Raw genomic sequence first — 122,480 nt, 5'->3', positions numbered from 1 at the left:
AGTTTTCCTCCCAAGCCAGACAGTCTTTGAGCAGAGCGGTGTTGTTATGAGCCTGGAACCAGTGGTCCATGAGAAGGGCTTGTTTGAACATGGGGGTGGCATTGTTATTCAGGAGGTCTTTTTTATTTATACCGGGGCATTATGGATAGAGCATCTGCTAGAAAGTTCTTTCCCCCAGGAAGGTATTTGAGGGTGAAGTCAAAACACTTGAAATATTAGCCAAGTGTACTTGCTTTGGAGGTAGTTTCCATGGGATTTTAAGGGCCACCAGATTTTTGTGGCCAATCCGGACTTGGAAGGGGATTTTATTGCCTCCAAGAAATGCCTCCATGTGAGGAGAGCCCATTGCATGGCATATGCCTCCTTCTCCCAGATAGCCCATTTCTGTTCTGTAGCCATTAATTTTTTGGAAGTGTATACACAGGGTTGTTCTATTCCCGGACTTTTGGAGTGAAACCACCAACTAAAAGCTCACTAGTTCAGTTTAAAATCACACTCTTTATTATGAAATTCAGCATAAAGCAGAAAACAGTCTGAATAAAATGTCAGGGAGTATTTTTTTTTTCATTGAGGCGAAAAGCAGATAAGATTCCAGGAAAGGCATCAATGTCAGCCTAATGGCATTCCGTTGTGATTAGAAAGGGAAATTCATCATAGAAGAGAGAAATCAGCTCACTAGGTTACTATCAGTCAAGCAGCATCTGGCAAAGAGTTTTTAGCAAGGCAAAAATCAAGTTTGGGGGGGCATTCTCAAACACCCCAATTGTAACAGAGCTTCCATGAAGTGACATTGAAACCCCACCCCGAATTTCCCAAAACCCTTTGCTTTTATACTGGCTGGGAGTGGCATCAAACCCTAAGAGGTAAAGCTACAAGCTTACTTCCTTTTACTATACAAGCCCTATTATCTTCTCAGAAAGCTCCGACATCAAGCATCTAAATGTGGATTATCCCCTCTAATGTCTTCTTCACCCTCCGACTGAGACCACTCACCCATTGTTATATCAGCCCCCTTTGGTGGCTCTTCAGATTCATCCAGGTCACTTACTCCCTCACTCTCACTCTCTGTAACAGGTGGCAACCCCGCTGTCCCAGGGAGTTGTGGTTGGCTCTGGTCCAGCTCCTGCAGCTGGGGATTTTGATGTAGATTTATGGGAATCCTCAGTTTATCGCAGACCTGTTTGGTTGCCAGCTGAATCGGACAGTGAGGCTGGCTCACAAGCAGACACAGACAGTGGGGGGAAGGAGACAAACAGGGGGATGAGTGCAGCCAGCCCACCAGTCAGGGGTTTAGGACATTTTGCCTCCACCAGTTGGATGAAGCTCTTTCTTCTGCAGCAGCTAATCAGCCGCTGCCTTCTCTCCCTCGCCCAAAGGCCCCTAGCTCTTGGCCCCAGCCCTTTCGCCACAAAAATCCAAATTCAGCCATAGCCTTTTGGCCACATGGCACACCGCCACCTTCCAATCAGAACAGTTGTTACAAAATGCTACTTTTGGAAGGAAAGAATGGGACAGTTTGCTCTTTCATACACAAACACACACGTTGAATGATAGAGAGGGAAGTGATCTTAGTGGCCATCTAGTCTGACCCCCCTTCTCATTCAGAAGATTTACAGAATGATAGAGAGGGAAGGGAACTCAGTGGCCATCTAGTCTGACCCCCCTTCTCATTCAGGAGACTTACAGAATTATAGAGAGGGAAGGGAACTCGGTGGCCATCTAGTCTGACCCCCCCCTTCTCATTCAGGAGACTTACAGAATGATAGAGAGGGAAGGGACCTCAGTGGCCATCTGGTCTGACCCCCCAGCTCAAGGAGAAGAATGGAGGGGACCGCAGAGGCCATCTAGTCTGACCCCCAGCTCAAGCAGAAGAATGAAACAGAATGATAGAGAGGGAAGGGACCTCGGTGGCCATCTAGTCTGACTCACCTTCTCATTCAGGAGACTTACAGAATGATAGAGAGGGAAGGGACCTCAGTGGCCATCTAGTCTGACCCCCCAGCTCAAGGAGAAGAATGGAGGGGACCGCAGAGGTCTTGGGCTGCTAAATTGGCTGGTGGAACTCCTTGCCTCACAACAAGCTAATCCTTTAAAAGCTAATTTGGGAACCCAATCAGAGCAGTCCTCCCAAAAGAGGGTTGGGAGAGACTGCTAGGTAGCAAAGGACAGAAGTGAAGGCTGGTTGCTGTCTGGGGCCCCTTTATGACCTGCTCCTCATGATAATCTTTGGAATTTTTACGATGTGTGGAGCATTTATGACAAAAGAAAGTGTCAAGAGAGGCAAAAATTTGCAGGCCCCAGAGGTGGGGGTAGGGGGCCACCTCTGCCCCCCACCCATACACATTTAACAAGAGTTGGAAGGGACCTTGGTGGTCATCCAGTCCCACCCTGTCCTTCCACCCATACACATTTGACAAATTCTGACCTGCTAAATTGGCCGGGGGAAGCCAGGGGAACATACTGCAACATGGTCCTCTCTCAAATTCCCTTTGCATTTCTCTCTCTCTCTTTCTCTTTCTCCAGGGTTCCTTCCAACACTTGTTAATTTGTTTGGGAATCTGTAGTTGTCACTGACTTGAGAAGGGCTAGATGGCCTCTGTTGCCCCTTCCATCTCTCTGATTCTGTAGAAATCTGCTTGAAAAGGGGGTTGGACTAAATGATCTCTATGATTCTAGATGACCTCCTTAAGGTCCCACCCAATTCTGTAAGGGTTACCTGCTTGAGAATGGGGTTGGACTAGATGCCCTCTAGTTTGTTTTGTCATAACTGCTTGTTCTGTTTGCATCTGCCTCGAGGCATCGCAAAAATTCCACAGATAATCATGACGAGCAGGTCGTAAAAGGTCCCCAGACAGCAACCAGCCTTCACTTCTGTCCTTTGCTATGAGAATGCTACCTAGCCAATTTACCAATCCACCAGCCAATTTAGCAGCCCAGAAATTTGACCGGGAGACCAATTCTCCTGCTTGTGAAGAGAGTTGGACTAGATGGTCTCTGAGGTCTCCTCCTTCTCTATCATTCTGTTTCATTCTCCTGCTTGAGCTGGGGGTCAGACTAGATGGTCTCTGAGATCCCTTCCATCTCTGTCATTCTACTTCATTCTCCTGCTTGAGCTGAGAGTCAGACTAGATGGCCTCTGCAGTCACCTCAATTCTCCTGCTTGAGCTGGGGGTCAGACTAGATGGCCACCGAGGTCCCTTCCCTCTCTATCAATCTGTACGTTTCCTGAATGAGAAGGGTGGTCAGACTAGATGGCCACCGAGGTCCCTTTCATCTCTATCATTCTGTAAGTCTCCTGAATGAGAAGGTGGGTCAGACTAGATGGCCACTGAGTTCCCTTCCCTCTCTATCATTCTGTAAGTCTCCTGAATGAGAAGGGGGGTCAGACTAGATGGTCACCGAGGTCCCTTCCCTCTCTATCATTCTGTAAGTCTCTTGAATGAGAAGGGGGGTCAGACTAGATGGTCACTGGTGTGTGTGTGTATGAAAGAGCAAACTGTCCCATTCTTTCCTTCCAAAAGTAGCATTTTGTAACAACTGTTCTGATTGGATGGTGGCGAAGTGTCCCATGTGGCCAAAAGGCTGTGGTTGAATTTGGATTTTTGTGGCGAAAGGGCTAGGGCCAAGAGCTAGGGGCCTTTGGGCGAGGGAGAGAAGGCAGCGGCCGATTAGCTGCTGCGGAAGAAAGAGCTTCGTCCAACTGGCAGAGGCAATAGTTCCATCCCCCCAGTCAGTTCTACAGTGGGGGAGTATCAGATTCTGAAGGAGATGATATTTTGGAGGATCCAATTTTGGATCCCCGTGTGCGCAGGATTATGGCATGTAGGGACCAGTTGCACAGGTGTAAAAGAAGATAAGAGCGGACAGCTGTTCAAGGGGTAATTAAGCTAATGAGTTCATGATAAATAAGGAAGGTTGGAACTGTGGAGGCATGGGCATTTATCCGTTTGGTGAGAGAGATTGGAAGAAGATTGAAGCAGTGTGGAGAGCTTTCTGTTTTTCAAGGACTCTCATGAACTTTGACATATGTCAGAAGAAAAGAAATTGTAGTTTTCTGGCTTTGTCATTGACTCCTTTGTTTAGGCACGCTCTCCAGCATCAAAGGACTTTTGGGTGAGAGTAAATTGACACCTCTGGGGACTTGTGTTACAAGACTATATAAACTTGATTTATTTATTACTGGTTGTGTTTGAAACTTATTCTGAACTCATATGGGGCTAATTGCCAAGAGCCCGGCATAACACAGGGTATCCAGAGGGGCCTGGCTCATCTTCCTCAGAATCTGACATTACCAGAGGTGGACATGGAGCTCTCACAACAAGGGTTATAGTTGGCTCTGCTCATTCCTTTGGAGGAGGATAGTTCTGATGGCATCATCACTGGCATCTGCCTGTATGACAAAAAGATTTTTTTGGATCTGTAGCTGATGAGTTCTGTTGAAAACAACCATTTCAGTTTTTCAAATGCCTCCTGGCATTCTATGGCCCAATTTAGTGGCTGCTTCAGTTTTGGCTTCTCTTTGGCTTTAGTTTTCATCAGATTAGTGATGGAGAGTGCAATTTGCACAAATGCCAGGATAAATTGCTGATTGGAAAACCCCAGGAAGTTATGCAATTGCTGGCTCAGCAACAACAATCACCACCTCAACCATATGCCCATCAACTGCCACCTCCACCATATGTTCAGTCACAACATCCACTACCTCAACTATCCTCAAACCATCCTAATGACATTTCCCTACTCATCAGAGACACCCTGGAACGTGAACAAAAACGGAATAATGCCATTGTATTTGGGCTCGAAGCCAATAACAAACCTGATATAGACCAAATTCGAAAAATCATTGCATCCAATTTTCCAGCTGATTAAATCATTGAAGTGACCAGAGATGGCCTGGAATACAAATATAGAGATGGTTCAGTAGCCCCCAAATTCTGCAGAGTGGTTCTCACAAATGAACTCAGCAAGCGCAAATTCAATAAACTTATTAACCAGAGATGACTCAAACCCTAAAAAACTTCGCTCTAGACCGGACTTATCAATTTTAAAACGTATCCAATTCCGTAAATTATGAGCAGATCTAAAAAAAACATCAAGCCAATCTGATCTTTATATCGACTACTGTGCCGGCTGCATCAAAACCAAGTAACGCAATCGACCAACCAACCCCCAAACCATCATCAACCGAAACTACCCCAACCTCCAATCTACCCTCAACCAAGATCAACCCCTCATTAACCACTACCTTCAAACCACCATCGCCCACAACCATCCTAACTTCCAATCCATCACTACTCAAAACCAACTCTCAATAAACCAAGACTAGGCATGCACGCCCCTTACTTCTTCAACAATATGTATGTTTGTGTGTATAATTGGTTTTATAATAAGGGTTTTTAGTTGTTTTATTATTGGATTGTTACATGCTGTTTTTATCATTGTTGTTAGCCGCCCTGAGTCTACGGCAGCATACAAATCCAATAAATAAATAAATAAATAAAAACATCTACTGCTAATCTCAAATGTAAACTGATGAACTCAAGAAGCATCATTAATAAAATACCTGAACTCCTTCTCTTACTACAAACTGCTAAATTCAACATCATATTCATCTGTGAAACATGGTTAAATGAATCCCTCCCAGACTCCACTATCAAGTAAGTGACTATCAAGTTTACCGTTCTGACCGCGAATCTCACAGAGGAGGTGGTGTTGCAATCTTCTACAAGAAATCACTCAACCTTAAAAAAGTGCAAGTTAAAAAAGAACTTTATGTTCCTGAAACCATCATCTGTGAACTGACTTTAGATACCACACTTTGCTTCTTTCTATGTTATAGAGCTCCAGATTATGATATCACACAAGCGAACAAACTAATCTCACTACTAACGTGGGCAAGCTCCTGTTGTGGTTGGCTCTGGCCCAGCTCCTGCCCCAAGGAATGTGGAGGTGGGTGCAGGGGAAACATTGACATGTCATAGGCCTGTTTTATTGCCGACAGAGGCAGGTAGTGCAGTTTCCTCGGACGAAGAAGAAGGTGGGAGTGACTTGGAAGAGGGGGGCTTGGCACACAGCCTAGGAAGCCAATCTTCATTATCTTTGGTCATTTCGGATGAGGAAGTCTTGGACCCACGCAGGCGCAGAGTTATGCCTAGAAAAGACCAATTGAGGACATATTACAGGAGATAAGAGAGGCCACCTGTGTTTGGGTGGGGCTCCAGTAATTAGGGCTGCTGATACAATGTGGGCATGTGGGCTTGGCTGTTGTGGAAGATTATCTAATTGCAGTTCTTCAGAATCGTGCCTCGCTGTTTCTGAACTTTGTTTGTGGATTTTTCACGCCTTTGACACCAAAGCAGAGTAAAGTGTGTGTGTGTTTCACTTGGTTGGAAGAAGGAGGGCTGTGATGTTTCTTCACAGCTACTAGCTAAGTACTTAAGGACTGATTAAGGGACTTGTACAGCCTACAATGTTGTTTTGGGGAAGAATGCTCTTTGCAATACAAAAAGGGTGCTTTGTTTCTTTTGAATTTTGTGATAAAGAACATTGTTTTGAACTTTCAAATGTGTGTGTGTCTGAAATTTGTACCCTTGAATTTTCGGGAGGCTTCTACCAGAGAGCCCGGCAGAACAGCTCCCACCCTCATCCTCTTATATTTCTTGGAGTCTTAAACCTTCCACATATAAACTGGATCCTAAATGAATGTTCCACTGAACCCATACATTCAACCCTTTACAATGCCATTACTAGCCTAGGACTAGATCAACTAGTTACTAACAACACTAGACTTAACAATTGTCTTGACCTTATCTTCTGCAACAGTCTACACTCAATTTATGCACTACAAATAAAAGAACCCCTTTCTAACAGTGACCATAGCATGATTGACTTTTACCTAAACATACACCCTCACAAAAACCATCTTAACGAAAGGACAACCAACTATAACTTCAAAAAGGCCAATTACAACCTCATCGAAACCTACCTCTCACCTCTCGACTGGCACACAATTTTCTCTGATTGCATCACTACTGAAGACCACTGCAATATGTTTTTACTTGAAATCCAAAGAGTCATCAAATTATATGTACCACTAATATTCACCAAAACTAAGAAAAACAAATTACCCATAAAAATAAGAAAGCTCCAAACCAAAAAAATAATTCTTCGGCGCAAAAATAAAGCAGGCTATGTTTCAAACTTTAAAAGCCACTATAAAAATTTGTGTCACCAAATAAAGACTGAATGTACCAATTATCACATCATCCAAGAAGAAAACCTTCTAGGACAAAGTCTACTCGTGCCTTCTACAACTTTGTTAACAATAAACTCAAAGACTCTAGACCCATGACACCCTTTAAAGGACCAATCAACATAGACTATAATGATGAATCAGTCAAAGCCAATCTCTTTAACACCTTTTTCAGCTCAAGTCTTTGTTAACAACAATGGCTCATGCCCAACATTTCGTAATTGTATCACAAATAACCTCAATGATCTTACACAAATTGATTTTACAGAAGATAACGTTAGGAAGGCATTACACAACCTAAAACCATCTTTATCTATTGGACCAGAGTGACTATGTGCATACTTCTTAAAAAAGCTCTCCTCCATCTTGGCTGAACCTCTGAGCATAATTTTTAATTTTTAATACCCACACTATGGTCACTTGTCACAGTCATCCCTATCTCCAAAAGGACCAAAACCTCCAGACAGTGTGGATTTGGAGCTCATCAAATTCTTGATTTAGGGATTTCATAATTTCTTCCTCTGTTGACTTTATTGTGCATATAGAATGCACTACAAAACACTTGTCTTTTTTAGTGATCAAACCAGCATCTACAAAGGCAACTGTGATAATGACAGCTGTGGCACATAAACCAACACAATATCTTATGCTCTGCATAGCAACATTTGTTATTTCTAATCTGTTGTACTCTGGTTTTTTAAAATTAGGGGGTATGTGTGTTTGGTCTGAGGCCTCTTCATAACTTCCATCACATTCTTCTTCATCTTCATCATCATTTGTACTTCATTTTCATCATAAGAGAATTACTTCATTTGTCGTTATCGAAATGTCTGGAATACTTCTTCCCACAAAGTTATAAATTGTAAAAGGAAATGACTATATAATTAATGAATTGGAATTATTAATGATTTAATTTTATTGGAGTTTATTACTGAATAAATAAATAAATAAGACAGAGATAAAAAATGTTAAAATGGAAGGATTGAATAAGGAGAGAAAATTGAAATGGTTATGAATGAGAAAATTGAAAACAGTTATGATTATTATGATTACAGTAATACCCCGGTTATTGCGTCCCCGACCATTGCGAACAGGGTAATTTGCGATTTTTCAACCCGGAAGTCAAAACACCATCTGCGCATGTGTGCCCTTTTTTTCTATGGGCACGCATGCGTAGATGGCGCCCGGCAGATCAGCTGCTGGGCGGCTTCCCTGGGTCTTCCCCTCTTGCTGGCGGGAGGGCGAGCAGCGGGCATCAGCAAGGAGTTTCCCCACTGCCCACGCAAACTCCTCGCTGCGGCCCGCCCTTCGCCCGCCCACGCCGTTCATTCTCGCCGCTTTCGAGCTGAGTCCTGAAGCGAATTCGCTCCAGGACTCAGCTCGAAAGCGGCGAGAGCCAGCGCGGAGAAGCCGTTCGCTGGCGCTGGCTGTCGGCGCTTTTGAGCTGAGTCCTGAAGCGAATTCGCTCCAGGACTCAGCTCGAAAGCGGCGACAGCCAGCGCGGAGAAGCCGTTCGCTGGCGCTGGCTGTCGGCGCTTTTGAGGTGAGTCCTGAAGCGAATTCGCTCCAGGACTCAGCTCGAAAGCGGCGACAGCCAGCGCAGAGAAGCCGTTCGCTGGCTGTCGGCGCTTTTGAGCTGAGTCCTGAAGCGAATTCGCTCCAGGACTCAGCTCGAAAGCGGCGACAGCCAGCGCAGAGAAGCCGTTCGCTGGCTGTCGGCGCTTTTGAGCTGAGTCCTGAAGCGAATTCGCTCCAGGACTCAGCTCGAAAGCGGCGAGAGCCAGCGCCAGCGAACGGCTTGTCCGCCGCCTGCCTGCCCGCTAGCGAGGAGCCGAAGATTGGGGGCGGCGCGGCTGTTTTAAAATGTCGCCGCCGGCATGGGGGGCTTGCCAGCACCCCCCGGACCCCCAACCCGGGTTTGGGGGGCTGCTAGGAAGCCCCCCATGCCGGCGGCGACGTTTTAAAACAGCCCCGCCGCCCCCAATCTTCGGCTCCTCGCTAGCGCTGCGGGAGTAAAAACACCATCTGCACATGCGCAGATGGTGTTTTTACTTCCGCAGCGCTACTTCACGAAAACCCACTCGTTGCGGGGGGTCCTGGAACAGAACCCTCGCAACGAGCGGGGGATCACTGTATTATGGATGAGAAAATTGAAAATGGTTATGATTATTTTGGATGATTATTACCCTTGATAGGGGGGTTTGCGCATGCGTCAGTAAATTAAAGACACTCTGCTGAACGCTCTTCAAATGAGAAAATAAACATTGGATTTTAAACCCTGTCGAACCACTCTAAGTCTCAAATAAATTGAACTAAGCAATAAAGCCATAAATTTGGAACCTGGAGATACCTTGGGCTTATTGAAGGAGAGAGAAACAACTTGGAAACAGTCTGCTTTCCACTCGAAACTGTGAGTAAGCAATAAAGTAATAAAGTTAAGAGGAGAGATGGCAGAGAAAGTGGGGGAGGAGCTCACAGAGAGAATAGATGCTTTGCTAAAAACCTTTGTTGTGGTCGGTCAGCAGTTAAAAGAAATGCAAGATTTTATTTCCAACTTTAAAAGAGTGTTTGGGGGGGCACTAGCTTCGGTGGAACCATGCCCCTTAAGGTGGCTAGCCAAAGCAGCGGATGTTTTTTCTGCTCTTCTCTCCTTGTGAGAGAAACTTGGGGGGAGGCACCTGGGTGGGGGGAATCTTTAATAAAAATGAAAAAATTAACAGAACTCTGGGTTGCAAGAGGGAAAAAGGTTAAATGGAAATATTATGGGTGATTGAACAATTATGGCATTGAATATAAATGGTTTAGCATCGCCTGTGAAAAGATATAGACTATTGAAATTAGTGAAAGAAAACTATGTGGATTTCTTATTTCTTACTGAAACTCATAAGGGAAGGAAAAAAACGGATAAACTGATTGAGAGTAAAGAATGGAAACATATTTTTGAGTGTAGAGGAGAAACAAACTGTAAAGGAGTCACCATATTAATAAATCAAAGAAATGTTTTTCAGGTGATACAAACAAAAGGGGATAAAGAAGGAAGATTATTATTTGTAAAAGGAAAAATGAATCAAAAGATGATAACGTTAGCGGTAATATACGCTCCAAATGTAAATGCTAAACAATTTATTATGAATGCAAAACGTAAACTGGATTTATTTTCAGAGGGGATGGTGATATTTGCTGGGGATTTCAATGTAGAAATAACAGCTAATAACAAAGAAAAGAAGCAATTAAATTTGAATAAGTTAAATATGATAGATTTACACGCTGATAACTCAAATAGAGGGACATATTATTCAGCAAGACAGAATAAGTTTAGTTGTATTGATTATATATTCATGAACAAAACAGGAAATATCCAAGTTAAAAGGGCAGAAATCAAAAGTAATTGGATATCTGATCATGCAGCTATAACGGCAGTTATAAAGATAGACCCTACTGGTAGAGAAAGAATTTGGAGATATAACACAATTGTCTCAGTAAGTGAAGAAAATAAGGAAAAAATTCAGAAAGATATTCAGGAATTTTATGAAATAAATCAAAATGATGGAATGAGACAATCAGTTATCTGGGACATGAAGAAGGCAGTTATTAGGGGTAATCTAATTAGTATGGAGTCTTATATCAGAAAAAGTTGGGGGATGGAAAGGGAAAAAAGAATAAGGGAATTAGAATCAATAAGAGAAAATTTGAGAATAACCAGAAATAAAGAATGGAATGACTTGTTAAAACTTAAACAAAGACAATTAAAGGACATAGAGGAAGAAAATTGGAATAATATGAGAATAGCAGTGAAACAGAGAATTGAAATATGGGGGAAGAAATCAGCATTACAAATGGCAAAATACCTTAAAAAAAGAAAAGAAAAATTAATAATAAATGGTTTGAAGGATAAGGATGGGGTAATGAAATATAATTAACAGAGAAGTAGAAAATGTAATAAGAGAATTTTATGCAAAATTATATGAAAATAACATGTTACGTTACAAGAAATAGAGGTTAAAGAAAGGCTGAATGAGGAAGAAAGACAAATGTTAAATGCAAATATAACAAGGGATGAAATAATTAAAGTGGTAAAAGGGCTAAAACCCGGTAAAGCACTAGGCCCCGATGGATTTACAAGTGAATATTATAAAACGTATATAGAAATTCTATTACCGCATTTGGAGAAACTGTATAACAATATCCTCATAACATTAGATGTTCCACAAACATGGAAGGTGTCTGAAATTGTAACAATTCCTAAACCAGGTCGAGACTTAAAAGAACCAGGTTCCTACTGCCCAATTAGTCTGTTAAATCAAGATTATACATTTTTAATGAAAATTTTAGCAAATAGGTTGGAAAATACATTGCCAAGGATAATTGGGAAAGACCAGTATGGTTTTATAAAAGGGAGAAGAATATATGAGTCAATTAGAAATATAGTGAATGTGCTGCACCATGCCACCAAAATTAAAAGGAAAATGGGATTACTAAAGTTAGATGTTTACAAAGCTTTTGATAAAATAAATCATGAGTATTTGTTCCAATTATGCAATAGTTTGAATATGGGGAAAGGGTTTTGTCAAATAATAAAAGAAATATACAAGGACAACATAGCCTATGTTAGAGTGAATGAAAATAGAACAGAGAAAATAGAAATAAATAATGGGACTAAGCAGGGATGCCCCCTATCCCCGATGCTTTTTGCAATGGCAATTGAAACATTGGCAAATAAAATTAGAAAAGATATACAATGGAAGGGGTATCAAATAGGAAGTATGGAATTAAAATTAAATTTATTTGCAGATGATGCTATAATAGTCACAGAAACACCAATAGATATGATTAAAGAATGATTACAATACTTCAGGAGTTTGAAAACCAATCAGGGTTAAGAGTGAATATGGAAAAATCAGAAATCATTTGTTTAAATACAGGGCCTAAAGAACAAATTGAAATACGGAAGGTATCGGGTTTAAAACTGGGTAGAAAGAAAATGAAATATTTGGGAGTATGGTTATTAAAGAACCCAGGAAAAATGGTGGAATTTAATTATAATTTAATATGGAAAAAATTCAGAAACAAATTAAGAACTGGAAAAATAAAAAATTGAGAAGATTGGCTAACGTAAGAGCTTTAAAGATGATGATTATCCCAAAAATTCTATATATTTTACAAGTAATGCATGGAACCTTCCCAATAAGAAAGATAAGAGAATGGGATACTAAATTGAATAGAAGTATTACCTTCTATCCACACGTTTAATTTAGATCAAGAATTTAAAAAAAAAAGGCTGATAGCAACGGAGGACGAGGGAGGTTGGGGAAATCCAAACTTGGAGTATTATAGGGACGCATATCATATTGATAGGCTAATGGAATTACAATTATTAGAGGAAAAACCATGGGTAGAATTAGAGAAAGAAATTAATGATATTAAGAATCAGGAATTATTATTTAGGAAATGGAATAAGGTAGAAATAAATAGACTATTAGATCCTACTAAAACGATAATAGAGAGTTGAATGAAATGGCAAGATAAATTGAAAATGGCAAACTCTAAATTAGCAACGCTGCATGTGATAAATACAAAGAAAGAAAGTAACCTCACAAAGATAATATGGGAACTAAGGAGGAAAGGGATACAGAGAATAGAACAGTTATATGAAAGGGATGGAAGAATTAATAGAAATGAAATAGAGAGGTACCTGGGACAACAAAACTGGTTACAAACCAATGCGATAAGTACATATTTAAGTAAAAGGCAAAACAAAGAAATATTTCTGAGACAAGAAACAAATTTAGAAAAGATACTAAGGGATAAGTGCAAGAATATAAAAGCACAAACAGGTAATATATATAGAGAATTATTACAAGTGGAAGAACAAGTAGTAAAAGGATTGACGAATTAGAAATTGATGAATGGGATATGGAGGGTATAATTGAAAATATTAAAAAAATTAAAAACACAAGAATAAGAGAGATGAGAAGAAAAATACTACATAAATGGTATTATACACCAGTACAATTAGCACGTTTTCAAACAACGAAGAAAGGAAATTGTTGGCATGGGTGCAAGGAAAAAGGAGTATTTATGCATATGTTTTGGGAATGTAATAAAGTTCAAAAATTTTGGAAACAAATACAAATGGAAGTGAACAAAATTACGAATGGTAATTGGAAAATAACTAAGGAAGCAGCATTATTGATAAAAAATAGTGAGGTAAAAGAATATGAAGAAATCAAAATCGCAGCAATAGAAAGTGCCCAGGCAACTATAGTGCTTGGGTGGAAAGATGACAATAAATGGATGATAAAAAATTGGTGCAAATATATGGCGGATCACATTCACTATGAAATTATGGAAATTAGACTACATAATTATAATGAAGGGAAATTAGCAGCAACAATGAGGCGGTGGGAGATGGTTAAAAATTATAGATTAACAACATCAGTAAGCGATGCAAATGTAAGAAATAAAATTCAATCACTCTATAAAGAATGAACAATGTAACCCAGAGACAAAGCAAATGAAGGACACAAAATTGATTTTTCCTTGGTGAAGGGGTTTTTTTCTGTATGGTGATGGTACACTTATGTTTTCTGTTTTGTTTTTTGTAAAATTCTTTAAAAGTCAATTAAAAATTATATTTTTAAAAAAAGATTATTACCCTTGATATTTTTATTGATTGTTTGAATTATAAATTGACCATGTGATTTATAGTGATAAATAAAATAGGAGGAAAGGGAAAAAGGATATAATGGGATAATAACTAGTATTGATTATGCTAGGTATGACAATGAAAGACAGATGGAATAAATAGATTAGGGAAGATTATCACACTGGGTTTGATAGTGGAAGATATATAGAATAGGGAAAATATATAGATTAGGGAAACATATAGATTAGGGAAGATTATCAAGATGCAATTGGCAGTGAAAACAATTAAAGTAGGGAATATTATTACACTGGGTATGACAGTGACACATAGATTAGGGAAAATAATTACACTGGGATTGGCAGTGGAATTTATAGATTAGGGAAGATTATTACACTAAGAATGGCAGTGGAAAATATATAGATTAGGGAAGAATATTACTATACTGGGATTTCTAATAGAAGATACTTTTCTTGAAAAATAATAGAATAATATGATATATAATGATTTTGACTTGTTAAAGTAGAAATGATATATCGGTATAATGAAAGTGTCAGGCTGAACTCTCTAACTTCACATGAAGATTTCGGCCTGACAGGAAAGGAATGAAGCGAGTAGGAAATACATTTTAAATCTTTAATAACAACCCTTCCTCCCATGTATATTGATATTGTTATAATTAGTTTAAGACATGATGTGAATGGTACTTTTTTCTTTATTTCCTGGGATCTAAAGAGAAGTAAATTTGGAAATCACTTCTGTTAAGGGCAGCTATGATAAAATTAGGGTTTAAAAAGCAGGAATGAGTTGTCAGAATAGAAGAAATGGACTGAAGCACGACGACATAGTTTTGAAAAACAGCAAATAGCCAAGAGAAATTAAGATAGCTAATTGCATTTTGAATTCAAATGAAGGTGAAAAATAATATCTGATATCTGGATGATAGTACAGTGGTACCGCTACTTAAAAACTTAATTCGTTCTGTGACCAGGTTTTTAAGTAGAAAAGTTCTTAAGTAGAAGCAATTTTTCCCATAGGAATCAATGTAAAAGCAAATAATGTGTGCAAACCCATTAGGAAAGAAATAAAAGCTTGGAATTTGAGTGGGAGGAGGAGGAAGAAGAAGAGGAGGACAGTTGGTGCCGAAGGAAGAAGGTGAGGTGAGGTGAATTAAAAAAAATCCAAAACTCTAAGGCTTTTTTAAAAAGAGGGACTCTGAGGCAGTGAGGAGGAGCATACACCTCCCTCCATTTGTTCTGGGCTGCCAAAGCCTCCTTAAGCACCACCAAAAAGCTCCTCTGGCAGCCCAGAAAAGCTTGAGATGACTGGGATTAAAGAGGGAATGGCAGAAAACTGGCCTGGCCTTTGTGCTGCTCTCAAATTTCCTGGGGAATTTTTCCAGGCTTAGGTTTTAAAGTAGAAAATGGTTCTTAAGAAGAGGCAAAAAAATCTTGAACACCCAGTTCTTATCTAAAAAAGTTCTTAAATAGAGGTGTTCTTAGGTAGAAGTACCACTGTATTTGAAAAGGAGGTAGCAGAGGATGAATGATATGTACCAGAATAAATTGGATAAATAATTAGGAAAATTGGATTAAGAATTTGGCATTTGATATTATATTGTATTGTATTTTAATTTGAGGTGTAGGAATTTGAATCTCTGTAAAGTGTGGAAAAACAATTTTTAAAAGTGCGGGGAAGGTTCTGGAGGGACCATGGTAAGTTTCATTTCTTCTGGCAAAGGCCAGAATGAGTTTCGTTTCTCCTTGACAAGAAGTGAGAAGACAGTCCTTTAGAAGCTGCATTCCATAAGCATGATGCAACAGTGAAGTTGCGTCCACCTGACAGAGATGGACAATGGGGATTGGTTATTTTTCAAAGGGGGGCAAATGGGATACTTTGATATGGGAAACTATCGTGCCTTTTTCCTCAGACTTTGCTTTGCTTCTAATGCATTCATTTCTAATGTTAGTAAAGTTCATTTTTAAAGTTCAAAATGGACTCTGAGTTTTACTTTTCTTAAATACTCAGTGGAGCTATCCTGACATACAGTATATGTGGTATATTGCTCCACAGTAGTAACTGTGAGAGGGATCTTGGAGTCCTAGTGGACAACAATTTAAATATGAGCCAGCAGTGTGCAGCAGCTGCCAAAAAAGCCAACACGGTTCTAGGCTGCATTAACAGAGGGATAGAATCAAGATCATGTGAAATGTTAATACCACTTTATAAGGCCTTGGTAAGGCCACACTTGGAATACTGCATTCAGTTTTGGTTACTACAATGCAAAAAGGATGTTGAGACTTTAGAAAAAGTGCAGAGAAGAGCAACAATGATGATTAGGCGACTAGAGGCCAAAACATATGAAGAATGTATGAAGAGGCCTTGAAAACATGGCAACCTCCTAACCAGGTGAAATTTGTCCAGCAACTCCTGGGGTTTGTGAATTATTACCGGACATTCATCCTGGATTTCACCACTCTGACTGCACCCCTCATTCATCTCCTGCAAAAGAAAGTCGTGTTCCAGTGGGGCAATCCTGAACAGCAGGCATTCCTGGCCTTAATTAAGGAGCCGATCCTCACACACCCAGACCGTCATTGTCTGTTCATGGTGGAGACAGACGCATCAGATATTGCCATTGGAACCCTGCTTCTCCAGACTCATGAGGATGGTGATCCTCTTTTAATGTACCAATTATTTTAGGAAGCTAAATCCATCCAAGTGCAACTACACTATTTGGGAGAAGGAGTTGCTGGCTATTAAGACCCCCTTCAAGACCTGAAAGCATCACCTTGAGGGAGCTTGACACCAGGTGGAAGTTTGGACAGATCACAAAAACCTGAAATTCCTGCAAACCATGAGGAAACTTAATCAACGCCAGATCCGGTGGTCGTCCTTTTTTGCCAGATTCCACTTTAAGGAAATGGCCAAGTGTAGGAGCAGACTCAGAGATGGGGAAGCTGCGCACAGATGAAAAGTAAACAACGCGCTACTGTACTGAGCCAATCAGGCTCTGGGATACAAAGCAGCACTCTCTGGTTGGTCACTTCCCCATCAATCAACCAATCATGTGTTGTTTACAATCTCATGTAGGCAAGTAGCGTCTCAGGCGGGCGATGCTGTTTCTCGTTTCCGATGTGTACTGTATTCATCCACTAAGTAAATATGCACTATTTACTGTAATGCATAATATTTTATGATTTATAACATTCCTTTATTGTTAGAATTAATATTTTTAATATATTTTTATACATTTTGGGATTTTTTCCCACAGTTCGAGTTCCGCAGAAAACCTGCGAAGTAGCAAAAATCCATGATATATTTTTTCCATTAATATTTTATAAAAACCTGTGATGCATGGAGTCTGCAAAAGGTGAACCGCTAGATAATGAAAATTAGCAAAGCAATTAAATAAAGATAGGTGGTGATGCTGAACATTATATTTGATAAGCTTTTCAACACCTATATGCAACTGAGCCTCTTTTCTTCATTCTCAGGCATGTTTCTGTTGTGAATGGTCCATGTCGAGCTCAGCTGGTCATGGATTTCAAGGACCAGGAGATGGAGGAGTACTGGCATTGCAGGCCAGTATTCTTGCCACCTGAGTCTGAGAGTCAGAGTGAGGGAGAGTTAGGGGCCAAGAAACCACCAGAGACTGTAGAACCCCCAGTTAGGGTGTTGTCTGAGTCAGAGGACGATGGAGACTTTGATGATCAGGACCCTCGATTAGATGCAAGAATAAGGAGGATGAGATCCAGACATGAATATCTCTCCAGAAGGGGTTCTTGGCATTGATTAGATCTATGGGGCATTTGGCCACATCTTGGCAGTATATAAAGAAAGGCTGATGGGAACAAGGGTGTGGCAAACAATGTTCAGCATGGAGGACATTCGCCCTGGAGCTGAGAGCCTTTTCTGTTCTCATCGATTTTGATGTCTGCTTTTGCTTTGAGCTGTATTTTCCCCTGGACTGTGTGAGTAATTAGTTTAAAAAGAGACATCAGTAGCAAAGATTTAAGACTCTACTCTGGCTGCCATCCCGGACTTGAGTTATATCCTGTTAATGATAGAAACGTGGCCAACATCGCATTACATTGAGTTAACCCTTGTATTGGAGAATTTGGTGTTATAAAAAGACTTTCCCTATGAGTACTTCTGAACCAAAATGTGAGTGGATCTTTATTCCTGATAATTGATCCAGCCAGCCAGAATAGTTTATTTTATGCAAACGAGTTCTGGTACTGAAGAATCAGGAGGCTTGCCTAGTGACAACAGCTCTTTATTGAGATTAGGGAAAACTCCAGCAAAAGCCCAGCTGGTGGCTCCTGTTTAAATAGGGAGCTCTGGCTGGGAAGAACCAATCAGCACTCAGCAATCTCCCATTCAATAGAGTAGACATGTTTGGAAACTTACTAGCTAGCGTGCAAATCTCAGGATACAACACAAACTGTAATCTAATACATTTAGGTCACCCAAGAAATGGTAGCAATGAAACATAAAAAAAAACAGCCTAATCAAAATAGTAAAGGCAGGTCTGCTAATACATCCAGTAGGAGTAGAAAAAAAATTAACCAAAGGACAAGCCAAGATTCAGCAGTCCAAATGACCAAACTGGATCAATGAACAAATAAGAGAGAGTCTGTACATGTTATATTTTTCTGTAATCAGAGAAAACAATTATGATGAGCCATGTGGGAGCGGGGGGGCGGGGGGGCGGGGAGAGAATGAAAAAACATCATCATACAAATATCACAACTAACACACTTGCATCAGATATCAGGAAAGAAGTATGTAATCATGGCAATTGTATGGTGACATCATCATGTGCACATCATTTTGTCAGTATCATAGCTTGCTAATGATGTTGTTGCCATGATAAATTCAGTTTTGATTTGAGAGGCTAGAGAATTATTTCAGGATCAGGAATTGATGATTCAGCTTCTGCAGACATAGAAAAAAATTAGGTTTTTGCCGCTTCCAGAACTTGATCTGGGTGAGGAAAAAACATTTCAAAATGTGTTATTATAGATTAATGTTGAATTGTTCCATAAAGACATTAAAATCATAAAGCAAATTATAATACATGACACTATAATGCTTCAATCATTTGATGCATTAAATAAACCTTGTTAGCTTTTCCTGAAGAATATTTTGGGGAGGAAATGAAGAAGGTAGATTTATATGACGTTGCAATTTTTGGTTAAAACTCTGAGTGTCACTGTTTTATCACAGTACTGTGAACTATATAGTCTATTACTTCTCTGCTCAGACAGCAAATAATACACAAAGCTGTTCACCATCTCTGATTATACAGCTATACTAATTTAAGTGGTTTGTGGCACTCATCTCCCAATAACGCAATAGATTTTGTAGTGCAAGAATCTGGTAGAGTCTATGGAAAAGGGCTGGAATGAGAAGACAGTAAAAGAAAATTATGTTTTGTTTTGTGCTGACTGGTACCTGGAAGACAGTTTCTGTAAGAATTCAGTATTTAATTTCTGAAGAACTGGAGAAAGGCTCTTTTGAAAGATTTTGCAAAGGATTTTGTACAGGAAATAAACCAATTGGTGGCGAAATCAGGGTAATTTCCAGAGGTATGAAGCTATACTTTTAATTTGATTTGATTTGGCTATTTGTAAATAAAAAAGTGATAGAGAATATATATGCTATTAAATTATTAAATGTATATTATATCAATACATTTGAGATTTTTATCATGAATAAGATGATTTTGAATAATTAAGATAGAGATATTAAAGAAAACTGTTTTAGTTTCTTTATTGAAAAACTGGAATTGGAGTTTTTCTTAGAGGAAATTCAGGATTCAGATCTGGGACTAATTCTTTCCTGAGTAACTTGTTGACCAAAAGTGAACAATTTTCTTTGATTGGTCATACTGAAGTCCAATATGCAAAAAAAAAAATGCCCTTGAAAAGTTACTGGAGTGAAAAGAACAAAAAATACATTTTATGATTCTGATTATTGCTTGTAAAGGAAAATCAATCTGGTTTGGTATTCTGCACACCCATATAGTTTCAGCTGTAAATGACAATGTTTCTAATTTTAGCAAGTTTTAATATTACGGTGATATTTTAAAAATTTCTTAAAATAATTTGAACTGCTAATACTGAAATCAGTTGTAGAATAAAATTCAGAGGCAATCTATTCATTAAGAGTCATTTCAGACAAGACTTCCTTAAAATTCTACTTAAAATTTATCTTCTGCAGGGCAAATAACACTGACAACACAGACTTTGAAGAATCTAAATAATAGAAAATAAAACTGAAAGCACAAGATGGGGCTAGATTGCCTGGTAATGCCAAAGGTATAATAAGAATCATGCATGCAAATGACAATGCACTGGAGATCAAAATAACATTTTTCAATAAGATGGCAGAAGACTTTCCACTGGGAAGCACAGCAGATATTATCAACATTCATAACAATGACAGTGGGAATGGAGACATCACATCCTTTCTATCAACAAGCCTTCCATTTTTATTGAAGAAATCATTTGACAGCTTGGAAACTGTAAGATTACTTGATAGGAAATAGTTATCAGCATACAGCACCATAAAACCCTAGTAAGACCTGGAATACTGCAAACAATACTCCAAACTACAAAAAAGATGTTGAGATATTGGGAAAAGTTCAGAAAAGAGCAACTAAGATGATCAATAGCCTGGAGACTAAAACATATTAAGAACGGCTGCAAGTTTTGGATCTGGCTAGTCTAAAGAAAAGAAGAATTAGGGGTGACATGAAAGCAGCATTTCAGTATTTGAGGGGCTACCACAAAAAAGAGTAGGTCAAATTATTATCCAAAGCACTAGAGGGCAGAACAAGAAACAATTATTGGAAACTGATTAAAGAAAGAAGCAACATGGAATTAAGGAGAAACTTCCTAGCAGTAAGGACAATTAACCATGGATCAGCTTGCCTTCAGAAACTGTGAGTGCTCCATCACTGGACATTTTGAAGAAGAGACTGGACAATCACTTGTCTGAGATCCTATTCTATTCAGTAATGAAATCCAATTTTTTTACTACCAGTTCTGAGGGCATGGCTTGGTGGGCATGGTGTAGTGTGGCTTGGTGGGCATGGCAGGGGAAGGATACTGCAAAATCTCCATTCCCATCTCACTCTGGGGCCAGCCAGATGTAGTATTCACCGGTTCTCTGAACTACTCAAAATTTCTGCTACCATTTCTCTGAACTACTCAAAATCCTACTGGATTTCACCCCTGATTCTATTCCATTATTAATTCTAGTGAGTGAAGAAGGGATTTCTCCTCTTCAGCAATTGTATACTTCACATTAGAAATATAAGATGAAAATAACAATCCACCTACTTTTAAAAATAAAGTTTTCAAGTTTGCATTGAAAAAATAATAATAATAATGTTGGTTATTTCATTATGAATTGAAGGCCTCTGTTCCTAAATGGAGGGAAAGTGACCCAATAACCAATTTTATAGTGAAAGGAAGGCCAAGGGATCCAATTCTATGAAAGCTTGTTCAAAAATAAATTGAATCCTATTGAAATTAAATGGAACTAATTCCAAGATAACTATGCCAAAGACTGACATCAGAAAATTGTTTTCCTCCTACCTCTCATTAATTCAAGACTTAACATGGTTAATTCTTATTAACAGAGATAAAATAATGGGGGATGTTGAAGTTACAGGAACTTTGAAGGAGAGTGACCATGTCATACTGAAATTCAACATAATGCAAGCACAAGCAATAGAACAAGATTTAACTAGTGTTTTAAATTTTTAGAGAATGGCAACATTCTCTAAGTTCAACAAACTCAGAAAGAGCTTTGGAAGGATTTCATGGTTGGAAATCCTAAAGGGGAAAACAACTCAAGATGCTTGGGAAAGTCTGAAACATGAGACTGTACAAGCACAATCTAACACAATACAAGATAGAAAAACAAGAGAGCCCAGATAAAACCAGCATGGTTGCATAAAGAACACATTGATAAACTGAGGAGAGGAGGAAGAGGAATAAATATAAAAAATGGAAAAGCCTTCCTGATTTCCCATATTTCAGAGAAATATCCAAGTAAACAATAATGAAGAAATTCTTCCCATGGGCATTTTTCATAGTGGAACTGTACCAGTTCCAAAGCTAAACTAAATTCAAAACCACCAGTTGTTCTAGTCTGCTGTGCTGCTTCAAAAATACTCTCTTTACAGGCTTGGCTTTTCAAAATAACACTTCTTTATTTATTTTCTTCCCCACTGGAATTTGTCAATGAATATCTACGACATGCAAGTACATTCCAATCTCACAGGCTAAACTACAAGGTCATAAATTCTTTCTAATGAGCAGATTGTCAGCTTCTAACATCTCTTTATCTCTGGGTCAGGTTCAAGCTAATTTCAAACAATTTTATCATGTAATATTAAAACTCGCTTTGCCGGAGAAACGGCAAAACATCCATCTTGTCTTTTTCACTTTGCAGAAAAGCATCCCTCATTTCCGGCCATCTCCGGATGTGAGGTATTAATTAATTTACAAACTCTGAATAGCAGATTCAAAACCCCTTTCCCAAAAGTTTGTCTTTTCTTTTCTCTAACCTCCTAAGTTTAGCACTTAACCAAGGGCTATTTTCTACACCCCATTGTCTGAAGAAGTACTACTATCCATGCTAACGTCCAATGGATTTTCTACTAAGCTCTCATCACGATTACCCTCCTCCACTTCTCTTAAATCAGGGTAAATTGCAGCTTCTGTGTCTTCTTCCTCCTCTGAATCTGACATTTCCAAAGGCTGACAGGGAACACTCACAACACCAGTAAGAGAAATACTACAAAATTCTCAAGCATCCAAAGAGTAAAGTAGAAAAGGAGAAGCCTCTTTTGCAAGGAAGGAAAATCTTTTAAAACTGAAAGACATGGAAGCAATATTATGGCAGACATCAGTTACAGTTTTCTACAGAGCCTCTGGGTGTCACTGGTAGTAAAAATCATTTTGAAGTTCCAACCAGCTCATTTGCAATAATCTGAAACATCCAGACAAAATATTTAAGATATAACATTGCACTGAATGTTCTCAAAGAAACATTTACATGGAATTGGTCAGATTGCAAAGACAATGGGAGAAACACAGAGACTGCAGAGCTATAAAACAAGATCTTCCAATGCCTTATCACAATATTCATTTGGAAAGAAATTTCTGGGAGAATCCATTATGTTATTAGAGAAGAAACATCAAAAGATTTTTTGTGAGCAACATTGCAATGGATCTAGGAATAGATGGCAATAATGTTTCAGAATATGGACTATGGATTGCAACAAAGACAGGTGTGGTTCAATATTTTGCTTTGGATTACAATAATGAATTTGAATTACATTATTTACATCCCTCTAAAAGGATAGACAGAGAAAAAAATCCCTGGATGGACAGAGAACTGTGTTTTAAGTTTTGATATTATTATTGAGAGCAAAATAGAGATTTACAGCAAAAACTTCAGAAAATAACTGATCACACCCTTGGCAGAAAGAGAAAATGAGCCTTGAGGATATAAAAGGAAAGGAATAGAAACATAGAACCATAGAAGATTGATGACAGAAAAAAACCTCATGGTCCATCTAGTCTGCTCTTATACTATTTCTTGTAGGCATGTATAAATTCAGTTACAACCATCTCTGCTGGAAGTTTGTTCCAAGCATCTACTACTCTTTCAGTAAAATAATATTTTCTCATGTTGCTTCTGATCTTTCCCCCAACTAACCTCAGATTGTGTCCCCTTTGTTCTTGTGCTCACTTTCCTATTCAAAACACTTTCCTCCTGGACCTTATTTAACCCTTTAATATATTTAAATGTTTCAATCATGTCCCCCCTTTTCCTTCTGTCCTCCAGACTATACAGATTGAGTTCATTAAGTCTTTCCTGATACGTGTTATGCTTAAGACCTTCCACCATTTTGTAGCCCATCTTTGGACCTGTTCAGTTTTATCAATATCTTTTTGTAGATGAGGTCTCCAGAAACATAGAAACATAGAAGTCTGACGGCAGAAAAAGACACCATGGTCCATCTTGTCTGCCATTATACTATTTTCTGTATTTTATCTTAGGATGGATATATGTTTATCCAAGGCATGTTTAAATTCAGTTACTGTGGATTTATCTACCACGTCTGCTGGAAGTTGTTCCAAGGATCTACTAGTCTTTCAGTAAAATAATATTTTCTCATGTTGCTTTTGATCTTACCCCCAACTAACTTCAGATTGTGTCCCCTTGTTCTTGTGTTCACTTTCCTATTCAAAACACTTCCCTCCTGGACCTTATTTAACCCTTTAATATATTTAAATGTTTCGATCATGTCCCCCCTTTTCCTTCTGTCCTCCAGACTATACAGATTGAGTTCATTAAGTCTTTCCTGATACGTTTTATACTTAAGACCTTCCACCATTCTTGTAGCCCGTCTTTGGACCCGTTCAATTTTGTCAATATCTTTTTGTAGGTGAGGTCTCCAGAACTGAACACGGTATTCCAAATGTGGTCTCACCAGCGCTGTATACAGCAGGATCACAATCTCCCTCTTCCTGCTTGTTATACCTCTAGCTATGCAGCCAAGCATTCTACTTGCTTTTCCTACTGCCTGACTGAACTGTTCACCCATTTTGAGACTGTCAGAAATCACTACCTCTAAATCCTTCTCTTCTGAAGTTTTTGCTAGCACAGAACTGCCAATACAATACTCAAATTGAGGATCCTTTCTCCCCAAGTGCATTATTTTACATTTGGAAACATTAAACTGCAGTTTCCAGTGCTTTGACCATTTATCTAGTAAAGCTAAATCATTTGCCATATTCCAGATGCCTCCAGGACTATCAACCCTATTGCACACTTTAGAATTATCGGCAAATAGGCAAATCTTACCTACCAAACCTTCACCTATGTCACTCACAAACATATTAAAAGGAATAGGACCCAGAACAGACCCTTGTGGCATACCACTTGTAACCAGACTCTGCTCAGAATACTCGCCATTAATAACAACCCTCTGATGTCTATACTTCAGTCAGCTGCAAACCCACTGAACCATCCAGGGATTAAGTCCAATCTTCACTAATTTATCTATGAACTCTTTATGTGGAACTGTATCAAAGGCTTTGCTGAAATCCAGATAGGCAATATCCACGGCACCACCTTCATCCAACACCTTTGTGACATAGTCAAAGAAATCAATGAGATTAGTCTGACATTATTTATTTATTTATTTATTTATTCATTCATTCATTCATTCATTCATTTATTTATCAGATTTGTATGCCGCCCCTCTCCGCAGACTCGGGGCGGCTCACAGCAGTAAAACAGACAATATAACAAATCAAATATTAAAAGCAATTTTAAAAACCCCAATTTAAGAAACCAATCAAACATACAGACATACCATTTTATAAGCCTAGGGGGAAGGGAATATCTCAATTCCCCCATACCTGACGACAGAGGTGGGTTTTAAGGAGCTTACGAAAGGCAAGGAGGGTGGGGGTAACTCTGATATTTGGGGGAAGTTGGTTCCAGAGGGCCGGGGCCATCACAGAGAAGGCTCTTCCCCTGGATCCCACCAAATGACATTGTTTAGTCGACGGGACCCGGAGAAGGCCAACTCTGTGGGACCTAACCGGTCGCTGGGATTCGTACAGCAGAAGACGGTCCCGGAGATATTCTGGTCCGATGCCATGAAGGGCTTTATAGGTCATAACCAACACTTTGAATTGTGACCAGAAACCGATCGGCAACCAATGCAGACTGCGGAGTGTTGGTGTGACATGGGCATATTTAGAAAAGCCCATGATAGCTCTCGCAGCTGCATTCTGCATGATCTGAAGTTTCCAAACACTTTTCAAAGGTAGCCCCGTGTAGAGAGCATTACAGTGGTCGAGTCTTGAGGTGATGAGGGCATGAGTGACTGTGAGCAATGAGTCCCGGTCCAGATAGTGCCGCAACTGGTGCACCAGGCAGACCTGGGCAAACGCCCCCCTCGCCACAGCTGAAAGATGTTTCTCTAATGTGAGCTGTGGATCGAGGAGGACGCCCAAGTTGCGGACCCTCTCTGAGGGGGTCAGTGATTCCCCCCCAGGGTAATGGACGGACAGATGGAATTGTCCTTGGGAGGAAAAACCCACAGCCACTCCATCTTATCAGGGTTGAGTTTGAGTCTGTTGACACCCATCCAGACCCAAACAGCCTCCAGACACCGGCACATCACTTCCACTGCTTCACTGACAGGACAAGGGGTGGAGATGTAAAGCTGGGTATCATCTGCATACTGATGATATCTCACCCCATGCCCTTGGATGATCTCACCCAGCGGTTTCATGTAGATATTAAATATTAGGGGGGAGAGGACCGACCCCTGTGGTACCCCAAAAGGGAGTGACCAAGAGGTCGACCTCTGACCCCCCACTAACACCAACTGCGACCGACCGGAAAGGTAGGAGAACCACTGGAGAACAGTGCCTCCCACTCCCAACCCCTCCAGTTGGCGCAGAAGGATACCATGGTCGATGGTATCGAAAGCCGCTGAGAGGTCAAGAAGCACCAGGACAGAGGATAAACCCCTGTCCCGGGTCCGCCAGAGATCATCCATCAATGCGACCAAAGCAGTTTCCGTGCTGTAGCCGTGCCTGAATCCTGACTGTTGGGGGCCTAGATAATCGGCTTCTTCCAAGGACCACTGGAGATGGAGCACCACCACCTTCTCAACAACCTTCCCCATAAAGGGAAGGTTGGAGACTGGACGATAGTTATTGAGAATGGCTGGGTCCAGGGAAGGCTCCTTGAGGAGGGGGTGCACAAGTGCCTCCTTGTAGGGATCCGGGAAGGACCCCCTCCCCAGAGAAGCGTTGACAATCTCCTGGACCCATCTCCGTGTCACCTCCCTGCTGGCCGAAACCAGCCAGGAGGGACATGGATCCAGTAAACAGGTGACAGAACTCACAGCTCCGATGGCCTTGTCCACTTCATCAGGTGTCACCAGATCAAACTCTTCCCAGACAGATGGACAGGTACAGGCCCCAGTCGCCTCGACTGACTCATTGTCAGTCGACTTTGTGTTCCAATTGGAGTCGAGGTCCAGTCGGATCCGAGCTATTTTATCAGCGTAAAACGTGTTAAAATCCTCGGCACTACTCTGCAAGAGCTCCCCAACTCCCCCCTGGTTAAGAGGGGAGCGGGTCACCCTAAACAGAGCAGCTGGGCGGGATTCCACTGATGCAATCAAGGCAGCATGATACGCGCAACATGCCACCTTGAGCGCCACTTTGTAAGTCTTAATAAAAGCTCTTACAAGTGTTTGGTCGGATTCGAACTTACTCTTCCTCCATCGCTTCTCTAGACGTCTCTTCTGGCATTTCAACTCCCCAAGCTCCTCGTTGAACCATGGAGCTCTACAGGGTCTAGTGCCGCGGAGAAGTCACAATGGCGCAATTCGGTCAAGAGACTCTGCTGCAGCCGTGTTCCAGGCCTCAGCCAGAGACTCTGACAAACTGTGGACGGGTGTATCTGGAATAACACCAAGCGCCTTCTGAAAACCTTCTGGATCCATCAGGTGTCTGGGGTGGAACAACCTAATTGGTTCCCCCTCCCTGCGGGGAAGGATTGGAGCCAGGAAGTCAAGCCGCAGTAGATAATGGTCTGACCATGACAAAGGCAACACTTTTAAGCCCCTTAGTCTCAGACCATTACTCAATTGCTCAGAGAGGAATACCATGTCGGGTGCATGCCCCCCCCCATGAGTCAGACCTTGTACTACTTGGGTCAGGTGACAGGTTCCTTCCCTGGGGTCGAGGCTGATGCCATATCTGAAACCCGGCTGGGCAAATTTCAGAGAGAGGAACTCCTCCCTCCAGGCCTGTTCTGTCGGGCTCTCTGGTAGACTCCTCCCGAAAATTCACAGGTAAAATTTCAGACACACACGTTTGAAAATTCAAAACAATGTTCTTTATAATGAAAATTCATTTAAACTAAGCCCTCTTTTTGTATAGCAAAGAGCACTCGTCTCCAAACAAACTGGTAATTGGTACAAGTCCCTTATCAGTTCTGTGATACTTAGCTTGCAGCTGTGCGGCAATTCACAGTCCTTCTTCTTTCACAAAGTGAAACACACTTTGCTCTGATTTAGTTTCAAAGTGGGGAAAAATCAGCACACAAAAGGTCAAACGCAGCAAATCAGTCATGAAACACAATGATCAGATAATCCTCCTCAATGGCCAAACCCACAGACTGCTATTTATAGCAGCCTCACTAATTACCACAGCCCCACCCAATCACAGGTGGCCTCATTTTCTTTGATAATAGTCTCTCAGTTGTTGCCTATGCATTGCTCTCCGCATGCATGGCTGTATCATTAACTCTTGTTCTGAATCCAAGGAGGAGTTAGATAATTGATCTCCTTCTGAGCTGTCTGCCACACTCTCCTCCTCCCTGTCACTCATGTCTTCTTGGTCAGAGGAGCCTTCATCAGCAGATTCCACCGGGGGCAAAACAGGCCTGCAGCATGTGGATGTCTCTCCCACACCCACAGTCCTTGGGGCAGCAGCTGGGCCAGAGCTAACCACAACAGGGCCCAGCCAGGTTTCAATTACACATGCCAGGTTGCCCTCCTCATCTAGGATCAAATACCGGATGAGGAGAGCTTTGTTTACCACCGACATGGCATTGAGTAGCAGCAGCCTGAGCCCAGGGCCAGAATTACATTCATCACCAGCACCCTGGGTTGAGCTCACGGAACCGGAACAAAGAATCACTGTTAAGCAGCGATCCCTCCTTCCCCTGGAATAGCTAGTTCCGTGGCTCCCGCCATATCTGCCTCTCCCCAGCAGCACTGTAATGTTCTGACCCTCTGCCACCCCAGAAATCAGTGTCCCCTCCCCTCCTGCCTCTTCTGCGTCAGGTGGACCAAAGTCATTTATACCAATCTCATTCACTTCTTCCATACCATAGTCCCACCCACCCACCCCACCCATACCAATCAGTCATTTCTTACATACTAATACACCCACCCCAAATATCTATCAATTAAAAATCCACCCAATAATTTAATTAAGAATAGATTAATTATTAATTATTTAAAACTGAATAATAAAAATAAAATATTAAGAATAAAAAAAAAAAAATAGAATATAGGAAGTTGGTCAGCAGCAAAGTCATATCAGTTCTCAATTACTAAGTTCTGGATTAATAGTATGTTCTATGTCCCAAATAATATATTCTATGTGTCCCCCTCCCCCCAAAAAAAGGGCAAAAGGGAAGTGAGGGGTGGGGTTGGGGAATGTCCGAGTCCTGGTTAAAGGAGTCTCTTCTTGATGTTACCCTTCCCCCCCCCCGGCTCTTTGGTGCTGGCCGCTGCCATTTGGTTTACACTTCCAGGTCTCTCTGTCTGCCCCAATTCTGCCTCCGGCTCCTTGGCTCCCCCAAGACCTCCGACTCTCGCTGGTCACTCCCCGATATCTTCCGTTGGTGTCGCTGAATTTCGAGTGACATTTCTAGGTTTCTATTTGCCAGACGGCACTGTAGGACCTCCAAACGCTCACAACATAGCCTTGGCGCCACCTCAATATCCTCCTCAGCTCTTCTCCTCTCATGGGCATCGTCCCGACATCCTCCCCGACATCCTCCTCAGCTCCCCTCCTCAGCTCCTCTCCTCTCACAGGCCCCGTTCTCAGCAACGACGGTTGGCCCGGCCTCTCCACGCTGGCCCTTTGACCGGCAGATCCTCCAACGCTGGGCGCTCCTACCAAACAGCGCACCAGTGACCCATGTCCATCCAGTGGGCTCAGGCCGTTCCAGGTTGCTCCAAGCTGGCACAACTGACTCCAATAAGTCCAACAAAGTTACCTGGGAGCTTGCAAAGAAGCGCAGACGAGTCTCCAGCTCTGAGATCTGTGAAGAGCCATCAGCCTCCTGCAGCTCATTTCAACAGCATTAGGAGCCAACTGACTCTGCAAACACCTGTGCCTTCCCAAAAGCTGATTCAGGATTCTGAAACTGTCCTGCTTCAGTAGCAATATTAGGAGTCCATTACCACATGGTTCATCAAGTTAACAAAGACCAAGAGACTTCCTGTGGTCTCCGAAGTGAAAGCTTCTATCAACTTGAAAAGTCACTTAATCTGGCAGCAACGCTCCAGCTCCCCCTAGTGGTTGGGAAGGATCCTAGCAATCACATTTTCAGATATATCTATACTCTTCCTAATTGCTATATAGCAATAAAGTTATATCAGCAAACAATAATCCTGTGCTCAGATATGCCAGCTAAAAAAAGAGCCAAAACTCCCAGGAAAATAATCCTGATAACTCCAGCAACCTTTGCTTTAAATGCAATGACTTAATTAATATACAAGAAGGATCTAAAAAATGTCACTCCTGCAACAAAGCAGCTCATCATACCTGCCTCAACATAAATAAACATATTGCGGCTTTTCTTCAAAATAATTCCTCGTTCTACTATTTCTGCCCATCTTGTATTCCAAAACCTGACTCCTTCAGCAACACATCTGATGACATCCTCACCCTAATAGCATTCTCTAAAACACAACAAGCATACATAGAAAACATCGAACCTCGGCTTGCCTCCATAGAAAAATCCATCCAAGATTTGATACATGCTAAACCACCAAAATAAATACCCTACACCAGTCCACCACTACCAGTTTATTCTCCACCAAGGCCTCCACATCCGCTACCTCCAAACCCAACTGCTGACATCTCTACCCTCGTTAAAGATGCCATGGAGCATGAACAAAAGCGATAGAATGCCATCCTATTTGTGTTGCGTTTGGGCCTGGGCCAGCCGTTGCTCCCACAGATGGGAGAGACGCGGCACAAAGTGAGTGCGAAAGCCTGGCTAACAGCCAGGAAGATGTGGCAGACAGTCAGGAGGATGAGGCCACTGGTTCACAGGATTCAGCAGACAGCCCAGGGGATTTGGCATGCAGTCCCTCAGACAGTCTTTCGTCCTTGGGTTCTTCTGCAGATCAATATATTGATCTGCGTAGCCGAAGAGCTATGCAAAGGAGGGATCGATTGAAGGAATATTACAAGTCATCAGAGTAGCACCTGGGCTGGATGTGGTTCTTATACTGAGGGCTGGGTGTGGTTCCCTTAATGAGGCTAAAGGTATAAAAAGGGAACAAAGGCACAAGGCAAACTGTGGCTGTTTATCTGTGTTATTTTGTGGTTCCTGCTCTGAAGTTCCTGTGCCGTGCCTTTGGAGTTTTCAACCCAGTTTTTTCAGACACATGGGAGGTGAAACCTCTGTGACTTGCTGTTTGCTCCAAAGATTCAAAAGGACTCTTGAAACGTCTTTGCTCATTCCAGGTTGTCTTTGTTTTTCCCTGTGTTTTTGTATGCGGCTGAAGTAAGCCTTGCACTATCATTGTTTCTTGACACTAAGGACTGTTTTGAGTAACCCTTTTTTGTTTATTTAATACAAGTTTGCTGATTAGCAGAGCACGTGTGTGTTTGATTTCTTTTCCTTGGACTGTTACGCATTGCCTGAACCCAGTCAGGCAGAACAATTTGGCGTCGAGGAAAATGGAAAATCTGATCCAGCAAGTGTACGTAACATCATTCGCAGCCAACATCCTTGAACAATTGTCCCTGATGACATCTTAGAGGTCACTAGAAACGGACCTATACTTAGGTACAGTGATGGATCAATGGCTCCCTGATTCTGTAAAGTTGTTTGTAAAAGTGAAATTACCAAACAACAGTTCATCAAGACTATGAACTCCATCGCCAGAAATAACACCAAGTACAGCCAGGGCCACCATCAGGAATTTTGGGGTCCCATACAGCCTAAGTGTCTGCCCCCACCCCCGCCATTTAAAAACTATTTTAAGTCGCCGAGCCACTCCATCCCCTGGGGATCATTTCCCGCTTCACGCCAAGCGAGGCGGTCCCATAGGCCAGTGTTTCCCAACCTTGGCAACTTGAAGATATCTGGACTTCAACTCCCAGAATTCCCCAGCCAGCGAATGCTGGCTGGGGAATTCTGGGAGTTGAAGTCCAGATATCTTCAAGTTGTCAAGGTTGGGAAACACTGCCATAGGCTATTTCAGGAACTGGGTTAAGCCGATTGTGTGGACTCATCCAGGAGAAAGAAAGAAGCGGGAGCGGCGAGGGAAAGAAAGAGCCTCCTGGCATTGGTCAGGCGGAGCATGGCTTATTTACGGCTCATTGGCACTTCTCCCTTCTTGGATGAGGCCTTGTTGACAAAACCATGTGCTTTCTAGCGAGGGGAGATGGGAGGGGGATCCCACACCTGGCAGCCACTGGCGAGGAGCTGGAAAGGACGAGGGGAGAGAAAAAGCAGGGTGCCAGCAGTCGGGCAGGTGTCTTGAGGGGGCACTCCCATCTGGAAGGAAGGGAAGAAAGGCGAGGGCAAGCTATGAAGGAAGGAAGGAAGGAGGAAGGAAGGAAGGAAGGAAGGAAGGAAGGAAGGAATGGTAAAAGGGGCGATCAAGAGAGGAATGGGTGAATGAATGGACGGAGGGTGGGAAGGAAGGAAGGAAAGAGGGAAGAGACAGGAACAGAGGAAGGGTGCAAAGAAAGGGGAGAGTAAGAGAGGAAGGAGTGAAAGAAGGGAGTGAGGGAGGAAGGGAGGAAGGAGAAGGAAAGCAAGAAATGGAGGGAAGGAAGGAAGGAAAGAAGGAAGGAAGGAAGGAAGGAAGGAAGGAAAGAAAGAAAGAAAGAAAGAAAGAAAGAAAGAAAGAAAGAAAGGAAGGGGGAAGGGACAGGAACAGAGGAATGAAGCAAGGAAACTTATGAAAGGGGAGAGTAAGAGAGGAAGGACTGAAGGGAGGGAGGGAAGAAGGTAGGAAGGAGAAAGAAAAGAAGAAATAGAGGAAGGGAAGGTAAAAGAGAGAAAGAAAAAGAGCAAGAAAGAAAGAAAGAAAGAGAAAGAAAGCAAGAGAATAAAAGAGAAATAAAAAGAGAGAGGGAGAATGAAAGAAATGGAAGGAGGGAAAGAAGGAGAGAAAGAAAGAGAAAGAAAGAAAGAAAGAAAGAAAGAGAAAGAAAAAAGAATGAAAGAGCAAGAGAGAAAGAGAGAAAGAAAGAAAAAGAAAGAAAAGAAAGAAAGAAGGAAAGAAAGAAAGAAAGAGAAAAGAAAGAAAGAAAGAGAAAAGAAAGAAAGAAAGAGAATGAAAGATAAATAAAAATAGAGAGGGAGAATGAAAGAAATGGAAGGAGGGAAGGAAGGAGAGAAAGAAAGAGAAAGAAAGAAAGCAAAAGAAAGAAAAAAAGAATGAAAGAGCAAGAGAGAAAGAAATAAAGAAAAAGAAACAAAAGAAAGAAAGAAAGAAGGAAAGAAAGAAAGAAGGAAGGAAGGAAAGAAAGAGAAAAGAAAGAAAGAGAATGAAAGAGAAATAAAAATAGAGAGGGGGAATGAAAGAAATGGAAGGAGAGAAGGAAGGAGAGAAAGCAAGAGAACGAAAGAAAGCAAGAGAAAGAAAAAAGAATGAAAGAGCAAGAGAGAAAGAGAGAAAAAATGAAAGAAAGAAAGAAAGAAAGAAAGAAAGAAAGAAAGAAAAAGGCAACTCCAAAGAAAGGCTCACTGAGCGGATGCATGAAAAGAGGGACCTGGATCTCCACTTGCCTCCCCCTCGTGCTTACCTGCTCCCAGCGCCAGCAGCAGGAATGCAAGCGAAAAGCTATTGGCTCCGGGCGGCAGGCAGTGTTCACGCCCCCCCCCCCCGAACCCACGGCCCAGCACCTCCGGAAGCCGAAAGGCGCAGCTCTCTTGCCCTCACAATCCTCGGGGGGGACACAAGACCGGCAGAGAAGCCGGCCGGGCTCAGCCCTCTCCCGGCTTCCTCAATTCCGCTTCCCCAGCAGCGCGGCTTGGCTTCCGGACCCCCGCGGTGACTCCTCCTTCTGCAGCTGCCATCGGGGCTCCCTGCCTGTCTGCCGGCCTCCCTGCCTTCTTTCCTCGCGGGGGTGGGAAGAAGGTGCGGGGCTGTCGGAGAAGCTCCGCAGAGGCAGAGTTCGTCGCAATCGGGGTTGGGGAGTTTTTGGTGGGCACCGCCCCCCCCCATTTTTCAATTTCGCCGGGCCCGTTACACCACTCCCAGTAATACCAGTCTATCAGCGGCCCTGAGTACAGCAAACTTAGATCCAGACCAGATCTATCTCTACTTCAATGCATCCGCTTTCATGAACTTCGGGCCGAACTTAAGAGACGTCAAAATCTTGGTGAAACTAACCTATACATAGATTACCACACTGAATGCATCAAAACCAAGACCCACAATCCTCCCTTCATCTTTCAGATATCCCACACTTCTATCCCTACCAACCCTCACCAGCAAACAGACATCCCTAACACTTCCAGCCATGAATAGGGAAGCGCCTCCTTACTACTTCAAGACAATCCAATTACAATCCAACTCAACCCTATTTCAATCCAGAATCCAAAATCAATCTTAAATGTAAACTAATCAATGCAAGAAGTATAACCAACAAGTTGTCAGAATTCCTCCTATTACTAAACACCAACATATTTGACATAAACTTTGTCTGTGAAACATGGCTAAATTCATCCTATCCTGACTCCATCATCACATCAAATAACTACTTTGTTTTCTGATCTGACCGAGAATCCCACAGAGGAGGCGGTTTAGCTATATTCTATAAAAAAAACACTCAATCTAAAAACCATCCAAATTGCACATTATCGTATCCTCCCTGAAACCATTATATGTGATCTTTCCCTGAATAACACACTCCGCTTCCTACTATGTTACCGAGCACCTGACTATGACATCACCCATGCAACCAAATTAGCTTCACTACTAACGTGGGCAACCTCCTGCTCCTACCCCACTATTTTCCTTGGTGATCTCAACCTACCACACATCAACTGGACCCTAAATGAATGTAGCATGGAACCAATCCATACTATTTTATTCAATGCCGTCACCAGCCTAAGACTTGACCAATTAGTATCAAACAATACTAGACTCAACAACTGTCTTGACCTCATATTCTATAATAGCAAAAGCGCTATCTATGGATTGCATGTACATTACTCTGTAGTATCATCACCTAACCTCCAAAACTTTACCCTTAGACTATCCACTGTTGACTTCTCCCTAAGAGGTCAGTAAGGGGCGTGCATAAGTGCACCAACATGTCTTCTGTATCCTGTCCTAATGTTTCTCTATTACTATATCATGTATATAAACATTGTTATATCTTTGTATTCTACCAATATATATCTGACAAAACAAATAAATAAAAAATAAAATAAAATATTCTTATAAAAAGCAATAGTAGTGCCTAGGACTTTACCACGGACCACGACTCCAATTGGATAACAGAGTCTACTGACAACGAGTCAGTCGAGGTGACTGGGGCCTGTACTTGTCCACCTGTCTGGGAAGAGTTTGATTTGGTGACACCTGATGAAGTGGACAAGGCCATTGGAGCTGTGAGTTCTGCCACCTGTTTGATGGATCCGTGTGCCTCCTGGCTGGTCTCAGCCAGCAGGGAGGTGACATGGAGCTGGGTCCAGGAGATTGTCAATGCTTCTTTGGGGAAGGGGTCCTTTCCGGAGCCCTACAAGGAGGCACTTGTACACCCCCTCCTCAAGAAGCCTTCCCTGGACCCAGCCATTCTTAACAACTATCGTCCACTCTCCAACCTTCCCTTTATGGGGAAGGTTGTTGAGAAGGTAGTGGCGCTCCAGTGGTCCTTATAAGAAGCCGATTATCTAAGCCCACAGCAGTCAGGATTCAGGCCCGGCTACAGCACGGAAACTGCTTTGGTCGCATTGATGGATGATCTCTGGTGGGCCAGGGACAGGGGTTTATCCTCTGTCCTGGTGCTTCTTGACCTCTCAGCGGCTTTCGATACCATCGACCATGGTATCCTTCTGTGCTGGCTGGAGGGGTTGGGAGTGGGAGGCAATGTTCTCCAGTGGTTCTCCTCCTACCTCTCCGGTCGGTTGCAGTCGGTGTTAGTGGGGGGGGGGGTCAGAGGTCGACCTCTAGGTTGCTCCCTTGTGGGGTGCCTCAGGGGTCGGTTCTCTCCCCCCCCTGCTATTTAATATCTACATGAAACCTCTGGGTGAGATCATCCAAGGGCATGGGGTGAGGTATCATCAGTACGCAGATGATACCCAGCTTTACATCTCCACCCCATATCCAGTCAGCAAAGCAATGGAAGTGATGTGCCAGTGCCTGGAGGTTGTTGGGGTCTGGATGGGTGTCAACAGACTCAAACTCAACCCTGATAAGATGGAGTGGCTGTGGGTTTTGCCTCCCAAGGGCAATTCCATCTGTCCGTCCATTACCCTGGGGGGGGGAATCACTGACCCCCTCAGAGAGGGTACACAACATGGGCGTCCTCCTCGATCCACAGCTCACATTAGAGAAACATCTTTCAGCTGTGGCGAGGGGGGCATTTGCCCAGGTTCGCCTGGTGCACCAGATGCAGCCCTATTTGGACTGGGAGTCACTGCTCACAGTCACTCATGCCCTCATCACCTTGAGGCTCGACTACTGTAATGCTCTCTACATGGGGCTACCTCTGAAAAGTTTTCGGAAACTTCAGATCATGGAGAATGCAGCTGCGAGAGCAATCAAGGGCTTTCCTAAGTATGCCCATGTTACACCAACACTCCGCAGTCTGCATTGGTTGCTGATCAGTTTCCAGTCACAATTCAAAGTGTTGGTTGTAACCTATAAAGCCCTTCATGGCATTGGACCAGAATATCTCCAGGACCACCTTCTGCCGCACAAATCCCAGCGACCAGTTAGGTCCCACAGAGTTGGCCTCCTCCGGGTCCTGTCAACTAAACAATGTCATTTGGCGGGACCCAGGGGAAGAGCCTTTTCTGTGGCGGCCCCGGCCCTCTGGAACCAAATCCCCACAGAGATCAGAATTGCCCCCACCCTCCTCGCCTTTCGTAAGCTCCTTAAAACCCACCTCTCTCATCAGGCATGGGGGAATTGAGATATTCCCTTCCCCCTTGACTTATACAATTTATGCATGGTATGTTTGTTTGTACGTTCGGTTTTTAAATAAGGGTCTTTTAATTATTTTAAATATTAGATTTGTTACATGTTGTTTCATTATTGTTGTTAGCCGCCCTGAGTCAACGGAGAGGGGCGGCATACAAATCTAATAAATGAATGAATGAATGAATGAATAAATAAATAAATATAATGCAAATATTTTAAAATGCAACACAACAAATTCTTAAGGTAAACAATTAATTCAAATAGTTTTGAATGAAAACTCTGAAAAACATGGAAAACGTGGAAAAAAGATCAACAATTGTCAAATCTATATAATACAATACAATGTAGTAGAAATTACAGCAGTTGATATATGGGAGGTTTTAGTTCCCATGGGGTTAAATCAGTGATGGGCTACCAAAATTTTTACTGACAGACTGTGTGTTTGACTTATGCATTTTGTTTCAATATCTTTCAGTGCAAATTGGATGCTCTGGGGTGGAGCTCCATTTTTGCCACCTCACTGCATCCCCCTCCCCGTCCGGACAGTAGCCCGCCCCTGATTATCTACCAATAAAGTTTAGGTACACACATGCACGCACAGCTTTTCTAAAATTATACATATTCAACCTCATTTACTATGATAGCAAAAACATACCCAGAGCCCAGAAGGGGGGGTGAATCTAAATTTTGCTACCAGTACTGTGTACCTGACCATACCCATAGGAGCTCACCACTGTAAATGTAAATGTTAACCATACTCTGATCAGCTCATAGCCTGAAATTAAAACTTAGGGGATGTTATGTATGTAACTATTCTGTATGCAAATATGTGTAATCTACATGCCAGCCACGGGTTGGCTAAACCATGGCCAGGAAATTCAGGCGGCCGTCAAAACCGTGCCTCTATAGGAAAACTTTTTTAAAGGATATTTTGGCCGCGCTGCTTCACTTTTTGCCTTTACTAAAACTGTATATACTTTGTTGTGAGCTTGTTACGGTTTCAGCCGATTCCTAATAAACAAGAATCAGGCTACAATGTGTCTCATTATTCTTTGAATCTAATAGGGGAAAATATTAATTCAATTCAATTCAATTTATTAGATTTGTATGCTACCCCTCTCCGAAGACTCGGGGCGACTCACAACAGCAATAAAAACAGTATAACGATGGACAAATCTAATAATAAAAATTATATTAAAACCCCAACAATTAAAAACCATACAACACATACATACCAAACATAAAACATAAGAAAGCCTGGGGGAGATGTCCTAGTTCCCCCATGCCTGGTGATATAGGTGGGTCTTGAGTAACTTGCGAAAGACAAGGAGGGTGGGGGCAGTTCTAATCTTCGGGGGGAGTTGATTCCAGAGGGCTGGGGCTGCCACAGAGAAGGCTCTTCCCCTGGGGCCCGCCAAACGACATTGTTTGGTTGACGGGACCCGGAGAAGGCCAACTCTGTGGGACCTTATCGGCCGCTGGGATTCGTGCGGTAGAAGGCGGTTCCGGAGGTAAACATTAAACATTCTCTTTAAGGTTAAAGATTTCATTCTGTGTTGTGTCTCCATTGTAATTGCTTTAAGAGTCTGCATCAAGGCAATAAGTACAATAAAATTCAATTGACTATAGAATTTTGTAGTGTTTCTATCATAAAAAAATCAGGACTTTGTGCTTTGAGCATCCATAATAAAAACAGTTTAGAAAGGTGTCTTTGCTATCTAATTTATTATATCTGTCTCTGTCTATCTCTATTGAGAGCAAAATTAGTGAAATTCTTCATATGGACTCTGAGTGTCACTGTTGGATAGCAAGGGAGTTTCATGGATGAGTATTGCAGCAAACCATTTCCATATTTCAGCAGATGGGCAAGGAGATGCAGCAGAAGGCATTATGTTAAAAGTTGTTTAACAAAGGATTCTATTTTTACTATGCAACTTTAAAATATTGGGCTAGCTGGGAAATTCTATATAGAAAACAAATTAGGAAGAAGAAAGGAAACAAAAGATGATGATGGAAGCAAAATACAAGACCAGAATACAGAAACCAAATCTGAGGCAAGTACTTTTTTTATTATTATGTTCTTTGATCAGCTGGGTGGTATCTGAACAGGTTCAGTACTCACTTCCAGAGGAAACAGAAAAACATTCCTTTGTAGGGAACCTCGCTAAAGATTTAGGGTTAGATGTTGATCTGCTATCAAAATACAAGCTTGCTATCTCTTCAGAAAAACAGTATTTTGTTCTGAATGAGCAAAATGGTGATCTATATGTAAATGACAGAATAGACAGGGAAAAGATTTGTGGAAAATTATCTACTTGCATCCTAAAACTAGAAGTTGTGGCACATAATCCTTTAAATATTTTCCACATAAAAGTTTTCATCCTAGACATTAACGATAACGCCCCACAATTCAAAGAAAAAGATATAAAACTGGAAGTGAGTGAGTCTCATTTGCCAGGAGCTCGATTTGCTCTGGGAAATGCTGAAGATGAGGACATTGGAATCAACACCCTTCAAGATTATCATTTGAGCTCAACCCCGTATTTCAAGCTGGAAGTTCAAGAGAGCAAAGATGGTGGCAAATATGCAGAATTAATTTTGCAAAAGCCATTGGACAGGGAGAAAGAACATACACACCACTTGATTCTTACAGCTTCAGATGGCGGACGTCCAGTGAAAACTGGGATTCTTAACATAGAAATCAGTGTTATTGATACAAATGACAATCCACCAGTCTTCTCACAGGCAACTTACAAAACAAGTCTAAAAGAGAATACACCAAGAGGGACTTCTGTACTTCAAGTGAAAGCATCTGATAGTGATGAAGGGTCAAACGCTGCAATTAATTATACAGTCAGTAAAATCTTAGATAGCAGTCAAAAGAAATTCATTTTGGATCCCACCGATGGAACAATTTCTCTTAAGGAAAGTGTTGATTTTGAAGAGAGAGGGAGCTATATGATGATAATACAGGCAAGTGATGGAGGTGGACTAGTTGCACATTGCAATGTAGAGATTGAGATTCTTGATGAGAATGACAATGCTCCAGAAGTAATTATTACATCTCTATCCAGCCCCATTCTTGAAGATATTTTACCTGGAGCTGTGGTTGCCCTCATCAAAGTCCATGACAGAGATTCTGGACTTAATGGGGAAATTACCTGTTACCTAAAGGAAACTGTACCTTTCCAGGTGGTCTCATCATCAGATAATTACTTCAAACTCCTCACAGATGGCCCTCTTGACAGAGAAAAAACACCAGTGTATAATCTAACAATCACAGCCACAGACCAAGGCATCCCTGCTCTTTCCACAGATAAAACCATCTCAGTACCAATTTCGGATATCAACGATAATCCTCCAGCATTTGAAAAACCTTCCTATGTTGCCTACATTCTTGAGAACAACCCATCCGGAATGTCTATTTTTCAGGTTAAGGCTTTTGACTCAGATCTGGGTCATAATGCCCAAATCACCTACTCCATTCTTAACAGCAACATCAAGGACCTGCCTCTCTCCTCCTATGTTTCCATTAACTCTGAGACTGGAACTCTCTACGCTCAACGATCTTTTGACTATGAGCAGCTCAAAGACTTCCAGCTGCAAGTGCAAGCCCAGGATGAAGGCTCTCCATCTCTCAATAACAGTGCCACAGTCAAAGTGTGTGTACTGGATCAGAATGATAATACTCCCCAAATTCTGTATCCTTCCCAAACAACTCAGGGCTCATCGTTGTTTGAGATAGTGCCTCGCTCAGCTGATTCAGGTTATTTGGTGACAAAGGTTGTGGCTGTGGATGCTGACTCTGGACACAATGCCTGGCTCTCTTTCCATCTCTTGCAGGCCACAGAGCCCTCGCTCTTCATCGTTGGCTCCCATACGGGAGAGATCCAAACAGCTCGAGCATTACTTGAGAGAGACATTACCAAACAAAGGCTGGTCATCATGGTGAGGGATAACGGACAGCCGCCTCTCTCAGCCACCACTAGTCTCAACCTGGTCTTTGCTCAGAACTTCCAGGAGGCTCTTCCTGAAATGAATGCCCAACCTAATAACTCAGAGGACCAGTCCAAGATCCAGTTTTACTTGGTTCTGACTTTGACTTTGGTATCTTTCCTGTTTCTGGTGGCAGTGATTTTGGCCATTATTATGAAACTTCAAGGGTCAAGGAACCCCGCTTTTTTTCAGTGCTTCATTCCCAATTCTCATTCAAAGACTGCTACTGTATTTCCTCCAAATTATGAAGATGGGACTTTGCCTTATTCTTATCAGATCTGTTTATCCACTGAGTCCAAGAGAAATGAACTGACTTTTCTGCAACCCAATGTCCAAATAGTGGAGAATATTCTTTGCGAAGATAAACCTGATACTTGTATCATGCTCAATGGAGACTGTTATCTAAATTCTAAAAATAATTCTGAAAATATGGTAAGTTCTTTTTCCTTTCTTAGTAAGATTTGTTATTATAACAGCATTTTAATGGTATAAGTGAAAACAGCAACCATTTATAGAATAATTATTTTTGGCACTTTTTTTTGTTTTAGCAGAATAATCAAATTGAAGTACTATAGGATGGAAGTATTGAAGTATCACTGCTAAATCAAATGTATGACTAAATAAATGTTTCTATATGAATCAAAGGGTTTCTGAATTTGCTCCAACTGGATGAACTGGGAATATTAATAACAGACTAGTTCAACATGACAAAGAAAAGAACAATGGGGCTAGAGGAATAAAATATTCTGAGGCACTATGTGAGCACATGTTGCCTGGAATGAAAATATGTCCTGGATCACTACAGTATTAATGGCAATAGTCTGAGAATAATTGATTGCCTATTGCAGCTGACCTGCTTGCTTCCTGTTGTGTATATTCAGTGATTAGAGATAAACTGCAAGAAATATGTTGTATGAGTTCAAGGAGGTGAGTTCATAGGAAGATCTCTAAGTAAATACTGTAATTGTAATATTGATGGAGATTAATTTATAGATATGCCTCTGTCTTTAAAAACAACAAAACAGCAAACTTATAATGCTTAAGGAAAAGATTAAATGGACTATGGCAGTGAAGACTACTCTTCAACTCCCTAGAGAAGTTGAACATTTAGGAAATCATTTAGAAATAAGATTTGTTTGGCATGATTTGTTTTTTTACAAACAGATTTTTTACAGATCTGTATTGACTTCTATTTATAAGTTCACTGGCTTTTAGATATTTGCAGATTTATTGCTGGATTATCTTTCCCAGGATCTCCCCAGGTATTGATGTCAGCCTGGCGCGTCTGTAGTTTCATGGATCTGTTCCCATTTCCCACTTTTTGGGGGAAGATGGCAACTACATCAGTTCTTTTCCAATCCTCAGGTAGTTCCCTGGTGCTCCAGGATCATTGAACATTTTGGTTCAATGGTTCCAAGGTCACGTCTGCCAGCTCCTCCAGAGCATTAGGATCTAAACCATCAGGCCCCAGTGATTTGACCTAATCTAGAGTGAACAGCTGTTCAGTTACCATTTTCTTGCTTATTTTAATTTGTATTCCTAGTCTATCTTTTATGGTTATATTTTTGGTAAGTTGGAGTGCATGAAGACAGATACAAAGAATGAATTAAGAAGCTATGCTGTCTCACTCCTGTCCATTATTTCCTTGTCATTTACTCTCATTAGTGGATTGGTTGTTTCCTTGACTTCTTTTTTATACGTTGACTAAAATGTTTTTTAAATTATTGTTCACATTTATTGCAAATCTTACTACTGTGGCTTAGCTTTCCTGACTTGCAAGTTTGGGCTATTTGTTGATATGTACCTTAGTTAAGTGCTCTTCTTTCCATTTTTCTTTTCACCCAGTTAGGGTAATGAAATATCTGCAAGAAAACAACCAAGCTCAGAGAGCACCAAGGGTTCTTCCCCCCCCCCCCCCCCAATTTCAACTCTGAAGCACACCGTTATTAACTAATTTAGTATATCTTATTTTGAAAGGATGACTTAACAAGCTATTGTCAGAAACAATTGCTATCTGTTTTGGTTAACTACTTACTAGTTGAATGGGGAGAATAAATTTTAAGCAACAATTAAGGAAACATTACAATTTGCTCAGTGAAGAGTCAGTATTTTATTTAGGCAGCAAAGCTACTTTTAATAAGAGAAAGAAAAAAAATTGTCAGGATGTAATAAGGCAGGGGTCCTTTTTAAACAGGGGGCCAATTCACAGTCACTCAGACTATTGGGCAGCTGAACTATAGTTTGATCTGCCTACTTAGATGAGGGAATAGAGGGGGAACCAGGGGTGGGCTACTGCCCAGATGTGGGGGCTACTGCCCAGCAGTGGGGTAGCGAAAATGGAGCTCCACTCCAGAGCACCCATTTTGCACTGAAAGTTGTTGAAAGAAAATGCAGGGTGTCCTGAATAAGCTGTGCCCACAGTGTGGTAGTAAAAATTTTGGTAGCCCTTCACTGGGGGGAATTAATCAAATTTGCAGATGACACCAAGCTGGTGGGGGTTGCCAACACCCTAGATGACAGGCGCAAAATACAGAAAAGGCTAGATAGATTAACACTGTGGGCCCAAACTAACAAAATGATGTTCAACGTTGAGAAAAGTAAAGTCCTTCACCTAGGCAAAAAAAGAAACCCTAGACATACATACAGATTAGAAGGAACCTCACTTAGCAGTAGTTACTGTGAAAGAGATCTCGGAGTCTTGGTGAATAACCAACTAAATATGAGCCAGCAATGTGCGGCAGCGGCTAAAAAAGCCAACACAAACTTAAGCTGCATACACTCTAAGGTGAGGGAAGTATTGATACCACTCTATAATCCTTGGTCAGACCACACCTGGATTATTGCATTCAGTTCTGGTCGCCACACTTCAAAAGAGACGTAGAAACTCTGGAAAAGGTGCAGAAAAGAGCAACCAAAATGATAAAGGGCCTAGAAACCAAGACATACCAAGAAAGGTTGCTGGAACTGGGCATGAGTAGTCTAGTGAAAAGAAGGGCCAGGGTGGACATAATAGCAGTACTTGAGGGGTTGTCACAAAAAGGAGGGTTTTTTTAAACTATTTTCCAGGGCACCAGAGGGCCAGACGAGAAACAACGAATGGAAACTGACCAAGGAAAGATTCAACCTGGAAATAAGGAAGAACCTCTGGACGGTCAGAGCAATCAACTAGTGGAACAGCCTGCCAGTGGAGGTTGTGAATGCCCTAACTCTCAACATATTCAAGAGGAGACTGGACTGCCATCTGACTGAGGTGGTTTAGGGTTTCCTGCTTGAGCAGGGGTTGGACTAGATGACCTGCAAGGTCCTTTCCAACTTTAATGAATATATAAATAAATAATGGCCAGTTGGGAGGTGTGGCTGGGTGGTCGTCATATTTACTGCCCATGCAGCATTCCTACAATCATGTAAACATGATCTGGGTTCTTGGTGCTGTTTGTGATTATGATGTCACAGCATCCCATAGTCACATATTTGTCATTGCAACCTTTCCTGCCAGCTTCCACAAGCAAAATCAACCAGAAAACCAGAAAGACTACTACTTGTATTGTTGGTACATTACTCCACTCTGTCAAAATGAATACTTCTTTATCTATATAATGACAAAGATGAACAGGTTAGATTCTTTGTTCATATGTGATGGTAAAAAAAATCCTGGAAAATGATTCATAATAATATAATTTTAAAAGATGTAATTTCATTTAACTTGAGATATCTCTGTTAAATTCACCAAACTATATATGCTTTCAAAACTTATTGAAGTTTGAAAGAATATGGACAAGAATCAATCTAATCTTTTCTGTTTGCTTCTGTTAAGAATTGCTTGTGCTATTTTGCTATGGTTAGGAATTATTTGTTAGGAATTAATTCTGGGGCGGGGCTTGGTCGATGCGGAGCTGGTGAGTGAACCGCTGCTCTCCCAGCACGACTTTTATTGCCTTTAAATATAAGATCAGACACCCAACTTGGAGGGAAGGGTGTCGTAAGAGGTGGTTATGCTGTGCTCGATGTGAGAGTCGCTAGCTCACACCGGCACAAGCTTTTTTGAACCGCCAGGACCGGGCAAAAAAGAAGCCAGCGTTTGCTGGCCCTGAGACATGGCCGCCCCGTAAACATCGAGGAGGAAGTGGGAAGAGATCGGTGAACCTCAGCAAGTACCCTAAAATAACATATTTTGAATTCGGAAACTTCTTGTGTACCAGAACAACTGTGGGAAAGACGATAAAAGATAGAAAAGCTCAAATTGAAAGAAGCGGCGATTAAAAGGTTGAGCGACAGGAGAAGCAAGAGACAGCGTGCGGTGACAGGAGAATCGGGTGTGTGACAGGAGAGCTGGGTCGAGGGTCGGAGACGGAACGGAGATAGATTGAAAAATCAGGAACTAAAAATCGGGAACTAAAGACGGATATAACCGGGGGATGATATGATTTTATTTCACGAACATTTGGAATACCAGGAACACCAGGTGGAATAAGAGCAGCGAAAGCGGGGATTTAAGAAAAAAAAAACCTCCCCCGGCGTGAGACGTTACATTTACGTGTTTAAGCCTCCCCCTCTTCCGGAAACATAGAGCTACGAAAGCAGGAAGCAGAAACAGCAAGATAACATCGTGGAGATCTACGCCCCTTCGTTCTGTTTAGCTGGTTCTTTTGGTCTATCTGGTCTATCTGGTTTGCGCTTGCCTTTGGACTACGCAACGACTTAAAATCCCATAAAATACAAGAAGGTATAACCTTAAAGAGACAGGAATTTGACTCAATCAGATATCAACTTGACTGGGCTGGTCTTTTTTTTCAACGTCATCAACGTTATCATAGCAGATCCTCCCATAGGAAACTAGAAATTTACGCGAAATTAAACTACCAGACACTAAGCTACAATCTACTAAACTGTGAATATTGAATGTGGGACTGCTAAATTCACTTACTTTTGCAATAGTTTGGACTAAAGCCAATATTAGGATCAAGAAACGTATACTGGACAATATATAAAATTAGAGGAAAATAAAGGACAGAAACCAGATTGGACAGGAATACAATTAGATGAAATCTAACTAGATGAAATCAAAGTAATTGCTGTTATTAACTAACAATACTAATAAATGTAATTAACCAATCAACTAACAAATTAATTAAGTGATTAATTGATGTAAGGACTTGCTAAAGCTATAACTATATTATTATTATTTAAACCTCTACCTCTACTCTTAAAAATTGTTTATATATAATATTTATAAGGATTTATTCAACTATTATTTAACTACTTAACTACTCAACTGTTGATCTCTTAACCATTAATTAATTAACTGTGTATTATATATTGCATATTGAATATTGATTAAGTATTAAGTATTAAATACTATAGCATTAAGTATTAGATATTATTAGATATTAAGATATTAGATATTAAGGATTAAATATTAAATATTAAGATATAAGTTAGAATATCAAGCATAAGTCTGAAAAGAATAAGCTAAGTTAGATTAAATACTGTTTAAATATTGAAACACCGATAATAATTGAAAGCATTAATTCTACCCTTTCTCTTTTTTGAAAAATAAGTTGTATAAATTGATTGGTTCGACTGGTCATATACTGAATTAATTGTTAAAGAGTAATTTGACTAATTGATTAGATATAGAATAGATTGATTAGATATTGATTTAATTATTAGAAGGTTAAAACCCATTACAAATGGCAACTCAACAGACTTTAACCAAGTTATTGAGAAGGGGTAATTTAACCCTACTATCACCAGCTGTGCAGAAATCCTCTTCAACTTCCGACATAGTTACAGGAGAAATTAAGGATCAGGCACCCTCGCTTCAAAGCTTACAAAATTCCCTAGACAAAATTCAAGAATTTATGATAAAACAACAGGAATCCGCCAATCAAACCCAAGAAACTATAGTTAAAAACCACCAAGAGACACAAAAAAAATTTGAGGAAGTAAATGAAAACTTTGCCAAATTTAACAGTATAATAGAAGATGTTAAGGAAGCAGTAGACAGACAGGAAATTAAAATTCAACAAGTGGAAGAGACAACAGAAGCGAACAAGCTGAGATTAACTAAAAACGAAGAAGACCTTAGGAGGGTAAATAAAGATTTAGAAGGGGCCATTGCCCAATTAGAATTCGAAAAAGCCTCATTCTATCTCAGGCTACAAAATATACCCGAAGAAAAAGGGGAGAACCTGTTTGCGACTGTAGTTGAACTCTTTGCGGAAGAGTTAAAAATAAATGATAGTGAACTAATTAACCACGTAGACGAGGTATATCGAGTGCAAACCAATTACGCACGTCGCCATCAACTCCCCAGAGAGGTCCACCTTAGATTTACAAAAAAAAACCTGAGAGACGAGATTTACAGGAACACCAGAGGGGTCTTAACGTACAAAGGGAAAGACATAATTGTGTTAAAACAAATACCTAAAAGAATTAGGGAACGAAGGAGGGAATACCACTACTTCACAAACAAATTAATAAAAAACGAGATACAATTTAGATGGCTAGTGCCAGAGGGGGTGATGCTAACGTGGAAGGGGAAGAAAATAAATATAGAAACACTAGAACAAGCAGATAACTTTATCCGAGAACACCTGAAAAAAGAAGGGGAAAGCAGCATAGAACTGGAGACAACAAGCCAAGAGGAGGGAGAGATAGAGGAAGAGAGAACAGACAAGATAAGCAAGGGGAAAGGGGAGAAAACAGAAAATTACAGAGAGCTTAGAAGCAGCAAAAGGGCAAGATAGTTGACGAAGAATGAATAAGGAAATTAAATTATTTTCTGTGAATATAAACGGAATGAACTCTCCTCAAAAAAGAGGACAAACATTTACAAAATTAATAAAACAAAATTTAGACGTAATATGCCTTCAGGAAGTTCATGTAAGGAAAAAGGATAAGAAAGTATTGGAACACCTGAAACTAGGGAAACTATTCACATCACTTGCAAACGAAAAAAAAAGGGGAATTGCACTATATATCAAAAGCTGGTTAAATCCAAAAGTAATTGACAGTGATGAAGAGGGTAGAATACTTATAACAGAAATTGAAATTAATAAAAAAAAAACAAATTTAATTGTGATTTATGCTCCCAACAAAGACCAAAAATCTTTTTATAAAACGTTGTACCAAAAAATAATAAAAATTGAAAAAGGAAACATCTGTGTGATTGGGGACTTCAATATAATAATAGATTACGACAAAGACTATAAAGGTAAAGAAAAGAGTAAAAAGAAAAAAACAATACCAGAAAAACTCAAAGATATTATAGAGGAATTTAAACTAAAAGACACGTGGAGGGAAAGACACAGAGATGAATGTAAGTATACTTATTATTCACACCCACATGACTCATGGTCCAGATTGGACATGATATGGACAAATATAGAATTACAACAAGAGATAATATCAGCAGAAATAGAACCCAACTTTTGGGCAGACCACAACCCAGTAAGTATTATAATTAGAGGAAACCAAACCAAAAAAAATAGATGGACAATGAATACAAAAATTATACAAGAAAATAAATACAAAGAATTTTCAAAAAAAGAATTAGATATCTTTCTAGAAAAAAATTGGAATGAAGACACAACCATACAAAACATATGGGACACAACCAAAGCCTATATAAGGGGGATAACCATTGCATACACTAGTAAAAAAAATAAGGATAAAAATTGGGAGATGAGAGAAAATCAAAAAGAATTAGAACAAATAGAAGCCGAATGGATAAAAGATCCAAAAAAAATCGAACTAAAAGAAAAAAGAGATGTAATTAAACATAAGATAAACTTGATAGCACAGGAAGAAATAGCCCAAAAAATCAAAAGTGTAAAACAAAATTACTTCGAACACGCAAACAAACCGGGAAGGTGGCTTGCTTATAAAATTAAAAAACAGAAAGAGAAGAAATATATCCAACAATTGGAAGATGAAAAGGGAAAAAAACAAATCGATATAGAAGAAAAAAAAAAGATAATACAAAACTATTTTGAACAGCTATATAGGAAGGATGAGATAAAAGAGGAAGAAATAGATCAATATTTGAACGAGATTGAATTACCCCAAATATCGGAGACTAACATTGATAGAATGGATAAAACTATAACTATGACAGAATTAGAGCTAGCAATTAAAAAACAAAACAATAACAAAACCCCAGGAGTAGATGGAATACCAGCCGAATATTATAAAGAAATATATGAACCAGTCAAAGAATTATTACTACAGATGTTGAACGAGGTGTTAGACAAAGGAGCAATGCCTGAATCCTGGAAGGAAGGTTTAATAACACTAATACCAAAAGATTTGGAACAAAGATATTTAATAAAACAATACAGACCAATTGCATTACTAAACTCAGATTACAAAATCTTTACAACAATATTAGCAGAAAGGTTTAAAGGGATAATTAATGAAATCATACATCCGGACCAGAACGGCTTTTTACCAAACAGAAATATAAAAAATAATTTGAGAAACATTATAAATATTTTAGAATACTATGAGGTAAACCCAGGAAAGAATTTGGCACTAATATTTTTAGATGCGGAAAAAGCATTCGATAATTTGAATTGGAACTTCTTCATTAAACAACTGACCAAAATGAAATTTAAAGAAAAATTTATAAAAGCAATCAAGACGATATACTCTACACAATCGGCAAAAGTTATAATAAACGACCAATTAACGCAAAATATAAAAATAGAAAAGGGAGTACGGCAAGGATGCCCCCTTTCCCCATTAATATTTATTTTGGCCATAGAAACCTTATTAAATCAGATAAGGTTAAATAAAAATGTTAAAGGATTAAATTTGAAAGGACAAGAATACAAAATTCAGGCATTTGCCGATGATCTAGTATTCAATATAGAAGATCCAATTGAATCAGGGGAAGTTTTATTAAAGGAGATTACTGAATTCGGAAAAGTAGCAGGACTTAAAATTAATAAACAAAAAACCAAAATACTGACAAAAAATTTAACAAATACAGAGAAGAAAATATTAGAAGACAGATTAGGCTTACAAATAGTAAAAACAGTTAAGTATTTGGGAATAAAATTAACAGCAAAAGCGATCACAATAAAGGAAGATAATTACACGGTTTTGATGAAAGAAATAAAAAAGAAATTAGAAAAATGGAACAAATTGCCTATTTCGCTCATAGGTAGAATCTCAACAATAAAAATGTCTATCTTACCCAAGATTCTATATCTATTTAGGACGATTCCAATTATATTAAGAAAAGACTTTTTTCAAAAACTAAATAGAATGATTACAAAATTCGTCTGGGCCGGAAAAAAACCTAGAATTAGAATACAATATCTACAAGATAATATCAAACAAGGAGGATTTGCACTACCAGATTTCGAATTATATTATACTGCAGCAATCATGGATTGGTTGAAAGATTGGTTTAAATTGGAAAATAAGAGACTTCTAATACTGGAAGGACACGATATGAGAATAGGGTGGCATGCTATCCTGTGGGAAAATAAAGAACAAACACATAGTTACTTCAAACAACATATAATAAGAAACTCGTTATACACAACTTGGAAAAAAATAAAAAAAATGTACTATCACCAAACTCCCAAATGGTACTCAAGCTTAGAGGCGACGATATATCCAAACTCAAGAGAACTAAACAAAATGTTAAATTATTATCAAACATTAGAAAAAAATGGGGAATTAAAAACTAGGGAACAATTAGAAGAAATTGGAATCAAAATCGACTGGTGGGCGTATAACGTAATTAAATCAAAATATCAAGAAGGGAAAAGGAAGGAAATACAAATAAAAGAGATAGAATTAGATAAGATAATTTTAGGCCAAGAAAAAAAAATGATCTCCAAAATATATAAATATATGCTACACTATAAAATGGAGGAACATATAGTTAAAAATAGTATACATAGTTGGGGCAAAAATTTTGGTTATAGCATAAATTTAGATAAGTGGGAATCAATTTGGACCAAGAACTATAAATTAACAAAATCTACAGCTTATAAGGAAAACATATACAAAATGTATTATAGGTGGCACCTTCCACCGGCAACATTAGCCAAAATGTATAAAGGAACAAGCCCAAAATGTTGGAGGTGCAAAAAAATGGGGACATATTACCACATTTGGTGGACCTGCTCAAAAATAAAAAAATTCTGGAACAAAATGCAGAATTGGATAGAAGAGATCTTACAAATGAAGATAAATAAAAAACCTGAAGCCTTTCTCCTGGGAATTATAGATCAAAAAATTGAAAAAAACAAACACTACTTATTAATTCATATATTAACAGCAATTAGAATAACGATAGCTCAAAATTGGAAGCAACCCGAACCACCTGAAGACGATTTGATAATTAAAAAAATATTAGATTGTGCTGAATTTGACGCACTAACAATTAAATTAAAAAACAAAGAGGATTCCGAACACGATAAAACCTGGATACATCTTTATAACTGGTTTAAGAAAAGAAATAAAATTCAAAAGAAAAAATCAAATTAACAATACTTTATATCCTTTTCATTACATAGAAAAAAAATATATACAAAAGACATATATACAAAAAACCTTTTTATAAAAAAAAGATCTGTATGACATTAAAGAAATTGAATATGAATAAAAGAAGGCGGATAAGAAAGAATTAAATGATTTAAAAAACAGTGACAACCTACAAGAGAAAATGGTATACGCTGAGGACACAACATGCTTCACCAGAAAATAATTTAAAATCAAAAATCATTCAAAACTTACCTCCTGAAGGGAATACAAGTACAAATATTATAAAATATGCTAAGTGAATAGTTATTGTTATTAATGTACTTAAATAAGCAATTAGATATTTTTTTAAAGAATATTTTTTTTTTTTGTTTGTCATGTTTGTTTGTTCGTGTATTTGTTACGCGTTGATTTAGCCTTGTATTAATATAAAACATATATTGTATGTAAATGTGTATATATTTGTAATAAAAAATTTAAAATTAAAAAAAAAAAAAAGGAATTAATTCTGTAAACCTTGAATTGTATCTTTTGGTATCTGGTTTCTCACTTCTCACTTTGCTTCAAAGCTAGGCACATCCTTGGAGATGGAACAAAAACAATTACCCAGGAACATTGTGCTCCATAGATAAACAGGGCCAGAGAAGTGGGCTGCTTAGGAGTACAACACACAAGGCTACAAGAGATGCTCTGTAAGATAACAAAGCATGGATAAAGAATGCTCCATGGATAAATGGGGGCATGGGCAAGACATTGCCCACATTGGGTAACAAAATTTTGTCTCTGGTTGGCTAAATTTGTGTATAAGACATTGGGATTACACTCACTTAGGTGTGGCTTTTCTCCATGCATGTTTGTTGTCTATATGGATATGGAATAAGTCTACCCAGCTCTTCTTTGTACAAATAAAAGTTATTTTCCAAGCCTCTTTTTGGCATTCTGGTAACTCAAGTGCAGTTTTTGGACCTTACAACCTCTTTTCAATTTCTTGTACACTATGCACATTAATTTTGCTTAACTTTTGAATTGTTGTCTTCTTCTGCATAAAAAGCTATTTCTTTTTACATCCAAAGCAATTGGAAATTCAGAGGCTGGTAAAACAATGTCAGGATAATGATGATTTAATAGCTGACCAGCTGTTGTAATGCTGTAATACTGTGAAGATGATGCAATGGTAGTAATGAGTCAGCAAAGTTATTTGACTATTACCACTTTAAGGGTCTGTATTTATAAGAGAGGCCCTGTTGGGGCATATCTGTGTGCATGTGCTTCCATGCTATAAATTGCTGATTAATTGTTTGACCTTTGCCTAGAATGCCTATTGTATGTATATTGTTTTGTAGAGATAATTACTATTTTATTATTACAAACCTCCATTTGATGTTATTGCTCCTGGATTGTCTCACATTGTCACTCTGTGTGCACTGGTTTTGGGCCCAGTCCAGAGAGAAGTCCAGAGCAATTAGAGAAACAAGAGAGAAGAGAAACCCAGTAAAAGTTTTATTTTATTTATTTGTTTGTTTGTTTGTTTGTTTTGTCTAGTACATAATGAGTAGAAATAACATATCAATATACATGAAAATGGATTAGAAAAGTGGAGTTCATATCCATGATGCAAGAAAAACATAAAGAGACATTTGGACAGGGGACGGAAGGCACTCTGGTGTACTTATGCACGCCCCTTACTTGCCTCTTAGGAATCTGGAGAGGTCAACAGTGGAGAGTCTCAGGGTAAAGTTTTGGGGGTTAGTGCATTGTGGTTTGTTAATGGTTAGTGCTTGTAGTGGAAACAAGCAACATGGCTTCCACCAGCATAATGGGAGGAAGTTTCATGGTGTCTCTGCTGAATGAGACAAACTATATCTCATGGAGTGTGAAGATGGAAATAGACCGGTGAAAGAAGGAGATGTGGACAATAGTTACTAATACACCAGCAGTCTTGGATGCTGGAGACTGGAGAATAATTCAAAAGGCATTAGCCAGCATTATCCTGGCCTTAAAGGACAATCAGATGATACATATGAGGGGTCTGCAGTCTGCAAAAGAGTGCCGGGAGGCATTGTGCAGTGTGTATGTTAAAGAGACTGCAGGACAGTAAAGTATTGCTGAAAAGGAGACTATAAAACACAACTGAAGCCTGGGGATAGCATGTCCACAGAACTGGCTATGAGAAAGACATTCCTGGAGTTAGAGGAAAGAAGAATGACTTTTACTGAGGCACACAAGGTATATGTGGTGCTCAGCTCTTTAGACACTTCATGGGATGTTCTCCTGACTAGCCTAGAGTCTATGCAATAGACGGATTTAACCATGGCATACTTGACCTGCTGATTGTGGGAAGAAGAACAGAAACTTCTTGAAAGGCAATTAGGAAAGGAAGGAGATCAGCACAGGCCAACATTTGCAATATCTCAAGGTGCAAGCAGAGCAGCTGAGACTGTTTACACAGTGAAACGTTGCTTCATATGTGGTTTTACAGAGCATCTCCAGAGACGCTGCCCTGAGAGGAGAAACAGAGGATCAGCGAGACAAGAGCATAGGGTATTCAACACATGAGGAGTGGTTCTTCATAATCATCCTTTTTCCTGGCAGCATCTAAAAATACTAGAAACACCTGGTTGTTGGCCAGTGTGGCAAGTCTACATATTGTAAACCACTATTTATTATTACAAACCTCTGTTTGATGTTATTGTTCCTAAGTTGTCTCACATAGTCACACCATGTGCAGAAGAAACAGAAGAATAAATAAAATTGCTAGAATGCTTATTCCTTGAAACAATTCCAGTAGATAGATGGTCCCTTCTGTTGTGAGTGATCTTTGCCAGCCTCAGAAAATGTCCGATTCTGAAGACAGAGAAGCAGAGAAACAGAGACCTTAGTTTATCCGAGGTTAACAGATGACAGAGGAGAAAGGAGCGAAAGAGAAAGTGATTCAGAACAGCCCCAGGGGGCTGAAGTTACTATGGAAAGTAGTTCCTTGTCAGATAGTAATGATATATCAAACAGTGAGAGGGTAAACCCAAAATATAGAAGATTAGCAAAATGCAGGGAAGAAGTGCAGGGGAAAAGGTTTTGAATTCTGTAGTTATTAGATGTTGTTCTGCCAGGCTCAACGGCACGAGCCCCAAATTAGGTGCAAAGGTATGAATTTAAACACGCACACTTGAAAAGTCAAGAACACAGTTTTTATCGAAAAGAAAAGCAAAACACCCTTTTTACAGTCAATGGGCACACTTTCAAAGCAACAGACTTGAAGGCAGTGAAAAACAATAAACAAACACAAAGCAATTAGCAAGCAGCTGTGAAAATGTCACAGCTACCCTTCTTCAACCGTTGACAACTCACACACTTGACTATGGTTTAATTTCAAAGTCCTGGGATCGATGCAAAGAGAATCCTTGAGACAAAAGTCACTTCCTCTTTCTCCAAATAGATGATCTTCCATACTCAGAGGCCGGCACGCTGCCCATTTAACAGCAGCCGTAATTAGTTGAACCACATCCAACCACAGGTGAACTCTCTTATCTCTTGTAATACCTATGTAGCTGCTCTTTTCTATTCATTGCCCTGTGGCTGCGTACGTCAATGAATGCTTCTTCATCTGAGTCCAGCGAAGATAAGGAGGAGGATGAATTGCTCCCTAATTGGCTGTCTGCCAGCCCCCCTCTGAGGATCCCAGTTCACATTCACTCCCTGTGTCGCTGTCAGCAGCAGAAAGCAGTAGCACTGGCCTCTAACACTACAAAGATTCACCCACATCCACCCCCACAGTCCTTGGGGCAGGAGCTGGCCCAGAACCAACCACAACAAGATGTATATATTGGACACATCATTTCCAGCAGAAAACTGGAAATGAAAGTTTGTATGCAAACAAACTGGCCATGAAATATGGTGTGTTTTATTTAGCTCCTTGAAAAGAAAGCCTAGAATAAATCATGAAAGACCCTGAAAATGAGACAGAAGTAAATCCGCTGCTCGCTTTGAGTTGCTGGTAAGCTGTCTGCTTAGAAGTAGCCCCTGCCTTGCTGTTAATTTGGAGGGAGTGTTAATATGGGTCGTCAAGCTTTCTACTCCTTGCCATGAGAAGATTTCTCCCTGCTCTGCATGCCGGCTTGTTTGCTATGAAGAAAAATATGTGTGTGTGTGTATTTTGAACTGCTGAAGAGAAGATAAAGCATTCACTGTTTTGAATATCCAAGCCTTGGGGAAGATTTGTGGATCTCAGTAGTTGGATCAGAACACCTAGAGGTTTTCTCCAGTTTTAATTCCAACCAGTTTGAGTCTGTCCAAATGAAGCAAAACAAAAATTAGTCTCAATTCTCAAGTAGTTGAGAAATTATCAAAATCTAGCACAGAGATCACAATAATTTCCCCTTACCCTGCCAACAGTCTGCTATCACATGATAAGACTCAGCTATCTAGAAAAAGGTTATGAAACTTCCGGCCCATGGGCCAGATGCATCTGCTCTGGCCTCGCCCACACCCAAGTTAGCGAAGGAGGGAAAAGTCACAATATGTCATGGGATGATGCTGTGACATTGTGAGTTTGACATTCCTGGTTTAGAAGTTTCACTATTTGGTGCCAGAAGTCCTTCCAGTCATAACTTTTGTTCTTGGAAGGTCTTTGTGGTGAGGAAAGCATAGGATCCTTGTTTTCATTTTCTAACCACACATTCTCTATCAAACCAAGGATTGAAATAAAAAAATAAAAAAAATGTTCCATATGATAAAGTGGAGTTCTTATAAAAGGGGGAACATACTATCATCTAAAAGATTTGTAAATTCAATTGTAGTCACATCTTCCAAAGGGTTGCTATTAATGAGTTTAGTGGATTGTCTGTTTCTTATGTTCTAAGCTATACATAATAAAGATGATGTTATGGTACTGAAGACAAAGAATGTATATGCAAAAATATGAACATAGAACAGAATAGAATAAAAATAATAAACAGAAGAAATTATGAGATTTAGAGGCATGAGAGGAATGAAAACTAGTGTTGAAAAAAATAAACACAGAAGGAAGGAAGGAAGGAAGGAAGGAAGGAAGGAAAGAAGGAAGGAAGGAAGGAAGAAGGGTGGGAGGGAGGGAGGGAGGAAGGGAGGGAGGGAGGGTAGGAAGGAAGGAAGGAAGGAAGGAAGGAAGGTCCAGGGCTGAAAGGAAAAGGAGGAGAAGTGAATGATAAAATGATGAATGTGTGAGACTGTGGGGAAGTTAAGAAAGAAATGACAAAATTTTTAATAAAAGTGGCATAAAAGCCCAATAAATAAATAAATAAATAAATAAATAAAATAAAATGCTAAACAATATCAATCCACAGATGGGATAAGAGTTTATTAGTAATTCTGGGAGAAAGACCAGCTCAATTCAGCTTTTAGGAAGAAGAGATTCAGAACATTCAAAATGACTCTATCTTTATAAATCCCCTAATAATAATGGGTACAGGAGCAGGTCTCAAAATTCTATACTTTACCTAAAAAATAGATTATTGAAGTCTGTGTAATTCTTGCTTCTTTGTGCCCTACAATGAGGGGGAACAACTGATAGGAGAGAACAACAATTTATGGGTGGAAGATGAGAAGCATTAATTTAATGCAATATGTATTGTATACTAAACTATTCATGTTAAATGTTTATATAGATTATTGGTTTTAGCTAACTTCAATTAAACAAGAAGCTTCCAGAGCTTTCCAATTCTTGTTTCCCTTCCAATCCTCTTATAAAATCCATTGGAGGACATTGCCTGGTAAAATACAAAATATTCATTCTAATCAGTCCGTTTAATACAGAAATCACAGTTCCTTCCTGCTTCCCTTCTCTTGGATTGAATAGATAAAAGTTGATAGGTCCTGTATACAGTAGGAAAATATATAAATTAACATAAAGTTAATCCTTGCATCTTTATTTCAAAGGCTTCTTTATATAATAGATAAGATGTGATTTAACTTTTATTCAAAAATTTTAGTAGCAATGGTCAAACAATAATGGGGTGTTCATAGTAAGCTTTCTGTCATTCTGAGTGGGGCCTCTGGGTGTCACTGTTCAACCAGGAAAAAAAAATAAATGAATAGTCAAGTGTCCTGGTGTTGTTTACCAAGTAAATGAAAGAACAATTTTAAAACCAAGAACTACATTTTCCATTTGGCTTTGAAGTAACTGTTTTCATCGAGAATGGAAGACACACTAACCTGCATCTATAAAAAGGTATCTGCAATACCTTGCTATTTTATTTGCTTGCAAGATGGTTTCTGGGCAGATTCATTATTCGATTCCTGAGGAGATGCACAAAACCTTTTTTGTGGGAAATATTGCAAAGGACCTGGAAATGGAGGGGATGAAGATTTCAGAAAATGGACTCCGTGTTATTCCCAATGTAGGTATGATCCAGTATTTTGCTTTCAATGTAAACAATGGTCATTTAGAAACATCTGAGAGAATTGACCGGGAAGAAATATGTGGACAGGCAGAGCAGTGTATATTGAAGTTCCAAATTCTTCTTGAAAGTAAATTAAAGCTGAAGTAGACCCAGAGACAGGGTTTTGAGCAATCGGTACTTTTATTCAGCTCAGAGAACAAGTGACAGCTCAGCAAGGTAAAGTGACAATTCAGCGAGTACCGACTGACTCTGCCTGGAGAAACCGCTCCTTTTATATATTTGCGGTTCCCGCCAAAGCTAGAGCCGGCCGCGTCTGAGCCAATCAGGAGCGACTTCCTGCTTGGGCTCAGACAGCGCTGAAAGAGGAACAAACTATTTACAGAGTTACAAGGTAGCCATTACAGGATACAACACCCCTCCCCTCATAGTTGGACACATCCATCAAGACAGCCATGTGACAAAGTCGTCCAATCGGTGGGGCCTCTGAGGAGCTCGCGCTGACCTGCGCAGTTCAATTTCTCCTTCGCCACCGACTGTGGAGGATGGCTCGCCGCTGTTCTCCCGGTGTGGCGGACTTGGCCTTGCGGGCCCAACGAAGGCTTCGGAGGACGAGGATGGTTCGGCGTCGCTGGATGGTTCCCCCTGGCCCGATAAGTCTCTTTGCGTGTCTCTTATTTCGGGCAATGTACTAAAGTCTGTTGAAGGGGGAGAGTCCATGTCAGCGGTTTGTGGCAATTGATTTTCTGTTCGCTTCCGAATGTGGTCTATGTGTCGTTTCCACAAACGACCATCCTCTAGTTTAACAACATAGGTCTTAGGTGCATTTTGCTTAACAATAATTCCCTTCATCCAGTTTACATTTCCATCAAAACTTTTTACATATACATTTTGTCCCAAATACATTTCTCTTTCAGGTTTTGTACACATTTGGTTATTATTAACACAGAATCTTGGGTTTAACCTGTCTAGTGGTGACCTCAACTTCCTTCCCATCAATAACTCTGCAGGGCTTACATGTGTGTGCGAGTTAGGGGTAATGTGTTGGGTGAGTAAGAATTGGTCCAAGTTCTGTTGCACATCCCCAGGGCCTGACCTGCGCAATGCCTCCTTTGCCACCCGTACGTAACGTTCTGCCAATCCGTTAGCCCAGGGCGAATAAGGCGAGATGAGGGCATGCCTGACCCCTAGGCCATCTAGGAACAATTCGAATTGCCTGGCTGTTAGCTGTGGCCCATTGTCAGACACTACGAGATCTGGGCAACCATGGGATGCAAACAGTCTGCTCAATACCTTGATAGTGGCACTTGTGGTTATGTTGTTCATTGCTATTATTTCCAACCATTTGGAGAAGGCATCAACCACTATTAAAAAATACTGAGACCCCACTGGGCCAGCAAAATCAATGTGGATTCTAGACCAAGGACCAGCAGGCTGTTCCCACTCAGCCGGAGTTGTTTTGGGGGGACTGGGCCGTGACTCTTGGCACGGATCACACTTTGAAACCCAACTTTCAATATCAGCATCCAGCCCTGGCCACCATAAATGCCCCCTTGCCAGGCTCTTCATCCTGACAATCCCAGGATGACCCACATGTAACATTTTGAGTACCTTTCCCCTTAGGCTTTTGGGGATGATCACTCTATCCCCCCATAGCAAACAACCTTTTACATACGATAACTCAAGTCTTTTGTTTTTAAAATCACACAATTCAGGTTTCACAACATCATTTTGCCATCCCTTTAGAACACAGTTCACCACTTGTTTAAGGATTTGATCTTGCTGCGTGTGTGCAGCTACCTCTTTTGCTGTGGTTAGTGGGTTTTCCTCGAGTTCTATCATTAACACATCTGTGGAAGGAACAGGATCTTCCACTAAGTCTGTTATGGGGCATCTGCTGAGACCGTCTGCATGATTGATTTCCTTCCCCCCCTTGTGGGTGAGCTCATACTGATACCCTGAGAGGAAAAGAGCCCATCTGATTAGTCTTGGGGACATAAAAGGTGGAGTGGGCTTGTTGGGGGCTAGCAGGCCTAGTATGGGTTTGTGGTCAGTGACTAGCTCAAAGCTTCTTCCAAAAATGTAATTGTGAAACTTCTTTACCCCTGCCACTAATGCTAGAGCCTCCTTGTCTAACTGGCTATAATTCCTTTCTGTGCTGGTCATGGTTCTTGAAAAAAATGCTATTGGGGCCTCTGTCTTATTAGGTAGAACGTGAGCTAGGACTCCTCCTATGCCGTACGGCGAAGCGTCGCACGTGAGCCTAATGGGTAGTGAAGCACTATATTGGACTACTACACTTTTAGAAGTTAATAAATTTTTTATTTGAGAAAAAGCTTCACGTTCAGTTTTCCCCCATGTCCAGCGGGCTTCCTTCTGGAGTAAACGATGGAGAGGCTCTGCTACTGTTGCCTTCTGCTTTAAAAAAACGGAATAAAAATTAAGGAGGCCCAAAAATGCCTGTAACTCATTCTTATCTCGTGGCTCTGGGGCTTCTCTAATTGCTCTCAGCTTCTCTGTTGTGGGGTGGATACCTTCCTTATCTATTTTATATCCTAGGAATTCTATACTGTTGGTTCCCCAGACACATTTATCAGGCTTGATTCTTAACCCTTTGTCCTGTAACCTCTTAAGTACTTCCCTTATTCTTTTGTTTACTTGTTCCTGGTTTTCCCCTGCAATTAAGATGTCATCAAAGTATGGAATGGCCCCATTTACCCCTGACAATAGGCGTTCCATAATGCTCTGGAATATTCCTGGGGCTATGCTTACCCCAAACTGTAACCTCGTGCATTTGAAAGCCCCCCTGTGCGTTACAATTGTTTGAGCGTTTGCTGTTTGTTCATCGACCGGAAGTTGCTGGTAAGCTTGCGCCAGGTCGATCTTTGCGAACCTTTTTCCCTCCCCCAGGGAGTGTAGCAGTTGTTGCACAACCGGGATGGGGTAGGGGTGGTGTTGAAGTGCCTTGTTTAGGGTCGATTTGTAATCAGCGCAAACTCTTAAAGAGCCATCTGGCTTCAGAGGGGTAACTATGGGAGTTTCCCATGGCCCCTGCTCCACAGGGACCAAAATACCTTGGCTAATGAGTTTGTCCAGCTGTATGTCTAGTTTGGGGAGGAGCGGCAGGGGGACCCTGCGAGGTTTTAGTCTGATCGGTGGGACCTTGGGGTCAATAGAGAAGGATATAGGGGGCCCCTTATACAATCCCAGTGTGGGGCTGAACACTTCAGGGAACTCTTTCACAAAGTTAGGCATATCATAACAGTTTACATTACAAACACCCGAAATCTCGATCCCCAGTGGTTCCATCCATGCTAAACCCAGAAGAGAGTGCTTGGCCCCTGTTACAATAAGCATGGGAAGGGTACATTTAACATTCTTGAATGCGATAGGTACATTTGCTGTTCCCAAGACCGAGATTACCCCCCCCTGAAAGTCTCTAATCACCAAAGAGGTTTGATTTAGGTCAGCCTTAGATACATTAGGCATATACAGTTTAAATTTTTCCCAGGGCATGATGGTATATCTAGAGCCCGTATCCAGCTCCATTGAGCAAGGTTGGTTATTGAGTAACAGTGATATAACAATTTTAGCCCCTTTTTTGGTTGCCGTGTTATTCACGGAAAATTGAGAGTTACCTCTATAGTAGTCGCGGTTAGCGGTTGAGTAGTTCCTTTGACCCGCGTTGCGGAATGGTCTCCTTTCTCGCGCTTGGGGGGTCTGGTTTTGAGGTCGCTGGTATTGCGGTGTGGCAAATGTTTCCTCTGGCGCTGTTGCTCTGCATGCGATGGCGATGTGGCCTCTCCGGTTGCAACGGCGGCATGTAGCGTCTCGGAAGGGGCATCGATGGCGCTGGTGATTTCCCCGGCAGCCCGCGCAGGGGGCTGGGTGAGTAGCTCTCAGGTGTCTCGGCTGGTCTTGCACCAGGAGGCAGTTGTCTCCGCTGGGAATTTGTTGGCTGTTGTCTGTTTCCACGGCGCTGGGAGACGCGGAGTCGATTTTTGCAATGAGTTCTCGCCTTCCGTGCTCTTTCAATTCTCTCGCCGCTGCGTCGGCTGCTTCTGCGGTTTGCGCCAGTTTAATCACGGTTTGTAGGCTCGGCTCTTCTTCGATGAGGAGTTTATTTCTCACCGTGCTGCTTTTCATGCCGAAAACTAAGGCGTCGGTGAGGCGAGCTTCCGGGTCTTTAAACTTGCATTGAGCAAGTACCGTTCGAAGCCGCGTTGTAAACTGGCTGATCGACTCGGTTTCCCTCTGAGCCATCATGTGGAATTGATGCCGAAAAACCATGGCTGGTTTGGTCGGCTTGAAATGGCTCGCCAGTTTTTGTTGTAGGACGTCCCACGCTGTGGCTCTCGCTTGTTCCGGTTCGGTGAGAGTTTGGGCAAGTCTACGGATTTCTGCGCCGCAGTAGTTAAGGAAAATAGCCCGTCTGCGATCGGCTTCGGCGTCCTGCATTCCCGCCGCTTCGAGGAAGATCTCGAAGGTGGCCATGTACTCGTCCCATGTCGATTTCTCGGGATCGAAGAGTTCCGGAGCCTGGCCAATCTGGATTTTGTCCATGTTGCACGCGAAGTTTCTTCCGTCCGTTCGTCGCCAGTGAAGTAGACCCAGAGACAGGGTTTTGAGCAATCGGTACTTTTATTCAGCTCAGAGAACAAGTGACAGCTCAGCAAGGTAAAGTGACAATTCAGCGAGTACCGACTGACTCTGCCTGGAGAAACCGCTCCTTTTATATATTTGCGGTTCCCGCCAAAGCTAGAGCCGGCCGCGTCTGAGCCAATCAGGAGCGACTTCCTGCTTGGGCTCAGACAGCGCTGAAAGAGGAACAAACTATTTACAGAGTTACAAGGTAGCCATTACAGGATACAACAAAAGCCTTATGTAATTGAGGTGGAAATTACTGACACAAACGACAATACTCCTAATTTCTCTCTTTGGGAACAAGAGTTGGAAATCAGTGAAGCATCTACACCTGGATTTCGGGTCTCTCTTTCTGAAGCTCAAGATCCAGATCTAGGAATAAATTCTATACAGAACTATCAACTCAGAGGCAGCAGCCATTTTTCTCTGGATACACAAATAGGAAAAAATGGCTTCAGACATACTGAACTGATACTGGAAAGATTCCTAAACAGAGAGGAACAAGCTGTTTACAATCTAATTCTTACAGCTAATGATGGAGGAGATCCTATCCAAACTGGCACTGCAGAAATCAAAGTCATTGTTTTAGATACAAATGACAATGCATCGATTTTCAGCCAACCAATCTATGAAGTGAATGTCAAAGAGAATATTCCTAAAGGATCTATTATTATTACTGTACATGCCACTGATATTGATGGAGGGCTTAATGGAGAGGTGAAATACTTCCTGAAAAAGACTACAAAACTATATGTTCCCATATTTCATCTTAATTCCACAAGGTGAAATTGCACTCACTGGGAATCTTGATTATGAATTGGAAGTGCAGGCCAAAGATTGGGGAGGTTTTACTGATAGATTAATGGTTGTTATCTTCATTACAGATTTTGATGAAAATGCACCTGAATTAGCAATTACTTTTGTCACCAATTCTGTAGTTGAAAGTTCACCACTTGGAACTGTTATTGCCATTTTAAATGTACGAGACAGAGATTCTGGAGTCAATGGAGAAATCACAGTCTTCATTCCACAAAATCTCCCTTTCCAATTAAAGAAGTCCTCTGATAGGTTTTATAGTTTGATGACAGATAATGTCCTTGACAGAGAACATATATCAACTTTTAATATAACTATAATAGTTACTGACCATGGAATATCTCCTCTCTCAGTAGCCACAGCAATTGAACTATACATCTTAGACACAAATGACAACTCTCCATTGTTTGAGAAATCAATTTATCCTTTTTATGTTGCAGAGAATAACCAAATGGGTGCTTTGATATGTTCCTTAAAAGCAAATGATCCAGACTGGAAAGGGAATGCAGTAATAAGGTATTCTATCACTGGTAACCAGACAACTGAATCATTTCTCTCCTCTTATGTCTCCACTGATTCTGAGACAGGAGCTATCTATGCATTAACTTCATTTGATTCAGTTTCAAGTTAAGGCTCAGGATGGTGGCGCCCCATCACTCAGCTGTAGTGTTTCTGTTATTATTTACATTTTGGACCAAAATGACAATGTGCCAGAAATCCTGTGTCCCTCTCCTCACACTGATGGCTCCACTGAAATAGAGCTGGCCCCTCGTTCTTCTGAGCCAGGTTACCTGGTTACTAAAGTAGTGGCAGTAGATGCAGATTCTGGCCAGAATTCCTGGCTGTCCTATCAGCTGATCAAAGCAACAGAACCACGGCTCTTCACTGTGAGACTCCACACTGGAGAGATCAGGACTGCTCGGCTTTTTCTGGAGAAACATAGAAACATAGAAACATAGAAGTCTGACGGCAGAAAAAGACCTCATGGTCCATCTAGTCTGCCCTTATACTATTTTCTGTATTTTATCTTAGGATGGATATATGTTTATCCCAGGCATGTTTAAATTCAGTTACTGTGGATTTATCTACCACATCTGCTGGAAGTTTGTTCCAAGGATCTACTACTCTTTCAGTAAAATAATATTTTCTCATGTTGCTTTTGATCTTTCCCCCAACTAACTTCAGATTGTGTCCCCTTGTTCTTGTGTTCACTTTCCTATTAAAAACACTTCCCTCCTGGACCTTATTTAACCCTTTAATATATTTAAATGTTTCGATCATGTCCCCCTTTTTCCTTCTGTCCTCCAGACTATACAGATTGAGTTCATTAAGTCTTTCCTGATACGTTTTATGCTTAAGACCTTCCACCATTCTTGTAGCCCGTCTTTGGACCCGTTCAATTTTGTCTATATCTTTTTGTAGGTGAGGTCTCCAGAACTGAACACAGTATTCCAAATGTGGTCTCACCATCATTCTATATAGTGGGATCATAATCTCCCTCTTCCTGCTTGTTATACCTCTAGCTATGCAGCCAAGCATCCTACTTGCTTTCCCTACCGCCTGACTGCACTGTTCACCCATTTTGAGACTGTCAGAAATCACTACCCCTAAATCCTTTTCTTTTGAAGTATTTGCCAACACTGAACTGCCAATACAATACTCAGATTGAGGATTCCTTTTCCCCAAGTGCATTATTTTACATTTGGAAACATTAAACTGCAGTTTCGATTGCTTAGACCATTTATCTAGTAAAGCTAAATCATTTACCATATTACAGACCCCTCCAGGAATATCAACCCTATTGCACACTTTAGAGTCATCGGCAAATAGGCAAACCTTCCCTACCAAACCTTCCCCTATGTCACTCACAAATATATTAAAAAGAATAGGACCCAGAACAGATCCTTGTGGCACACCGCTTGTAACCTGACTCTGCTCAGAATACTCGCCATTAACAATAACTCTCTGATGTCTACGCTTCAGCCAGCTGCAAATCCATTGAACTATCCAGGGATTAAGTCCAATCTTCACTAATTTATCTATCAGCTCTTTATGTGGAACCGTATCAAAGGCTTTGCTGAAGTCCAGGTAGGCAATATCCACGGCACCACCTTCATCCAACACCTTTGTGACATAGTCAAAGAAATCAATGAGATTAGTCTGACATGATTTGCCTTCAGTAAAGCCATGCTGATTTGGGTCTAATAAGTTATTGTTTTTTAGGTGCTGATTTATCCTCTTTTTGAGTAGAGTCTCCATCATTTTAACTACAACTGATGTCAAGCTAACTGGCCTGTAGTTACCAGCTTCTTCTCTACTGCTCTGAAGCAAATTCTGGTGGTTTTAGTGAAGGACAATGGCCAACCGCCTCTCTCTGCCTCCATCACTTTCACAGTTGTTTTGGCTGACAGCATCCACGAAATTCTCTCGACTCCTGTGAATCCTCAGTCAGATCTCCCTTTTTACTTAGGGACTGCAGTGGCTTTTGTCTCCTGTTTATTCTTTACCTTTCTCCTTGTGCTACTGGCAATTAGAGTACATAGATGGAGAAATTCACAGATTAAGTCTGAGAAGATACATTTCAGCGATGTACCTGCCTCACAATTTTTAGGCATCAATGGAGTCCAAGCATTTCTTCAGTCTTACTGCCATGAGGTTTCTCTGACTGCAGATTCTAAGAGAAATCACTTTAATACTTGATGATTCAGATTCTCTGTGTATTAAAGAAGGTTATGGGGCAAAAGATCCAATTGTATCTGGTGAAGATTTAAATTTAAATAATGGTGATCTAATAATAATTCAGGTAAGGTAATTATTTTAAATCATTTTGATTTTTGTATTATTATATGCATTTATTTATTAATGTTAATTTCCTTTTCACTAATTACAAAATATTATTGACTTTGTTATTATTGTACATATCATATTTTCCATTCTCTAACTTAGAGCAATGCTATACTAAATTTTCATAGTATTCCAGTGTTATTCTATTTCTTAAATATAACTATAATCACATTCCATTGAAATCAGCTGGACAAATCTTTGAATAGATTTGTATCTCATTTTACTATACAGGAAAATCTCAGGGAATTAGCTGTTTACTTCAATTTTATATGTTGAGCGGCCATTTTATATGTTCAGCAGCAAAACCATTTTTAAAAGATGTCTCTCAAAAATTAAGCATCAGGTCTATGCGAAGCTTCTCAGATTTGGATTAACTTGAAATAGAAGTGTGTTTAAAAAACAACAACACCTTTTACTACCAGTTCTATGGGCATGGTTTGGGTGGTGTGGTTTGGTGGGCGTGGCAGGGAAAGGATACTGCAAAATCTCCATTTCCTCCTGATCAGCTTGGACTCAGGAGTCAGAGAATAGATAGGGGTGGAGCCAATCAGAGGTGGTATTTAATGGTTTTCCAAGCTACTCAAAATTTCTGCTACCAGTTCTCCAGAACTGGTCAGAGCCTGCTGAGACCCACCTCTGACTTGAAGGTATAAGATTCAAAGAGGGCATAGAATATAATAGGGAAGCAGCAGAAGGCCTTCACGGATTGAGATAATTGAGGAATGAGGTAAAATATCAATGACAGTAGAACAGTTATGGGATGATTCTTCTCAGATTTGCCCGCCAGTTGGTGCTCGACGGATAGGCAGAGTTTAATTAGGGACTAAAGTTCGTAATTACATCAAGGTTGGATAGCTCAACATTCACCTTGTGATGAACATTAATTATTGTAATATGTAGCAAACAAAAAGTTTCTGAAAACCCTATAAATCTAATTTTAATATACTTGACAATGCTACCCCAATTATGGGGGGAGCGATTTTTGGAGAGATTTGGGGCTAGTTAGGAAGCTTTGGGGGCAGTGATTTTTGGAGAGATTTGGGGCTAGATAGGAAGGTTTTGGGGCAGCGACCTTTGGAGAGACTTGGGGCGAGATAGGAAGCTTTGGGGGGAGTGATTTTTGGAGAGATTTGGCGTAAGATTTGTGGAGCCCTCCTTGAGCCCCCAGCATCATACCCGGCACTCTACCAATGCGGGAGCCTCCACAGAGCCCCCGACGACAGCAGAGGACTCTAACTCAGCCCGGAGCCCTCCTCGAGCCCCCAGCATCACACCCGGCACCCAGCTGACGCAGGAGCTTCCCCAGAGCCTTACGCTTAATCAAAGCATAATCAACTAATAAATCAGCAAAAACAAGACCAACCAAAACACAACTAAATACAAAAACAGCACTCATCAGCAGCACTCATCAACTACTCCACTACCAGCCTCCTACCATGAAGAACGAATCACGCACTCAGAGAGAAGACAAACCCACCCCACACAAAGAAGATGAAAGAGCTGACTTCCTAGTGAGTTGCACACTGTGCTCCATGTATACACTCCTACCCTCAAACTTCCAAAACTTCACTTGCAATAAATGTAAAGTAATCCAATTACTTGAGGAAAAAATAGAAAACCTAGAGAGAAACCTCAAAACCCTGCAGCACCAACATCAAAACAAGAAAGACCAATATACTCCCAACACATCCAACACCACAGAAGAGCACATCAGAACCAACCAACACCCCCTCCCCCGAGGTTGAAAATGACTGGACACACATCACCCAAAGAAGAAAAAAACAAACCATCCCCAAACTCCCACCAACTCCAACCCACCTCCTTCCAACCCCAGTGCCTACAGGTAACAAATATGCAGTACTCCTGGCACAAGAAGATCAACAAACACCTGACAAGGAGCCACCAAGAACCAAGCACAACAATACAACACCATCAAACACAGTCATCATGAAGGCTAGCCCCCCTCTCCCCAACCCAACCAAAAAGAAAAGGAGAGTAGTGGTAATTGACTCAATTCTCAGGGGAACTGAACCTGCCATCTGCAGACCGGACAATCAATCCAGAGAGGTGAGCATCCCTGGAGCCAGAATCTCGGACATAGTGCTAAACCTCACTAAAATCCTAAAACCCACTGATTACTACCCCCTACTAGTGATCCATGCAGGAACAAACAACACAAGGAAAGACATGAACCAAATCACAAAAGACTATGACCACTTGGGCAATATAGTCAAAAAGATAGGGGCACAGGTCGTCTTCTCCTCTATTCTACCCACAAGAGTGTCCTGACAGAGAACGCAAAATCCCACAAATAAACCATTGGCTAAAGAGATGGTGTCGCCAAAACAACTTTGGGTTCCTCGACCATGGTCTACAGTACCTTCAAGAAGGGCTCCTAGCATCAGACAGACTACACCTTACCAGAGCTGGGAAGAACCTCCTTGGAAACCGACTAGCCCAACTTATCAGGAGGGCTTTAAACTACATCTGAGAGGGGCAGGTGACCAAAGTAAGAGACTGAACAATGAACCAAATAAGAAAGGGGTGCAAATTAAGCCCACTAACATTTCAGAGGATAAAAAATGCCCGCCCAGAATCAGACACAAACACCTAAAATGCCTGTACACTAATGCACAAAGCCTGGGAAACAAACAAGATGAGCTAGAAGTACTAATGCATGAGGGCCAATACGATCTAATTGGTATTACAGAAACATGGTGGGATGAATCACATGACTGGAGCACACAGATAAAGGGCTACAATCTCTTCAAGAAAAACAGGTCAAACAAGAAAGGAGGTGGCGTTGCACTATACATAAAAGACCACTACCCCACCACTGAGCTATATCAATCCAAAGAAGATAACCCCCTTGAAACCATATGGGTTAACATAAAAGAAAAAAAGGACAACATTACAATTGGAGTTTACTACAGGCCCCCAAACCAAACAGATACAATGGACAACCACTTTACAACCCAACTATCAGCAATATGCAACAAGCACAGCACAATAATAATGGGGGACTTTAACTACCCCGACATTAACTGGAAAACAAACTCGGCACCAAGTGGAAAGTCTGACAGATTTCTCACCAGCCTCGCCGATAACTTTCTAACTCAAAAAGTGGAAACAGCAACCAGAGGGACTGCAATACTAGACCTAATTTTAACAAACAGGGAAGAAATGATTGAGGGAATAGATGGAGAAGGGACGCTAGGTGAGAGTGACCATACCATCCTAAAATTCAACATTTTGCAATCACTAACTACAACACCCAACTCAACTACAGTCCCAGACTTCAGAAAAGCGGACTTTAACAAGCTAAGAGCGAACCTGAAGAATAAACCCTGAAAGGAACTTCTAAAGAGTAAATCCACAGAGGATTCCTGGGAAGCCCTAAAAAACACTATCATTGAGGCCCAAAACAATTCAATCCCCACGAAAAAGAAAAGCAGAAAAACTAAAATGAAACCAGCATGGCTAAACAAGGACCTTGCAGACAACATAAAAGAAAAAAAAGCCAAATACAACAAATGGAAAGAAGGACTCATAACCAAGATGGAATGTCAGCAAACATCCAGAACCTGCAAGCAAAACATAAGAACAGCAAAAGCTCAACACGAACAGCACCTTGCAACAAAAATTTACGACAACAAAAAAAGCTTCTTCCACCACATAAACAATAAGAAAAAAATCAAGGAAACAGTCACCATACTAAAAAACAAAGATGGTAACAAAATCACCGACAACAGAGACAAAGCACAGCTGCTCAATACCTACTTTACATCAGTCTTCACACATAAAGGAACCACCAACCAACCAACCTACAACCTAACTGCAAATAACAGCCCCAGAACCGAACTCAACACAGACAAAGCTACCATTAGGGACTACTTGAGGGAGCTTAACGAGTACAAATCACCGGGACCTGACGGACTCCACTCTAGAGTCCTTAAAGAACTGGCAGATACCATAGCGGAACCTCTTCTCCTCATCTACCAAAAATCTTGGGCCACTGGAGACCTACCAGAAGACTGGAAACGAGTGGACATAGTTCCCATCCACAAAAAAGGGAAAAAGACGGATCCAAGCAACTACAGACCTATTAGCCTGACTTCAATACCTGGAAAAATACTGGAGAAAATAATAAAAAAACAGCTTTGCCACTACCGGGAAACAAACAAGATAATATCCAACAGCCAACACGGGTTTGTCAGAAACAAATCATGTCAAACCAATCTCATATCCTTTTTCAGCACCATAACCAAATCAGTAGAGCAGCGCAACATGGTGGACCTCATATACTTAGACTTCAGCAAAGCTTTCGACAAAGTCGACCACTATCTCCTAATCAACAAATTAGAAAAAAGCGGAGTAGACTACAACATATGCAGATGGATCAATAGCTGGCTGACCAACCGCACCCAATGAGTTGTCCTCAGCAGTTCCAAATCCACATGGAAGAACGTACTCAGTGGGGTACCACAGAGTTCAGTCCTGGGTCCTGTGCTCTTCAACATTTTCATCAACGACTTGGATGAGGGAATAGAAGGGCAACTGATCAAATTTGCAGATGACACCAAGCTGATGGGGGTAGCCAATACCCTAGAAGGCTCAAATTACAGAAAAACCTAGACAGACTAACACAATGGGCCCACACCAACAAAATGATGTTTAACATTGACAAGAGCAAAGTCCTTCATCTAGGCAGAAAAAACCCTGGAGACACATACAACCTGGGAGAAACCCCTCTTAGCAGTAGCGACTGCGAAAGAGACCTTGGAGTCTTGGTGGACAATCAACTAAACATGAGCCAACAATGTGCAGCAGCAGCTAAAAAAGCCAACACAATCCTAAGCTGCATTAACAGGGGAATACACTCCAAGACCAGGGAAGTCTTAATACCACTCTACTATGCCCTGGTCCGATCACACTTGGAGTACTGTATTCAGTTCTGGTCACCACACTTCAAAAGAGACATTGAAACTCTGGAGAAGGTGCAAAAAAGAGCAACCAAGATGATTAAGGGATTGAAAACCAAGACTTACGAAGAGAGACTGAGGGAACTGGGCATGGATAGCCTAGAGAAAAGGAGGGCCAGAGCAGACATGATAGCAGTCTACAAGTATACGAGGGGCTGTCACAGAGAGGAGGGGATCACTTTATTCTTCAGGGCACCAGAGGGCCGGACGAGGAACAATGGCTGGAAGCTGACCAAGGAGAGATTCAACATGGCGATAAGGAGGAACTTCCTGACGGTCAGAGTGATCAACCAATGGAACAACCTACCTGCTTGGGCGGGGGGTTGAACTCAATGGCCGTCATGGTCCCTTTCAACTCTAACAATAAATAAATCAATCCTATTTCTAGGTATAGCAATAAGCTACAAATAGGTTTCAATTTATAACCATTTGTTAAATGATCTTTTGAATTTACAACAGCACAGGAGTCCTCGGAGAGGGGCAGCATTCAAATCAAATCAAATCAAATCATATCAAATCATAAATAAATAAATAAAGAGTGACATGGCTTTTTATCACACTTTCGACCATGGCCACATAATAAAAATTCAGGCATTTGTCAGCTGGCATGTATTTATGACAATTGTACTGTCCTGGGGTCATGTCATCACCATTTGTAACTTTCCCAACTGGCTTCTGACAAGCAAAGTCAATGGGAAAAACTATTCATTTAATGTGGCAAAAAAGGGTTGCAAAATGGGACAAAACTCATTTAACAACTACTTTGCTAAGTAGAGGAATTTTGGGTTAATTGTGGTTATATATAATTAAGGACTATTGTATATTCCCCCCGCTCCCACCCCCCAATAATATCTGATTCTTGGAAACCACCTGGACAAGTCCCTGCAGTTTTATTGCAAGAGAAATGTAGAATGAAATATAAAAACTGAAGAACCTTGTTTTAAACACTTTCAATTGTATCTATTTAGAATAACAAAATAAAAGTGTTGGAAGGGACCTTAGAGATCTTCTAGTTCCAATACCTTTTTAGACAAATGGTTGTCCAAAATCTCCAGTGATGAAGCATCCACAACTTCTGGAAGTAAGCCGTTCCACTGATTAATTGTTCTCACTTCAAAAAAGTCCTCCTTAATTCTAGGTTGCTTTTCTCCTTGTTTAGTTTTCATCCATTGTTTCTTGCCTTTTCCTTCTGGTGCTTTGAAAAATAGGTTAACCTTCTATTTTTTGTGGTAGATATTGGAACAATGCAATCATTTCACCCCAGTTCTTTTTTTCAGTAGACTTGCCCAATTCCTGCAATTGTTCTGCATTTGTTTTAACTTTCAGCCTTCTTTGATGCTCTCCTTTGATGCTCTTCTCTGATGCTCTTCTCTGCACTCTTTCTAGAGTTTCAACATGTGTTTAGATTGTGGTGAGCAAAACTGGATGCAGTTTTGCAAATGTGAAATAGTATATCTTTAAGCTCAGTCCACATGTATTTGTTGGGATTTCTGGTGTCATATACCTGTATTTGGCTTCTAATAGTAGTAATAGTGGTAGATACATACCCTTATTAGTCTTGCAAGACAAAAAATAAGTAACATGTGGTCTATCCACATCCTGTGCAGCTGATCACAGATTCTGAGGATCAAGAGACAGGTGTGGGTTGGTATCTTAGGCCAGTGTACTTGGCACCAGAGTCTGATAGCGAGGAGGTTGGAGTGGATGTGGGGGTCAGAGGTTGAAAGCCAACCTGGGCCTGTTGCACCTCCAGAGATGCCCATGAGTGATTCAGGAGAAGAGAAAGAGCCTCTTCTTGATACCAGGGTGCACAAAAGTGTCAGAAGACATGAGAGGCTGAGCAGGAGAAGGTCTCTGCATGAATAGGTCTCTAGAACACTTGGGCATGCCTTTTGGCTATTTTGGCTATTTCACTCTGCCAACTCAGAGTGAGTCGTGGTAATGAGAGATTGGAGATCAAAGAGACATATTTGGGTAGTGATTTATTGTTTCAAACTCTAATGAATGGCTGAAACTAAAATGGACTCATTTCTTGCTTTCTGATGCATTATTAAAACATTTAAACCTTCTTGCTGCTGAAATATTAGAATTACATGCTTAAATATTGTCAAATCCATGTGTGTGGACATATTTCTTGGGGGGCTCATTGCTTGGACTGAACAGATTGACTTCCGCCCCAGTCCACACACACACGCAAACACAAACACACACCAAATAGAATCATGGATCAGCTTTGTGACAAGAATCAGCAGATTCGTCAACAGTTAAATACAGTGGCTGGCCAGGTGACTCAACTTCAAGTTTGGGTTGCTTAGCCTGCAGTGGCTCCAAGGAGGAACTGCCCTGTTGCTGTGCCAGATAAATTTAATGGCGATGTAGATATGTCCCTGGCTTTTATTAATAACAATAGAACATACATGCAACATATAACAATGTGCTCAGTGTTTAAGTGTCCACCACCAGGCTACATTCATACCCCTCCACCAAAATGGGGGCATATTTTGTATATACCACTTTAACTCAAGAGAAGTCTGCAATAGTTACATTTTACAAATGAAGGCAAATATACATGTCCCAGGATAATGTTGCAAGATCTAATCTGATCCAATCAGTTCCCTGAGGATGGGATCATGCACGATTCCAAAAGCTTGGAAGAGTAAACCTCTGGTCCTGATGACCTACCCAGATTAGATCTTAGATACGTTTTACTTGTATTGCTTCATTTGGTACAGAAATGTAAATTTAATTATTCCAAATAAAGAGAATAGCAATTTCTTACCCAATCAGAACCTCAATATAACCTTTCATAATATTGTAAAATCACACAATATCCTGTGTGTTTTTACTACATGTTACTACTGCTGCTGTTATTAATGTTGTTGTTGTTGGTGGTGGTGTTACTATTATTTTTTTTATTCATTAAAGATGAAACTCAGTCAACTGAACATTTAATAATGTGTCACAAAAATCATAGATTGTGCTGATGGTTGATACGAGTTGCTGTCAGCGTCCTAGGTATCAACCAATATTCTTCTTATCTAGTACAATGTTCTGAGTAGCACAGCTTTTTGCAGTTCCGCTGGTGTTATTGCAGGAAGCTGCAATTCCTTGACATATTTTGTAAAATTCTTGGACATGGTACCAAGTGTCCTGATGACAATGGGTATCATTGTTACACATTTCATCCATAATTACATAATTTTGATGTAATTGTAATCATCATCATCATCACACAGTCAGATGTTCAGACTGAGTTTGGCATTTTTGTCTACCTATGAAGTGCTTACCAAGGACCCGGGACAGCAGATGTGGATATTTGATGGCGTTACAGATATCATCGCAGGATGGAAGCTGTTCATAGTAAAGCCGCCTTTTGCAATTGACTGATGGTGAATTTGTCAATAATGTTCAAGTGCTGCTCCAGTTGTTTTGGGATTGCACCCAAGGCACCTTTTACTATTGGTACTACCCTTGCTTGCCTTTGCCACAGTCTATTTTGCTGTCTCCAGGCATTGCCAGTCATCATCGTCATCATCATTTTTATTGCTACTGCTATCACCACAAATCTCAGACCAATAAATAATAAGAAATACATTTCAATAATATTTGAGAAGATACTATTTAGAGTTTCAGATTATCAGGAAATCTCAAGACTGTATCTTAGCCGGGCAAGATGATATGCTGGAAGAAGAAACTCATTTTGCATTATTGCCAAGAAAACAGGTCAGACATGTACATGTGCAGCAGTCAGAGGATTTGAACTTAGCCCTTGGAAGCAGTGTTCCCTCTAATTTTTTGGGGATGGGCGGAAAAGTATAGTGTCTGAGCGGCAGTCCCTTTGGGACTGGGCAGCACAGAAATAATAAATAAATAAATAAATAAACAAACAAACAAACAAGCAAACAAGCAAACAAATAAAAAACCCATCCTGTTTTGCCTCAGAGAATTTCAAAATAAAATACTGTACTGTGTGTCTATAACAGTGAGCTCATAATAGGGCAACTCTATCAATATCAAAATGCCACTTAAATAGTTGAGCTAGTTTCAAACTAGATTTTGATTTTCTTTCTCTCTTCCTTACTCCCATTCTTTTTCTTTTTCTTTTCCTTCCTCTCTTTTTTCTGTTTCTCTCTCTTCCTCTCTCTCTCTTTCCCTCTCACTCTTTCCCTCTCGGCTTCTGGGCAGGTTTGGAAAACTCTGAGTTGATGATGATTTTTAAGTGAGCGATTGCTCACTGCTCAGCTTAGAGGGAACTATGCTTGGAAGACTTTGATCATAAATCTACACCAATACTATAAAATAGGTTTGCAATAAACACCCAGGGCAAATCACCAAGAATGGGTGCAATAAAATATTGACCACATCCATGAAAAAAATAGCAACACAGCATTTTGTACTAGCTGAAATCATAGAATTGTCTTCAAGGAAAGTCCCATGCAAAATGACTGATTGTTACTATCTCAATACAAGCTTATGATTTTCCCATGGTCAAAATTTTATCTTAGCACTTGTCTTTTCTTTGGCATGAAAAATCTTCTAATAGTTTCTTAATTGTTATGAACTAATTCCTATGTGCTGAGGATACTATTTTCCCCCTTGTGGGCATTATTCCTCTCTGAATTTGATTAGCCATTGGCTCCCTTGTATGCATCTTTGCTGGTTTTAACCTGCTTTACTGTTTCCTTTCAAATTTATTCGTTTTCTTTTTAACTGTAACTGTCCTGTTTGTATCATTCTTTAAAAAAAACAGTATAGATTTTTAAAAACTAAATGTTGGAAAATACAGTACTGTTTATCATTTCTATGACCAAGGATATTCTGCAGTTTTGGATTGAGCCTCTGGGTGTCACTATTTACCACCGAGGAACAAAAACGTAGGAATGAGCCACTCAATACATTACATTTCTCAATACATTAAAGCACACCAATGCAGGGATCCAACGACAGTGAAACAGAAGCATATTTTGCTTCCAGACCTGGATACAATATATTTTCAACTGGAACTTGATACAGCACAAGAGAACCTCAGCAGTCAGTAAGTACTATCAAAAGAGCTTTTAATCCTGAGTGAATACCACTTATATTGTAGCAAAACAATGAAGAAAACTAAGAGATTATGGAATTATGAACAAAGAATTCTGCAATTCTTTATTGTGATGATTGTTTGGGAAGCAGTTTCTGGGCAGATCCATTATTCTATTCCTGAGGAGATGCCAAAAGGTACTTTTGTGGGAAACATTGCAAAGGATCTGGGAATGGATGGAAAACAACTTTTAGACCATGGACTTCGTGTTGTGATTAATGCAGGTACAATTCAATATTTTATTCTGAATGTCAACCGTGGACATTTAGAAATATCCAAATTAATAGATAGAGAGAAAATATGCAAAGAGACAGAAAAATGCATAATAAAATTCCAGATCCTTGTTGAAAGTAAATTAAAACTTTATGGAATTGAAGTAGAAATCACAGATATAAATGACAATGCTCCTCAATTTCTCGCAAAAGAATGGACAATGAAAATCAGTGAGATGTCAGCATTAAAAGAACAATTTCCTCTACCAAAAGCTCAAGATCCAGACCTGGGGATGAATTCTGTGCAAAACTATCAACTCACTGGTAGTAACCATTTCTCCTTGGAGATGCAAAGAGGTGAAACTGGCACCAGAGCTACTAAACTGGTTTTGGAAAAATCACTGGACAGGGAAGAGCAATCAGTTTATGATTTGATCCTTACAGCTTTTGATGGGGGTGAACCTATGAGGTCTGACACAGTACAGATTCATATCATTGTTCTAGATGCAAATGATAATGTACCAGTTTTCAGCCAATCAATCTATGAAGTAAATCTCAAAGAGAACATGCCCAAAGGATCCACAATAGGTACAATAACAGCTGTTGATATGGATGAAGGAATCAATGGAGAAATAAAATATTCTTTTGAGGAAATAAACAAGAACAATAAAAAAATGTTTATGTTAAATTCGACTTCAGGGGAAATTATCCTTGTGGGGAGTCTTGATTTTGAAACATCATCAACATATGAATTTGAAGTGCAAGCCATGGATGGGGGTGGGCTGAGTGATAGGTCAAAGGTTGTGATTTTGGTTGCAGACCTCAATGATAATGCACCTGAGTTAGCCATCACCTTTGTGATCAACTCAGTACCTGAGAACTCTCCAGCTGGAACTGTCATTGCCATTTTAAATGCCCGAGACAGAGATTCAGGAGACAACGGAGAAGTTAAATGCTCAATTCCCAGCAACCTCCCTTTTCACCTCAAGAAAACAATGGAGAGTTTCTACAGTTTAGAGACAGACAAAGCCCTTGACAGGGAACAATTGCCTACTTACTCTATCACTGTTACAGCACTGGATGATGGGGCACCACCACTCTCTACATCTGTGGTTATTTCACTGCAGGTGTTAGACACAAATGACAACCCTCCACAGTTTCTGGAATCAAAATATACCTCCTACTTTCTAGAAAATAATCCAAAAGGCGCCTCAGCCTTTTCCCTTAAGGCAAATGACCCAGACTGGGAAGAAAATGCCAGAATAACTTACTCCATCATTGATAGCCGAATGCGGGACTCACCCCTCTCCTCCTACCTCTCCATTAATTCTGAGACAGGGACCGTCTATGCCCTAAGCTCCTTGGACTATGAGGAGATTCAAGAGATTCAATTCCAGGTCAAGGCTCAGGATGGCGGATCCCCATCGCTCAGCTCTAATGTCTCAGTGACTCTCTTCATCTTGGACCAGAATGACAATGTGCCAGAGATCCTGTATCCCTCTCCTCCCACTGATGGCTCCACTGGAATAGAGCTGGCCCCTCGCTCTTCTGAGCCAGGTTACCTGGTCACTAAAGTAGTGGCAGTAGATGCAGATTCTGGCCAGAATTCCTGGCTGTCCTATCAGCTGATCAAAGCAACAGAACCAGGGCTCTTCACCGTGGGACTCCACACTGGAGAGATCAGGACTGCTCGGCTTTTTCTGGAGAAAGATGCCCTGAAGCAAATCCTGGTGGTTTTAGTGAAGGACAATGGCCAACCGCCTCTCTCTGCCTCAGTCACTCTGACGGTTGTTCTGGCTGACAGCATCCCTGAAACTCTCTCAGATCTAAGCAGCATCTCAGCTCCTGTAGATCCTCAGTCAGACCTCACATTTTATTTGGTGATTGGTGTGGCGTTTGTCTCCTGCTTGTTTTTTACATTCCTCCTTGTCTTATTGGCCATCAGGTTGTACAGGTGGAAGAATTTGAAATTGTTAGAGTCAGAAAATGTACGTTTTAGTGGTGTCCCAGTGTCACAATTTGTTGGGATGGATGGAGTCCGAGCCTTTCTTCAGTCTTACTGCCACACTATTTCACTCACCAAAGATTCTAGAAAAAGCCACTGCAATTTGCACGAGGAAAACTGTTCAAATACTCTGACCAATCAACCTCTAACCTGTGAGGGTAATGAGCCTATCCTAGCCTGTGGGGATTTAAATTTGAAGAATGATGAGCAAATCTTAGTCAAGGTGAGTTTAATATTTCAGAGAATTATGTGGTTTTTTGATGCTTTAAGCTCTTATTTATCTCAACAGTGATTTCCCATCAGTTTGTTTTCTGTAATGAAGCTTAATACTAGATTTTTTAAAATGTCTGATTTTGTATTCCTTATAAAAATTTGTTTGTTTATCATTTTCTATAATATTGGTCATATGAAATTTCTGAGGAATTCATTTAGATTATTACACACACAGGAGCACTGATGTGAAAATACTGGGTTTTTATAAATGCTTTATATTTTCTTAATACATTTTATCTTTTATATAAAAACATTATCAAAATGATATAGGCATAATATTTCAAGCATTTTATTCTTCTCACTTTTAATTTATTTTTTAGTTTAGTTTAATTTAATTTAATTTTGTAAGGATACATTAAAACAAAAGAAAGAAAATACAGTGGTGTCTCTACTTACTTAATTTGTTCCATGACCAGGTTCTTGAGTAGAAAAGTTTGTAAGAAGAAGCAATTTTTCCCTTACAAATCAATGTAAAAGCAAATAATGTTTGCGATTGGGGAAACCGCAGGAGATTCCTAGAGAGGCCCCATGGAGGCTTCTCCCTGCCTTTCCTGGCCCTATTTCCTCCCAGGAGATTCCTAGAGAGACCCCACAGAGGCTTCTTCTTGCCTTTTCCGGCTCTGTTTCCTCCCAGGAAATTCCTAGGGAGGCCCCACAGAGGCTTCTCCCTGGCTTTTCCGGTAACAGTTTCGGAGGCTTGGGTTTGTAAGTGGAAAATGATTCTTGAGAAGAGGCAAAGAAAATCTTGAACATCCAGTTCTTATCTAGAAAAGTTCATAAGTAGAGGCGTTCTTAGGTAGAGGTATCACTGTACTGTATTTTTTTGGAATAAAAGATGGAAACCCCTCCCCCCCAAAGTGGATGGAAATGTTTGTGCATTTTATATTTTAATAGTTTAAAAATGTTAAATTGGATTTTAATACTGTAATAGTTAATAAAGAAATCTGATTCTTTATTAATTCTGAATGATAAACGATGAGAAAATTTTTAAAAAAATTATGATTGTTGTAAATATTATGGAAGAAGAAAATGCCATAAAAATAACAATTCCCAAATTTATTGGTTTTCTGTAATTTTATTGCACTGCTTCTAGCCTAAAAGAGATATCTAACAAATATAGTTCCAACAAAAATTTAAAATATCCCATGACATCCCTATAGGTTTACTGTAGTACGCTGAAACACTACTGCATATAGTTTGGGAATCATGTATGTAAAGAAATTATATCTCATATATGGCATCCAATTTTTTAAGTTATGTTGCTACTTAGAACACAGGTAAAATCATATTTCCAGAAACTAGCCATTTTAATGTAAAGATATTCCTATATAGTAGGTAATTATATCAGAAGTGAATGTATATGATTTATAGATGCCCATATAAATAGTATCAGTGCACTCAATTTAAAATTGCATCACTTTCTTGACTCAAAGAAATTCCGTATGTTTGCAAGCCATTAAAATAATGATATGGATAGATCTGAAATACAGCTAAGACTATTTTCAAAGTATGGGTTTAACCTACTGGAACATAGGTTTTAATCTATTGGAATAAATAAGTGCCTTTATGTACTACTGCCTCCCCATGCATCCAACAAAGCATGTTATGACTACTTTTGTGTCTACATCAAATTAGTCCTATCATGAGGAATAATATGGACACATTAGGAACATATACTGTAAGTAACATTGTTATACTTGCAATAGAAAAGAGCCCTCCAGAGCCCTCCAGTTTGAGGTAGTCACTACTTTGAGAACTGTGTAGGAATTGGCAGACTGAGTTTTTGTGCACATGCATTTTGCCTTTGTTCTCTTCCCTCTCACTGGCTTCCTACTTAATTAACTGATCAATCAGAACATGGATAAATAATATCTCCTTATTTCCAGGCCAGGAGAATGTCTCAGTTTGCTCAGCTTCTTCCCATGGAAACCTATTTCTCGATGGGCCTGTACTAGTTCAAAAGCAAGCAACTATACTTTTTAAAGAAACAGATTACAGTTTTATTTTGTTCTCCTTTAGACTTATATATCACTTCGTAGTGCTTTTACAGCCCTCTCTAAGCTGCTTACAGAATCAGCATATTGCCCCCAGCAATCTGGATCCACTTCGAAAGGATGGAAGGCTGAATCAATCTTGAGCCGGTGGTGAGATTTGAACTGCTGAACTACAGCTAGCATTTAGCTGAAATAGACTGCAGTGCTGCACTCTAACCACTGCAACACCTCACAGTATTAAATGTTAGTTTAACATTTTCATGTATTTGCTTAAAAACAAAGTTCTTTGGAAGGTACGTTCCATGGAATTTGTTGGCAAAAGCTTGATGGAACTAAAAGGACTAATTACTATTTAATGACTTCAATTAAGTCAGGAGGATTTATTTCAAAGAACAAAGCTTTAAGATGAATGCAGAAATTCAGTATATATCCTCCAACTCACACATTGTACAAAGGTTTCTGGAGCACAAATGCTATGGAAAATGAATAAGAAATAAATAAGTGGAATTTATTGTTGGGATCTAATAGTAGATGTAATAAATAGTAGATTTATAAGTAAGAATTATATGTTTACAGTCATCTAGCTGGTTTATTTGTTTATACAGTAATCTACATCCCAACAACTGATTGATTAATTGTGGGCTTTGACTTTCAAGTGCATATTGTTGCTTATTGAGAATCATAAATCATCTATTCTCTTGACTTTCTTGATGTTCTCCCCATCTTCAACCCTTCAAGAATTAAGAAGGTGAAATCCAGATTGTAACAGTTTCATTTAGTGAAAAGGAATTAGATACCCCAGTTCTATTGGTCAGATAATTAAAACAATGTTTTAAAAAAAGTATACAATTTGTTCAGTTATTAATGTTACAGTTTATTTACTCAAATTTATAAGTCGCCCTTCTCCAGTGTGGCCTACAGAAAAACAAATACAAAATCTTAAAACCCCAAACATTAAAAGAAAGTCATTCATCCAATATTCATCCAAAACCACAACTTACTACCAGCTGGAACAGAGTGTTAACATTCACTGGCCCCACTGACAATGCCACTGACAAATCATTAAATTAGTTACAGCTTGAATAATATTCTATGCTTTTGTAACCAACCCCCCCCCATGGGATTAATTTTTTTAAATTTTTTTATTTAAAATAAAATAAAATTTAAAAAATCAGGAAATGCAGTTCACAGTATAGACACAGTGTGTCACTATAGGACAATAGGAACCTTGGATCAGCCCTCTATTCTTCTGCTACTGTATCCCTGAAGTTGACTAAACAAGTTGCAGCAGAAAGCTTTATTCTAAATGGTGTTCCGGAAAAAATATTTTTCCTCATGAATCAAGACCATTCTTTTCTCCAATATGATTGCTAAATAGTGTGAAATTGGAAACTATTGCACTAAGAAGGAAAAACAAACAAGAAGGACAATGACAATAATGGAAGCAAGCTATATAAAGGGAACAAAGGAATTCAATTTGAGGCAAGTACTTTTTCTGTTCCTATTCTGGGATTTGATCAATTGGGGGATATCTAAGCAGGTTCAGTACTCACTTTCAGAGGAAATGGAAAAAAATTCATTTGTGGGGAACCTTGCTAAAGATTTAGAACTGGATGTTGAACAGTTACCAAAATACAAACTTGCTGTCTCTTCAGAAAAACAATATTTTGCTTTCAATGAGCAAAGTGGTGATCTATATGTGAATGCCAGAATAGACCGGGAAAAAATCTGTGGAAACTCACCTATTTGTATGCTGCAGTTAGAAGTTGTGGCACATAATCCTTTAAATATTTTCCACATAAAAGTGTTCATCCTAGATATTAATGATAATGCCCCATATTTCCGAAAGAAAAATATCAGTCTCAATTTGAGTGAGTCTCATTTGCCAGGAGCTCGATTTGCTCTGGGAAATGCTGAAGATGAGGACATTGGAATCAACACCCTTCAAGATTATCATTTGAGCTCAACCCCGTATTTCAAGCTGGAAGTTCAAGAGAGCAAAGATGGTGGCAAATATGCAGAATTAATTTTGCAAAAGCCATTGGACAGGGAGAAAGAACATACACACCACTTGATTCTTACAGCTTCAGATGGCGGACATCCAGTGAAAACTGGGACTCTTAATATAGAAGTCGATGTTATTGATATAAATGACAATCCACCAGTCTTCTCCCAGGCAACTTACAAAACAAGTCTAAAAGAGAATACACCAAGAGGGACTTCTGTGCTTCAAGTGAAAGCATCTGATAGTGATGAAGGGTCAAACGCTGAGATATCTTATATTTTATGGGAAAATCCAGAAAATATGAATCAGAAATTCATTTTGGATCCCACCGATGGAACAATTTCTCTTAAGGAAAGTGTTGATTTTGAAGAGAGAGGGAGCTATATGATGATAATACAGGCAAGTGATGGAGGTGGACTAGTTGCACATTGCAATGTAGAGATTGAGATTCTTGATGAGAATGACAATGCTCCAGAAGTAATTATTACATCTCTATCCAGCCCCATTCTTGAAGATATTTTACCTGGAGCTGTGGTTGCCCTCATCAAAGTCCATGACAGAGATTCTGGACTTAATGGGGAAGTTACCTGTTACCTAAAGGAAACTGTACCTTTCCAGGTGGTCTCATCATCAGATAATTACTTCAAACTCCTCACATATGCCCCCCTTGACAGAGAAAAAACACCGGTGTATAATCTAACAATCACAGCCACAGACCAAGGCATCCCTGCTCTTTCCACAGATAAAACCATCTCAGTACCAATTTCGGATATCAACGATAATCCTCCAGCATTTGAAAAACCTTCCTATGTTGCCTACATTCTTGAGAACAACCCATCCGGAATGTCTATTTTTCAGGTTAAGGCTTTTGACTCAGATCTGGGTCATAATGCCCAAATCACCTACTCCATTCTTAACAGCAACATCAAGGACCTGCCTCTCTCCTCCTATGTTTCCATTAACTCTGAGACTGGAACTCTCTACGCTCAACGATCTTTTGACTATGAGCAGCTCAAAGACTTCCAGCTGCAAGTGCAAGCCCAGGATGAAGGCTCTCCATCTCTCAATAACAGTGCCACAGTCAAAGTGTGTGTACTGGATCAGAATGATAATACTCCCCAAATTCTGTATCCTTCCCAAACAACTCAGGGCTCATCGTTGTTTGAGATAGTGCCTCGCTCAGCTGATTCAGGTTATTTGGTGACAAAGGTTGTGGCTGTGGATGCTGACTCTGGACACAATGCCTGGCTCTCTTTCCATCTCTTGCAGGCCACAGAGCCCTCGCTCTTCATCGTTGGCTCCCATACGGGAGAGATCCAAACAGCTCGAGCATTACTTGAGAGAGACATTACCAAACAAAGGCTGGTCATCATGGTGAGGGATAACGGACAGCCGCCTCTCTCAGCCACCACTAGTCTCAACCTGGTCTTTGCTCAGAACTTCCAGGAGGCTCTTCCTGAAATGAATGCCCAACCTAATAACTCAGAGGACCAGTCCAAGATCCAGTTTTACTTGGTTCTGACTTTGACTTTGGTATCTTTCCTGTTTCTGGTGGCAGTGATTTTGGCCATTATTATGAAACTTCAAGGGTCAAGGAACCCCGCTTTTTTTCAGTGCTTCATTCCCGATTCTCATTCAAAGACTGGTACTGTATTTCCTCCAAATTATGAAGATGGAACTTTGCCTTATTCTTATCAGATCTGTTTATCCACTGAGTCCAAGAGAAATGAACTGACTTTTCTGCAACCCAATGTCCAAATAGTGGAGAATATTCTTTGCGAAGATAAACCTGATATTTCTGTTATGATCAGTGAAGGTAACATTTTTGATTCTGGAAAGGGCATGGTGAGTTTTATTCATTTTCTTCATAAATTAAGATCAAGCTCTAATATTTGTTTCCATTTTGGTGATACTGTAATATAATTCAAGCAAATAAGATTGATTTATCATTATTTGTTAAATGTTGGATTCATTTCAGACTTCAATGTCTGTTTTGCTTCAGTTTATTCAGGTAATGTTGCATTATTATAGGTACAATTAATAAAAATATATGTAATGAATTATAAATAATGCAAATCAGATGCAAATATTTAGCTAATATTGGTAGTAGTAAGCATTCTGTTTTCCCCAAAATAAGACACCTCCTGATAATAAGCCCAATCCAGCTTTTAAGTGTATGGCAATTAGGCCAAGTACTTCTTTTAGGGTTCAAAAAAATATAAGACAGGGTCTATTGCAACCAGAATAGTTTTCTCAGAAGGTCTGCAGACAGAATGTCCCATAAGTAACCAATAATCTCGGGCAGGCAATAAAAAATCTCATTTTTCTTTATCTTCTTTTCCTTATGGGTCATCAGAAGGCAAATATATTTTTTATTAGCAGCAAAAAAAGTTAATATTTTGAAGAGTTAAAACATTGAAATATTATTCTTGTATTATTCTTGATTGATTGGTTGAAAGTGGATAGATAGATTGAATGTACATCAGGTCTTAGCCACCTAGATAAAATTCCTCCCTGACAATCTGACCTTAGAATATTTATTTATTCATTTGTTCGTTCGTTCGTTCGTTCGTTCGTTCATCCATTCATTCATTCATTTATTCATTTATTTATTTATTTATTTATTAGTTTTGTATGCCGCCCCTCTCGGTAGACTCGGGGTGGCTCACGGCAACAATAAAACAATGTACAACAAATCTAATAATTTAAAAAACACTAAAAATCCCATTATTAAAATCAAACATACACACAACCATACCATGCATAAACTGTATAGGCACGGGGGAGATGTCTCAATTCCCCCATGCCTGACGGCAGTGATGGGTTTTAAGGAGTTTGCGAAAGGCAAGGAGGGGGGGCAGTTCTAATCTCCGGGGGGAGCTGGTTCCAGAGGGTCAGGGCCGCCACAGAGAAGGCTCTTCTCCTGGGTCCCGCCAAACGACATTGTTTAGTTGATGGGACCCGGAGAAGGCCAACTCTGTGGGACCTAACCGGTCGCTGGGATTCGTGCGGCAGAAGGCGGTCCCAGAGATATTCTGGTCCGATGCCATGAAGGGCTTTATAGGTCATAACCAACACTTTGAATTGTGACCGGAAATTGATCGGCAACCAATGCAGACTGCCGAGTGTTGGTGTTACATGGGCATACCTAGGGAAGCCCATGATTGCTCTTGCAGCTGCATTCTGCACGATCTGAAGTTTCCGAACACTTTTCAAAGGTAGCCCCATGTAGAGAGCATTACAGTAGTCGAACCTCGAGGTGATGAGGGCATGAGTGACTGTGAGCAGTGAGTCTCGGTCCAGATAGGGCCGCAACTGGTGCACGATGCGAACCTGGGCAAACGCCCCCCTTGCCACAGCTGAAAGATGTTTCTCTAAAGAGGTTCTCTAATGTGAGCTGTGGATCGAGGATAATTCAGGTCTTTTAATAGTGCACTCATCACCACTATATCTTGACTATATCTCAATACCACTGCATATTAACTGTATCGGAGTCCACTTACCTTGCTGCTGGTTGATCTCGTCTTTTCTTTCCATTCTGTTTTCACGCAGCAATAGAGTTTTCTCTGGAGAGCTAGGTCTTTGCATAATATGTCCAATGTTGGATAATTTAAGCCAGATCATTTGTACCTCTCATTAAAAACTCTGGATTGATTTGACCAATTTAGTAAGAGTAAATAAAAGGCCTTTGACCTTTGCACAAATGATTAAGAGAAGTTCTGTACCCATTCCGTATTTATCAGAGTGCTACTGTTGCTCTAAAATATCAAAATTGAGTAGGAGATCTGTTGTAATCATAGTAATGAGGCTGGTGAGGATGAATTATCAAAAGATAAAACCATTTTATTTGTTCTTGGGTTTTATTTGTTCTCCACCAAACCATAAATTCCATAATTTTAAAAGACAAATCTATGCCTGAGTTTGCAAGCTTTTGGTTATCAACAAGATTTTCATTAGTTTTCATTTATTTTTTTTACTAAAATATGGGAATAATGTCTAAGAATGAGTTACAATATATACAGATAATTCTTGACCTATGACACAATTGGAACCAGAATCTCAATCGTTGAGCAAAATGATCTTTAAGCAAGATCCCCATGTAACTGCTTCACTCAAACACTGCAATCCCAGCACTTGTAATTGCAATCTTATAGGTCATTTAACAGAAGCTGTCCCTGGTAAGAAGTGAAGGGTATCTTAAGGGGAGTGGGAGACCATGGGATGTCTGCTCAGGAGCTAAACATCCTCCATACTAAAATCCAAGCAGGATTTTCAGCACCTGGGTAGACACCAGTGCATGGTTTGTGCAAGGTCTCTCCTACCTACCTGAGGCGTCCCACACTTCTTACCTTAACCTGTTGCCTCTCCACTCTCTGCTTAGATTTTGGCTCCCTCTTGTTTTGGGGTGAAAAACTCTGGCTGAAAGAGCTGCCTGCTAAATGAGTTCTATTTTCTACCATTCACAAGCACAGTTTTTTTCCCAAATGACATCACTCTGCTAAACAAATAATTCTCTCAACACTGTCAAACTATTTACTAAGTCTGCACTACTATTACTACTACTTTTTTTCTCATCATCATTCCTATCGCCCATTTCCTCCCACTTATGACTGTATGACTGTAACTTGTTGCTTGTATTCTTAAGATTTTTATTAATATTGATTGTTTCCTCATTGTTTTTTGACCTGTTACGTCCAGGCAAATAGCTGGGCATTGCCGGGTGTTTCCTCATTCCTGTGGAAAAGCCCAGAGTGATGATTGGCTGGTTTGGCCTGGCAGCGGGAGATACAAATAACTGTCATGTGTGGCCAACCTAAGCCTACTTCCAGATCAGAGCCCCAGCTGCCTAGGTTGGTTGTTTTAGTTGTATCTGAATAAAGGTTGTTTTAGGATCCTTGCTCAATTCTTGTGAGGACAAAACACTGGCAATGAAGGATAGCCTTGTTCCCATGCCGCTTCCATGAAGACCACTGCTGAGGAAATTGCTGAAGCCTCTGGATCACCATTGAAGAGGAGGAAATGTTGCCGCTGAAGTAGCCACTGTTGCTGCCGCCACAGAGAGCTGCTGTCATCAGACCGATCGCCGAAGAAGCCACTGAAGCCACTGCCGTTGCTGAGGAAGCCGCCACTGCTGCCGAAACCATTATTGTCACTGAGGAAGCTACCATTACTGTTAAGGAGACTGCCAGCACTGGAGAGACTGGTGACTATGTTTGCCCTATTCTCTTTTTTTCTTTGTCTCAATGGCCTATTTTTTCCCCTGCTTGCCTTCCCCGTGTGCCTGGTCCGGGATCCATATTGATTTAGCTGGCCCTTTTCACGGTCACCAGTTTATGGTATTTGTAGATGCCTATTCTGGATGGGTTGAGATAGATGTCCTAAGGTCCACCACCTCCAAGTGTATTATTAATACCTTGTCAAGGTATTTTGCAACCCATGGGTTGCCTGACACATCAGTGAGTGACAATGGCCCACAGTTGATGTCCTCCCAATTCCAATTATTTTCTGCATCACAGGGAACCAGGCAAGTATTAACGGTCCCTTGGCATCCTAGCAGTAACGGCCAGGTGGAAAGGGCAATGGGGTCGGCCAAAGAGGCCCTGGGCCATTTAAGGGGGGCAGATTGGCAGGGGAAAATAAATGTCTATCTGCTTGCTCAACACTCAACCCCCTGTCCTAGTACAAACAGAACCCCTGCAGAGATTCTTATGGGTCAGTGTATCTGTACAAAGTTGGATCGCATTCATCTTACATATGCCCCTAGTACCAAAAGGGACAGCTCCAGTCCTGTGTGAGGGTTTTCTCTGGGAGACCCAGTTTATACCCAGAATTACAGGGGAGGAGACCTGCATTGGGAACAGGCCTGGATTTCCGAGATAACTGGAACTTGTTCTTACATGGTCCAGTTAAGTGATGGATGGTCATGGTGCCAGCACGTGGACCAATTGCACCGCCGGATAGTTGACTCAGCCATACCAATGCTCAATACACCATCCATTTCAATTCTGGAGATGGTACTGTTGCCATCCAGTAACCAGTAGTTTCTGAACCTAGGCTGGCTCCTCAACCTTCACCTCACAAAACAGAAACAGTAGAAGAAGGCAGTCCTTCTACAGAACCATCTTGGGAAAACTGTCATCAACCAATGGCCAATTAAATCTTAATGCCCTGCAAAGAACCTATACCATCACAAACACCTGAACTTCGCCACTCCACTCAGTTGGTTGCATAGGCATCCCAAGTATCTAAAGGACTATGTGTGTTCAAATCAGGTGGGGAAGGGTGTTGTGTCCCAGAAAATAGCTGGTTGTGGCCAAGCATTTCCTCATTCCAGTGGGAAGCCTGGGTGGTGATTGGTTGTCTTGGCCTTGCAGTGGGAGATACAAATACCTGTCAGGCATGGCTAGCCTAAGCCTACTTCCGGATCAGAGCCCCAGCTGCCTATGTTAGTTGTTTTAGTTGTATCTGAATAAAGGTTGTTTTAGGATCCTTGGGTCTCTGCTGAATTCTTGTGAGGACAAAACATGACCCCTATGACAATCATTAAGTGTTGTACCTCATGGTTCTTGACAAATGTATATTTTCTTTTATGTACACTGAGATTATATGTACCAAAGACAATTTCCTGGTGTGTCCAATCACATGTGGCCAATAAAGAATTCTATTCTATTCTATTCTATTCTATTCTACTCTACTCTACTCTACTCTACTCTATTCATTCTAGTAGAAAGAACTCTGGCAGCATGCAGGTATAGAGATTTGAGCACTGTTTCTGCACCCCGCCAAAGGACTCCAGTTCCTCTATATGTTAAAATCTTCAATATTTGAACTCCATTTCTATACCCTGTTAAAGGACTCCATTTCTACATTTTATCAAAGAACTTCACTTGGCAGGTAGCTCTTTCAGCAAGCACCAAAGGTATGAGTGTGTTCTCTTAGCATGTGGTGGCAGCTTGTAATCTTCCCTGCTGGCTCCCTCTTTGACTTTCTAGGGAAGCTGACAGAAAAGATTGCAAATGGTGAGCACATGATCATGGAGCAACTGGTTGTAAATACAGTCAACACACAGATTGTGTTCATGTGACTGTAGCCGTAATGGTGCAACATTAACATAGACATTGCTTTGAGCATACTGTGTTAGAGATTATAGCTTTGATTTTTTATTTCCATTTTATTTTGACTTCCGCAAAATAAAAGATAAATGGTAAAACAGCAAGATAACTGATGTTAAAATAGTGATGAGGTAACCATTATATATCCAGTAAGTAATTGAAAAGGGCTCAATGGATTACTGTAACTGGAAGGCAAATTAGCAGGAGGGCTGTTCCTCATCACTACCTGGTCTTCAGTCAATCAGCATGTGAAATACAGAAATGGATTGTATCTTTTGCCACATCAATGGAGTGGAATGGAATTTGCCAGCATTCAAGAAAATTAGGAAGGGGCACAGTTTTCATTGAACGTAGTACAGAGTGCTAGAGTTACATAAGAAAAAGAATTCAAGGATTTTAAAGATAGTTAACTTGTATCATGATTTATGAAAAATGGTAGACAATGATAGATAAATTATATTGTTGAAGGACCTGAAAGTTAAGAACATAAGAAGAGCCCTGCTGAATCAGGCCAAAGCCCATCGAGACCAGCATTCTGTGTCACACAGTGGCCCACCAATTGTCCATGGGGATCTTGAGCAGAAAGAGAAGGCAAAACCCTCCCTTTCCCCTGACCCCCAACAAATGGTACTCAAGGGAATCCTGCCTGCCTCAACCAACATAGAGGCAGCACATGGACATCCATTTCAATAACCACAAATACACTTGGCATCCGTGAATCTGTCTAATCCTGCCTTGAAGCTATCAATGCTGACAGCTGTCACCACCTCTTCTGGAAGTGAATTCCATAAACCAACGACCCTCTGAGTGAAGAAATATTTCCCTTTATTTGTCTTCACTTTCTTACCTATGAGCTTTAGAGAGTGCCCCCTCGTCCTAGTATTGTGTGATAGAGAAAATATTTTTTCTCTATCCACCTTTTCTATCACATGCATGATTTTATACACTTTGATCAAGTCACCCCTTAAACGCTGTCTTTCAAGGCTGAAGAGACCAGGGCGTTGCAACCTGCTATCATAAGGGAGGTGCTTCATTTCCTTGATCATTTTTGTTGCCCTTTTTTGCGCCTTTTCCAGTTCCATTTTATCCTTCTTGAGGTGCGGTGACCAGAACTGTACACAGTACTCCAAGTGTGGTCTCACCATCGATTTGTACAAAGGCAATACAACACCGACTTATTTTCGATTCCCTTCCTAATCATGCCAAGCATGGAATTTGCTTCTTTTTTTTACTGCTGCTGCACACTGGGTTGGCATCTTCGTTGAGCTATTCACCAAAACCCCAAGATCCCTTTCAAGTTGTCAAGTTCAGGAAAAACATTAAGGAAGAATTAGGAAAGAAAAAAATATCATTTGATAAGTATCCATCAGTGTTCATTTTGTAAACAGATGTAGATTGCTCAGTCTGAAAAATATAACATAGAAAAATGTTCAATAACGCCCTAGCTTATAATTTTTCTCCATTATATTATAGAATATAGCACCATTAGAATTGTTATAAAATGTTCTTAATAACTTGAAGAAATGTATTTACCTCATTTATCTCATGCAAAATCAATCTACCACCAATTTCCAAAGAGGAAAAGTTAAACTTTATGGAATAAAAGTATTAAATACCAGTTCACCTCTGTTGGATATGCTAGTGCTTCAGTTAGCATTACTGCCACAGAACTGGCCTTTCATCCACCCCCACCCTACCCGCACCCACTTTGTCTTGCCTACGGATTCCATAGAACCTAAATGGACAAACTCAAGAACAATTTATCCATCCAAGTCACCAAGATATGGCCAGTGTATTTTGCAACTCTCCTTATTGCAGGTAATGGGAAAGTGGGAGTAGGGTCTCATTTGCAATATATTGTATTAACTCAAATATATGGATCAAGTCTTTGAAGATTTTTCAATTTTTATTTGATACAGTTTTCAGTGAAAAACTTAATTATTTGTGATTAATTACAATTATTTGTAACATAAAGTATACATATATAGATTGTATGTTAGCTTCTAGTATTAGGCAGACTTCTGCTTTTGTATGTCATCAAACAGTAACCAGGTTCTATTTTATTACTGTTATTCTACTTTTTCATCTTTGAAGGATGGAAAGTGTAATTTTCCTTGAGACAATCAGCCTGATTTATAACTACAGGTAAAGTAATATTAACATAAGCAAAGAAACATTACAAAAAATACGTGTAATTTTTGTCTTGTGACCCTGGGTGTCGCTGTTTACCAGTCTGGTGGAAAACTGCTCAGAAAGCTCAACCTTCATATCTGTGCTATTCAAATACCTAGACTACAGTTTGATCATAAGGAACAGTTAGTCATAAGGAAGAGACATACAAGCACGGGAATTCTTACTTTCTGGAAATAAATGGAGAAAAAATGCTACAGAAAAGGAATTCTACTACAATGCCTTATAATGGTGAATTCTTGGAAGATTATTTCTGGTCAGCTCCATTATTCTATTCCAGAGGAAGTACGCAAAGGTACTTTTGTGGGAAATGTTGTGAAGGATCTGGGAATAGATGGGAAGCAGCCTTTTAATCATGGACTACGCATTATTTCTAATCCAGGTACAATTCAGTACTTTGAACTTAATTCCAACAGTGGCCATTTACAAACCTGTGAGAGAATAGATAGAGAAGAGATCTGTGGAACAGAAAAGAAATGTATATTAAAATTTCAAATCCTTGCTGAAAGCATATTGAAGCTTTATGTCACAGAAATAGAAATTGTGGATATAAATGATAATGCTCCTTCCTTTCTTTCAATAAGATGGGAACTGAAAATCAGTGAAACATCTATTCCTGGTTCTCAATTCTTTCTACCAGAAGCTCAAGATCCAGATCTGGGGGGAAATTCTATACAACACTATGAACTCACAGCCAGCAACCATTTTTCTTTGGAAGTGCAGAGCAGCCAAAACGATGTCAAATCTACTAAACTGGTGTTGGAAAAATCACTGGACAGGGAAGACCAGTTAGTGTATGATTTGATCCTTACAGCTTTTGATGGGGGTGAACCTATGAGGTCTGGCACACTGCAAATTCACATTGTTGTTCTAGATGCAAATGATAATCTACCAGTTTTCAGCCAACCAATCTATGAAGTAAATGTCAAGGAAAATATGCCCAAAGGATCCATAGTGGCTACAGTGAAAGCTATTGATATGGATGAAGGAATCAATGGAGAAATAAAATATTCTTTCCAAAAAATTACAAAAAAGGGCTCCCAAAAATTCATGATAAATTCGACTTCAGGGGAAATTATCCTTGTGGGGAGTCTTGATTTTGAAACATCATCAACATATGAATTTGAAGTGCAAGCCATGGATGGGGGTGGGCTGAGTGATAGGTCAAAGGTTGTGATTTTGGTTGCAGACCTCAATGATAATGCACCTGAGTTAGCCATCACCTTTGTGATCAACTCAGTACCTGAGAACTCTCCAGCTGGAACTGTCATTGCCATTTTAAATGCCCGAGACAGAGATTCAGGAGACAACGGAGAAGTTAAATGCTCAATTCCCAGCAACCTCCCTTTTCACCTCAAGAAAACAATGGAGAGTTTCTACAGTTTAGAGACAGACAAAGCCCTTGACAGGGAACAATTGCCTACTTACTCTATCACTGTTACAGCACTGGATGATGGGGCACCACCACTCTCTACATCTGTGGTTATTTCACTGCAGGTGTTAGACACAAATGACAACCCTCCACAGTTTCTGAAATCAAAATATACCTCCTACTTTCTAGAAAATAATCCAAAAGGCGCCTCAGCCTTTTCCCTTAAGGCAAATGACCCAGACTGGGAAGAAAATGCCAGAATAACTTACTCCATCATTGATAGCCGAATGCGGGACTCACCCCTCTCCTCCTACCTCTCCATTAATTCTGAGACAGGGACCGTCTATGCCCTAAGCTCCTTGGACTATGAGGAGATTCAAGAGATTCAATTCCAGGTCAAGGCTCAGGATGGCGGATCCCCATCGCTCAGCTCTAATGTCTCAGTGACTCTCTTCATCTTGGACCAGAATGACAATGTGCCAGAGATCCTGTATCCCTCTCCTCCCACTGATGGCTCCACTGGAATAGAGCTGGCCCCTCGCTCTTCTGAGCCAGGTTACCTGGTCACTAAAGTAGTGGCAGTAGATGCAGATTCTGGCCAGAATTCCTGGCTGTCCTATCAGCTGATCAAAGCAACAGAACCAGGGCTCTTCACCGTGGGACTCCACACTGGAGAGATCAGGACTGCTCGGCTTTTTCTGGAGAAAGATGCCCTGAAGCAAATCCTGGTGGTTTTAGTGAAGGACAATGGCCAACCGCCTCTCTCTGCCTCAGTCACTCTGACGGTTGTTCTGGCTGACAGCATCCCTGAAACTCTCTCAGATCTAAGCAGCATCTCAGCTCCTGTAGATCCTCAGTCAGACCTCACATTTTATTTGGTGATTGGTGTGGCGTTTGTCTCCTGCTTGTTTTTTACATTCCTCCTTGTCTTATTGGCCATCAGGTTGTACAGGTGGAAGAATTTGAAATTGTTAGAGTCAGAAAATGTACGTTTTAGTGGTGTCCCAGTGTCACAATTTGTTGGGATGGATGGAGTCCGAGCCTTTCTTCAGTCTTACTGCCACACTATTTCACTCACCAAAGATTCTAGAAAAAGCCACTGCAATTTGCATGAAGAAAACTGTTCAAATACTCTGACCAATCAACCTCTAACCTGTGAGGGTAATGAGCCTATCCTAGCCTGTGGGGATTTAAATTTGAAGAATGATGAGCAAATCTTAGTCAAGGTGAGTTTAATATTTCAGAGAATTATGTGGTTTTTTGATGCTTTAAGCTCTTATTTATCTCAGCAATGCTTTCCTATCAATCTGTTCTATTTATTGAACATTAATATTGGATGTTTTAATATTTTGTTTTTATTCTACTGGGATCTTTCAGCTTAGTCCTAGAGTCTGTTAGGATACTGTTCATACTGTTGATATGAACACTGTTCCAGAATTAATGCAAAATATTATGTCTGTCATTTAGACCTATTTATCAGCCACCATTTCATTATTCTTGTGATATGATAAGGTTGGATAATTTCTTCATGTCTGATTTTCTGTTCCTAATACTCATTCTTCCTATGTTCCCCACTATCATCTTGTGAGTTTGGATTGATCGAGATTGCTCCAAAATCATCCAGGGAGTTTGGCTGAATGTATAATAGAATATCTGATAAAGTCGCTCGGATCCGGGCCGATCTCGACTCCAATTGTGTAACAGAGTCGACTGACAACGAGTCAGTCGAGGTGACTGGGGCACGTACTTGTCCACCTGTCTGGGAAGAGTTTGATCTGGTGACACCTGATGAAGTGGACAAGGCCATCGGAGCTGTGAGTTCCGCCACCTGTTTACTGGATCCGTGTCCCTCCTGGTTGGTTTCGGCCAGCAGGGAGGTGACACGGAGCTGGGCCCAGGAGATTACCAACGCTTCCTTGGGGAGGGGAGTTTTTCCATCACTCTATAAAGAAGCGCTTGTGCGCCCCCTCCTCAAGAAGCCCTCTCTGGACCCAGCCGTACTTAACAACTATCGTCCAGTCTCCAACCTTCCCTTTATGGGGAAGGTTGTCGAGAAGGTGGTGGCACTCCAGCTCCAGCGGTCCTTGGAAGAAGCCGATTATCTAGGTCCCCAGCAGTCGGGTTTCAGGGCCGGTTACAGCACGGAAACCGCTTTGGTCGCGTTGATGGATGATCTCTGGCGGGCCCGGGACAGGGGTTTATCCTCTGTCCTGGTGCTCCTTGACCTCTCAGCGGCTTTCGATACCATCGACCATGGTATCCTTCTGCACCGACTGGAGGGGTTGGGAGTGGGAGGCACTGTCCTTCAGTGGTTCTCCTCCTACCTCTCTGGCCGGTCGCAGTCGGTGTTAGTGGGGGGCCAGAGGTCGACTCCTAGGTTTCTCCCTTGTGGGGTGCCTCAGGGGTCAGTCCTCTCCCCCCTGCTATTCAACATCTACATGAAACCGCTGGGCGAGATCATCCAAGGACATGGGGTGAGGTATCATCAATATGCGGATGATACCCAGCTTTACATCTCCACCCCATGCCCAGTCAACGAAGCGGTGGAAGTGATGTGCCGGTGCCTGGAGGCTGTTGGGGCCTGGATGGGTGTCAACAGACTCAAGCTCAACCCGGATAAGACGGAGTGGCTGTGGGTTCTGCCTCCCAAGGACAATCCCATCTGTCCGTCCATCACCCTGGGGGGGGAATTATTGACCCCCTCAGAGAGGGTCCGCAACTTGGGCGTCCTCCTCGATCCACAGCTCACATTAGAACAACATCTTTCAGCTGTGGCGAGGGGGGCGTTTGCCCAGGTTCGCCTGGTGCACCAGTTGCGGCCCTATCTGGACCGGGACTCATTGCTCACAGTCACTCATGCCCTCATCACCTCGAGATTCGACTACTGTAATGCTCTCTACATGGGGCTACCTTTGAAAAGTGTTCGGAAACTTCAGATCGTGCAAAATGCAGCTGCGAGAGCAGTCATGGGCCTACCTAGGTATGCCCATGTTTCACCATCACTCCGCAGTCTGCATTGGTTGCCGATCAATTTCCGGTCACAATTCAAAGTGTTGGTTATGACCTTTAAAGCCCTTCATGGCATCGGACCAGAATATCTCCGAGACCGCCTCCTGCCGCACGAATCCCAGCGACCGATTAGGTCCCACAGAGTGGGCCTTCTCCGGGTCCCGTCAACTAAACAATGTCGGTTGGCGGGCCCCAGGGGAAGAGCCTTCTCTGTGGTGGCCCCGGCCCTCTGGAACCAACTCCCCCCGGAGATTAGAACTGCCCCTACTCTTCCTGCCTTCCGTAAACTCCTTAAAACCCACCTTTGTCGGCAGGCATGGGGGAACTGAAACATCTCCCCCGGGCACATTTAATTTATGCATGGTATGTCTGTGTGTGTGACTGTTAGCATATGGGGTTTTTTAAATATTTAAATATTTTAAATCTGTCTGATTGCTTATGATTTGTTTTTTACATGTTGTGAGCCGCCCCGAGTCTTCGGAGAGGGGCGGCATACAAATCTAAGTAATAAATAAATAAATAAATAAATCTTCTAGATGGGTGGAGTTCTAGAATTCTCAATGAGGATCTGAAGAATTGTTGAGGAATTATGACACCACAGAATTATTTATGTATCACATAACATTAGATGTTAATCTGTCAATAGATACTCTGTTCGTAGTACAAATGTGATTTTAGTCACTGAGATCTTAATCTAAAAAGAAAGAATGAAGAATAATTTATGTGCCAACACATGACACATCCAGCCTGAGGGTTTGACACCTCTGCTGAATGAATTTAGCCAAAAGTAATAGTTTTGGGTGGTGATGCGATGACTCAATGGCTAAGAGACTGAGCTTTTTGATTGAAAGCTCAGCAGTTCAAATCCCTAGTGCCGCCTAACAGGGTGAGCTCCCTTTACTTATCCCAGCTTCTGCCAACCTAGTAGTTCAAAAGCACATAAAAATGAAAGTAGAAAAATAGAAGCCACCTTTGGTGGGAAGGCATTTAGTCATGCCAGCCATATGTCCATGGAGACTTCTTCAATAGTGCTGGCTCTTCGGCTTTGAAACAGAGATGAGCACTGCCCCCCAGAGTTGGGAATGACTAGCACATATGTACAAGGGGAACTTTTACCTTTTAACAGCTGAGATTCACCCTCCCCCCTCCTAGTCTGTTGAAGTATTACCTTTGACTCTTGACAGGGTTGTGCTTGCTTGGACAGAGTTGGCACACAATTTGAGAGTTCTCCTGGACTTATGGTTCCTGCTTGAGGAGTATGTGACAAGCTTTGTTAAGATTCACTTTCTGCACCAATCGTACCCATTTTAGAATAGGGAGGCCTTGCTTGTGGCCCTTTTTTGGTTGGACTAGTTAACATGATGTATATGTGCTGCCCTTGAAGATCCCCAGGATCCTACAATCAACACAGAATGTGGCATCCTGTTTTGTGTTGGTTTTCCTGCTATTTACTCTATTACACTGCTGATTTATGTGATGCACTGGCTCCCAGTTTCTTTCTGGATGCAATTCAAGGTGCTGACAATGACCTTTAAAGCCTTACATGGCAAAAGACTAGGTTATTTGTGGGACCATCTCCATTCAAGGTTATCTGCCTGCTGCACCAGGACTGATACAGTGGGTGTGCAATATTTCCCTTCTCTTAAATGTGTGCTTTTTCCATATCAACCTATGGCATTGAAGCTGGATTAAATGATGATAATGCACTCCATTTTTAATAAGAGAATTCAAAGTGTATGTAAAACCAGGATCCAGGCTTCTTTAAATATTATCAGAATCCACAAAATGGGTAAGTTAATTGCCCAATGATATATTCCAAATGTACTATTTTGTCTGGAAATGAAAAAGATCATAAAGGAATAATTCAGACAGGTAAACGTAGAGTGTACTGCTAGTACAGTATAAGGAAAGCAAAAGTTTAAAATAAATTAAAGTTGGAGAACGCTAGGTGATGGCACTGTTGAAACAAACCTATTAGATGTGGATGCATCAGAACCCGGGGTGAAATATAGCAAGTTCTGACAGGTTCTAGAGACCTGGTAGTGGAATTTTTCAATAGTTCAGAGAACCAACAAATACCACTTCTGGCTGACCCTAAAATAGGGTGGAAATGGAGATTTTGCAATTTCCTTCTCCCAGGAGTGGTGAGAGATTTTGTGGTATTCTTCCTCTGGAATGAGGTAGGAATGGAGATTTTGCAGGACCCTTCCCGTGGAGTGGCGTGGTAATAGAGATTTTGCAGGATCCTTCCCTTGTCACACCCACCAGGCCACACCCACAGAACCAGTAGGGGAAAATTTTGAACTTCACCCTGATCAGAACTGATTTTTGCCTCCCTATCCAAAAAAATACCTGAAGATTCTGCTTCAGATTTGTATCACTATATTTAAATATAAAGCTTGTGGAGGCAAGGAAATGAGGCATGTTAATTGCCATTTAATGCTTTCCCAATCAAAATAGTATTTGCTACAATGCATTTCTACTATAAGCACAATGAACTTCACAATATCTTTTAAAACTTACTATTTAAAGTAATATCCATATTGATTTAAGGAACTTGCATATGTATTTCTGAAAATAGCTGACAATGTTATAACATCATTAAAAAGTATGAAAACAAACTATCAAACAGGAATATTGCTACAATACTGCATATGAAATAATTGAAAATATTTATACTAATTGTACACTTTTTCCCATCCATTAAACATATATTGTACCTAGAAAACTCTAACAAAAACATTTTCATTTATTGCATAACAAGCAAAAACTAATCTGAAATTTAAAAGACATTGCATCTAATAAATAATAATAATAATTATTATTATTATTATTATTATTATTATTACATGTAGGAGAATGCTTGTTATTTCTTTCTAAAAGCCTAGATCCAGACATTCTTGCAGTTCTGCATCTGAGACTCAGAGCGCCGCTGTTGGCCAACAGAGTTTCCCCAGAAAGGAGCTGGAAATCTAATGGGGCTTCCTGCCTTCTGACTATCCAGTCACCGAGTGCCGAGCAGTCAAAGAGCAAGATTGAGGGACACTCACCGACCATGGCAGAGAAAAGAAAACCACTGCAGTGTAGATAAAACTCAGGAGAATCCCAAGAACCTCTTGATGCTTTCTTTCTAATGGGAATTTAAACTCCTCGGCTTACTGGATTGCACAAAGCCCTATTCACCGCAGGTGGGATGGACGGCAGGAGCAAAGCTAAGAGCAGATCTGTAAAAAGGCAAGTACATCTCCTCTTCTTATTGTCTTTCATCTGCCAGACTCTCTCGGAGCACCTCCGCTATTCAATTCCAGAGGAAATGGGAAAGGGTTCCATTGTGGGGAATCTGGCCAAGGATCTGAAACTGAGTATTGCAGAAGTGGGAAATCGCAACCTGCATATCCTTTCTTTAGGCAAAAAGCAATACTTCTCCATTAATGCTGAAAATGGGAATCTGTATGTAAATGACAGGATTGACAGAGAGGAAATCTGTGGGGAAACTCCACTCTGCCCCATCAGTTTTGAAGTGGTGAGTGCAAACCCCATGGACATATTTTACATAACAGTAGAGATCCAGGATATTAATGACAATGCACCACATTTCTTAAACGGGGATATCAAGCTAGAGATAAGTGAATCCACTTTACCAGGGGCCACATTTCTTCTTCGGCAAGCAGAAGATCCTGATATTGGAACAAATTATCTCCAGAATTATCATCTAAGCATTAATAAATATTTCATTTTAGCAATTAGCAAGCAAGATTCTTTAAACAAGTATGCAGAATTAGTGCTGGAAAAACAGTTGGATCATGAAAGTGAAAGTACTTTTAGTTTAACCCTTACTGCTCTTGATGGAGGAAATCCTGCAAAAACTGGAACAACCAAAATACAGATTACAGTCATAGATGCTAATGACAACCCACCTGTCTTCAGTCAAAAAGTGTACAAAATCAGCCTCAAAGAGAATGCGTCAAAGGGATCTACTGTAATGCAAGTCAAAGCTACAGACAAAGATAATGGTTCCAATAGTCAGATCAACTACTGCTTTAGCAATATTGCTGATAATGTACATCAAAAATTTGAGTTAGAGCCCCATTATGGAATTATAACAATAAGAGAAGAGCTAGATTTTGAGGAAACTGAGAAATACACAATGGTGGTAGAAGCAAGAGATGGAGGTGGCTTAGTAGCTCATTGTAACATTGAAGTAAATCTGGTAGATGTGAATGACAATGCCCCAGAAGTGATTCTCGCTTCCTCATCCAGAGAAATTCCTGAAAACTCTCCATTAGGAACATTGGTAGCCCTCATCAATATAAAGGATAAAGATTCAGGGGATAATGGAGAGGTCAGTTGCCATTTACAGAATGTTTCCCCATTCAAAATAATATCAGCAGCTAATAACTACTATAAGCTGCTTACGGATGGTCCCCTAGACAGAGAAAGCACCCCAGAGTACAATCTTACAATCACAGCCATAGACAAAGGGACGCCCCCTCTTTCTACCCAGAAAACCATCTCACTGGAAATTTCGGATATCAATGATAATGCCCCTACCTTTGAGAAATCCTCATACACTGTCTATGTGGCAGAGAACAATCCTGCTAGCATCTCCATCTTCAACATCAAAGCTTTGGACCCTGATCTTGGTCGCAATGCTAGGATCACCTACTCCATCCTCACTAGCAAAATACAGGCACTACCTCTCCCATCTTACCTCTCCATTAACTCAGAAAGTGGCACCCTCTATTCTCAAAGGTCTTTTGACTATGAGCAACTCAGGGAGTTTGAGGTACAGGTGAAGGCTGAAGATGGAGGCTCCCCACCTCTCAGCACCAATGCCACATTGAAGCTGTTCATCCAGGACCAAAATGACCAAAGCCCTCAAATTCTGTATCCTCCTCCAGGAGCAGAGGGCTCAGCCTCCTTTGAGATGGTGCCTCGCTCGGCAGAGATGGGGTACCTGGTTACAAAGGTGGTGGCTGTGGACGCCGACTCTGGACACAATGCCTGGCTCTCTTATCATCTACTGCAAGCCACTGAGCCGGGGCTCTTCACAATTGGTGCCCACACGGGTGAAATCAGGACACTGCGGACGTTTCTGGAAAGGGATGCTCTGAAGCAGAAGCTAGTGGTCTTGGTGAAGGATAATGGGCAGCCCCCACTCTCTGCTACAGTCAGTCTCAATCTGATTTTTGCTGAAAACTTCCAAGAGGCACTGCCAGAAATAAATAACCAACCCATGGATTCAGAGCAACAGTCTGAGCTCCAGTTCTATCTAGTGCTGGCCTTAACTTTGATCTCCTTTCTGTTCCTTTTGACTGCAACTCTAGTCATTATGATGAGACTGCGACAGTCGGGGAATCTGAAATTCCTTCCATGCTTTGCTCCCATTCCCCATTCAAGCAATGCCATTATATTCCCACCAAATTATGAGGAAGGGACTATTCCTTATTCCTACCAGCTCTGCTTATCATCCGAGTCCAAAATACATGAAATTACTTTTCCAACACCCAAACTTCAACCTGCAGAATATATTTCATGCAACCAAAAGTCTGATGAGCTTTTGGCCAGCAATGGAATTAATATCCTAAATTCTGAGATGGCTAAATCTAGTTTGGTGAGTTTTCTTTTCTTTCTTTTTCTTTTTTACCAATACTGCCTTTATAGTCTAACCATCCTTTAAAATATATTATGGTATATTGTTTTATGTACACATTTTACTTTATTTTACCATCTCTTTCACCTGTTGTTTCTCATAGTTTTGTTGTACTGAAGAACCTCTACAGTTTTAGTGGTTTCTAATGTGTCTTTTATAAATTGCAATTATTTCAGGATCAGATTTTGGAGCAAATGTAGCCTCCTTCGAACTGAAAATATATTATTTATCTGTGTGTGAGAGAGAGAGAGTTTGCACACATACATGCATATATGTCAGGTTTTGTATTTAAAAAGGAGAGCTGTGGAAAGAGAGAAGTACTCAGATTACCAAGCGTTTTGATATATGATCATAGATCTTTCAATTTAATTATATAAATGGAAAGGGCCCCAATATTGAATTATATTGGAAATTCTATTCTAATAGAAATTTGAGTTGAGACATAACAGCTTGTCTACAACCACATGTGGTATATGAATTTATGTGATGTAAATAAGCGTAATCTATGAACTAATCCAATTTGGCAAATGTAAAAATATTGTTACAAGTGTAAAAGCAAATTAGTTTGCAAGATACCTCTTATTTCCCCAAGAACGATATGATAACGGAAAACAACTTAGAACTTTTAAAATAAATTTCTTTCCTTCCTTTCTGATGTCACTTTTTATATAAAGTTGTCAAGGCAGCCTGCAATTTAGAAGTCTAAATATTAGTTTCATTTAAATAACAAAAGAACCAATCCCACTTCACTACATTTCATTATATACCATTAATACTGAACGGAGGTTGGGTATGCAAAGTATGAGTAAGTACAAGTTAAGGATTACAATTTTTGAAGGGCATACACTGTTCACTATGGCGCTTGATAAGCAGAGCAACAGAGGGCTTACGCCATACTAATTAATCATACTAGTTACTTACAAAAATATTGGGTGTATTTTGATTATAGCTATATATGGTTTTAAACTTAACTATTAATTTATAGCTTCCGGTGGTATATCTTAATTTACACTTCAGGAGTATATAAATAGGTTCTCCAGTTATGGAATGAAGAAAGTCTGCAAAATGCCTAGGATAGAATAAGAGTAACTTGATTGTTCTCTTTGCAAGATTTTTACTATTTTCTCAAATTTTTCTATATGTTAAAATCTCTAAAATGCATTCTGAAACATATCAAAGAAACACAAATGTGAAATGTAACTGAGGGAAATGCAACTTTTTACAACTTTTGATCAAAGGACTTGTAACCAATTGCTTTCCACTTGTAGGACCAGGAACCGTGTAGGTGTAGCTCAGAAATGGAAAAGAAATCTTCTCTGAAATCATCATCGTGGATTAAGTTGTGCCTAAGTGTCTGCTCTTACTTTATTTCTTTAATAATCTTCATAAATCTACTGTTTCAATCCTGCGTTGAATTTTAGGTTGTAAACATCTCATTCAAATATGAACCCTAGTTAGGAGGTTATTTCACTAACTTAGATGCTGGCCCTTAATGTAGAATTTTCTGCTTGTTACACTAAATCTGAACTTCAGTTCGTGAAATACTCAGACAACGTGGCAAGTAACTATATTTTAAACCATTCTGTATATCAATATGGCTGAATTTTTGGTTTGGACATCAGGGTTTGTTTGCTTATTAAATGTAACGCAACTGCAAACTTTTCATATTTCATATTTTTCACATACTACTACATTGCTTTGGATTTCATGCATTTCTGAACCTAGCTGTTGTTCCAATGTGATCTCCTATCTCCAAATGCTCAGAACCAATGAATATATTTTCAAAATTGAGGCAACCAGTGTTTATCCTATTGGATAGTAGACTAATCAGTTTAAAATTACAATTAAGGGCCAGCATCTAAGTTACTGAATTAACCTCCTACCTAGAGCTCATATTTTAAGTCTTCAGTATTAAAAAGAACAATGTTACTATATTAAATTTATTGATCTCAAAAAAAGAGATAAGAATATCAGATTTAGATTATCTTGCATCCTTAATAAACCATACTACAGCAAAACTAATTCTGATGATTCAGGAATTCTAATTATTTTTAGAAAACAATCCAGTTCATTAAAAAATTCTTATGCACCTTAAAAGGAAGAAAATTGTTTGTTTTTGTATCCCAATTTTATTATTTTTACAAATAACTCAAAGCCGCGAATACATCCAACACATCTTCTTCCTATTTTCCCCACAACAAGCAGGGGAGAAAAAAAGAAACATCAGAATACCAACTCTTCCAAAATCTGTTGCTTAACATAGCATTTATTTTGAACACCCCAAAAACGGGTCACGTGCAAGTACTTTTGCAGTCTCCCCTCTGGCCTCAGGGTGTCGCTATTAGCTAACTGGGACGCCGAAGAGAATGGAGAAGAGTTTATTATAGTGACGCTTCCCAAAGGAGGATTCCGGCATTTCGTTAAAGACAGGGAAAGCAGCAGCTCACAAATGCAAAGCATTCTTGAGAAAGGGGAAGGTCCCAGACATTAACAAGGAGCGAGATTGTTTCTTACTATTCTACATTCCGATGAGATTTTGAGGCGGTCACTTTATCGCAGAGGAGATGGAGCGGGGACAAGGTGGGAATGGCAGAGCAATCCGAAGGCAAGTACTATCGCTCTTACTCTTCTCGGTTTCCTACCGGGCCGTCTCCGAACAGATTCATTATTCCATCCCCGAGGAGATGTCAAAAGGTTCTATAGTGGGGAATCTTGCAAAGGATCTAGGACTGAGCCTCAAAGGGCTGGCAAGTCGCAAGATGCATGTCATCTCTGTGGACAAGGTGCAGTATTTCACAATCAGTGCAGGGAATGGAAACCTCTGTGTGAATGACAGGATAGATAGGGAAGAAATATGTGGCCGAATTTCATTATGTATTCTTAACATTGAATTAGTGATTGAAAATCCACTAAATATTTACCATCTAAAAATAGAGATACAAGACATTAATGATAATTCTCCACAGTTTCTCAGTAGCATAATCCAGTTGGAGATAATTGAAACAACACAAATAGGCACCAGATTCCTTCTTGGGAATGCCAAAGATCCAGACATTGGCACAAACGCTTTACAGAATTATCATCTTAGCACCAATCCTTACTTTACTTTGGATGTGAAAGAGAGTCAAGATGGAAATAAATTTGCAGATTTAGTACTGCAGAAACCACTTGATCGTGAGAGTGAGCCAACAGTTCAGCTAACACTTACTGCACTGGATGGTGGGAAACCCAGAAAAACTGGAACAGCCCAAATATGGATCAATGTCACCGATGCCAATGATAATCCACCTATATTCAGCCAGGAAGTCTATACTGTCAATCTGAGGGAAAACCTACAAGTTGGGTCCCTGGTGCTGCAACTTGTAGCTTCGGATAAAGATGAAGGCACACATGCACAAATCAGATATTATTTCAACAATATACCGCTGAGTGCAAATAAGAAGTTCAGTCTAGATTCAACTAGTGGAATGATTTCTCTTGTGGAACCATTGGACTTTGAGGAAAGCTCAGAATATGTGATGACTGTAGCAGCAAAAGATGGAGGTGGATCAATGACCCATTGTAAAGTAGAAGTAAAAATCCTTGATGAGAATGATAATGTGCCAGAAATTATAACTGCATCTGTTTTTAGTCCCATTCTGGAAGATTCTCAGTCTGGGACAGTTATTGCTCTCATCAATGTACATGACAGAGATGCTGGTAATAATGGAGAGGTTACTTGCTATTTGCAAAATAATTTGCCATTCAAGATTCTGCCATCATCTAAAAATTACTACAAGCTCATGACAGATGGGTCTCTGGACAGAGAAAAAGCATCTGAGTATAATATTACAATCACAGCAACTGACAAGGGAACTCCTCCATTGAGCTCAAATAAAACCATCTTTCTACAGATCTCTGATATCAATGACAATGCTCCTGCTTTTGAAAAAGCTTCCTACAGCATCTATGTGCCAGAGAACAATCCTTCTGGTGCCTCCATCTTCCAGATTCAAGCCTTTGATCCGGATGTGGATCAAAACTCACAGGTCGCATATTCAATCCTCATCAGCAACATTGAAGAACTTCCCATCTCCTCCTATATCTCCATTCATTCTGAGACCGGCATCATCTACGCCCAGCGATCCTTTGACTATGAGCAGTTCAGGGAATTCCAGCTGCAGGTGAAGGCCCAAGATGGCGGGAATCCCCCCCTCAGCAGCAACGTCACAGTCAGGGTGTTTATCCTGGATCGCAATGACAACAGCCCCCAAATCCTTTCCCCTTCAACAGACTCCAAGGACTCTGCCCTCTTTGAGATGGTCCCTCGTTCAGCCGAGGCAGATTATCTGGTAACAAAGGTGGTGGCTGTGGATGCCGATTCTGGACACAACGCCTGGCTCTCCTACCAGCTGATTCAAGCCACAGAACCAGGTCTCTTCACTGTTGGTTCCCATACGGGTGAGATCAGGACAGCAAGGGCCTTTCTGGAGAGAGATGCCGTGAAACATAAACTGGTCCTTCTAGTGAAAGATAATGGGCAGCCGCCTCTCTCGGCCTCTGTCACTCTGAACCTGGTGTTTGCTGAGAACTTCCAGGAGGCCCTTCCAGAGATGAAAAACCAGATGAAGAGTTCAGAGGATCAGTCGGACCTACAGTTCTATTTGGTGGTGGCCTTAGCTGTGATGTCATTTTTATTCCTCTTGTCAGTCATTCTGGCTGTTGCCATCAAGCTCAGGCAGTCAGGAAATTCCAGTTTCTTACCATGTTTTGATCCTATTTCCCATTCCACAGCTGGAGTCATACTTCCACCCAATTTTCAAGATGGGACCCTGCCTTATTCCTACCAACTTTGCCTCTCCTCAGAATCCAGAAAGAATGAATTTACCTTCCTGGCACCAAACATTCATATTGCAGAGAATGTTCTTAGTGGTGAAAAAACTGATGTGCCTCTTTCAGGCAATGAAGGAAGCAGTTTGCATCGTGAGGTGGATAATAACAGGAAGGTAAATATCAATTAATTGCAGGCCCCATAAATCCTACATCCTAAGAAGCAGCATACTCCTACACTAATTTATTCAGAAGCTGATTCTATTCTATTTTACTGTTTGAATACCTAAAATTATATTTCTTGTCATTATTTCACTGAGCCATTTAACTTACGCTTCACAGAAAACGTAGTAATTAATTTGAATTGCCCAATTAAATACAATAGCAAGGTAAGTTTTCTTTTTAAAGTTTTCCATAATATTTAAAAGAGAAATAATTGTATTAATTTTAGTTTCTTGGATAGTAAGTGTTTTTATGAAGTAAACAATTTTAAACTGCCTATGTTAATGATTCCTTTTATAGTGGGGATTTAAATTCTTTTCAAAATATTTTTCTGAGATACTATTTGATTTATTGTTGCATAGATTAATTTCAAAACTATTAAAGAAATAAACCAGGTAAGAGAATTTCCTTATGTCATAATGATTTTAGGAATATGCCAATCTTTTTCATTTAGATTAATCATTTGACTATTTTCTGTTGTCTGTCTAAAAATACTCACTCCTTAGTCTCTTTTGGCGGGAGTCCCCCTCCTGCACTCTTTTCTAATATTATATGTCACAATGCCACTATAGGTTTCTTAATTTAGACAAGTAAATAAATCTTAGATTTTACTATAATAAAATACAGTATTTTCTAGAACAAAGAGCTTCTCTAGGTAATAGTTAATTTTTAAAAAATGATATGTAGTACTCGTACTCCCATCAAAAGTGCTGTAGTCATGCAAAGTTAATAAGCATGGAACTAGGCACTAAAATATACAATGTTTAATTAAATAACACAGAATTATATTCCTGGTCAAAGTCAACAGAATAATCTGAATTTTGCCATCATACCTTGTCTTCTACTTAATGTAGACATCCAAACTAATGCACCCAGAATGGAATCATAGAATGATAGAGCTGGAAGTGACTTTGGAAGTCTTCTAGTCCAGTGCCCTGCCCAAGACAGCATTCCTTATACTATTCCCAGCAAATGGATGTCCAATCCAAACCCTCCAGCGATGGAGTACCTGTGACTCAAGGAGGAAAGCTGTTCCATTGCTTAATTGTTCTCACTATCAAAAAATTTCTTTCTTAATGCGAGGTTGGATCGCCCTTTAATGAGCTTCCACCCAATACTTCCTCTCCTGCCCCTTATTTTTGTGACTCAAGTACTGGAAATAAACTATCATTTATTCCTAATCCGTTTCTTTGTTAGACTGGACCAGTGTTTCCCAACCTTGGCAACGTGAAGATATTTGGACTTCAACTCCCAGAATTCCCCAGCCAGCAAATGCTGGCTGGGGAACTCTGGGAGTTGAAATCCAGATATCTTCATGTTGCCAAAATTGGGAAACACTGGACTAGACATACCTAATTCCCTTAACTGTTCATCATTTGATTTGGTCTCCAGACCTCTTATCATTATTATTTTTTTTGCTTTTTTCTGCCTTTCTCAGATCTTTTGTGTATCATGGCAATCAAAACTGGATGCAGTATTCTAAGTGTGGCTTCGCTAGTGCAGTATAGAACAGCTGGGGTTCAGTTGGCTTGTACCAGTTTGGGCAAACCAGTTGTTAAATTACCCCCTCCCCCACCCACCTTCAAAATGGATCCTGGGTGCTGTGCTGCACTGCAATGGAGCAGCCAGTACAAAGGAAGGAGAAGGCCTCTTTCCCTCCTCTTTTCCTCGTGCCGGATGCTCCATTGCTCATTTCTTCATTGCATCACAGCACAGCCTCCAGGATCCACTTTGATAGTGGGGAATGTGTGGGGTAACAATTTGCTTGGCCAAACTAACGCTGCAGTCTCCCCTACATTGGGCCCAGCTTCGATCATGCTGCCAACTTAGTTCCTCACCCCTCTCACTTTTGTCCACAGACTAACCGATACCCCTGCACTCAGCTCCATGGGGAGGGGGAATCTCTCCATTTCCCCCCATTCTTCATCTTCCTGTACAAGCTCTCAACTCCTTGTCTCTATGGTAAACCCCACTCCTTGTTCCTTGAAAACTTCAACTCTTAAAGGATCTGTGTCCAGAAGGCTGAAACAGCTGCAAGACCAATGTACAGACAAACACCCTCAGAAACAGCCTTCTTTGGCAAGGGAGGCTTGTCCCACATGTGTGGCGGAGCTGAAGGATGGAGATGGGCCACAGCTCCCATGAGCGCCAACCTGACCCTGGTCGAACCAGTTGTTAAATTATTTGAATCCTACCACTGTCTTCAGCCCTTCTACAACATGGTGTCATAACCAGATCCATATCAAACCTATATAATATAAAATAAAGTTTAAAAACTAATTCCTGCAATTTTAAAGTTTTATTTCTATTTATGAAGCTAGCATTTCATTTGTCTTTGGTCATTACAATACAGTGTTTGCAGCCAAGTATTACAATTAGTGTTGAGCGAACCCGTTGAATTTCAGGTTCGGTGGGTTCCACCGAACTTGCTGTCGGAGTTTGGGTTTGGGCCCCCGAACTCGAACCCGAACCTCAACCCCAACATCTCTGGCCTGCCGGGAGGTGAACCATTGGGGTCAGGCTCCGGGTCTGGAGTCGCCCCTCCTCCCCCCCCAAGCCAAGTCGGCAGCTTGAGCCTCAGAGCCCTCCACGCCTCCACCTCCCGCCCACCGCCCACTTGAAGCTGCCGGCCGGGATCCTGAATAGCCGGTCAGCAGAACCTGCCTCCCCACCCCTCTGGCCTGGCATAAGGCAAAGCACTGGGGCGGAGGTCAGGTTCCAGTCCGCAGGAACTCAGCCTCCCTGTCTTTGCAGCCGGCAGGACAGCTGCGGTGGAACAAGCGAGAGGCTCCTAAGCGGGCTCCAGGGTCAGGCGTGGCTGTAAACCCCACCTGGCGGGGGGCCAAGCAAATGGGAAATGGGATTCCCCGCCTTCTTTTGTTTGCAGCCTCCGATCTGTGGCAAATCCATACCTCACCTCCCTCTTTGTGCTCCAAAGGTGCGGATTCCCTCTGCCCTTTTAAAGCCCTTTAGGGGAGGAGCCCTCCCCGTCTCTCCCTCCTCCTCACCGCCCGCTTGAAGTTGCCGGTAGGGATCCTAAATAGCTGGCATGTGCAGAGCGCCTCACACACACACACACACACGCTGCTGCAATAGTATTGCGGTGTTCGATTGAACGCCGAACCTGAACATGGATCTCTGGAAAAGTCCGGGATCGGGTTTGGTATACCGAACCTGGCCAAGTTCAGCACGGACCCGAACTATGCAAGTTTGGTTCGCTCAACACTAATTACAAGATCATCTTCTCACAACCCATTCTGTGCCCTTGGATTTGATTTCTGTTTCCTAAGTGAAGAACTCTGCATTTGTTTGTATTGAATTCTTATCAGTATGCTTCTCATCAAGAGAGTTATGAATTTTATTTTTGTTTTTAAGTAATAAAAATAATTTTTAAGTAATAGTTATACAACCTAATTTGGGCTGATTTGCAAATTTGCTTCTACTTCTACTAATACTCTACTGTAATTATTGGTTGATTGTATGTTACATGATATCTTTCAATGGAAAACTAGCTGTCCCACACTCTTCATGACCATGCTAGCACAGAATGAGCTTCTTCATTCTATTTGCAAAAACAAATGAAATTGCATTTAAATTGCAGATGAAATGGCATCTTTTCTGCATCATAAGAATGGCCAATTGGTAATATGTTCCATTGGTTGGTTATTGATAGCAATGCTTGGTTGTTCCTTTAAATTATGATTCAGAATTTTTAACTTTTATTTTCATTTGGGTGCTACTTATGTTTGTTTTCATTGTGGTATTAGCCAGTATTGCTGTTTGCTGTTGATGCTTCTTTGCTGTGCAAAACACAAATGCTGCAACTGCTGGACAGATTACCATATTTTTTGGAATATAAGAAGCACTTTTCTGTTTCTTAAAAATGGGTGAAAATTTGGTGCATCTTATAGACTGAATATGGGCCTGTTTTTGGCTTCCCAAACCCTCTGTGCATCTTGTTTAGCCCTCCCAGGCCTGCAGAAGCACTGTGCAGTGCTCCACACATCCTGTTTTTGCCAAAAACAGGCCTGGTTTTGGCCGGCAAAGTACATCTTGAGGCTGGGGAGGATGAAAACTGGACATGTAGAGGCCAAAAACTATATTTTTGTTGTTCGTCTAAAACTTGGTGCATCTTATAGTCCAGTGTGTTGTATAGTCTGAAAAATATGGTATTTTATAATGAACAGTTTTTCATACACTTGAATACTTGTAACTAAATAAACATAGGTACATCATAAATAGTTCATTGATATATTCTTCCTCATCAAAAGAAATCCTCTTCTATCTGTCCAAATAAGAATAGTAGAAATAAATAGTAAAAATATTCAGCATTGCAATTAAAGAGCAGTGCAAGAGACATCTTGTTCTGGTTTAGTGGCTGATGCAGCAAAAGCTAAGCAGGGTTGAGAAAGAAAACTACCAAGATATCTTAGGGTTATAGGCTAGACATAAAACATGAAATACATCCGGAAGGCAATAACAACAGGAAATATCTGCCTATAAAGAAGCATCTCTGCTTTTCACCAGGAGTCAAAGTGGCTGGAAGAAATCTTTATCTACCATTTGTACAGAGGTATTTACATAATGCTGGCCTGAAATAATAAGAAACCTTATGTTTGTTTATCATAAAAAGGCAAAATGACTTTAAAAGGGTAATAATTTAAGAATTTGCCTAATTCATTTTTCTATTACCATGGTTATCTTATGAATTAGAAGAATTAAATTTATATATACTGTAGAAAATATATACACACCAACCATTTTCTTGCATTTTTTCCTATAATTCATTTGTTTCATTTGGCTCAATATTCTGGTGTAACTTTTGTTATATGATTTCCCCCCCACTATCGTTGTGGTTATGAAATTTGCTTGACATGCAGAATGTCACTTTGTTTGAAACTTCACAGAATTTTAAGATTTATATTACATTATTCTTTACTTACTGCATCTTTTAGGGGGGGGGGGGGGGATACCAATGTACAATTTCATAGTTCTTTTCACTTTAGGTAGGAGGGTTTCAAATTCACCTTCATTCCCAAATAGCCCAATTAGGTAAGTATCCAGTTGCAATACTTACTCCTTTGGATTATTAGTGAGCTGGGGGGGAAACAGCAGAAGCTCCAGCATTCCTGTATAGCATAAGTGGACTTTTAAAAGCCTAGTGGAAAATTGGATTTCTCAGAAGAAGAAAAATAGGTTTTTAAAAATACTTCTGCTGAGTTTCAAATCATCCTTTGCAGGTTAGGGAGGAGCTCTAATCACTATGCTGTTGGAATATTGTTTAATAGAATAACAAAATTAGAAGGGACCTTGTGGGTCTTCTAGTTCAACTCTCTGCTTAGCAAATAGTTGTCCAATCTTTTCTTGAAAATCTCCAATGATAGAGCACCCACAACCTCTGGAGGCAAGCTGTTTCACTACTTAATTGTTCTTATTGACCGGAAATTTTTCCTTAATTCTAGGTTGGATCTCTCTTTAATAATCTTCCATCCATTACTTCTTATCCTGCCCTCCTGTGCTTTTGAGAATGTTGACCCCCCCCCTCTTCTCTGTGACAGCCCTTTAAATATTGGAAGATTTCTATCATGTCTCCCTCTCCTTGTCCTTCTGTTTGCTAGACTAGACATACCTAGTTCCCACAAGTGTTTTTCATTTAGCCTCTAGAATCCTGATCATCTTTGTTGCTCTTCTTTGGACACTTTCTAGAGCATCAGCATTTATTATATATATTTGTATCATCGTGACCAGAAGTGAATGAAGTATTCCAAGTATGGTCTTACCATTGCAATGTAAAGTGGTACAAATGCTTCACTTGATCTTGATACTATTGCTTCCTTGATGCAGCCTAGGACTGGTAGCACACTGTTGTAACCCAGTTGATGAAATAGTCCTGTCACTGCATGCAGTAGCCATTTGAAATAAAGGGGTATTTCTAGCAAAAACTAAACCCCAATAGACAAATTCAATTGCAGGACTTCAGCTGCCAAAGCCAGAAAACACTACTTTGAACATGGAGCAGGTAGAGATTGCACTGCAGCCGATTGAGAGTAAGAAGAGATGAAATCATCCATTATTTCCTTCCAGACATTGTTGATGGGCCACATATAATAAAATGATTAGTCACAAAAAATCTCCTATCACTTTAAAGCACTGTTTCCCAACCTCAGCAACTTTTAGAAGTATGGATTTCAACTTCCAGCATGCTGACCAGGGAATTATGACATCCACACATCTGAAAGCTGCAGAGGTTAAGAAACATTGCTTTAGATTACCTTTAGCAAGATCTAAATCACTCCTGTTTCTTATAATATTTGGTTTTAAATAAATAAGGTTTAATTTAATAACAAGAAGTGAATATGACTTCATTTCTTATATATCGTTATAAAATGGGAACGAAAAATGTAAGGATTAATTTTAAAACATAATTTAAAATGATGTAATGAAAGTTCCTAAGACTCGTTCAAAGTATTGGCAACACTTCTGAATATGCCAGAATGTCAAGCAGGGGTGAAATTCAGAAGGTTTTGACAGTTCTGGCGAACCAGTAGCGGATGTTTTGAGTAGACCGGAGAACCAGCAAATGTCTGGCCCCAGAGTGGGGAGGGAATGGGGATTTTGCCATATCCTTCCCCTAGAGTGGGGTGGGAATAAAGATTTTGCAGTATTGTTCCCATGCCATGCCCGCAGAACCAATAGGAAAAAAAATTGAATTTCACCCCTGGTTCCAAGCTCAAGAAAATCTTTATATTTCATTACCTTGTATTTAAGGGATATAATTTCCATTTCCCCCATTGAATGTGTGCATAGCAGCTTCAGTTTGGAGGAATTCTGTCCTACATCACAATACCTAGCCTTTGGAGAGTTCAAATGAAAAAAGGTTTATCAAAAATCCTTCACCAGGGAATATATATGTTTATTAATAGAATTGTAGTGTCATGCTTACATTTCTAAATTTAAAATTTTAATTTCACTGAACCAGTCATGAAAATATTATAACATCATCATGATCTTTCAACTGCAAATGTCTGTCTGCTATACAATTGCTAATTGAGCTAAATTCTCTAATGTATAATGTGCAAGAACAGCACTTCTAAACACTGGTGAAGTGTCTGCGTGACAACCGGCCGGGCTGTCAGCCGCGGCTATTGGTGCCCTATCTAAGGTGCTGATTGGACGCGTATACTTAGTAACACTGTAAGCGGGAAAGTTTACTGTTTGTGTATTGGTTACTGCCTCAGCCAGCTCTGTGTATAAAGAGCTGGTGAGGCTCTGTATCTTTATGTCTGTGCCTGCCTGCTTTGGCATGTGTTATAGCAATAAAGGCCTGTTTTCTACACAAACTCCCTGCTTATTACATTGGCGACGAGGATTCCACTATATTGGGTAATTATTTACCTGTCAGGATGTCTACCCAGTTAACTTTTGCCCCTTTTAATCCACAAGGGGAGACGTGGGATTCGTATGTGGCCAGGTTTGATTGCTTCCTAATCTCAAACGGCTATACTGAGATCTCCGGGGATCGGAAGAGGTCATATTTCCTTGGGTTTTGCGGGCCAGAAATGTTCGACACTGCCCGGGCTTTGTTTGCCCCGGTCTCTATTCATAATGTTCCGTGGGAGGAATTCCTTAAGACACTGCAAGACCATTATGCTCCGGCTCCCTCACGCTGCGCTCGCCGCTATAAATTTTATCATAGGAATCAGGAAGACGGAGAGTCTATTAATGACTTTGGGGCTGCTCTCCGCAGGGCGGCTCTCTATTGTGAGTTTGAAAATCTGAGCAATTATTTGCTGGACAGATTGGTTTTTGGAATTCGGGATGGCCGTCTCAAGCGGCGTTTGTTAGCCATACAGGACTTGACATTCCAAACCGCCTTGTCCGAGGCGAGGGCTTTTGAGCTGTCATCTCAGTTGTTAGCGGCTATGGACAGTTCTGTTAATCTTACACAGAAGAGCACTCCGGTGGTGGTCAAAGCAAAGGTTCCTTCCGAGGGGAATGAGTCGGCGGTGCCCGAAGAGGAAGAAGTTTGCCGGCTTGCGGTCAATCGTGGCCGCGAGCAGCCATCTGCCCGCCCCTGTCCCCCGCTGTCTCCTTGTAGCGGGTGTGGGGATAATCACCTCAGGGCCAATTGTTCCTTTCGGGGTGCAGTTTGCTGGCGCTGTGGGGCAAGAGGGCACGTCGCCAAGGTCTGCCGGTCTCGCAGATCTCCGCCGCCATCTGCGAGGGATCAGAGGGACTCCCCCAACTTCGGCTCGAGGGGGCAGAGGAGGTCGTCCTATGCGTGCAAGGAGGACTGCAATGCAATTTACATCATGCCTCGTCTGGTACCAACCTATGTTCGTGAGACGTCCTCCTCAACGGACAAGATTTCGGTGCAGGTTCTCCTGGGTCAAGCGGTTTGTTCCATGCAAGTGGACACGGGGTCAGCTCATTCGCTCGTCTCCTGGTCTACGGTTAAACGCTGTTTCCCGACCTTGAAGAAGTCTCGCCTTCAGCCGTGTCGTTTAAACTTATGGGACTACCAGGGGGGACCTATTCCAGTCCTGGGGGAGGGCAAATTTGCTGTGAGGTTCAAAACTTTTGTGGGGAAGTTACCATTAATTGTGGTCAATGGCCCTTTCTCTGATTTGCTTGGCCTCGATTGGTTCAAGTCGTTGGGTTTATCGGTGGTGGGGGTTAATGCTGTGAAGGAGGGTTCCGGGTTTAGCCGCTGGGCAAAGGAATTTCCCTCTGTATTCGATGACAAATTGGGTTGTTATATGGGATCCAATATTTCCTTCAGTCTGGACCCCCAAGTGCCGGCGGTGCGTTTAAAAGCCCGCCGTGTGCCCATTCCCCTGCGGCCCAAAGTGGACGAAGAGCTGGATCGTTTGATGGCTCAAGGGGTTTTGGAACCTACAGACCAGGCTAAGTGGGAAACCCCTGTTGTGATAGCTGTCAAGGGGGATGGGGGCATTCGTCTTTGCGGAGATTATAAATGCTCTATTAATAAGGTGCTGGCCCATCACTCCTACCCGCTGCCAGTGGTGCAGCATCTTCTACACTCGTTGGGGAATGGTAAGGTTTTCGCCAAGCTTGACCTCACACAGGCTTACCAACAACTCCCTGTGGACCCCCAGACAGCAGAGGCACAAGCCATTATCACTCATCGGGGGGTGTTTAAATGTAACCGGCTCCAGTTCGGAGTTTCTATTGCCCCGGGAATATTTCAAGGGTTGATGGAACGGTTGTTGTATGGCATAGGGGGCACCGTGCCATACTTCGATGATGTGTTGCTTTCAGGTAGTACGGTCGAGGAGTTGGAGCTGAGAGTGAGGCAAGTCCTAACTAAGTTGAGGGACGCAGGGCTAAAGTTGAAATCAAAAAAATGTGTGTATGGTGTTCCAGGAGTGGAATTCCTGGGATTTACGGTGGACGCCGAGGGAATTCACCCCACGGCAGAGAAGACGAGGGCCATTAGAGAAGCACCGAGGCCACAGTCCAAATCAGAGCTCCAGGCGTTTTTGGGGCTTTTAAATTTTTACGCGGTGTTCTTGCCACACAAGGCGTCAGTGGCAGAGCCTTTGCATAGGCTTTTAGACAAGGGGGCTGTGTGGCATTGGGGCAGGCGAGAGGAGTCGGCGTTTGAAGCAGTTAAGGGTATACTTACCTCTAACACCGTATTAGCCCAGTACTCACCTGCTTTACCGCTGGTTTTGACATGCGACGCGTCCCAGTATGGCGTGGGGGCAGTGTTGAGCCATAGATTGCCTGACGGAAGGGAGGCTCCGTTGGCATTTTTTTCGCGTACCTTAGCCAAGGCAGAGCGGAACTATGGCCACATTGACAAGGAGGCGTTAGCCCTCATTGCAGGGATCCGTCGATTCCACGATTATCTTTATGGGAGGCATTTTGAGTTGGTTACGGACCACCAGCCTCTATTGGGGTTGTTAGCGGGGAACCGGCAAAGCCCCATTGTGTTGTCCCCACGGATGTCTCGGTGGCTAGTGTTTCTAGCTAATTACAGCTACACTTTGCAGTATAAGCCAGGCCGGCACATAGCCCATGCGGATGCATTGAGCAGATGTCCCCTCTCTGGCTTTTTTTCGGATCCTGCACCTGCTTGTGAGGTGCTGTCTTTGGGGGAGGGGCCCTTGTTAGTGGATGCCCTGGAAGTCGCCAGGGAGACAGCATGGGATTGGGTGCTGGCTAGAATTAAACAGTGGGTGCTCAGGGGGTGGCCCCCGTCCTCCCCAGGGGAAGTGTTTGACCCCTTCTTTAGGTGCAGGAATGAACTTTCCATGGAAAGGGGCTGTTTACTCAGAGGTAGTAGGGTAGTGATTTCCCCTAGCCTGTGTGACAGGGTGCTATCCCTTTTGCACAAAGGACATCCAGGCATTGTCCATATGAAAGCCCTGGCCCGAGATTATGTGTGGTGGCCTGGCATGGACAAGGAGATTGAACATCGGGTAGCGGTTTGTAGGTTATGCCAGGATAGTCGACCGTTCCCTCCCCGGTCTGACCCATTATGTTGGGAACCTCCTGCAGGGCCTTGGGTGCGGCTGCACCTTGATCTTGCTGGCCCTTTTATGGGTCAGAATTTTCAAATTGTCGTGGATGCCCACTCTAAGTGGCTGGAGGTAGTTCGCCTGCGATCTACCCAATCGCAGGCCATCATTGAGGTTTTGGAAACTCTGTTTGCCTTGCACGGGTTTCCGGATCTTATAGTTTCGGATAACGGCCCCCAGTTCACGTCTGTGGTGTTTGAGTCGTTCCTAGGGGGTGTGGGCATCAGGCACGCGTTGGCATCGCCTTGGCATCCAGCCAGTAATGGTCAGGCTGAACGCATGGTTCGCTCGACCAAGGATGCCCTCAAGAGAATGCCACAGGGATCGTGGCATCAGAAGTTGACGGAGTTGCTACTAGCGCAGCATTCCACCCCATGTGTGGCGACCGGGAAGACCCCAGCAGAGTTGTTAATGGGTAGGAAGCTTAGAATCTCCCTTGATAGGTTGCACCCGTTGTATTCCCAAGCTGCTCCATGGCCAGATCGGCCGGACAGAAGGATAGAGGTAGGTGATTCGGTTTTTGTCCGCTCTTACGCGGGTGGTCAGAATTGGGAATTGGCCACCGTAAGGAGGGAATTGGGTCCTCGCTCATTTGAGACAGAGTTGGGAGATGGCCGGATTTGGAAACGGCATCTTGACCAGATCAGACTGAATAAGGCAGGGGCTCGGGAATCGGCCGGGGTCAGTGACAGGCCAGAGGGGTCGGATGGGAAAGGCGATCCGGCCGAGTTTGTAAAAAGCCCACCTATTTACAAGATTTCCTTTGCTCCAATCAAAGGGGAAGGAGTGAAGTGTCTGCGTGACAACCGGCCGGGCTGTCAGCCGCGGCTATTGGTGCCCTATCCAAGGTGCTGATTGGACGCATATACTTAGTAACACTGTAAGCGGGAAAGTTTACTGTTTGTGTATTGGTTACTGCCTCAGCCAGCTCTGTGTATAAAGAGCTGGTGAGGCTCTGTATCTTTATGTCTGTGCCTGCCTGCTTTGGCATGTGTTATAGCAATAAAGGCCTGTTTTCTACACGAACTCCCTGCTTATTACAACTGGCATTGGTATTCTTCCGCAGTTTACTTTAGATGCAAAATGCCATTCAATAGATTACATTGTAACTTCACAACAATCTTTCTTTTCTTCATGAAATGTCAGTATAATCTGCCACCAGTCTTTTAGTGACTAAATACGTAATCCATGCTTTAAAGATCTGCTTTTGGATACTTTTCCTATTTCCAAAAATTAATTCTCTACTTTTTTAACCCAATGAAATGCTCTAGAGCACTCAGAAACTTGAATACATTTTGCTTTTGTGTCATGTTGATTATCATAAGGGAAGGGCCAATAAATTATGGTTTTCAAAAAAGATAGAAGTGCTGAAGAAACAAAGTGTGGCTATCTTGACACAGAGATGAAATATTGCTTGTTCTACTGATAAAAGTGCAAAAAAAACCCTTTAAACACACATTATTTACCATAACCGCTACAGATTCAGCTGTCTACCACAATCAAAATAATCAAAATGGGAGAAAAAATCTGAATGTATTCAAGATGCTTCTTGCAGTTCTGCATCTGAGACTCAGAGTGCCGCTGTTGGCCAACGTAGTTCTGCAAAAAGAGCTGAAAATCTAATGGGGCTTCCTGCCTTCTGACTATCCAGTCACCGAGTGCTGAGCAGTCAAAGAGCAAGATTGAGGGACACTCACCGACCATGGCAGAGAAAAGAAAACCACTGCAGTGTAGATAAAACTCAGGAGAATCCCAAGAATCTCTTGATGCTTTCTTTCTAATGGGAATTTAAACTCCTCGGCTTACTGGATTGCACAAAGCCCTTTTCACCGCAGGTGGGATGGACGGCAGGAGCAAAGCTAAGAGCAGATCTGTAAAAAGGCAAGTACATCTCCTCTTCTTATTGTCTTTCATCTGCCAGACTCTCTCGGAGCACCTCCGCTATTCAATTCCAGAGGAAATGGGAAAGGGTTCCATTGTGGGGAATCTGGCCAAGGATCTGAAACTGAGTATTGCAGAAGTGGGAAATCGCAACCTGCATATCCTTTCTTTAGGCAAAAAGCAATACTTCTCCATTAATGCTGAAAATGGGAATCTGTATGTAAATGACAGGATTGACAGAGAGGAAATCTGTGGGGAAACTGCACTCTGCCCCATCAGTTTTGAAGTGGTGAGTGCAAACCCCATGGACATATTTTACATAACAGTAGAGATCCAGGATATTAATGACAATGCACCACATTTCTTAAACGGGGATATCAAGCTAGAGATAAGTGAATCCACTTTACCAGGGGCCACATTTCCACTTGAAAAAGCAGAAGATGCTGATATTGGGATATATTCTGTTGAGGAATATCATCTAAGCATTAATAAATATTTCATTTTAGCAATTAGCAAGCAAGATTCTTTAAACAAGTATGCAGAATTAGTGCTGGAAAAACAGTTGGATCATGAAAGTGAAAGTGCTGTTAGTTTAACCCTTACTGCTCTTGATGGAGGAAATCCTGCAAAAACTGGAACAGCCAAAATACAGATTACAGTCATAGATGCTAATGACAACCCACCTGTCTTCAGTCAAAAAGTGTACAAAATCAGCCTCAAAGAGAATATGTCAAAGGGATCTACTGTAATGCAAGTCAAAGCTACAGACAAAGATGATGGTTCCTATGGCCAGATCAACTACTGCTTTAGCAATATTGCTGATAATGCGCATCAAAAATTTGATTTACATCCAGAAAGTGGACTTATAACAATTCAAGAAGAGCTAGACTTCGAGGAAACAGAGAAATATATCATAGGGATAAAAGCAAGAGATGGAGGTGGCTTAGTAGCTCATTGTAACATTGAAGTAAATTTGGTAGATGTGAATGACAATGCCCCAGAAGTGATTCTCGCTTCCTCATCCAGAGAAATTCCTGAAAACTCTCCGTTAGGAACATTGGTAGCCCTCATCAATATAAAGGATAAAGATTCAGGGGATAATGGAGAGGTCAGTTGCCATTTACAGAATGTTTCCCCATTCAAAATAATATCAGCAGCTAATAACTACTATAAGCTGCTTACGGATGGTCCCCTAGACAGAGAAAGCACCCCAGAGTACAATCTTACAATCACAGCCATAGACAAAGGGACGCCCCCTCTTTCTACCCAGAAAACCACCTCACTGAAAATTTCGGATATCAATGATAATGCCCCTACCTTTGAGAAATCCTCATACACTGTCTATGTGGCAGAGAACAATCCTGCTAGCATCTCCATCTTCAACATCAAAGCTTTGGACCCTGATCTTGGTCGCAATGCTAGGATCACCTACTCCATCCTCACTAGCAAAATACAGGCACTACCTCTCCCATCTTACCTCTCCATTAACTCAGAAAGTGGCACCCTCTATTCTCAAAGGTCTTTTGACTATGAGCAACTCAGGGAGTTTGAGGTACAGGTGAAGGCTGAAGATGGAGGCTCCCCACCTCTCAGCACCAATGCCACATTGAAGGTGTTCATCCAGGACCAAAATGACCAAAGCCCTCAAATTCTGTATCCTTCTCCAGGAGCAGAGGGCTCAGCCTCCTTTGAGATGGTGCCTCGCTCGGCAGAGATGGGGTACCTGGTTACAAAGGTGGTGGCTGTGGACGCCGACTCTGGACACAATGCTTGGCTCTCTTATCATCTACTGCAAGCCACTGAGCCGGGGCTCTTCACAATTGGTGCCCACACGGGTGAAATCAGGACACTGCGGACGTTTCTGGAAAGGGATGCTCTGAAGCAGAAGCTAGTGGTCTTGGTGAAGGATAATGGGCAGCCCCCGCTCTCTGCTACAGTCAGTCTCAATCTGATTTTTGCTGAAAACTTCCAAGAGGCACTGCCAGAAATAAATAACCAACCCATGGATTCAGAGCAACAGTCTGAGCTCCAGTTCTATCTAGTGCTGGCCTTAACTTTGATCTCCTTTCTGTTCCTTTTGACTGCAACTCTAGTCATTATGATGAGACTGCGACAGTCGGGGAATCTGAAATTCCTTCCATGCTTTGCTCCCATTCCCCATTCAAGCAATGCCATTATATTCCCACCAAATTATGAGGAAGGGACTATTCCTTATTCCTACCAGCTCTGCTTATCATCCGAGTCCAAAATACATGAAATTACTTTTCCAACACCCAAAGTTCCACCTACAGAATATATTTCATGCAACCAAAATTCTGATGTTCTTCTGCCTACTAATGGAGCAAATGTCCTAAATTCTGAGATGGAGAAAATTAATTTGGTGAGTTTTCTTTTGAAGAGTAACTTCTTAATGAAATTGAAAATGTTAAAAGATTCTATGAAATCTACCAAGTCCTTTGATTTCTGTGTAAAAATAAGGTTATCTACTTTATTGTATACAGATAGTCCTTCACAACTGAGCCCAAAAATTTCTTTTGCTAATCGAGAAAGTTTTTCATGAATCTTCCTGCATTTTCTGACCATTCTGGCCACACAGTTGATATGTGAATCACTGCAGTTGTCACCTTAGTAAAGATGTTAAGTGACTCTGGCTTCCCCATTGACTTCCCCATTGAGGTTGCAAAAGGCGATCACATGACTCTGGGGGGTTACAGTTGTTTTATGAGTCAGTTGCCAAGAGTCCAAGATTACCAGATCCTTTTAGTTCTGTATAGAAAGAAAATTATTTTCTGTATTGTTCATGCAACTATCTATCACTTTTTAAATTCATTTTTTAAAAGAAAGATAGGTATTTCATAAGTAGTGATCGAAAAACCTTAGAATTGATGGGGTTTTTTGTTTTTTGTTTCCATTGAAAGTAAACTACTACATTTCATCATATGTCTCTTGAATGAAATGACAACAATAAGTAATAATGAAGGATAACTTTTTAATGCTTCTACTATAGCAAATATTCTGATAAGATAGAAAGCATTTGAAGCATTCAGAATAATTCACCTTATTTAGTACATATGA

General features: G+C 40.9%; 6 protein-coding genes across 6 annotated transcripts; all 6 read left to right on the top strand.

The window, feature by feature from the left end:
* The first annotated feature begins 38,886 nt into the window (after positions 1 to 38,886).
* LOC139165404 (protocadherin gamma-B6-like) lies at positions 38,887 to 53,980 on the top strand. Its single transcript, XM_070748588.1, has 4 exons — positions 38,887 to 41,310; positions 43,945 to 44,029; positions 46,633 to 47,147; positions 53,861 to 53,980. Exons 1-4 carry the CDS (start codon positions 38,887 to 38,889, stop codon positions 53,978 to 53,980), a joined length of 3,144 nt encoding a protein of 1,047 aa, XP_070604689.1.
* Positions 53,981 to 54,966: 986 nt separating this feature from the next.
* On the top strand, positions 54,967 to 65,912 carry LOC139165403 (protocadherin gamma-A7-like). Its single transcript, XM_070748587.1, is given in 6 exon segments — positions 54,967 to 55,239; positions 57,621 to 57,882; positions 62,596 to 63,175; positions 63,177 to 63,827; positions 63,829 to 64,150; positions 65,529 to 65,912. Coding segments are annotated over 6 exon segments (2,472 nt in total).
* A 10,222-nt stretch (positions 65,913 to 76,134) lies between these two features.
* LOC139165402 (protocadherin gamma-A6-like) lies at positions 76,135 to 78,630 on the top strand. Its single transcript, XM_070748586.1, has one exon. The coding sequence runs from the start codon at positions 76,135 to 76,137 to the stop codon at positions 78,628 to 78,630; it is 2,496 nt and encodes an 831-aa protein (XP_070604687.1).
* A 3,404-nt stretch (positions 78,631 to 82,034) lies between these two features.
* On the top strand, positions 82,035 to 86,038 carry LOC139165401 (protocadherin gamma-B5-like). The gene is made up of 2 exons (XM_070748585.1): positions 82,035 to 84,325; positions 85,993 to 86,038. The coding sequence occupies exons 1-2, from the start codon at positions 82,035 to 82,037 to the stop codon at positions 86,036 to 86,038; spliced, it is 2,337 nt and encodes a 778-aa protein (XP_070604686.1).
* A 6,054-nt stretch (positions 86,039 to 92,092) lies between these two features.
* Positions 92,093 to 118,379, top strand: LOC139165400 (uncharacterized). Its single transcript, XM_070748583.1, has 6 exons — positions 92,093 to 94,510; positions 99,439 to 101,907; positions 103,426 to 103,507; positions 104,506 to 106,931; positions 112,934 to 113,024; positions 114,421 to 118,379. Exons 1-6 carry the CDS (start codon positions 92,093 to 92,095, stop codon positions 118,377 to 118,379), a joined length of 11,445 nt encoding a protein of 3,814 aa, XP_070604684.1.
* An 843-nt stretch (positions 118,380 to 119,222) lies between these two features.
* On the top strand, positions 119,223 to 121,965 carry LOC139165399 (protocadherin gamma-B5-like). Its single transcript, XM_070748582.1, has one exon. The coding sequence runs from the start codon at positions 119,365 to 119,367 to the stop codon at positions 121,963 to 121,965; it is 2,601 nt and encodes an 866-aa protein (XP_070604683.1). The 5' UTR covers positions 119,223 to 119,364.
* Positions 121,966 to 122,480: the final 515 nt, after the last annotated feature.

This window comes from Erythrolamprus reginae, chromosome 3, assembly GCF_031021105.1.
Source record: "Erythrolamprus reginae isolate rEryReg1 chromosome 3, rEryReg1.hap1, whole genome shotgun sequence".
NCBI lineage: Eukaryota > Metazoa > Chordata > Lepidosauria > Squamata > Dipsadidae > Erythrolamprus > Erythrolamprus reginae.
The sequence above is the reverse complement of the archived record's forward strand: the minus strand, read 5'-3'. Positions and strand labels throughout refer to the sequence as shown.

Bases quoted from the DNA above. Each gene is read 5' to 3' on its own strand.
- LOC139165401 (XM_070748585.1), top strand. From the start codon at position 82,035: ATGACAATAATGGAAGCAAGCTATATAAAGGGAACAAAGGAATTCAAT. The intron at 84,326-85,992 runs GTCCAAGAGAAA...TTCTCTAAAGAG, and splicing joins CAGATCTGTTTATCCACTGA to GTTCTCTAATGTGAGCTGTG.
- LOC139165402 (XM_070748586.1), top strand. From the start codon at position 76,135: ATGAAGAAAACTAAGAGATTATGGAATTATGAACAAAGAATTCTGCAA.
- LOC139165400 (XM_070748583.1), top strand. From the start codon at position 92,093: ATGGAGAAAAAATGCTACAGAAAAGGAATTCTACTACAATGCCTTATA. The intron at 94,511-99,438 runs GTGAGTTTAATA...ATGGGAATTTAA, and splicing joins ATGAGCAAATCTTAGTCAAG to ACTCCTCGGCTTACTGGATT. The intron at 101,908-103,425 runs GTGAGTTTTCTT...TCACTAACTTAG, and splicing joins AGATGGCTAAATCTAGTTTG to ATGCTGGCCCTTAATGTAGA.
- LOC139165399 (XM_070748582.1), top strand. From the start codon at position 119,365: ATGGACGGCAGGAGCAAAGCTAAGAGCAGATCTGTAAAAAGGCAAGTA.
- LOC139165404 (XM_070748588.1), top strand. From the start codon at position 38,887: ATGATGATGGAAGCAAAATACAAGACCAGAATACAGAAACCAAATCTG. The intron at 41,311-43,944 runs GTAAGTTCTTTT...ACTATTTTCCAG, and splicing joins AAAATAATTCTGAAAATATG to GGCACCAGAGGGCCAGACGA. The intron at 47,148-53,860 runs GTATATCGAGTG...GTGGTTTTACAG, and splicing joins TAATTAACCACGTAGACGAG to AGCATCTCCAGAGACGCTGC.